General features: G+C 36.5%; 1 protein-coding gene and 13 non-coding genes across 15 annotated transcripts; 6 read left to right on the top strand and 8 right to left on the bottom strand.

The window, feature by feature from the left end:
- Nucleotides 1–14,221: 14,221 nt before the first annotated feature.
- On the bottom strand, nucleotides 14,222–82,770 carry Ddr (discoidin domain-containing receptor 2). Of its 2 annotated transcripts, none has more exons than XM_065304756.1 (15): nucleotides 82,409–82,770; nucleotides 46,281–46,594; nucleotides 34,168–34,273; nucleotides 31,919–32,150; nucleotides 25,804–25,951; nucleotides 24,022–24,198; nucleotides 21,950–22,089; nucleotides 21,191–21,398; nucleotides 20,051–20,463; nucleotides 19,223–19,376; nucleotides 18,245–18,884; nucleotides 17,960–18,052; nucleotides 16,702–16,876; nucleotides 16,182–16,331; nucleotides 14,222–15,862 (listed from the first exon to the last, which is right to left on the bottom strand). In XM_065304756.1, the coding sequence occupies exons 2-15, from the start codon at nucleotides 46,417–46,419 to the stop codon at nucleotides 15,710–15,712; spliced, it is 2,928 nt and encodes a 975-aa protein (XP_065160828.1). In that variant the 5' UTR covers nucleotides 46,420–46,594; nucleotides 82,409–82,770; the 3' UTR covers nucleotides 14,222–15,709. The 2 variants fall into 2 exon arrangements, with proteins under 2 accessions (XP_065160828.1, XP_065160829.1); XM_065304757.1 differs by having other exon boundaries at nucleotides 18,245–18,881.
- On the top strand, nucleotides 52,792–52,865 carry TRNAV-AAC (transfer RNA valine (anticodon AAC)). Its single transcript has one exon. It is a non-coding gene; the product is annotated as a tRNA-Val (tRNA).
- On the top strand, nucleotides 53,100–53,173 carry TRNAV-AAC (transfer RNA valine (anticodon AAC)). The gene has a single exon. It is a non-coding gene; the product is annotated as a tRNA-Val (tRNA).
- Nucleotides 58,257–58,330, top strand: TRNAV-AAC (transfer RNA valine (anticodon AAC)). Its single transcript has one exon. It is a non-coding gene; the product is annotated as a tRNA-Val (tRNA).
- Nucleotides 58,565–58,638, top strand: TRNAV-AAC (transfer RNA valine (anticodon AAC)). The gene has a single exon. It is a non-coding gene; the product is annotated as a tRNA-Val (tRNA).
- TRNAV-AAC (transfer RNA valine (anticodon AAC)) lies at nucleotides 58,710–58,783 on the bottom strand. Its single transcript has one exon. It is a non-coding gene; the product is annotated as a tRNA-Val (tRNA).
- TRNAV-AAC (transfer RNA valine (anticodon AAC)) lies at nucleotides 64,131–64,204 on the bottom strand. The gene has a single exon. It is a non-coding gene; the product is annotated as a tRNA-Val (tRNA).
- Nucleotides 64,771–64,844, bottom strand: TRNAV-AAC (transfer RNA valine (anticodon AAC)). The gene has a single exon. It is a non-coding gene; the product is annotated as a tRNA-Val (tRNA).
- On the top strand, nucleotides 78,153–78,224 carry TRNAP-AGG (transfer RNA proline (anticodon AGG)). The gene has a single exon. It is a non-coding gene; the product is annotated as a tRNA-Pro (tRNA).
- Nucleotides 78,448–78,519, top strand: TRNAP-CGG (transfer RNA proline (anticodon CGG)). Its single transcript has one exon. It is a non-coding gene; the product is annotated as a tRNA-Pro (tRNA).
- TRNAP-AGG (transfer RNA proline (anticodon AGG)) lies at nucleotides 80,103–80,174 on the bottom strand. Its single transcript has one exon. It is a non-coding gene; the product is annotated as a tRNA-Pro (tRNA).
- Nucleotides 80,412–80,483, bottom strand: TRNAP-CGG (transfer RNA proline (anticodon CGG)). Its single transcript has one exon. It is a non-coding gene; the product is annotated as a tRNA-Pro (tRNA).
- On the bottom strand, nucleotides 80,576–80,647 carry TRNAP-AGG (transfer RNA proline (anticodon AGG)). Its single transcript has one exon. It is a non-coding gene; the product is annotated as a tRNA-Pro (tRNA).
- TRNAP-AGG (transfer RNA proline (anticodon AGG)) lies at nucleotides 80,875–80,946 on the bottom strand. The gene has a single exon. It is a non-coding gene; the product is annotated as a tRNA-Pro (tRNA).
- Nucleotides 82,771–115,326: the final 32,556 nt, after the last annotated feature.

Genomic DNA, 115,326 nt, shown 5'->3' with positions numbered 1-115,326 from the left:
ATTTTTTAAAGTCTAAAATAATAAAAATTGACATGAACATAAAAATAAATGATGTGCCTATGTAAATATTACTTACCGCAATTAGTAGTGTGTAATTTAAATCGGACATTTTACCAGCATTTAGTATTTTTGTTCTTTGTGCTCGAAAAATCATCAATGCTAAATCTTTACGCATATCTGTGCGGTTTCGTCCATACCAATTAACAGAATACATGTCGGTGGCAACCTTTTGCACCTTAAATGTAAAAAATGAATAAAAAATAGAGAAAAAAAACTAAATTTACCCTATCTTCAACAATCGCTCCTCCAGTAGAGTATAAAAATATTTGAAAAAGATAATAGCGTAAAGTGTCCCAAAGTACGAAACATCTGCAGCTTTCGGTGGAAGTCTGAACAAAGTATTAGTTATGTACTCAATTTAAGATAATGTATATATTTACCCATTGGCCACCATCATATTTAGCATTAATATCATTGACCACAATGAACACCAAAATTGCAACAGCATAACAATTGTATACATATCATTTAGAGCATTTAAAAATGTCATCATAAAATCATGCTGCGTAACGATTTCTTTTAAAATATAGCGTCGTTTTTGCAAGTTGTCAGTATTCAATTTATATAACGCCACTTTAATTAATTTGCATGCTACCATTATGTAACCCACTAGAGTAACAAACAAACAATCAAATCCGACTACTACAGGTAACAATTGAAACATCATAGCAGTAAACTGCCAAATGTACATTGGAATCCAACACGACAGATTTTGTAGATTGCAAAATGTAAAGTCATTGAATACTAAAGATCTGGATTCAAAATCCAGGAACGGCATAATGGACATTAGTAAACAAACAGCAAATCCACAAAATGAATATGTACCACATATAAGTGAGATTTTCCTAATGAATAATTGTATTTTCTTTTCTGTTTCTTTATCAAATTTATTTGGTCTCCAAAACTTTTGTAGATCCTGGACGATATCGATCAATTGGTTTGAATTTATAATCATAAAAAATCCTTTTATTGCTGACTAAAATATATAAATTAAGTATTGATTACCTATATATAAATTTGATTAGATTTTAATACTTACTACAAAAAAACTTGGAAGGAAAGTTATTCTACGCAGAGATTCAATACTGTTAACATTTAACACGAAGTCGGAGAGCATGAAAGCTATCACAAAAAACATGGATGTGATTGTTACATAACTCAGGATAGTCTTTTGCTTGGTATAACTCCCAATAGACCGAAAAAGAAGTAAACTTCCTTTTAAGGAAGGAGTCTGATTTGAATCGTTTTCAGTTGCCATTGTCTACTAAGTATAAAACAGGACATTGTTCGGCAACATCCGTAGTGGATTATTCTGTGAATCTTAAAATAACATCAAACACGTAGTGATCGGTCCAATGACGTTGAGACAGTTTCTGATTACCGTAATTTTACGTTCGGGAAAAACGGAATGCATTGTATACGTATTTCGTTATAACTTTTCCGTTAATTTCTAGGAAAAGTGAGAAATATGACGCAATAGTAAGTTGTTTTTTGTTAAACTGAAATATTTAAGAAAATACTAAATTAATTCCTTATCAGCCGCAAAATATGTTTTTTTTTAAATTTGCGCTGCTGTTTCTCTGCACTTCAGTCGATATTTACATATTAAATGCAATTGAGCAACTCCATGTCTAACCTAGCAATCAATCTACTAATTCAATTCTTCAAACTTGTAAACCACATTGATTTAAAATCAAAGTATATTTAAAATAATGCATTATTTGTGTTCTAGAATCTGGAGTAGAATATCTCAGGAAAAACATGACTCTGCAAACATAAAAACGTTATATATAGTTTTATTAGAAACATTATTTATTATACTTTTTTATTTATAACTTATTAATATATACATAACTATGCAATACTTGCTTCTGAATACTTTTTTACATAATTCAATATACCATGGTAATATTAGCGACATTACTGTAAACAACTGCAAATACGATTTTTGTTCATTACCAAGTGTTGGCTAATTTCTATTTGTTAACGATATCATGATTTATTTTTTATTTTATATCACCATCTATTGATTGGCTAATTGCCAAATTAATGTAAATACAGACATTGAGTTTTTTAAGGTCTGAAACATGAAACATTAAATTAAATAAATAAATTTCCATAAAAATATTTTATTACTTACTGCAATTAGCAATGTATAATTTAAGTCAGACATTTTACCAGCATTTAGTATTTTTGTTCTTTGTGCTCGAAAGATCATCAATGTTAAATCTTTTCGCAACTCTGTGCAATTTTTTCCATACCAATTGACAAAAAACATATCAGTCGAAACTCTTTGTACCTTAAATTTTAAATGAGCAAAATTTACATCAAAATGTTTAGTTTTAATTTACCCTATCTTCAATAAGTGCTCCTCCAGTAGAATACAAGAAAAGTTGAGAAAATATAACAAGATAAAGTGTTCCAAAATACGAAACATCTGCAACTTTAGGAGGCAATCTAAAAAGATAATCATACAACTAATTAAATTACAAAATTTATGTTAGTTATTAAATATACCCATCAGCAACCATCATATTCAAAAATAATATCATAGACCATAGTGAACACCAAAACTGCAAGAGCATTATAACAGTGTACATATCATTCAAAGCATTTACAAATTTCATCATGAAATCATGTTGCTTAACAATTTCTTTCAAAAGGTAATGCCGTTTTTGCAAATTGTCAGTGTTTAAGTGTTGCAAAGCAATTTTAAGTAATTTGCATGCCACTATTATGTATCCCACTAAACTAACAAACAGACAGTCAAATCCCAGAGCGACAGGTAGTAATTGAAACATCATTGCGCAGAACTGCCATATGTACATTGGGATCCAACATAACAGATTTTGCACATTGCAAAACGTAAAATCACTGTATAGAAGAGACCTTTCTTCAAAATTTAAAAATGGCATTATACTCATCAATGAGCATACTGCAACTGCACTTCCTGAATATGAACCACAGATTAATGTTATTCTTCGAATAAACAATTGTATTTCGTTTTCGGTTTTACTGTCAAATTTATTTGGTCTCCAAAACAGTCGCAGATCTTGCACTATGTCAATAAGTTGGTTGGAATTTATAATCATAAAAAATCCTTTAATAGCAGACTTAAACACATGAACATATATTATTCATATACATTTTAGTTTTAATTGTTTTAATACTTACCACAAAAAAACTCGGCAAAAATATTATCCGACGCAGTGATTCAATACTGTTAACATTTAACACGAAGTCGGATAGCATGAAAGCTATCACAAAAACATTGATGTGATTGTTACATAACTCAGAATAGTCTTTTGATTTGTGTAGCTTCCCATGATCCGAAGAAGAAATAAACTTCCTTTTAAGGAAGGTGTCTGATTTGTATCGTCTACACTTGCCATTGTCTACCTACTGCTACAAAAATATCTCACTATACGATCAATTTTAAAATAGTAGACACGCGTACGATGAGCTCAATGACGAATCAATGAGGTAAATTACGTGTAGATATTAACTCCTTATTACTGTAATTTTTGTGATCTTCAGTATAATTTTTCCTAAAATCGATCACATCTAAAACGGTATTGTAAATTTCTAATTTTACGAAAAACGTTTTATGATTAGAATTATTTTTTAAATATTTTTTTGATTTATTTTATATATTTTGTGTATTTGTGAATTTAAATTTACCAACTTAATCTTAGAATAACAAACTGTGCAGTTACCCCTTAAATAGTTTTAAACCGGCTATAACATTTCTTTAAATATAAACTTTTTACACTTTATTCGTTTATTTTCAAATAACATCAAGAAGGAAACTTTGAAAGTTTCTTATAAATACGTATTGGTTTTTAAAATATAATAATCTGCTATGGAAAAGAATTTCTAGTACCTACGTCAATAGTTTTTCTTTTAAAACAATTTTGCTTTCGTAAATGTGTAAGCTGAACATTCAAACACTTGTTTTTGAGCGAGTTATTTTGCCACGTGGGAAAATTGTTCCGTTAAGATTATGATAATGCATCTATACTAAAAATAAAATTCTTTTCACTACATACAAATTGTATGTTATGACACAGTCGTGTATTAAGATTTAATACATTTATCAAATATTATTAAATTTGTATATTGAGAATTAAATAAGAGTGTATCTAAAATTTGAATTAAGATATTAACCACTTTGATTTCTACCAGAACAATCCAAAACCAAGTTGGTTTTTAACGCGTTTTGAGATAGCAAATCAGCTGCGAACAAATTTACATTTGCATTGGCAATTCGTCCGTGCGATTTTATACGTATGAATTATGCCCGACTTGCATAACCATTTCTAACCGTGAAAATGTATTTTCCGACTGCCGAATACCTAAGCTGTGCTTCGTTCGCACGCTCGCATTGAAAGGCTGCATAACTATTATTATATCTTTTCATGTCGAAGAGATTTCCCTAATGGAAAACTTCGATTTGGTATAGCCGAGCGTTCTTTCATTCATCGCTTATTTTTCTGCAGGCGGCGCGCGCAAAGAAACGCTCGTAGATTTCGGAAATCATGGCAAACTCTCTTGCGCGCTTTTGCTCATTCTTCTTTTATGTCTTTTATTCGCATTATTCGCTGTTCATATTTCTTAAGAGAAGAAAAACCTACTTATAACGCTTTTTTAACTTTTTTTCGTTGCCGTTTAGTGGAACAGTTCGCTTTAACCAATAGATAAATTTAATGGTGTTTTCATGTTGTATTAATTATTGACAATTTTTAAAAATATGCATATAAATATTTCATTATTATTAATGAATTTCGTTTTTGTGACTTTTGCCCATTATTATGATTATGCGCGGCTTTTGAGGCAGTTCTTGACCTGATTTTTAAAAATTGCAAAAAGCTTGGCCTCGCTTATACGTCTCTCTTTCGAATGTTAAGAGTTTCTTCGCGTAATGTGCACGAAGCAAAACGGACGGCTTTGTGGCAAAGCAGTCTTCTGGATCCACATCGTGGAAGCGTTCTTTTTGCGGAAAAGTATAAAAGCATTAAGTGCGAGACTTTTAAGTTGCGGATCAACGCGTCCGAGACAGCCGAACGGGTCGAGGCGTGTATTCTTAATTAGACTGAAAAAGAAGCGCGCAGAAGGGGTTTTTCCATCTCGCATAAATCCGCGTAGAAGCACGAAAAGACGCCGCAAGCGCGATGGGACGCAGCATCGGATGAGAAAAAGGGGTTCGTGCTTGGTGCGTCGAGAGTGCCGTGAGGGAAATCAAAATAATAACGCAATAATCGCGCCCAATTAAAAAAGTTTACTTACAAGACTGCGAAGCGTGAGAGCAGCGCTTCTCTAATTGAATTTTTGGTTTGTTAATAGGCACTTCACGAATTCAGTATTCTGCTCAACTTAACGAAGCCGCGATAGCATAATAAAAATTTATACATAAATGAACCTTAAAAATTGGACTAATTAATTAGATTCAAATCAAATAAAAATTAAAAATAAGAATATTTAATAGTTTTAGATAAAGCTGTCTTATTAGTTTTTTCCCGGCTGAAATTTAAATTAATTTTTGCATGAATTTAATGACATAAAATAGAAATGTTATAATATGTGGTTGTTCTTTGTGTTGAATGTGTTTTGAAATTGCCCATACTCGAGTATATATAATTTGTGTTTCGTGAGGAGAAGTCGTTTTTTCGTTATCTGTAACGAACTCTAGTGCAGCGCGGTCACTCGTAACTGACTCTGGCGTAACTAGCCGGTCAGCTTGGGCCACTAGGCAATACCTCGTCGGAATGGCTCTATTTTGTTCTTGTGCTTTTTATATTTTGGTTCGTGTTTATTGAATTTACGTGCAAAATATAAATTGTACCATGTGACTGTGTCCCATAAACTAGTTTGGTTGTTTTTAAATAAATTTTCCTTACTTTCTTTGAGGTCAGCTAAGTAAAATATATAAATAAAATATTGAAAAAGTTTTAATAAAATTTGGTTTACTATCTTTTTATTTTAAGAGGCAAAAAGAGGCAAAACATTAATCATAACATTTTGTGTTTTTTTAATATTTAAAATTAGAGGCACTTGTATTATCTTCATCCCTACAATGCAACATAAATGCAGTTGATTTTCAACATAATAAGATGTCCGTCTTTCATTTTATTATTTAAGAGTTTTAGAGTGTAAATGAATAAAACATTTATTCCGAAACAATGATTTATGTCGGTATTAAATTATACTTATTAATACCAGATTGTTTCATTTAAGAATTTCTTCAAGCGCAAACCTTGTAGAAATTGACAAAAATGTATAGAACGAGCATCATAATAACATAATCCTCAGCGATAATCCGTTCTAATTCCGACGAATTAAAGCAAGACGCTTGCCGAATGCAACCGAGCAACGACGCCACCACAGGACGCAATCGCGTGCGCCAGGAACCCCTGCGCGGTTTGCTACCCGAGAGAAACTTCCTCGGATTAGTTTTAAGTCTAAGGAAAGTGGGAAGGCGGCGATGCGGCAGCAAAATAAGGAGAAAATGATGAGGATACGTTCGCGTTTAAAATGCTGTGTCTCAGCGTCGCTTCATGCTGCTGCTGCTGCACGGCTGCATCCTACCGCAAGAGAAGATACGTAATTCAATTTATATTAAACATTAATTTTATTTTGTATTCTGCACGGTATCATAAAACCGAGATGATTCAAAACAACCCAACACAAAATATTTTAAATTCAAGCAAATGTAAATGTAACAAATAAAAATAGTCTACTTGACATTATTTGAAGTTTTGTGCAAAAATGAAACTTTTTTTCAATTTTGACCAAGTTGAAGAGTCTTACAGCATACATTCTGGCACAGTTCATATTCAAATTTGATGTCAGGTCGGTATTGATATTGGACGTGACGTGTAACTCAAAAGAAAAAAGAAAGAAATATGATCAAACCCACACACATATGAAAATATCAATAAAATAAAGTGTCTTGCATTAAATATTAATATAAATCACGTATTAATGTTACAAAAATAATATGGATATAATAAACAGGTATAAACAACTACTATAAGACCATAGGCGGGTCTAAATTAAGGGTTTTTGTTAAAATTTGTTCAAATATGAATATGTAATATGAAATTATACTTTTTTTTTATTTCAGAAATATTTTAAAAACAATTAAATATAAATATTAAAATTTTATTCTTTAACTTATTCAGTAATCATAATATATAATGAATATTATTTAAATATTCTTTTGATCATTCCATTTCATTTTTGTTCCTCATATTTACAAACAACTTATTAATTAAAAATTCATTAATCCCAAACCACATACAAGATTGCCAGATCAAATACTCGCACGAAAACAAAATTCTTGAGGTTATTAAGAATAATTACAGGCCAGGAAGAACGATAACAATTTTTGCCTTCGGTTTTAATTTAATTTCTGCTCAGGTTTTTAACGTTTTCTTTAGTGTTTACTTATACCAATTGTTCATAAAATTAAAGGTGGAAAACAAACAAAGTTAAGTACATAATAATTAATTAATGCTTCTCGTAAGCACCAGTACATGTTGAATTGCATTTTCTCTTTCATTTTCACATATATTTCTTTACAAGTCAACCTCTTTGAAATAATTTGTATTTAATCGTAAATTTTGATCAACAAGCCGTTTATTAGCATAATACGTGTAGTGTGTAAGCATAATAAGTAGTACGCTGATAACGGACCTTATTTGTACCTTTCAATCTACTCAGTTACATTTTTCAAAGGATTTTATTCGCTTCAATCATATTTTTCTTATTTTGGGGTTAAATTTATTCAGTTAATAATTCTTTTTGTGCATTTCACATTCATCACACACTACGTGTTTAATATTATATAGATGATTGTTATTATAAAACCATAGATAACATTAAATCGCTTTCAAATTGCACACGACCAGAAACAATTCAACAAATACATACTTGTAATGTCCACACGCTTGCAACAATTTTTTTATTGCTCGACTAGTGCTCAATTTTTTATGTCCATGTTCATTTATATTATATGCCTGCGAGGCAAGCAACCAGAAATACGTTAACGTTTTACAGCGCAGCTTTTACAGCCATGATGTAGATTGTAGTGTGGAAATTTTACTAACTATATTATACAATGTTGACGACAGCGACAACGATACATCGTAATTGTTGATAAATTATGTAATAACGGTCGCGAGTTTAGCGTGTGCAATGCGTCGGGTTGAATTGTTAATCGGACAATGAACATACTTTATAACAACTCGTTAGCCAGTGCCACATTACGAAACTCTCATGAAAAGTGAAATAAAAAATTGATCTACTAAGTCAACAACAATTGCATTACATGATTAAAATTTTTATTAGTTTTTTAACGATTTAAATTAAAATAATTGAAACATTTTTAGTTTCACTTTTTGATTAAGATCCACATGGAGTTAGTTGACCTTTCGGAAAACTGTAAAATATTAATCCGCTTTGCACCTGTCGCGCATTAGCTATGTTTTGATTCGCCACTGTTTGATAAAAGATAATCAAGTAGGAAAACACTCAACAAGTAATCCCTCAATGCACATAGGAAACGACAGCATATTTTAACAATGAATAAATGTGTAACCGGCAAAACTCGCGTGGGGTCGACGGGATACAGGGAAAACAATGACAGACCACGCGCTGACTAAACCGGCGCGCACAAATCCTTCCTCAAAATATTTTCCTAAACTCGTTCAACCGACCGCTGTCCTCTGACGCAGGCAAGCGATGCTTACATAAAATCAAGGGTTGGCTTTTATGTGCATTTTTGTTTTGAGTACAGTTTCATAGGTTTTGTACGCACAATCCTAAAACATTTTAAACGAGTTTTCTATAACAAAAAAATGTTTCATTTATAATAAAAATATAGTCGCTGGATAAATGGATATGTATAAAACCTGCTAGTTTATTATTTTGGTTAATCCCACAATATGTGATGGGATTAATGACTGGAATATTTGTTACTAGGTTATTTTAGAGTTGGAATTAAATATTTGTTAGTTCTTTTTAAATCTATAATATAAAAATAAATTGCAAAATCTGTTCGTACGCACATAACTCAACAATGCCTAAACCAATTTGGCCAATTCTTTTTTTTTAAATGTTCGTTAGAGTCCAGGGATGGTTTTTACGGCAAGAAAAATTTGAATAATTGCCGGGAAAACCCTAAAAACAGTCCTTTTCTATAGAATAAAACCCTAAAACAGTCCTTTCTATAGAATAAAAGTTGGTATTGAGATTCCCTAAAAGGGATTTTTATATAATTAACAGTCCTTTTCTATAGAATAAAAGTTGGTATTAAGATTCAATCATAGTTATAGTTAAATAGTTGAATCCGAGATGGCGCGTTGAAGTGCGTTATTAGGGATTTTTTATATAATTAATTACTTTAAAATAAAATAGCAAATCTTATTGATTTTATATTAAAAACTACCGGGACAAAGTCGTGGGCAAAAGCTAGTCAAATAATAACATTTCAAAAATCAAACCATAAATCTTAATTAATTTTCTCAAAATTTTGTACTTGTAATATGAGCAAGAATCTCTTTGTTAATTTTTTATGTCATAAATTCAACATGTGAAAAACAAAGCTTCAAAATAAAATAAATAATTGGCTTTTTTAATATTGTGTGCGCAAGCATACATTTTCTATTGTTGTCTTGGAGAGAAGACACGATGAGATACAGGTATCCTAGCAACGAATTACAAGCACGGCTGGCAATATGTTATCAAAGCGTGGAGTTTGCAAATGATTGACTTTGTGTCCATTTTAATGGCATCTTTGTGCTCCACTCACGAAGCACAATAACGGCACTTACGAATCAAAAGAAGTGCATGTGATCTGCCAAACATATGAGAATTCATTTTGTCGCACAAAGCAAAATATCTTATTGTTAGAATAATAACGCAGCATTAAAAATTAGTCGAAACTTTTTTGATTAAAACTTTGTAATTTATTTCATCTGTTACACAGTTCGATTAAATCAGAAAGTAAAAAGTATTGTAAATTCTGTCCCAAATGACAGCAGAAACAATGCATTTTAAATTTTGTTATACAGAGTGTTTTCTTATGTAAAAGTAATTTTTTTTTCTTTTTATAAAGATTGCATTGTCTAACCTAACATAAACCCACTACTAATTGTGATTACGCGTCTCCCGCACATCTGGACTAGACGATTTGTCTTTGAATTGTAGAGTCGTCTAGAAAAACAATGCCCCGCAGTCCGCGTCCGCAGGGGCTGATGACGCCGTCGTCACCGCCGCCGCCGCCGCACCATATCATCCGAGTGGCTTACCACTCAACTCCGCTCGAATATAATTTCTCATTAAGTTTACGGTATACAATGTGCCATGATATATAGGAGGACAAAAGAATACGACTCTCGAGGATATCGCCCTGGCTCGAGCTCGCACATTGGGAAAGATATCGCACGCCAGAAACTCGCGGACAGATTGCGGATGCACAAATAATGAAAAGCGAATGGGAAGAATGGAAAGTAGATGGAATGAGTCGGATGCGCGTGGACAGGGCGCGCAAGCACGAGGGCAATTACACAATGAGCAAATTTAATAATTGCCAAGTGGAAAATTGGATGAGTGACTGACTGAGAATTGCGCTGCATGAAGGTAGATGAAAGCGGACGGACAGCGAGATGTTTCGAGTATGCTTGAATATTTAACGTTGAGCCAAAACAGAAATTTGTTATTTTGATATTGAATTCTTGCCAGGTTTTCTATCTCACACACCGCGTAAGCTGATACTTGTTGTGAGTTTTCATATTTCGTTATTTCATATTTCATTTCATATTTATTATGAGTTTTCTTATAAATGTCAAATTTGCCAGTTTAATTAATTTTCATTTGCTTTCCTGCCAAATCAACAGACAAGAAGAATACAATCAAAAACAATAAAATTCAAAGTTGGTGGTTTTAATTTCCATAGAAATTAAATTTAGTTTTCCAAGAAGTAGATATTTAATTATTTGATACTTGAGAAGACATCATAACCAGGAATATTAGATTAACTTTCAATATTAACATGTCATAAACTACAAACAATAATATTTGAATCCCTCACCATTAATAGTAATATCTACACGTTTGTAATTCACCGTGCTGAGTATTGTCGCTTTGTGCCTTGGTATACAATGTGATTTACCAAGTTGTTGCCTACCACGTGCGAGAAGCAGAGCGCTTAATAAGCAACCGATTGTGCGAGTACCGCTTGTCAAGCCCACCGTAATGTATTAGTTCGCATGTTATTGACGAGCATTGCTCTGTGACGATAATGATGATGATATTCGAATTTCATTTGATTCGAACGCACCAAAGCATGAAGCATGGTCACAGCGTTATGGATTCGATTGCCGAATCTAGGATTACGAGAGATGGTCTCCGGCTTTGCATTCATTATCCTACGCAGCGTGCAACAAGAGCCGCGTACGCCGGATAACGAGGGGGAATTGAATTGTTTCGCCAAGTTGATGTCGACGAGCAGACAAGACGAACGTAATACAATCTAACATAATATGGCATATTGTAAAATAAGGTTTGTTTTTATTTTTTGGTAATTATGTACCTACAGTCTGGGACAATGTATTATTATTATTTGTATTCACGAAGTAGGTAAATAATGCGATTTGTTTATTCAAATAATATTACTATTCATACCGTCTTATGTTTTTTTTTTCAATTTTTATTTCGTTAGACTGTTTTTTACAACACGACTGAAACGATTGATAAATCGATAATTGATGAATTATGAAGGGCTATAATAAGTGATTTTTGTCGTGAGTTCAAAGCTTACGTTGACGCGTCAGTAAAGAAAAGTATAAAAAGTGCGCCTTTCTTATTCATTCCTTTACATATTTGATTTGTGTCTTGATAATCTCGTCTCGTCATCGTTAGTATGCTTCAACAAATGTAAACAGTTTTTGTCTTAGTGTTTCTCGAATAAATAAAATTTTACTCAGGTTAATTTGATTGCTCGAATTTTTGTGACCAAGAAGAAGTACAGTTATATTGGTTTTGCAAAAAAAATGACAAAACCAAATATGAATACATAACAACAAATAACAAACAGAAAAATTAACGTAAGCAGGGGCCACTGGTGTTTTATTTTAAGTCTGCAATAATATTTTGTCTCTAATCACAATTTAAAGTAAATTTAAAGATATATATTACCATGTTTTGGTTTTAAGTTTTTCAAATTAAATAAAACATCCAAGCGCATAAAAAATCTAAGAAACGAATATTAATCCTTCAAAACGATTAGCCAGCAAAGAAAAGAAAATTATAAACGAGGCATGAGCTGTTTCCACAGGAAGCGATACATTACAAACGAAAGGAAAAAAATAAATGAGATTTGTGCCATAACTTGCATTCAAATGGCATCAATCTTCTTTTCTTTGTATTTAACTGTTGTATTTAGTGTACATTGTATTCCCCTAAAATAAGAATTTTTATTAAATATGAATATAAAACCAGAAGTTTTATTTCTCATTCAGATTGAAAAACAGCCATCCCTAATTTTGGATTATTGTGGAATCGTTTTTTGTATGCGTTATTAATTTATTTTAAAGATAAAACAATGTCACAAATTGTTTGAAGAAAATTATTCATTATTCAACTGTGGCATGCATAATGAGAATTTAGGGGAATATGCGATTACCAACATCAGTTTAAATCGGAGGGGACACGCAGTAAAAGAGGGTTGCATGAAAAATAGCCAAATCTTGCTTATCAATCTTTTACAGCACTTATTGAGTTGGAAAATTGTTTTCTTACCCAAATATTATTATTGCAAAATTTAACAAACACCAGTTTCTGTTGTTAAATATACAATCTGCTTAGTTTATGAATGGGCGTCGAGGTTATTATCACCATGGCGTAAACAAGCCGCCTAATGAAGACTGATGCTTGACCATGACTTTACATTGTAGACATCAGCACTTTTCGTGTTTGCCAGCTGCGCATGATGTTGTTACATTATGCCTCTGTTGTTCCTATTAACGATGCGGATCAACAAACACCTAGAAAACATCTACTCCTAGTTGGGCATTGAGTTAACTGCGGTAACAAAGCTCCATTGACTAAACGTTTGGATGTGTCGCGGTTGAAGTTGAACTTCTTGTTCTTGTTAGTCATGTTTTCGGCTCTTGGGTGTTCGTTTTGTCTTGCAGTCTGTTGTTGTGTTGTGGTAGATTTAACAATAACGTTAGAGCAGTGTTAGAATGAAAGACATGATATTCACGCTGTTTACTGTTCAAATGTTTTTGTTCCAACTCGGAGATTTAGGCTTAAATGCTGAAATGCAAAAAATGAAACTTGCAAAAAAGCATCTACCTAACGCATCAGGAATAGCAATTCAACATTATTCTTGTAAATTGAAAGTCTGGTTGTCTTCGGACGGATTGAAAACATGAAACGTGGATCATCCAGAAAGCTGAAGCAGACGATGAAGAGAATGAGAAGCCTCAACGCAAAAAAAAAACTGCTTGTGAAAGAAACGATAGAGAAAAAATAAATGGCAAATCAATTTATCAGTCGGTGCTCGAGTGAAACTTTAAATGAAACGTGAAAATTGCTGGCGGCCAAGAGGGCAGGTTTCTGGAGAAGGGCTTCGCCGACGTGGACATTCCGTTTCAAAAATTTTCACGCATGCAGGTCACGAACCAATATCAAAGCGAAAAACTGAAGGGGTGGGTGTTCCAGACAAAGCTCTGATTCTAAAGAAAAGTTCAATTTTTACTGCGAGATATTGATCTGGATGCAGCTGACAATGATTGATTGGCATCTGTTGCACAAAAAAAAACATCAGTTAAACTAAAATTGTTAATTTAGTTGATAATTAACAGTGCAGTCATTAGTATTCAAAAAGTGTATGCAAGAAGTCATTAAGTCGGAAGCAGATGATATTTTCTGAATCTTATTAGCTGTACACCCGTAATCATAAGCAACCCTTGTTAATACACTCAAACAAAATCTTGTTATCAAGAAATCTTTAATTTCCTCACCAATGAAGGGATGTAGTTAATGTTTTACACCCCTCCGAAGCAAGTGTAATGCTTTGATTAACTGATAACACATCAAAGTTTTAATTGCGCTTAAATAAGATCAAAATAATCAAAAGACAATTTTTGACAGTTTTTTTTTTATTATTTATAATGATTCATAATTCTTCATTTGTGGAATTTTCCCAGTTTGGTCCGTTGTACCAGATGTTAACAAACGATATTACATTTGATACTTGTAATTACATAGTTTTTCGTTCATTTGTTATAGCATTCGATCAGCATTATTACCATCTCTATAGTTATCTTACATACTGATATAAATATTCACAAATTTTAAAAAAATGTACAAAAACATTTAAAACCTAACTAATCTAGTTGATTATTGATTATGCTTAAATGTACATAGTTACAGCTTTTATATTTGCGGGTTCGTCACTTTCCCAAACTTACAATTAAATGCTTCTAACGTGCATTTATCTACACAATAATAGAAATATCATGATGACAGATTTTTTGAGTTGTAGGAGATGGTTATGTAGAATAGTTACAATGGTGTGTGATAATTACATATTTACAGACTTATATCAAGAGAAATTTATAGAGCTATATAGGTTTTAAGTTTTCAGTTTAGTATTCTTAGTTTAGCAACAATTTACTTGATTATGATTATTTCACATATGTAGTTAAGTTTCTGTTTAATTGATATGACTACAATTCTTTTTATTCCATTTACTTCACATGTTCAGTAATATTGTTAGTGAAATTAAATTGTACAATGATTTGTAATCACATTAGCAACTTAGGTATACATAGGTATAAAAAAGGCACTGGAATAAATTCAAAAGCAATAAGGAGTACTTAAATCGAAAGTCATTTCAGACAAACAAATAATTTTGGTAAATCAATATAAAAAGATAAAAAATTTAGAAAGCTAGTTTCAAATCAATTGTTGAACATTATCTTAGCAAGTAATAAATGTTGAATTGCAAAATTTTGAGATTATAAATCGTAAAATTACAATTTTAGCACTGGCATATAAAAACTTATATAATCATAATTCTTTTATAAATTTATCGTAAGTATATCTTTTATATTCACACGTGTTATCAATTATCTTAGTTTATATTAGTTATCTGACATATCCCAATTGTTTTCATTTTCATTTCGTTATAACTTATATATGATTCTTATTGTTAAATATTTTCTTATAAACTCATTTAAATCCATCTCTAACTATTCTGTGATAATGACATGTACGTGTGCTCATTACATTTATTATTGTCAAGGGATATTTGTGATTTTTATCTTCTCACCATCCATGTTACTGAAGTGATGTGATTTTTTCCTCATTTCATTATAACAAATACAATTTTTGCGATAGAAACGAGCCATTTAGAATATACATCATACAAAGTGCATTTAAGTGCTATTGTTGTTATATCCTAATTGCAATTGTCACTACAGTATATTACAATTCGTTCGTTTCGGTTGATACTGATGATAGTGATATATTTAGATTGATATTTAAGGAACACATTGAAGCAGTGTGGGCGTTGAGTGCGCCTGCCACCTTTGGACAGGATATTTATAAACCACGTCCGGTGTCAAATTCGATGAAATTAATGCAGATCGGGCGTGTAGCCGAGGTTCTTCCGTTGGAGGAAAAGATGAATCTCTCGAAAGTTTGGCCGATCTGACTCATTGCGCTGCCAGCACTCGCACATCAGGTCGAATATCTCCTTCGGGCAGTTGATTGGCACGCTTAATAGCATCTGAAATTAATTGCGAACAGAACAGCGTTATTAAACACGTTTTAATTAATGTCGCTTTGTGTGCTTTCGAAAATTAATTGCTTATTGTTTTATTATTCATGGCTATTAAACACATACGAGAATTTATATGTGTGTGCAGGTGTTGTGTGTATTTGTGAGCGGAGTTAAAAAATGAGTTTTATTACTCCTTTTGTTTTCACATTGGGCAGGTGTGACCTTTACATGAAAATGTTTAGTATATCAAATTGTGTTTATACAGTTTGTTATATTCGTCTAGCTGGAATTTTTATTGCTAAAAACTAGTGAAAAGCTTACTCACATGTTTGCCATTATCTTGATAGAAATGAGTGACATTTTCGATAACCTTCTCGTCGCTCAAATCTTCAAACGGCTGTTCCCTGGCGAACGTCAATATCTCCCAGAGCGTGACTGCGAACGACCACACATCGCTTTTCATCGTGTATTTGCCCTAGAAAGAAAAAAAAAACACAACGTGTGACGTTCCGCAGTGAGCACAAAAACAAAAAACCAACTAAAGCAAAAAGCTCGAGAGACGCCGCACAGCAAATAAACTAGCGCTAAACGAATGATGTCGGGAAAACCTCAAGCGCGCTTAGTTTGCCAAACTCGAGGTTGTTGATGGTGAGTATTAGTTAATCGAAGCAAATCGAACCTAATCGGACTAATCGAGAGCGGAGGCCAAAGTCGCCGACTTGAAGTCGTAAGCGAGTAAGGAAGCAGGGAAGCGCATTAAAGATCTCGGCTGGGCTTAATGAACGGCGATTGGATTACGCGAAGATTGGACTCGCCGGTCACAAAGTGGAAAGTTCGCTCCTTACCAGCAGCACACTCTCCCAGGCCATCCAGCGGAGAGGCATCGGACGCCGGCCGCCGTCAATCGGGACACCCCCAACGACGCCGCTTGCGATTTGACAATAATCGTGTGCGTATGCTTCTCGATAGGCGCCCAGGTCGCTGATCTTTATCTGATATCGTGGATTCACCAAACAATTCCTACAAAAATAAACAAGAGTTATTAAGTGATAATAATAGTACGAGAAATATTAATTTATTTTATTTCCAACAGCAAGTTATTTCCAACGAACAAAGCAGTGAAAATAAAATTTAGCATCACGCCTGTCGTCGCGCCATAAATAAATCAAGCAATTAATAATTGCAGCGTGTTAAATGAAATAAAATTGGGGGCGCGCTGTAAAGTTGTGTAGAATTGTCGGGGAGCGACCTGTCAAACAATAAGTTTACTTCGTGTACTTGAAGGAAAACGTGCGCGTTGAAAAGCAGAATTTTAAAGCAGTAAATTGGGTAATTAAAGGCAGAAAAGGGCGCGTTCGAAATAAATAAATAAAATGTTCATGTCATACAGTGTGTCTCGTTTCGTTCTTATATAAAACAAAGCAAAACGGGGAATTTGAATGTTTTCCAAGTCGTATTTTGAAAAGGATTTAAAAGTGGTCTCTACAATAAATTCAATTTTAGTTGACTCGCTAGCTAATTTGCTTGCACCTCAAACCGACCCTCTTTCTTTCTAAGAAAATTAAGATTTCAATTAACCAGCCCATATTTATGCACAAGGGGCTGCCTTGCAAAGAAGTACGGCGTCGCGCTGCCGGCTTGTCACGACACATTCGGCCTCAGTTAGTCCTACTCCTTCTTTCCCGCGGGTCCTTGCACACACGACGTACACGCAGCCAACCCCTTGCCGCACACCTCACCGCTGTTCAAGACGAAATCCTTCGCTCGTAAAACGCGAGCGTATTTTAATTACCCGCCGTTTGCCATATAATAACCGGGGTGAACCGTTTTCGCTACTAATAAGTCCTGCCAAACTCCCGGGTGCGATACGACCGACCGACTGGTGGTAATGGAAAGTACGCCCGACAGTCGTCAGCTAAACACTCGAAACAACTTCATAGTAAGTAACTAAGTAAGTATCTAAGTACATGCAAGACAAATAAACTTTAATTTAATAGCGGGGCGGCTCGGGGACGAAGTTCATTACCTAATCAAAAATTCTCCAACAATTTAAAATTTAAATGTAACATTTTTATATTACGGTAAATATTTGTAACTGTTTACCTGGTTGCTAGATCCCTGTGAACATATCGATAATTCTCCAAACACTTCATCCCGGAAGCAATCTGCGTCGCCATGTACACCAAACATCCGTAACTGGAAAACAAACACTTGAGTCAATCGCTTCCTCCCATCGACAGCGTTCCAATGCTGGCAATTACAATCAAATAAACTCGGATCATCAAAGTCCAAATTCAAACTGGCAGCAAAGACAAACATTTGCCGCATTTGCTACAATCTCGTTCAGAATTTGAAGGAAAACTTGGTAATGGGTTGCAAGGCGCTTACCTTAAAGTATTAGCACCAGAAGTCAGTGGGGTGGTCGTTTCCGCCACGTGCTCTTGCAAGAACTGACACAAATCGCCCATCTCGTAATATTCGCGCACAGCACATATTGGCTGAGAATCCAAACGACCGCCCAGTAGCTGTGCAATATTTGGATCCTTGAGGCGAGCTAACGAACGCACCTCCGTGTCGAATTCCTTGGCGAGCGCTTCCACGCGCAGGGAATGCACGACAACCAGCTTGGGATCTTCGTAGGCTTTCTGCATCTTGCACAGGTGGTAGTCACCGAAGCGACTTTCGCCTAGTTTTTCGATTATCTGTAATTGGTCGTAAGGGACCATCTCAACAACGACATCTTCCAGCTTGGGCAGTAGCATGGGCTGCTGGTGATCTGGACTCAGCGGTAGCAAAAAATGTCGACTCAATTTCGAACGCAGTGAGTCCGATGGCGTGAGCGGCGGTGATTCCATATTGAGATTATCGCGAATGTCGTCGGTGGCGTAGTAGCCGCTCGGCGGGGGTGGAATCGGCGGCGCCTTAGGCAAGAAACTGTGTATTGACGGCGTTGCGTGTATCGACGTTGAGGTAAAATCGCGGCCCATGTGCGGAGTTGCGTAATCCTGGCAGATCACATCGGGAACTTCTGAAATTAAACAAATTCAACGAATTTGCAAGTGGAACATTTATTAAAATGAATTTTGAAAGCGGCGTAAATTGTGCAAATATCCGACAATCAGTTTATTTGGAGGATTGTCTGAGTGGCGTGTTTTATCTGTTTGCATAAAGCGTCGAGCACGTTTACGCCGAAGTAAGAGCAAACACTCTCCGACGTTAATCCGGCGCCATTGCGGGACGAGCAATCAGACAGGTGGAATTAGAACTTGCCAATATCGTTAAAACGACAAAGCTGCAAGCTTCCAGCCGACACACATAAAATCTTGCAAAGCAGGCGAGGAGACGATTTAAATGCCAGTCACTTACCTGTGTAATCTGGACTGTGCGGATGATGCTGGGAAAGCCGATGCTCCCGAATCTGCTGCTGTTGCTGAGGATACTGTTGCGCTTGCGGCTGCGAAGCAGTGTAAATCGGCCGCAGACTTTCTTGATACAACACCGCCTTATCACATTCGTCCATCTAAGCACACAATAAAACATCTTACATGTTGTAGCTGGGCCAGCAGTAAAAGTTAAGCGCTTGAGTTTTATTTCAAATTAAACAAGCTGGTGTAAAAACGTTAATGATGACTAAACGCAGTCTTCGGCTGCGAATACGAGAAGAAAGCGTAGGATGTACATTAAACTATTAAATGGAAGTTAACGGCTTACCCGGAATGGAAAGGGAAGGATGCGGCCTGAAAGTAGAGAAAGATGGGCGCCGGCAGAGAAAAGAAATCTGTCGGCGTGATAAGCGCGCGTCGCGACGCGTTAAAATGCAACCTGGGCTCGTTATCTTAATAGCCCTCTATTGTGTAATATCAGAGGCCGAGGTGGCGCCCTTAAAGCGGAAATTAACGCAGTTTGCCCGCCCCTTTTTTCTGATGCTTCTCGTGCTTTTTTTACTCCGATAAAGACGCCAATGGTCTTGTAGATTTGCACGACAAAACGTAAAGTAAATGAAACGACGTGCAAAAGGTGAAAAGAGACGGCGACCACGACATATCCGTTATGTTTCTCCTTTACACTCCGTCTGTTGATGAGCGTGTTGACGATGTCATAGGGCGGTAACAGTCATGTTTGTTTACGACGCGTGTCTAGCCGTCGAAAAAAAGAAAGACGCAAACAAAGGAAATTAAGGAGTGTACGTTGTACCTTGTGATCGGCATCGTAACGCTTGATGTCATCTCGTTGAATCGTCGCCGAACGCGTCGCATTCAACTTGATGCGCTGATTGCGGAAAACGATGAAGACGATGGCGCCGACAAGCAGTAGAATGACAACGGTGAGTACACCGATCACGAAACCAATGTACGGCTTCGTTTCGTTGCCGCTTCCGGCCGCATCCGCATTGCTTCCGCTCGCGCTTCCGCCTGGATGTCGATTAAAGTTTGTCTTTGCAGATATTGTTTTCACCTCGTCCCTCTGCAGCGGATACTCGCGGCCCTGATCTTGATCGTCGTCCTTGTACTGGGTGTGCTCACCCACGTAATTGTGATCGGGGATGTTGTACTCTGACTCTGGTATCGTGTCTTCCTCACCGGTCGTGTAATTTCCGCTTACCACCACTGTGAACAGAGCAAAAATAAAAAACAATTGTGTATAAATTCGACATACTGGCGACAAACCACCACGTCAATATTTTTTGTTTGGCACCGACCGCAGTGTAATTAATTACTAAATTTGCATCGATCAAAATCTCAATTCGAGGCTTATAGTAAACAGCACTTAGTTGTGCGGCGGCAGGTCGTGGTTGCACGACCAGCGCTTAAGTTGGAACGTAAAATCGATGGGGCGGTCGTGGAGCTAAGCAGCATAGTGGACTCTCTCATGCTTCAGACAGTTTTGATTTATTTGATGGAGATTAATGCGAGCGTAACGATTTACCATTTTCGACTGCAGCCGCCCGAACAACTGCCCGCCGCCAACTTGGAGCGCACTGGAAGTTATTCGCCCTGCTCGAAGTGGTCGTGCATAGCGGCGGTTTGGCACAGAAGGTGAATGCATCCGAGCATAACAACAATACCTCAGAACCTTACCGAACAGTCGTTTCGTCATATATATTTTTGGATAGCAATATTGCTACTGCAAGAATGCGAAACAATCGTTCATTTACCTATTTCCAAATCGAATATGTAGTTTGTTCTATAGCTACAGCAAAATTGGTTTCTGGTTATTATTTTCGTGATTTTCCGCTCAGCGATTTTATGTTTCTTTATTTATCAAGAAATCAAAAGCGCTACTCGCTTCAGTTTCATTGTCGCACGTATTTTGAGATTCTCAAGTGAGACTTACCGGAATCAAATGATATCTCACTGAGGAGAATCCAGCGGGATGCAAAATACAGTTGTAACTTGATGAATTTCCCAATGCGATTGTGCAGCTTTATGGTGACATTGCGTGCATGCTCAAGAACCAAATCCGGCATATAGGAGAAGTGCACAGGTTCTCCGTTATACACGTTTCCGCCAATGCTGATGAAAATTTTTGCATGTGAAAATACCTGCGAATAAATTAATGGTAATAACATCAGCTTCTTATTTAATGGTATAAAAATGTATGGATACATGTTTAGTTATAATACACAAAATGTAAAGCTTAAATGGAATGTAAAAGTTCCAATTTGGAATGTTTTTATTGTTAAAAATAATATGTTCGTCGCAGAAAAAGAAAATTACATTGTATTGCTAGAGATTTGTTACTCTTTCATGTGTCTTTTGTGTACGGTCTGTGTACCATACACAATTTGATACTTTTCAGCCCTTTTTTCGGCGCGAAACGCTTGGCATGTTTATGGCCAGGACTGTAGTCCTACAACCTGATACAATACGGCCTCCTTTCTGCACAACATCGCCGCCTTTTTGCTTTTCCATCCCATATCTTTGGCTTATATAGTTTTCTTCGGCGCCATGAAATGGCCGACCATTACGCCGGTGTAGTCGTGATAATATAAGGGTAGTAGTCGCACGATAAGAATGTACTCATCGCTAAGGTGAGCGACACTGTATGTATGTGTATAAAAAGCATGGAAATAAATAGAGATAAATGTAATACCTGCACATCTTTGGTGAATAGATTGTTGGTGTGTAGGTGTGCAGCGCTGAAATTTCGTACTTTATCGAATTCGAAAACTAATTCCAAGGGATGTCCTGCCCAGCCGGCCGTGTCGTTCCGCCATCCGACCCATTCGTACGCTAGAAAATTGAAAATTTCCAACGTTTCACCACACGAAATTCTTTTATGTATCGACGCATAACATAAAATTGTTACTTTTCCCATCGTCACTACCCGGACACAAAAAATCGGAAGTGCGCAGAAATGGCATAAAAATATAGCAACAAAGGTATTTGAACAAAAAATGAAGCATACCGGAAGGTTATATTATAGCTCTCCCACTGGTACAATATTGCAATGACTGTGAGTTGAAATAGTATTGCAATACCAAAATGATTTTTTTGTGACTTAAAATGCATAATCGTTGTGAATTTAATGAAACACATAAAAATTGAATGGTTTAAATTATGTCCAAGTACAATAACGCTCATACTCAATAATATCGCTTTGAAACAGTTTGCATTGTTAGGTTCACAATACGTCTCAGCAGCGAAACTCTTGGATCATGATCAGGTGCACACAATAGACTCCGTTTTTGTGATGTGTTCTCACAGGATTGCAATACAATTCGAATATATGGAGCTTATAGAGTATGCATGAATGCAGTAACCGCCAGGTAGCCATCGAAAGAGGGTGCAAACATAGCAGACAAACAAATGAAAAAAACAGTTTTTAGTAGTGCTCAAGCGTTCGGAAAGTTCAAGCTCGGAAGGTTATTTTTTGCACGCGTAGTCTGGACAATTTTTTAACGTCCTAGCACTCAACCGGCACTAATATTCGTACAGGTAAATATCGTCTACCAAAATATAGCCTTTTTATATGCGACCTCAACATATTGATTTACCAGTAAAGTAATAAAATTCGACGGGCATTTATAATTCATGCTGTCGCCTATTTACAATTAGGACGAAATGTTTAATATTCGCTATGTTCAAAATGGATTACAGAGTAAACGAGCGTTTCTGCTGGCGGCAACAAATAAACCCCCACCGCCGGTTTCCCCTCATTCCCAAAAAGCATTGGTTTTAACAAATAGTGGCTGTGAGTAAACGCTAGCAACTGACTGACTGACGACGGCAAGCCGAACAACCCGAACGAAAAGCTGTGTCATTCCATTTCGTGCTTCGCGCTTGCGAATCCGGCGTACGTACACAACTCGTTGCATGTTTCTTGCTGACGACGCCATTATATTGCACACCAACTAGCAACCACCGGCAGCTTTCGCTTTGGCGGTAGTTAATAGTGCTCCGGCGTGGTAGCTGCCGCCGCCTGCGTAAGTGTGCGTCGGAGCAACATATTGACAAATGAAATTGAGTGCTGTTGTTTGCCGTTCAAGTTGTTAACGCGCCGGCACCGTGTGTTCGATCTACTTTACTACGCTCGCAAGTGTCTGTCGTGGCAGGCTGGTGCGGATGCGGGCGAGGATCGCGCGAAACCGGAACGATTCATGGGTCTTTAACTACATTTAACTACGCGCGCTGCCGACACGATGGATTTGTTTTGGCACCGCGCGCTTTCCAAGAGCCAAAAACGTTTATTTGGTCCTGCATTATGTGTTTGGCATTTGGCATGCGAGGAAGGATAATGAAAATTTCATCTGCGTGTTCACCTGTTTGTTTTTTTGCTTTTCCGGAAATAATATTGAAGCCCCGGAATCTGCATGCCAGTGCCATGCAAATAACATTTGTTTCTATGTTTCAATATCACGTTTACGGCGCGTACACGTGTGTCGCTTATTCCATACGATATGACTCCGCAGAATAGAATCGCCATTGCTGGTGGCCCGGATGGCGCCAGAGGACAAAAGATCACAAAAGACGCGCTTCGGGGAGGCAATGGGAAGCGTGCAAGCGGCGCGAGCAAACAACAAATGCTACAACGGCCCACACGACGAGAGGAAGTAATATAAATGTAAATCGGGTCACCGGCCCCTTCACTCTACCGGGAGTGTGCCCCTCGCCCCCACACCTTGACCCCCTCCAACTGGATGCGGACAGTTTAAGGCACCTTACCTTTACCGTGACCCGTGTCTAGCCTGAAATTGTCCTGGCCCTTTCGCCCGTCCACCAATTGTCCCAGACCGTACGTCAGCATGCCGCCTTCCTCCTTGCCGTCGTACGTCCTGTCCGATAAATCCATCTCCGGGCCGCGCTTCAGTCCTTGCGGTCCCGCATAGCTGATTAATCCATCTGCAACAACAAATTGAATGTGAACAAAAATCACCAGGGGTGATATATTCCGGTGCGCTGGATATCTATATTTTAAAGAAGTGAGGATAACGTAAATAATGCATAGCGGTGGCCTCTAGTGAGCAGGGTCTCACTCAGACATGCGGCGCTACATTTTTATTGGCACCATCGCACCAGAAGAGCGTCGTTGCGGGACAATGATTAATCGTCGCAAAATGCATGATTAATGAAACGAACAAACGGGCAACTTTAAAGAATAATTAAGCATCAGGTGCGCTGTTAATTTTCTTAATAATTTTTAATCGCCGGCGGCCATAAAAGTTGTTCAAAAATGCAAATAAACCGAAATGACAAAATGTCATCTCACAAAAACTCAACTTAAATACCACAGCGTATTTCAATTGAAATTTATTAAAATAAATATTTAAGTATTAAAGCAATAAAAGTAATATGATCAAAATAAACAATAAAGACGTTTAGCAAATGAATTACAAGAGGCAGAAAGACGGGCGTCGACGAAGCTACGCAAAAGTCGTTTCGGTACTAATGCAGTAAATTAATTTATCGCCAACTTTAAATAATGAAAACCCTCCTTTCGCTCATTTAACGATACCCACGAGGCACAACACGCTGCGCGGTAAGAAAGGCGGCTTCGGGTCGATGCCACCGAAGGATGAAATAGTGATGCTAACACAGTGCGTCGCTTGAAGATATTTTCTAGTCGCCGTGGTATTATTTCTTTTAGTTTATGTTATTTGCGGTAGGAAAGCCGCGGTGTTGAAGGAAATAAAAGATACTCGAGGTTGCCAGTCAGGTGAGGGAAGGGGGAAACCCGCGAGGCGGCGGATTGAAACTTGGAGCGTATATTTCATTCTTTATCCTTGTTTGTGGGTAGTTTTGCAAGTTTTTCTCGACTTTTTCCGGGTTATTCTGGCGCCTGGCGCAAAGGTGTTTTAGTTTGTAATAAGTTCAACTTGTGTTATTTTTAAAATATTACTTAAAAATATTATTAATTATTTTTTGAGAAAATTGTGTTTATATTATGTTTATGAACTATTGAAAGATAAGCGTTTTCGAACATTATGTTGCGTTTACGCCACTTTATCCCATAAATATTTGAAAAATTCAATTTATCTGCTAAATGAAACATGAAATGATTCAATTGCGGTTACTACCATGATGTTTTTATAATACAGCAGTTACGGTCACGATTTGCTCAGCTAGAAGCAACAACCGCAACAACGCCAACATCAACATCTGTTTCAATTTTATTATATCAAAGCACAGTGGGCCCGGACCGGGACTCTCACTTTGTATCACCCGACACCCTGTGCGCGCGTTTCGTGCTTGTTCAGCAGGATAATAGCCACACACGACTATTATTCCCCTTGTACAAAATGTTTTTATAACAAGTGATTCTGGCAACGCACCAAACTCGACCGCAGCGTCGAAATTAATGAATTACCATCATGATGTAAACCGAATAACACTTTTATCTAAATGAAAAATCTATTCAATGAAACTTGATTGAATTATATTGGAATCCAGGAAGGAGACCTTGATTATACATTCTGATGAAGGTATAAAAGCAGGGGCGCAACGTACCTGTGGATTTACAGCCGACTAATTCCACTCGCATGCACACCGTCCTCACGTGATCGCTGTAGGGCAGGAGGCGAATTTTGGTGGCGATAACGGGCGGTTCTAATTTTTGCTCCACCACCGTGTACGTGTTGGTGTTACCAGAGAGCAGCTGTAACACACAAAAAAAAACGAGCAAGTGAGAAAGAATTATAGCCGACGTTCTGTTTTACATTTTGTTTTATTTTTCTCGCTTTTCGCGGCATTCTAATACAATGAGGTAATCTATCTTTTATAAGGTACACGAAATTTATGTTTGCGAACGTTGGCGGAATATAAATTTTTCGCGAATGTTCTGATTTTATTGAATGCAATCCAAACAAAATTATAGATATAGATTTAAATTAGCCTGCGGGACGATAATATATCCGAGTGTTTGCCTTAATCATTCATTTCATTTTCTGGGTTGGTGGAAAGCTATGCGTTCATCAAGGACCCGGCGGCATTAAACGCGCATTCGAGTATAATACGCACAAATTACATGCATACGTGTCCGCGTACCCGTTTTAGGCCGGTTCACACCCTTTCCATTCGTGCAGTTAGTCCTTTTGAGGGTCCGAATGCAAATAGTGCTTTTATAATTTTTCGCTCATTAGCACGTACGCGGCCGTTTGTTTTGTACACACAAGAACGTTATCAACGTCCGCACGAGGCCATTTTCCACACAAAATAAAAAAGAACTATGCTGACGGTGCCACGCTGATGTAGCTTTTTCTTAATCTTGAATGATTTTCAGAGTACCACATTTGCATAAACCAATTTATTTATTTTACTTCAGTTTTGCATTTTCTAACAAAGTTAAAACAAATTATCTGTATTATTAATATTAATATATTAATATTTGTAATATTAAGTTAAAATTACTTGTGAAAGTTAGTTTTAACGATGCTTATGTAAAAGTTCATTTGTGGCTACAAAAAGAAAGCAGTTTGTGATGAATCTGTTGTCAAAATTTAATTTCATCTGCCTGAACATACTGTTCATCAATTAAACTACACTCAAAGCGAAAAACGACACCCGGCGACAGTCATAAAAACCTACTCGACTTAATGGTCATTTCATTTTACTGGCTAAATAAAACGAACAAATCGCCACATCCTGATGGTTTATGGTTAATCTTCATTAAGCGGATGCCATCGTAGTGGCTTCATGTCACACATCAGATGCCCCACACCGTATGCATTATCTGCATTCCGTGACGAAGAAAACACGTATGATGCTTGATTTGGATGAGAGCAACGTACGCATTAAGCTCATGCTTACAATATGCTCAATACAATTCAATAATATCTGCGAGTGCATATAAAGAGCAGGAATCGCTTGAAACGATGGTGCAAGTTGATAACAAACCTCGCAATGGATGCGAAAGGAAGCTGGAAGCATGGCGTGTGATAAGTTACACGTTGCTATACAAAGTTATATACAAATCATCAATAAATCGCGGCATTCACAGTCGTAATTAAAATACAGCATAAAAATGTAGAAAATATCATCACAAATTTTAGTTTAGTGCTAAATTGTTAATTGCTTGATTATGCTATTTGTAATAATTATTGTAGGTACTGATTTGCACACTTTGTATATGCGTGGTCCATTATGCGTTGCTTAATGTTTCATTTGAATACGCGATTGTTCACTGTTTTCAACGCGTGTGCGCGCGCGCAAATGCAGAGGTGATATGGATGGAAGAGTGGCTTTTCAGCTGTGACAACCGGAAACTGAAATGCTGGCATGGTAAAACGGTTAAAGCGCTCGGTGAAAGTTCGGCCAACATATTCGGGCATTCTCATTAGAACTAATGGCTCGCCGCTTTATGCATTATGCACTCTGCCATTTTTGGCGTAATTTTATCGCGTATTTGAAAATAAATTCGCATATATCATCGGTTATAAAATGCATAGTTTTCAAATGCCGGGGCACTAAAAGTGTAATTTCATTTGGACCGCTTCACAGCGGTTCAATATTTCACGTCTAACGCCCCTCGCCATAGATTAATCGGGGCTAGGAATGTTGCCATTATTCTTGGATTTCATCAGCACTGTTCTAGTTTAACACCAGAAACTGAAAGTTGACAAATATCAAAATACATAATTTAAAAATTTAAAGATAAATTTTATTAACTTATTTTATTTTTGTGATAAATGCAAAATTGTTTTGACCGGAACAAGTTGAAATTTACTAAAGAATTAAGTAAAAAATTTACGAGACTCATTTTTATTCTTTTTATGGAAGCCTTCAATAAATGCCTTTACAGTTTTTGCATTTTTAATTTAATTTTACTATAACCAGTTTAAAAATTTAATTCAAGCGGAAGTTTTAACCTCAACAAAACAAACACGATATTCTCTCGCGGGTTGCCGGAGCTATAAAAATTAGTTTCATCAATCTTAACTGAAAATGTTGTTTATTCTTGTATCCATAAAAGAAAATTGGCTTAAAAACTTAAATATATTTTACTGCGTTCGTTTGGCCCTCGTTGGCCGCCGGCAGCTTCGTTCGCATGCATTCGCTGCAAATTTTATTGCCGCTCTAGAATGCGATAGAATGCAAGCGGTAGCTTGACAGCCCACCCCAAACGCGCCGGGTAGTAAAACTAAAAGACTTTGAAGGCGAATTTATTTATGCGACCAGTGGAGCGGAAAGCGATTACGGATTCGAGGTTTCTTTAAGAGTCGTCGAGTTGGATTAGCCAAATCTGGTATTATTAGCGTCTCTAAGTGGATGCGCTGCTTCGGCTGCCGACAAGCGCGTGTTCCACTTCCGCCATGCGCTTGCCGTTTGCATCTTCTGCGTTCGTGCCTTTCTTTTATTTTTCATTGTCTGGCAACTTACACTATTTGTTTCAAAAAATTGCACTACTTGTTCTAAAATCGGCGAAAGACAAAATAATATTTCATGACAATTACAAATTACAACTGCGTAAATTTTCACCTTATACAGTGTTACTGTACTGTCTTGATACCTCACCTAAATTTGGAGTTTAAATTATTTGAAGTTCGGGCACATAACTAGGTATTAATGGTGAGAGGCTTAAAAATAGTAGTGTTGTTTTTAGGAAAGAATGCAATTGTTTCGGAAACTAAGAAGATTTAAAATAAGAGCTTTTGATAACGGATTCACTAATAAGCAGCCGCTTTTGTTCTTTTGGACGGTCTTCAGTTAAGGATTTGCTGCCGAACGCTTGTCATTGCCATCATTATATGCCTTCATTTTTTCTTGCGCAAACTTTTCTCGTCTCACAAAATGTTTTTCTTTTACTCGAATTCAGATTTAAAAAGCGCTTGAAGCGCTTGGAAAACCATTGAATAACAAGCGCTGTCGGTAGTGAGGGCAGTGCCGCTAGACGAAACGCCATTGCAAAAAAACAATGAAAACCAGAAATAAACCAAAAGCAAAGACGGAGCGGGTTGAAGCAAAACGAAAAGCGAGTCGCGTTGTGAGCGCGTTATTATTCCGACATTCGAGCGCAAACAAGGCGGGTGTCGGCGCTCGTGCCCGGCGACGCCACCACGAGCCGACCGCGCCGCATCGGACCGGTTCATGCAAACAGATGTTTCGTGCTTAATCCACGCGCAAAAATCCATCGTAATACTTGAGTAAAATCTGGAAAAAAATTGCGCGCAAAATCTGATGCAAACGATGTAAACCACACGGCCCGACGCGCCGCGCAAAACTCAAAGCCTCGGAAAATATGAGAATATCCAAACAAAAATTACATCTATCCATCCATCCACCATCCACGAGGCGGTAAACAAAAGATTTAATTACCGAATATAAATATTTGTAAACGCGCCGTATAAAAAGCGTACGACTAGCGTGAATCACCCAAGAGAAAAAACCCCGGAGAAAAACTGAAAGAAGATTGAGAATTTTACGTGATGGATTTACCATAATACAAGAGCAAGGGTTTTTTGTGGGCCAAAAATGTTGAGCCAAGATTTGTTTTGATAGGTTCCTAAAACATTGCCATGGCGCGCTTGTTTATGTCTTTGCACCGAGTGTGTCTGTAAATATTGCGTCGGTTGAATCTATTTCAGTGTCAAAGTGGCACTTGCAAAGCGGAGGTAACCTGTGTTTTTCAAATCATAGCGCGGATGATGTTTCAACGTTTGGCACGACATCAGCAGGCATCGCTTTCCATGTGATGCGGTGTCCATGGCAGGAACTCCACCCTCACGTAGATAGGTGCTGAGTTTGTACATTCGCCAGGAAAACGCGCATTCGACACTCGGTCACGTTGCTCGAGAAAACGAATTGGCCGAAACAATCTTTGAATACCAATTTTTTGTTGGAATGTTTACTACTGAAGTATCCACGGCAACATGGTGACTATAGTTGACCTAGATCTTAAACTAACACTTTCAAATTATTAATTTTATGAAAACCTAACCACATTTGAAAAAAAATTTAAATATTATTTGCAAAGTAAATAAAATTGGTATAAATTCAAGTATAAAATTTATTATTCAAAATCAATTAATACTAAAATCAAAATCAGGTGCAAGATTAATCCATTTTGTCATAGCATCATGTTGAATGGAACGAACTGGTTTCTCATACATTTTACATCGACCGTCAACGGTAATTCGCAGTGTTTCACGTTTTTAGTGTGAATCCAGTACTAATTCGATTTCGGAGTGCCCACCGCGCAAGCGAGAATGAATAACAGATAACTGAAAATTGGCATCGATGTTTATTCAAATACTGGGAATTACTCGCAATTATAAAACCGGCGTGTGCTTTATAAATTATTTAATCCAATTTTCATTTGGGTTAGTTTCGGATTTGAGCAATACCACGATTACCGAATGGCTATCATTGTGGAATTGTTTTGCGGCTGGTGGTGAATATTAGATATTGATTATTACGCGTTAATCATTACAATAAAATGGTTAAAAAATAAAAAAAATATTTTTAAAATTTTTTACGCACTTTTACTCACTAATTGTAAAATCAACGATAATTATGTTGCAATAGTAATCTACCGAAATATGAGAAGTCGTCTGCTAATGCTAAAAGTAGTAAATCAAATAATAATGACCATTAATAAATAATCAGTCAGCGCACTTACGGTCAATTAGGAATCGAACGTTCGATGTTCGTCGCGCCTCCAAATTTGCGCGAACCGTCATGCCACACGTAATTGCATCGAATGCACCACACCGCATTCATAATTTGCTACGGTAATTACCCCACAATCCGTACACTAATTGCACCTAATTACCGATTAAGTCACAGACGTAACAACCTCACAGATTAAAGTTTATTAATACTGATTATACACTCTCGCTGCATGAATCTATATCGGAAAAGGTACGCGGAAGTGGTAAGTGGCTGCGGAGTAATTTATGCAAAGTACATTCTGCACTATCGAGTTTTTTTTTTCTCTCGCACGTAATCCCCAGTGTTATTCTTGCTCCTTGCACCTTTTAACCTTTGCGTTTATTCAACGATTCAACCCATTACCGTCAAACTTCCCCGCTCGACTTCCAATCTTTAACTTTGAGCACGTTGCGCGCTGAAAGCACCATGGCAGTAAGAAATGCTTAGTTATTACGGATTCACAGGCGAAACTAAAAAGTAAGCGTAAAACACCACGTAATACTTTTAAGTTTGTCTTCTTATATGTTTGCCCGCCTAGCGGATTGGCTCACGTCCGCTTCCGGTTCTCGCACGAGCTCGCATAAAAGTGGAAAACTAAAACGAGCGCGCGCGAGTGTAAAACTATTTGCGGAACTTTAATTACTACATAATGGAGTCGAAGAAGGTGTTGAAGTTTCCTATTTACTTTATCCGAAACCCTCTTCTTTGGGGGTCTTTATCCTAACTAAGTAACTTCACTCCGATCCGCCCACGCAGACGCCAACCCGGCCGCCGCTATTAGTTCCACTTTCCAGTAAACTACACTCGACTTCCAGCATCCTTCGCTTTACTTTTACCGCCTCCACTTTGACTTATATTTGTTTATTTACCCATGTACACCACACGTATTTACATTGAAGTCAAACGCAACATTTTCGGGCGGAGAAAGGATAAATTGTAAATTTTGTTGTGGCAAATATTGTGGTATCATACGTACTTCTTTACTTTCTCGATTTTTCCATCGTGTCCACTTGACGAAACCAGGTCGCCAATATTCGATCATGTACTCCTCGGCATATTCCTGACCTTGCCCGTTGCCGAAGCGGCCTTGCGTGCGCACGCCGGTGACGACGTGCAGATCGTCCATGTTGATCTCCAAGTACTCCTTGGCGTCGCGCGACACCATCTGTCTAGGACACCAGGCGCCGCCGTTCTTGTCGTTTCTAAGTCTGAAATATATCATTTGCATATGAGACCTGCTCGTCCTGCAAATTGTCTAGTGGCGATAAAAATAAAAGGATGAATTTCCTACGTCTAGAAGACAAAGTTACGACTAGGGATATCATGCATCAATTTGTTAAATTGAGTTGAATAATATGCAAAATCAATATTTATTTTCTTTTAAAACTTGGGAACTATTTTTAGATTAAGTGGTGTGGCCATGCAAGTAACACAAATTATCTTTAACAAAAGTTTAACAAAAATTTCTAGACACTTGATGTAACCAGTTAAACCAGATAAATGAAGATGTGTAGTGGAATAAAAATACGTTGCGCCAATACAGGCTAACAACAGCTGGCACATATTGCTGCGGTTGTTTCGATTTTTTACTCAGCGTCTAACACAGTGAGTGTTAAATAAACACATTTTTTTTGAATTGAGTTTAAATAAGTAACTAATATAAATATAAAAATAAAAACAATAATAAAACCAAGGTATGTAAAATATAATATTAAATTAATTCAAATAGAATAGTTTTAACAAATAATGGAAGATACTTATACACTTTGTATATTGCGAACGGTTGGAAATGGAATATTTCCCAGCGTTGCTTTTATGAGAATTAGTATGAGAAACGAATACGTTTTCGAAAAGCGAATACATTGGCTATCGATAATTGCTCTTTGATAAGTTGAAAAATGCTGGCACAGTAAACGTTACGGCAATAAGAAGAAGCCAACTTGATAAGGGAAAGCAAATAAAAGTATACTTTTTCCTACTTGCAACATATTGCCAATGTGCATTACTCTATTTTCTTTCTATCCAATCAGAAAAGCTTGATGATGTAAAAAAATCTTTGTAAATATACAACGCACCCAAACAATATTAATAAAAGTATAAAAGAAATGAAACACAATAGAAACTTAGATTAATAAATCATCAAGCAATTACTGTTTTATTCTGTCTAAGGTTTGGGGTCAAAAGGTAATAAGTTAATTGTAATTTTCAGACAATTGGGCTTTGTGTACGGCGATTACTCATACTTTAATTTCGTTTTTTTTAGTCTGTCCAGGCGACAATACCACTGTTATTTGTTTGTCTGGCTTGGTTATACATTTAGTAAAATCACCTTTCTTTTCGTTTCATGATAAACGTTATTACTAAAAGTACCAAGTAATCAGTGAGGTGTATTATTGTTTTGTAATGCCATTAGCGAACAAATAAAAAAATTATTTTATCTGCATAATATCTGTATAGAATAATAAATAACAAAAATATTATTCGTCTGCAGGTGTGTTCAAATTCAGAAAAAAGTCAAATGTGTCTTAAATCGTATAGTAATGCATTTCAGTGTCAAGACCAGACGCGAAAGATCGACGCTAATGTTCCACATCGTCGGATTGCCAAAAAAAAAAACGAAACGAAACGAAAGTGAAATCGTTTCGCATCCGGCGGTCGTTTTTGCTACGATACACGACAAAACGCAACAACCGCACGTCCAGCTTCGACTGCTTGCCGACTCCTTGTGCCACGGTTCGTTTCTAACATCGGCCTAATCGTCGATACGAACCTTTTTTCGTCTCGCCAAAGCCAAATTCAACTTTTCCACCTTTTTGCTTTTGCTGTGGCTTTACAACCTTTCAGTAAGTATACACTACATTAACTACAAGGTTTATACGGGTATTAAACAAATAAATAAACCATGTCAAAACTTATTAAGAATATTTCTACTTGTTGTTGTTGTGGAGGCGCCGGGCATTCATTATTAAGACGGAATATATTTTTATTAAATAAATGTATTACTCTAGACAGTTTGTATATTATATATTCACATATATTTATGTAAGGCAGAATAAAATAGCAGAAAACCGTGAAATGTCAGAAGTCAGAAAAATTCGCTCGAATGCCCTCAAATAAGCTCGATATACTGCAGGTAATTTCTTGTATTATTTTGTATTTATAGACGCTCACGTCAAAACCACAACGTACAAAAATATTATTAATATTATAGTGGCCAAAACTTACCTTCCATGTTGTGGACCTACACTGCCCGAATCGTAGGCTGAACTTGCTGATATTTGCATATCTTTGATAGCGCCGGATTCCATTCCTAGTGGGCGACTGCATTGTCCTGAAAATTAAAAATACCAAATATTAAAATTTCAGCAAACACTTGTTATATATTTTCTTTGAAAAAAAAAAAACTTTGAAATGCTTTATTTTAGCATTAATACGTTTTAAATGTAGTTGATATAACGCTGTTGTTACATTTTAGATAAATATTTCTGTGTCAAAGCTCAAAGACACTTATACTACTAAAAACAAAATTCATAACCAAGTGGAAGGATACAGATAAGAGCGTATGCAGATTTCTACACATGACTGACACGAGGACAGCACTCTTGCGCTATTAAAGTACGCCGCGAGTCGCCGACTCTCAACTCTCCCGCATAAGATAAAATGAAAACATTAACATTGCGTCATGTTGTTATGTTATCCACCGTTTTGCTATGCTAAGCTATATTATATTACAATATCGGCGCAATGTGTGCGCCCCGTTCGCTGGGAAAACTAATGCGATGCAAGCGACATCTTTGCTTCGTCGATGTTTTCCTCTTCGACTCGCCCGTTTCAACAATACGTATTCACATTCGTAGTCTCATTCATACGTTTGAGCAAAATGTGTCTTATGCTCGTGTTTGGTTTTCCGCAGCTTTTCTATTGCGCCGTTTGCTTTGCTTTCGCCGCTGGCCTGTGCATCAGGAGTTTCCTATAGCCGTTGTCGTCGACAACGTGATATTTACTTAAAGAGATTTGCGTGTCGATCCGCATTCCCGTACCGTTCTCGTACCAGCACTATCCGAGTCACAAGTGGTATGTATAATGGTTCCTCGTATCGTCACAGTTTAAAACCGTTCCCTGTTTCGGTGTGTTTTCAAACGGTTTGTGTATTGCTGAAGTTATTGTGTGCGTAGTTGAATGTTAACAGTTTGTTGTGTCTGTTTCGATTAAAATAACTACAAACTACTTTAGGTAAAAGATTAAAATCACTTAGTCAAGTTACAAGTTGTTCTTGTGGAGTTTATAGAAATAAAATGGATTATGGAATAAAAAGTTGTAATTAAATAAATGTATAACGAATATAACTTTATACACGAATTGGTAATATATAAACACGTTTAAAGTCTTTATCAAAAATAGGTGGTAGCTTTTAATTCTAATTAGGTCGTTTTACTCGATTGATTGCCTCCTACTGAAACAAACTGCTAATCTGCATATTTACAATCTAGTGTTTGGCAAACGCAAGCGTTTCGAATTTGCAGCCATTCAAGTTTGCAAGGGTAATTAGGATACAATGAATAATTTAGTCCTCGGGCTTTCATAAATACTAATTACGGCAGCTTCCTTACGACCTCTGCACGGAACAGCGCTCCATGCGCGTTGTGCCATTGAATCGCATCACAAACTGTGCCAGTTTATCGTCGCCAGCAGGCTAAGGCAACATTCATCCTGTCTATCCAAAAAGTAAAGCATTACTCTTCTCGGTCTTCTTTGCCACCTCCACCAATGTGTTTCGGTGTGACATTATAAATGCTCGTCGAATGAACAACAAAACAAGAATTTCAATGTTTTAGTTTTATTTTTTTTGTTAATAAAAATAAAGAAATATTTGTAAATATTTGTGTAATTTGATCCACATTAAATTGGCTGAGCAGACGACACTGTTTGATGTTTACATTACTTTATGTCTGTATTATTTGAATGTCAATCACTTGTCTGCGATATTCCATTATTAGGTTTGCCCGACGTAGACGCATACAACATATGAAAATTTTCATATGCGCTAAGACGCGTGAAAGCCCCGAAGTCGCAAGACATAAAGCCGATCTCGGCGACGATGCGCAACGACGATGATGGCGATGACTAAAAGGCATCAATCGCTTTTCTCTGCTCGACGCGCGCGTGGCGGTGTTCTTTTCATTCGCTTCCGTCGAATGAGGCGGGCGCTCAACTCGATACGAATCTGAATCAGTCAAGGACTCCTCGGCGTTGACGACGAGCCGTCGATATTATTAGTCCTTCATCCGTCGACTGAGCGCAGCATGTCAAGCGAGTAAGCGCACCGAATTTGCTGAACGGGCTCGCGCGATCGAAACCGCCGAGAGAGGCATTGGCGTTTGGTTTGGCTCTTGGGTGTGTGTGAATCGATATGTGCCATGGCCCGACACCGCCGCTGCCGACGTGTCTGTGCGTGAAAGGCTTGCGGTTTACATTCGCGAATAGTTTGTTGTGCGAAGCGCACCCGCTTTCATTTCGTCGATAATATGCCGATGGCTGCGTGATGACAAATAACGAAATGAAGCTGAACGAGGAATATCAATTTGGTGTCTTGTACAAATACCCCTTTTGGAAATTTAGGCGCAAATCTTACATCGTCAAAATATTATTTATCTTGTAAAATTTAATTGGATTTTTGCCGATTGAGCCAGTAAATAACAAACAAACATTTTTAATCAAGAACAGACATAATTTTCGCAAATTTTGGGACATTAAGCACAGAAACCACATTATTTAAGCACTCAAACATTCATATTTCGGTATGAATTTATGCCTGTTCTAGTTTACTTAGATATTGTGTTCTGTTTAATGTCGCCGTTCCGTTCCGTTCCGTTTATTATTCCAGCGAATATTTAGTGCTTTTTTTAACAGTTTCGTTTCGTTTCCCTCTCAGCTGGGGCATCTCTGGCGCTGGCGTCGATGGCGGCGGCGAAGGTGGCCTTTTAGCCACTTGCGCTCAGTGTATATTAGATGCAGCCATCGTAAATCAACAAAAATGTGCGTTCGTTTTAAGGTTAAGAATGATTTATCTACGCAAAAGGCGCGCACCACCGACGCAACGCAAAACTAATACATAACCGACTACGACGGCGGCGACGGCGACCGATTCCTAGCAACAAACCGTCGTTCCAAACCATCCACGACATTGTACTGCGGAGTCACATTCAATCCCAAAGTCTAAGGCCAAGCGAGGTGCTTCTTATTTTGCGTTGCCATTGCACAAGAGGCAAGTTTACGTGAGTGTGTGTGTGTGTTATATGCGTGTAACCTGCACTTACTTGCCGTGTGCGCTTGCCTTATCGATTTAACGAAATCAACGCACAAACTGGTTGAATTTCGTAACCCATTTCTTTCACCTTCAGTACAAATCAGTGGTTTTGCTACAATCGTGATATCTAAACCCAATTACACAAAGTTTTAATTTTTTACTATTTATTTTTACAATTTATTTCACATCACAGGATTTGATTGGAAAATAAGAAAATTTTCGTTTCGGGAAATGGGCAAGAAATCAATTTACTAAATTTAGGATAGATTAGGATATTTTTATGTATAGAACAAATTCTATTTTGGAAAGTCTCGAAAAAGTATATTTCGTCCTTGAAACTAAAATACATCTAGATACATCTAAATACAACTGCCTTATTCAAAATAAATAATAGGTGTTTAAAACAATTCACCTCAATTGCGAATGTAATAGATATTTTGTTACTTTAACTGAAAAAGTTGATTTTGTGTTTTGTAAAAGTAACTCCAACTAATGCACTGATCTCATGGCAATATCAACTAAAATATTATTTGTTAACACAAAGTCGGAATGTAAACACGCTTATACAAAAAACGCTAAATTAAAAATAATAATGAGCGCTACGAACACGAAGAACCCAAACACGCACACGGCTTACATTCCGCATGGAAAAACTCAGCGGCGCAGAAAAATGAATGAAAAGATTTTAGGATTTGCGAAACATGTAGGCATGCGAACCGAGCATAAGGCGAACGTTTTTCGCATTAAAGCATTTTAATCCTCGTCACATATACCCGCCGCCGCGTCCGGCCATTGGGCACGGCGCAATTCTGGAAAGCGCCAAGTGAACCAAGTGAAAGTATTAGGTATATGCGGAAATATGTCGGCTTTGTTGTTCCCCGGCGCTGGGCGCGTGAAGGCGCCCGTGCATCCCTTCCTCCGGCGGAAGGGTTGTAAAGGGTCAGTTTTAATGCTTATATAAGCCAAAATCCTCGGCTTACGTGCACGTCCAGCAACGTAAAGGAATATTTACGAGTAGCAGCAGTGCACGCCGCCGCAGTTATACGAAATTTCGCAGCGGTTTCATAATTCCGCAATTAAAAATTCAATAGTTTTAACTAGGACTATTTAATTATATAACCCCCCGGAATTCACAATGCCTGCCAGCACATAAAACACACATATCCTCAGTGTGCGAACAAATCCGGATGATAAATGCATCTTTATGAATGCAAACATTTGTTTTATTACGTTTCGCTGGGATTATTGAAATTTTGATTAATGTGCTGTCACAATTAAAAAATCATTTCCGGTATGAACGTGCTAGTTTATGCTTGAATTGAAATGAATTGAATATTCAACAAATTTAAATTTATTCTATTGTTTTATTATCGGACCATGCCAGGGTACATCGACAAACAGAGAAAAAGGGGGATAAAAAGTGGGTTAATATAAAATATGTTAAACTAGGAAAAACTGGAACACAAACTAGTGCAATTGCACCGGAGAGCTATTAGTGCGGAGGCAGTTAATAAAGTGATTTATTTGTTTGGCGGATTATATGGCTTTGGGGTTTGCGAAATTGTGGGTATAAGGGTTTCCAGGTTCCAATCCGTTAGAGAAATTACTTCCGCAAATAAATCAAGTTCAATTAAGACTACAAGCATTCTGCAACTCTGTCTGCACTACAAATATTCAAAAAGTTAAAATTTTTGTAAAATATAAATAAACATATGTTTTGAACCTTCTACGACTTGAGTCACTTTCGAACTTAGACAATTTGTCCTTGCAAGCCGGAAATTATAACAATATTTATATGTGATTTCAAGATAAACTTAGTGCACTTTGTCGCAAAGTTTTCGAGCGCTGTGCGCCGGCGACGATGCGAAAGATAAATAGTTGTTGTGAGCCGGCGTTTCCCGTGTTTCTCATATTTCTTGATGTAAAGATACGGCGTTGAAATAAAGTACCTGTTTATAGTTAGCAGTTAGTGTACGAAACAGTCATACTCGGTGGGAAATCTTGTATCTTAACGAAGTTTACACAAGTATCAAAACAATGAAAACACGAAAAAATTCAAGTGCATATTCAAGAGCAAATAATGCAAGTGAACTTTTCGGGGAGGTGAAAGAGGGCTGCCAACATCATGTTGCTATGCGCACATCATATGCATTTTTCGATTTTCGGGTTTATGAGCGTGCACGTAGATGGATGAGGAGCAGGCACGTATGTTTCGAGTACGCGTCGAGCATTCCGGTAATTCGTAGTCAAATAACTACAAATAATATGCACTCTAGGTTTGCCACTCGCAGTAAAAACGCAGACTAAAAGCGAAATAAACGCGCCCACTACATCCGCATGGAATTTGATAAACAGAAATTTAAATTCGCACGCGCAGCACATACTTACACATTGAGTATGAGTATATGAAAACTGCTGATATACAGATTGTTATCACAACTAAATATACAATATTTAAGAATATGTATTTAATAACTCGACAGTAAACATGTTTTTTTACAAAAATAAAATAAAACGGTGCTACACAATTTGTATATTATTTTATGGACATGTAGTAGTAGTATGTGCGTATAAAACGTAAAGACGAAATGTAAATATTTCATGACGAAAGCTCTACGAATGAGCCTACGCCGTTCTTCGCCTCGGCGTATATGGTGGTGAATGTGGCGGATGTGCGCCCCGCTAAAACTGGCAGGCGTGCGAGCAAGTGGCAGTCAAGAATAATTTATAGTTATGTATGAAATGCTCTCCGAAGAGCTATCTGAAAGGATAAAGCAGAAAGAACGAACGGTTGCCCGTCATCTTTCGCGCAGTTTTCCGCGCGTTTCCACCTTCGTCAGGTGCAGGAGGGTGATGTGCACACCTACCTACCTGGCGGACGACGATAGATATCGTTGGGAAAGTTCACCGCGCGGCGCCCTATGCAAAGAACAGTTTAGAGGTCGGCGCGGCGAGGCGCAACGAGTTGAATCATAGTTCGGCCGACGTATGCGGTGTAGTCGCTTCTAGTTACTCGTTTCGCCAGGGCTCACCCTTAAAAGGATAGAAAAGTATTTGAAGCTGCCCGTGACAAAGCGCTTTCGACTAGTTTTGCTTTCTTTGCTTTTGTGTGCTCGCCGCCAAATTCGGCGCGGCGTTTTCGGAAATTTATGAACAAAAACGAACAACTACAGTCATTCTTCACAGGCAGTCGGGTTGTAAATCTGCTATTGGGGTTTTAAAAATGCATGCTTATAAATAAAAAAATATCAAAACGTTTACCTCTGTTTTTATTGTTTATAACCTTATTTTCAATCTGCTGCTACTAGTAGAAGAGTATTTCATAGACTTTAGTAAATTCCAATTCTCTTGTGTCTAGATTTAAAAAAAATAATAAAACAGTACAAAAATTGGTATGAATAATCAAATAGGTAAAGTTTATTAAAGCAGATGAAACAAGTTAAATAAATTCACAAATATTCGTTCATATTCATCGTAGTTTCATTAAAATTTAATACGTTTGCGAGTTTTCTCACTTTTGTATGACTGTTTTGCTACAATTAGACATCAGCGTTGCTTACGTAGCCGCCGGAACACTTTGTCAAGTTTCTTTCAAATTTTAATTAATTTTCCTCTCGACGCACGAAAACTTTAAAGTAACTAAGTAAATTCATGCGAAAACATCGAGTCTAACTATGCAAGCGAATTTAACATAACGACCTAGAGATGAAACGGGAAACACATCAGATGCGGAAGACACAAAATTGTACGTTATATTCATATGACATGGCTTAGGGAAATGAATTAAACGAAGAAAATTTATAAGACGCACGCAGGCAAAGCACTAAATATACCTGACGTTTTCAAAGATGCATTCAAAGGAAGGATTAATTAACTGTGCCTAGGCATATGCCTGATGTGCACGTTTTCGTTTAGCATATCGGAAATTTAATTATAATTAATAAGTTAAGAATCAAAGAGCTCGAACGCGCACGCCTTTGTAGGTATAGACAGGTAAACACATGTCCGGGCGCTTTTTATTTGGTAAGCACGTGAATGGGTGGTTTTTATTGTTAAATGAGCACATAATCGATCACACAAAGCGCGCACATGTGCTGTACAGGCATAACCAAAACGGCACACGACAAGCCGCTGCATGAAACCCAAGTCGTGAGCGCGCGTGCGTTTCCAGTTTGTATAGTTGGAGATTAATCGGTTGTTTTATTTATCGCGACAAGGCCGATTAGGCTCGTCAACTGGTGTGTGTAATTTTTTTATAAAATCGACGCTATATACTCGTGAACGCATTACAACCGTGTTTTACATACCATGCGTGCTGGCATTAAAAAGCCGATTAATCAATCAATCAATGAACGATTTTACAATGAACACAACGTGTTTACAGCGTGCATTTGAATGGAACAGATTTATTCTTATTTATTATAACCTAGTGATTTATTTCGGCGTGTGCGAACGTTGCACGCTAATCCTAATAAATTATCCCAATTTGCATTACAATTTCCGAACATAAATTTTTATAATGAGTTACGTTATAGTTATATCAATTTTGAATAAAAACGGATTCTGTGTACAATTTTGATTCTATCTATAAACAACATCTCTTGAATAATAACTCCAAATGTAAAAAGTTCAATAAATTGGTTTAAGCGTGAATTTACTTCCAAATTTTATGTAAATGTTGCTTTAAAAATATAATTCCCACAGATAAAGTATCGCCAAAATTTGCATAAAATTCACCGTTTACAACTTTAGCATAACTAGGCCGTTTGGAAACTATTCGCGCGCTGGTTAAAATTGTTGAACGCATAATTGAAAAAGTTATAACTAAAAATATTCAACCTGTCAGTAGGTGTGCATCCCGTGTATGGATCTAGGCCGTTCGCGGTTTATTCCGTCAGGGTGTGTTGTGTGCTGGAACGCTATACCTCGCTGTCGCGCTGCTTTTCTGCCCGGTTGCACGGTATTGAATTACATGGCGATGCATCACATAACCTTGTGTACGGTGTGCCGTGGTGTGTGCACCACAGGCAACACGGCTAGTATGATTACGTGGTTTATAAATACATCCGTCTATTTTGATATTGTTTAGCACGTTACTGTAATAAGCAATTAGCGTTATCGAAGATTTTGCATCATCTATCGATCTTGTTACCTGGAAGTGAAGTTATACAAGTTATACGATTTCATTTAAAAATTTATCTGCAAATGTCGACATAATTTTTGTAACATCAGTTAGCGCGCTATAATTAGTTAGGATAATCTATAATATCAAAATGAATCGCAAAATCTGTTGGTAAGCGCATAACTCAACAACGCCTAGATCAATATGGCCAATTCTTTTTGAAAATGTTCGTTGAAGTACTAGAATGGTTTTTACGGTGAGAAAAATTCGAATAATTGCCGGGAAAACCCTAAAAACAGCCCTTTTCTATAGGATAAAAGTTGGCATTGAGATTCTTAGTTATAGTTAAATAATTCAATCCGAGGTGGCGCGGAAGTGCATTATCAGCAATTCTTTATATAATGAATTTCTTTAAAATAAAATTGCGAATCTTATTGCTAGAATTGATACATGCTATGTCTAGAACAAGAGAGTATAACATTACATTTTTATTAAACACTACCGAATCGAAGTCGCGGGGAAAAACTACTTTTTTAAATGTTCGCAGGAAAGGCTAGTAATATAATAATCTCATCACATGTCGGTTGTATCCTTCCCCATAATCCAAAATTAGTAACTTTATCTAATTACAACCGGCCTATTATCCTTTAAACCTTTAATATTAACATGAATGTATAGAGATAAATTGGCATTACACCAATGACAACATTAAAACAACCAACAACACAATACTAGGCCACGGCGTACAACTGGCCCCGAAATAAACACCAAAACTACACGGATCATTGTAAAGCAACAAGCTGAAAACTACATCGCTGGGAATATCGCGCCAGCCATTCGCGCATGTTACTAAACTCGAACAGATCCTAACAACAGTATATGGTCCTTACGTACGTTACTTATTGTTAGTAACTGTTAGTCGGTTTAAGGGGAGTAGGCGCCTAGGCTAACGCCGACATAATCGTCTAACTGCGTTTAATGGTCGTACTAGAACTGCGAAGCGGAAACCCCGCACGCAACTTGGTCTCACTACGTACGGGCAACAACTTCCAGTAGAGGCACCGTTTTAGATAACCGCGGATAACTTAGGATGGCGTAATGAATGCGTAAAGATGCGTAGAGGTCCCGACTGTGCTGAAATTCATATTCTTAAACGCGTGTACTTGCGTATCCCCACCGAATAAATTAGCGATTTAGGGGGCGCACGATACCCGCAGAGCATCCCACAACTATAATTTATTTTCAATTAGAGAGTGTTTGCGTACGTATTGATTAATTAATTTATTCGCGTACATGTGTAAAATTATTTATGATATAATATCTTGGTATTAATTAATTAATTCATAATATTACGATTTAATGACATGTGCGAGAATTAATTAAAGTAAATATGACGGTGTAAAATTGTGCAATGAATTTACAACGAGCAAACGACTGCCTATGACGGCACATTAATAAATGAATAATTAACCACTTTATAATTACGAACGGACTTTGTTTGTTGTTTTGGTAACATTATCATTCAGTCATAATTATTACAAAGTGAGCGCCAGTGCCATTTTGGTAATATCCACTTGGGAAAGTATAAAATAGTAGAAAACATGAAAAACAATATTTAATATTAGCCATTAAACTATTTAAGTGCTTCTCATATAAATGTTTTATAGTTTTAAGTATGATAGGACAACATTCGAGGACGCATTTCGAAATGCGGTCCTATATTAGATAGAACTTGTATAGTTGATCAAGTTGATTGAAATGCACGATGCGTACGTGGTGCGACATTAATAATATATTGACAAACTCGCGATTGGCATATCCACGGTCGCAAAGCACGTGCACGAATGGAACTTCAATATACAAACATCGAATTTAGGGAACAAACGCGCTTGAAATACAAATTTTGGTTTGCATCGTGATGGAACTATCTGATAAACGCCAACCAACTTCATGAAAGACTAGAGTAAACTTTACAGTTGATATTAAAACAAAGTTGACAAACAAACAATTAAGAAGTGGGTAATTAATGTTTGTCGTTAATCAATATTAATTGAAAAGAAAATAGTGTATTAATGTTCCTAAGATGATAAAAACGTTTAATTAATGGAAAACCATCGACTATGCTGTTCTGTAGTTTGGAAAATTGCTGCAAATTGAAATTGGAAAGGAATGCCAACGTTTTAATTGAAAATTGAATCCACTAAAAAGTGAATGAATAAAATTCAGTTTGACCTACATTTCTGCGATAATATCCGCCTGGACTTCTAAAAATTTTGACTTGAAATATTTAATTATTAATACAAGATACAAATAGGAGTTTATATTTAAAATGTACGTCTCAAAATATATTTATTTCGCATAGCAGTTTGTCGCCGAAGTTCTCAAATACGTTTCAATATATAACCATAGATACAAGTTCCGCCACTCAATGCATTCAATATGCTTTCTACGTCTCTTCGTTTCCTCGTTTTCCGTTCCTCAGTATTCGCCTGTTGTGCGCTGGTACTCGCGAACGATTCGATACTTCTCCGCGTGCGCTTCGATATTCGATAAATTGGAATATTTTATATGCAATATATTTGCGCGTCGAGATTGTGGCGTGCGCTCACCCACACACACACACACACACATGTATGAAGAATGAACTTCCACGCTAAACGAAGAAAAGCAACGCGCACGCCGTCATTCGTTCCGATCGGTTCCAATCGGCGGCGAATGGCGTTTTGTATATTATATATTCGCGAGCGATATCGGTGCCGTTCTCGTCTCTTGCGATGCACGCGAACGTGCAGCCCGATGGAGCTAATGCCGATTGGTACATACTACATACATTCAACGCCGATGCAAGGACGAGGATGGCAATATTGTGAAGAAGTGAATTTTTCGCAAGTTAACGCGAGACTAAGCAAGAAGAAAAAGCAAAGAAGCTATTGCGAAACAATTCCTTGTTCGTTCGATTTCCATGTTAAACAATTTTCAATGTATCGAACAGCGGTGGGTATTTCAGGTGGAAGGTGAACAATTCTACGGGTTCCTTATGAAATGCACATTTGAGATCGATAAATGTTCGAAATGAAAGAAACGAATTGCGTGCAATTTTTTTTTTATTTTCTTTAAAATGACCTTTTAAATATTTTATCTGAAACATTTTATTTTCTGTTTAACTTTTAAATGTTTATTCGAAAAGATGATCTTGTTTATTTTAAGACGTCGTTACGGATCTGGTGGAGGCGCCGGGTTTTATTCTCCAATTTCCCGTTTTAGTTAACTCCTGGGGTTAGGAAATAAAACTTAACTTGGATATGATATTCGGAACATGTAGGGAAAATACTATCGCTAAAATAAAAGCGTCGTCTCAGCCGCCTCAAGAAAAACGCTTTATCTCAAAACCTCATCATTTAGCAGCACAAAAAAGACAATATCTCAAGAGAATAGTCATGTTGTTGAATATAAAAAAAATTAAAGCAGAAGTTTAGAGCATTTAGTGTTACTTATTAGTGAATATTTGCATATACGAGTACACCCCAATTGTTTGTTTACTTACAGCGCCAAACATTCAATAGCTCAATGGTGGAGTATTTACAGGATTAAGACTAAATTGCACGGGGACCAATTGACCAGCAAACCCGACCAACAATCGACCACTGAATAGACATCCCCAAATTGAAGCCAATCCAATATCAAATTGATAATAGAGCATGCGGCGCGCGTTATAATGGGATAACGTCCGACGATCCCAACACACAACCGTCCAGAGGATCATAATTAATTTATGCGATTAAAATGGTGTAATTTACGCATCAGGCTAAAGATATCCATCTATTGTGTGCCCAGCCGTGCGTTCAACGCGCGTTCAATTCTCAACTAATGGAAGCAATTGGTTGCGACATTTGCAATAAAACGACTTACCCAGTTCTAATTGAAGAGATTCCTCGCTTGTTAAGAGCACAATAAACAGACATATCAGCAAGTGCACGAGCGAGGTGGAGAGGTGTTTCCTTGGCGCCGAAGTGGATAATAATAAAATCGTCGACGCCATCGTGGACATTACGGGCGTGCACTTCTTACACTTCGCTATCGATCAAATCCTCATTTTAGCACTTCATTAAATCCGCTACACGTCGTCGCTGTAACATTACCGCCTTGTTCTTTTATATAGCACACGTCACCACTCACGATCTCGCAAATACTCATCGTTTACAGTTACGACTTCATCGTGGATTCTGGAACAAAAACGTAGATATTAATTAAAATATATTATCACTAGATTTATCATATAAAAAAAAATATTTTTAGCAAAAAGTTGTAAAAATGTGCAAACAAAACAAATAAATAATTTGATGCATTGGTAGTCAACTTTGATAACCATCTGATAAAAATATCTAGCCCCTCTGAATTAAAATAAAAATAGAATAATGATTCTGTGATGTTTCAATTTGTACATATTTATTTTATATGCAAATATCGCGAATTAAATCCAACCGAAAATGAATTTAATCTATTTTCATTAACGGCATCGAATAACATTCATGGTAAAAACCGATATAAAAACGCGGTAGACTAAATAGAAACGTTGGGATTTATTAGTTAATTGGAAAATTGTACATCCTCCCTTTAGTTACAGTAGTAGATATGTCCAATTAAAATACACCAACGGTTCAACTTTCCGATTGTTTTGTGTGTCTGTTTACAGTTGGCAGACTGCCGGAGTTTAATATGTTTTTGTAGTTTATTTTACGTTATTTATCAAATCATTGTGCAAAGTTTTCGATTCTATTGTCTCTATTTTTAGGATAAATATGAAAAAAAAATTGCAGTGAAAAAAGTGTGAATATTTATGATGCATTTTTTGGTCGGTGCATTTTGGGAAAAGATAAACCGATGCGTCCACTTTGGATCAAACCGCAAAGTTTATGTAGTCAACTTTTTCATTTCCACCTGCAGTTTGGGGTAAAGTCGCAAATTGTAACACTTGCATTAAAATTCCTAAAATACAGTATGTTCAAAACCCAATTAATAAATTAATTTAATAAATTTTGTATTATTACTAACCCAAATGAGTTTATCCGTCAAAATAATTATTCTAGTTTTTATTGAATATCATTTTTGGGCATACTGTATGTAATTTGCTTGGTTTTGGTATTTACTAACCCAAACGGCATAGCGACCAAAGCTCAAAATGCAACAAACCGATACGAAACAGTTTGCAGGGTGCACGCAGGGCAGAAACGTAGATAGATAGCTGAAATTATTGAGCGGATTGTTGCTGGTTGCAATAACTACTCATATTGTATACCCTCTGCGCCCGAGCTGCGTATAGATATGAATGTTATACAACACGAGCGAAATAAATTGGATTCGGCCAAATGGACTTCGCGCATAGGCACGCTCGTTTGCGCGAAATACGTCCGAGCTTGCAGTTGTCCAGATGCACGGCGTGGAACTTTGTAACCGCGTTGCTTCGTTTCCAATCCATGGTCGTGTTCACGTTCCACATTGGGTTATAGCCGACGAGTAACAAAAAAAAAACGAAACAGAAATAAAAAAAAACGCACTCCTAGAGTCAGCAACGTACAGGAATGGAATGGAAAAAGGGTTTTTAGTTGTACGCCCTTTGGGCTTTATACAATTTTTCACATTTACTATTCTTTTTGGGCCCGCGCTCAACTCCATCAACTAGTAGTGCATGTTCAAAGTTTTCTCATTCGAAGTGAATCGCCGCGTATACTTCGGTTGATCATGTTGCGAATATTTAACTGATATTGACGGTAGACTAGTTTATAGCAACGCAACAGTGCAAAAGAATATAATATTTGATGCTTTATTGTTTTTGACAATTCTCTGTCGCTGCCTATTGAAATTTCAGAAAACTAATATAGAATACAAAGTGTGTTTGACATAATATAAGAAATATTACTCCCATTTAAACACAAATCTTTCAGAAAACCCACAATATCTTTATGTAATTCAGCACAATTTCCCTGAGTTAATGCCACCCGTATTTCGAAAGTGTTCCACAAAGTACGCATTACACATTAATGCTTCATATGCACTTCGCCTATTATTTACACTCTCGACACTTAATTTTGCGCGTCGCGCAGTTGCATGCGAACAAACAATTTTGCGCGCATTTAATGCATCGCATTTCCAACAGTTTGCCAAACTTAAATCTAGGCAAAAATACGAGTATATCCCCATTTCAATGTATTTCATTGTGCCTGAAACAAATGACGCGGCTATCAAAAAACGTTCTTCATACATTCTCTTTATTAAAAAATGTATTTTCAGTTCTGCCTTTAGATGCCTCTGATAAAAAACTGTATACAGATATGTGTGTACATAAGAAGTGAATTACCTACGTTTTCGCTTAAATTACTTGAAGTAATTAATTAGTTAATTAATAAACTTCTTGTGTGTAATTAAGAAGACATTTCAAAAGCGATACAAACACAAAAGCCGCCTTCACACACGACAAGAGAAAAAATTAATTAAGAAAAGCCTTTTTGTACGACTTATGGCAAACCCTAAATTAACTTAGATTAATCGCTGAGGCGATAAAGTACAAAATTTGTTTTTGTAATGTTTTCTTCTTCTTAATTTACGGAACTAATACTTAAATCCATGTTCAGGTGGGTTTATGATGAAGGTAATAACTATTTTTATAATATTAGCGCGGTGCGTTGAATGTAAACTTTTATTGTTACTATAACTACGATTAGGTAAAGTTATTGGTCCACAAAAGGCGAGCGTAATGAGAGAGCGGAAACTGCAGCCAAAATAGTAGGTATTCAAAAATGTTATGAGCAAACCGAACATGTGTGCATTTCATTTTATTGTTGTTTTAATATTTAACATAATCGTATACATTGCTGTTTCCGAGTCGTTTCCTTTTTCGTCTTATTTATGGACGTCATTCAGTATGAAACACCCTCGTTTACAAACAAGCGTTCTTCCACTTTGTAACACGACGATATGTAAAATCATATTTCTTATAAATTTTCACAAGATTTGTAATCCTGAAAAAAAAGTTTATTGAAAGTATTTTCAGTTGTTATTTGTTGTGGTTTGTTTTTTCCGCTTCAAATTAAAGTTATGTGGTTGTTTTTAATTTGAAATTAAATTGTGTGGAAAAGCATCAAAACATTCCAAACGATATTGCAGTAGAGCCTTGAACTAAAATGAGACAATTATTTTTGCCACTGCTAATACAATAATTTATTATTTTTGTAAACGAGGAAACTTGTAGAAGCGAAAGTGTGAAAATTTTGAAGTGGAAAAAAGTTATTTCTTACTTGGGCCGAGAATACTTGCATTGAATGAATGAAGTTTAAAGAGTAAAGTTAAAATCGCAATCGATAGTAAAGTGTTCGAAGTTTGAGTTTGAAAGCGCTGGAAGCCTTCCAAAGGTTTCATCTCGCCTGCCCGCTCGACGGTTACTTAATTCGAGCTTCCTTAATTGTTTAATTATCATTACGATCGTTTCGAGCCAAGGTATTCCTGAGTGTTAGATAATAATCAGTTTAGCAAATGGAAATTGCCAGAGGAAAAATAAATTCAATAAAATTGAAAAAGTAGAATTTATTTGATTCGGGTAAAACTATACTTTTATCAGGCGTATACTGTTTTTCAATACAATAATCCAGTATTATGACCAGCAATACCTAATATTATTAATGTTTTATATTAACGTGGAATAAATGATTTATTTTTTGATATAAAAATTCAAAAAAGAATTTATTTCAGTAGATATACAACATCCATTCCACAAAACAAAAATATCTATTCTATATTTATAAGTGCATACTGATATTACAACCCTAAAAACCAACATACGTTCTGTTTATGACTCATTTCATTTTCAGTTTTAATAAAGTCTTTGTTTTGCCAATTTCCACTCTAGCCTCAAAAGATATTCAACCATATTTAACACTCTGGAATACGAAAGTTATACATTGTGCACATATACATACTTATACACCCAAGCAATATCTACAATTTTAAGGAGTGCATTTTTCATACAGAGCGTTCTGAATTACGACCTCTTTCACGCTTATAGCAAAGTAAATTTTAGAACAGCGCATGAAATGTACATACCTACAATATACACAACACACAACACCTAAAACACCTCCACGAAATTTACTAGTTTAATATTTTCACTGGAAAGCAAATGCCGAAAACTGTGCCCTATTGAAAAAGTTGTGGGTATTCTATTTTTTATTTTCTTTTATTATGCTTTTCGAGACGGAAAGTTTCACTCCGACCCTCCGTGCGGATTCAATTCAAGTCTTTCGCAAGCGATGCCAGGCGTACACATCTTTTCAGATTTCGAGACGAGACGCTGAGAATCGTCGCACGTGACAAGAAAACTAGAAAATTATTACGTTTTAAATAAGTGAAGGAAAAAAAGTAACTTTTGTCACACGACACCAAAGTTGGTGTAATATCAACGTTGATGATACTGATTTAACTTTAAACCAACAAATTCTACTTTCTCCGGCTTGAGACCTAATTTGGTAACTGGACATCGAAATGAAGTACACAAGGAAAACGAAAATAATGATGTTCAGAAGTTTTTGGAAACTTTACTAAATTTAATTGCAATTAAAATACTCAAACAGTCTTTTTGAATTTATCGCTTTTCAATTACTTTTTCATCATTATTTAAAAATTTCATTATTAATATTTATTATTTATTTAAAGAAAACGAACGGCGTGCGTTTAATTATTTATTAAACCAATATAATTAATGATACGTCACACTCTATGGCACGGAACTGTTCCAATCCAAATTCGTGTGCTTTTTCATTCAAATCGTTAACCTACATTCAAACGCTAAAGCCAGCGCCATTGTGTGGCCCAAAATGAGAAAAAATAAATGTAGTCTAATAATGAATTAAAGGGTAACGAAAAAAAAGGACGGCGGGTGTGTAAATCGAAAGGCAAAACGTTCCACGTGAGCTAAAGTCAAAAAGGGTCCAGTTAAAGAAATGAGACAAAACCAACAATCCTAAGTGAATCCCGGAGAGTAAAAAATTGAAATAAAGAAATCGATTCTTTGCCCGTCGGATTTTCCAACTAGGTTAATGAATGTCCAGGCCCACAATAGAGAACTTTCTAAATCTGAGAGTATGGTAATTTATTTGCATACGCGTTCTAACAAATAAATTTTATAAATTATGTTGATAGATTAATCGAAATAGAAATTTATCCGAGTTGAGTTTTTGACGAAAACTGCTTATACTACAGCAACAACTAACTTTGCGCACATTCAGCGATCCTTAAATTAAAGGGCTGCCCTAGCAGGAACCCACGAACACTGGTGGCATTCATCTATTCCGGGAGAATGCAAGAGGGCAGTTTTACTCGGACGTTCACATAGTTCCATTGAATACAGTATATTTACGTCCACAACTTTATACGACTGGCTGTTTCCACAACTTAAAAAACGGAGCTTGTACAATTAGTGATTGCTTCGTCCATTAAAATTATTTCCCTCGAGATACTTAAAAAAGTGAGATTTTACTGCTTTCCTGACCTGAATATTCAAGTATATTTTAAATTTTAAGTACACCACAAATGTTTGCACATCATCGTGTGTAGTCCTGCCGAGGACATGATAAAATTCTATAAAATACACTTTACCTATTACATAAAACAATAGCTTCACACACGTGAAGGTGGCCCCCTTCTGCGCGACCTTTATCACGTCGTATAAATCAGTTAGATTTATGTCTGTTTCAATTCTGGTGTAAAGTGATATTTTTTTATGGCAACGAATACTACCGACCGACAAAGGTAACACGAAAATTTACTACAAGCGCGCTGGATGGCATCGCGAGTTTTTTTTTTATTCTGTTATTACTATTCTCGAACGGTGCGAAGTCCCGGCAGTGTTCACCAATTCGTGGTCGCCAACGTTCATCGCACCGCCGCGAGGATGAGACGAGACAAGCGTGCGCGAGCTGTGCCCGAGGAGAAAAAGCTAGCGGCAAAATAAAAAAAAAACGCAACGAGAAAATGGAATATAAACGAAATAAGAGAATTTGATATTTGACCGTACGTGACTTTCATATTAAGCGAAACACGGCTGGTGAAGAAGTTATCTCGAGGAGTACAAGTAGGATGAGTGGTTGCGGGCAAGAGGAAAAGTTATTATGCAAATGACAAGTTTTCCTAAGTTTATTTCGCTGTTGCAAACTAAAGCGAAAAGAATTAACTTGCTAATCAAGAATTTATCAACTTCTCAAAGCTTTCCAAACTTATAGCAATTAAATGCAATGGCATGGATTTGCGGTCATTTGAGTTTATTTTTACGACTACAATTTTATATCCAATATTTTATACTTCTTAAAGTGAAGTATTTTTGCATTAATATTTGCAATTAATGTGTTAAAATTGTTATTGGCAATATGCAACTGTTTCCGTGGTGTAGTCGGTTATCACATCCGCCTAACACGCGGAAGGTCCCCGGTTCAAACCCGGGCGGAAACACATCTTTTTGTTTTTAAGTAAAAATATTAAATTATCCTTAATCTTGATCTCAAGTCTTGAATTTTACTTGTCGTCTTCTATTGAAGTATTTAGTTATTTAAGTAATGTTACATGTAATTCGTCATTGGATAGTGATTTCTATCATTTTATGAACAATCATATATTATTGCTTTCTTACCAATTACCACATTTATAAATTTGTAGTGTCCAATATGTGTTAAGCAATTATTAGCTGTTTCCGTGGTGTAGTCGGTTATCACATCCGCCTAACACGCGGAAGGTCCCCGGTTCAAAACCGGGCGGAAATAATCGTTTTGATTGTTTATATGCAAATAATAATATTCTAAAATTTATTTTTTTTTCCAACGATAAAAAGGTGTGTTTCCGCCCGGGTTCGAACCGGGGACCTTCCGCGTGTTAGGCATTTTTTGACATTTAAAAACTCTTTATTTACAAAATACAGTTACAAATTATATATACATATTGTAGAATAGTCTATAAATTTTTATGTCTAGTTATTTGCTCATTACCTATATATTAAAATATTTACATCAGCAAGTGGTCGTTTAAATTTATATACATTTTATATCTAGTTCCATATATAAAACATTGTTTAATATATTCTAATCAGGTATTCAGAAATTGCACATTTTGTATAGGAAAAATGAGTTGGCAAAAAACCTATTTGTTTCCAGTTGTGTGGGGTGGTGTCTCATCAATTAGATGAGGGGAATATCATGATAGGGTAGTTTGTACTTATTAGTATCGGACTGTTTGGTAATGGTTTCAATCAATTTGTTAGGGTGCTGTTTAGTTGAGTTGTAGAACTTGGCACTATTTTCGTGAATAAATTCAGTTAATGTTCTTATTTTGCATTGACTTTGAATTTCTGTGTTTCGCGTGTATCTATTAGCGTTTACACATAGTCTTAAGCACTTATTTTCAAATTGCTGTATTCGTTTGGAATGCGATTTGGCTATTGTGTTTGCCCATGCTGGGGCTGCATAAGCCAGAATTGGTCTGATCGTGGTCTTATATAATAGCAATTTGTTCTTTTTGCTAAGTGCGCTATTTCTATTTAATAATGGATATAATTGACTTAAGCCTACGTTAGCCTTGATTAAGATATTGTCTACGTGTTTTCTAAATGTTAATTTTTTGTCTATATTTAGTCCTAAATATTTGATATCAGTCTTTTCAGGTATCTCTTGTTTATTTAAAACAATAGCGTCGTTGGAAGTTCTTAGTTTCCTTCTGGGAGTAACTGAAATGAGTTCTGATTTGCTGGCATTTACCTTGATTTTCCATTTGTTGAAGTACTTTTCGATGAATGAAAGGTGGATTTGCAATTTTTTACGGCCTATAATTTCGTTGTCTGAAGCACTATATACGATAGTGTCATCAGCAAAGAGTGCAATGTTTGTATTGTTTAATTTTGGAAGATCGTTTATGAATAAACTAAATAACTTAGGACCAAGGATTGACCCTTGTGGTACCCCTGCGTTAAATGATATGTTTGCTGATTTTTCGTTTTTAATTTTGACAATTAGCGACCTATTAGTGAGATAGTTATTTATTAAAAGTATTAGTTTATCTGGTAAATTTAGTTTAATTAATTTGTATAGAAGTCCTGTAATCCACACTGTATCGAAAGCTTTTTCTATATCAAGAAGAGCCATGTGCACAATTTTATTATTGTTCCATGCTCTTTTGACATCTGTTAGCACTCTTGCTATCTGGTGAGTGGTAGAATGACCTTTCCTAAAACCGAATTGTTCTGGCATGATCGTTTTGGGATCCAGTTCACGTTCTAAAATTGTTAGTATTGCCCGTTCACAAAGTTTTGCCAGTGTATTTAGCAGGCTGATTGGTCGGTAACTACTCGGAGCATGTTGTGGTTTTTTCGGTTTTAGTAGAGGTATAACTTCAGCAATTTTCCATTTTCTGGGAAATATCCTAGTTTTAAAATTGAATTAAAAATAGTTGTTAACCAGACAATAGTTTTTCTTGGCAAGTTCTTTAATATTATGTTTTGAATACCATCTGGTCCAGGAGCTTTAGTCGACGGTAGATTCTTAATTAATCGTTTTAATTTCTTAGGCGAGATGAAGTTAACCTTTGATTTAGAAAAATCACGATTTAAAAATTCATCTACTACCTCTTTTATGTTTTGTTGTTCCTCCGTAAGTTGGTTATTTGAGGTACAAGTTTCTGCAAATCTAAGAGCAAGTACATTTGCCTTGGATTTATTTTCGAATACATATTCTCCATTTGTGTTTTGGAGAGGACCTATGTTGTTATTTGTGCGTTTCAGTGATTTTACTAATTTCAAAAGCGAATTATTTTGCGGAGATAATTTTTGTAGCCTATTGTTCCATGTATTATTAATGTGTTCCTTAATTTCATACCTAACTTCGTTAGTTAGGTCGTTGCAAGTTTTTAGGTAACTTGCATTTCTTGTTCGTTGGAATTTTCGACGAAATGCGTTTCTTCGTTTAATTTTATTTAATATTTGTGTAGTTATTTCAAGGTGTCCACGTGTTACTATTTTAGTTTTTTTAATTGTTTGATTCATTGCCGCTGCAATACTTTCCGTAATTTTTTTAACTTCATTGTCTAGGAATGCTGTTGAATTTATGTTTCTTGGTATTTCAGATACCTGAATAAGTTTATTTCTGAAGGAATTCCAGTCTGCGTCTGGGTAATTCCATTTATAATGGATTTGAGTATTTTGCTCTATTTTATGGCTTATTTTGAACACCACCGGCAAATGATCGGAGTTTAGGTCATTTATTGCGGCGGCTTTGCCAACGATGTTTTTGCTAATCCCTATGTCCAAAACCGATGGGTTATTTCCATTTGTAGGAAAATGTGTTGGTTCGTTTGGAAATATTACATTTGTGTCGTTTTTGTTAAGATATGAATAAACTGTTTTTCCATTTAAATTATTGGAAGTACAATTCCAAAGCATATGTTTTGCATTTAGATCGCCTACTAACAAATGTTTACCCGGAGAATTTAATACATCCCTCATATTTACCTCGCAAATTTTGGTATTTGGCGGGTTGTACCAGGTAGTAATGGTTATGTCGTTACCTACGTTAATTTGTAATATTTCTAAGTGATTAAATTTATTATTTGTTATTTGCCTAAAATTAATATCCCGTTTTATTAAAAATGCGACTCCTCCTCCGTTATTGTCGCGGTCTTTTCTTATCATATTATAATTTCTAAATTTTGTAACATCTTTGGGCGAGAGTTTGGTTTCATTTATTGCCATTATTTCCACGTTATTTTGAACTAAAAATACCTGCAATTCTTCTATTTTATTGGATATTCCGTTGGCATTCCAGAGAAAAATTTCAAGTTCAGCCATTAATTTCTGCGGTGAAGTTGGCAAAAATTTGGAATTTTTCGCTTTTACTCGTTACTCCTGATAATCTACTATTTAGAGTTCTCACCATTTGTAGCATTTCATTTATGTTGATCTTTTCATTCATCGTTTTAAATTCGTTCATGAGTTCTTGAAACTCATTAATATTGTCATTTTTGCCATTTGTGTTAGTTTTGGGGAGTGGAATATGGGAAGCTGCCATATTGACAGCTGGTAATTTCGGGTAACTTACTGCGCTATTAGTGTTTTGTTGCGATGTTGGTCCTTCCCTGGGATTTGTTATTCTTGGAGGTTGGCTTCTAGAAGTATGAGGCCGCCTTTCATTCTTAACTTTCAAAGCCGTTTTATACGCTTCGCAGTCTTTGGAATTTGCTGGATGCGCTTCCTGGCAGTTTGCACATCTCGCTGGCATTTCCTGGGGTGCTCGCACCTCCATGATTCGTGGTTTTGACCACATTTTAAACATGCGTATTTCCCGTTGCAATTGCTAGTGGCATGGCCCCATTCTTGGCAGCGCTTGCATTGGGTAATTTCTTTTTGCTTTTGTAGTTAGCCCACCTTACTTTGGTGTGCCCAATAAAGCATGCTGCTTTGTTGAGAAATTTGATATCTTGGTTTTGTTTAGGATGACCAAATAGATTGGTGATCTGGTTCCTTTAAGTTTGCTGATCCTATCTGCGTCAGCAAAATGTTTAATTTCTTCAAGAATTTCTTCTTCATCTAGATCTGTGTGTAGACCGTAGATCACTTTAGCGGATTTTCTATCTTCTTTGGGCGTGAAAGAGAAGAAATCACTTTGTGCTTGTTTTAGGTGTTCGATCACTTTTGCGCGATCGACGTGTTCTTTGCAATAAAGGGTGGTTCTTGTCGTTGAGAACCTGACCCAAAACTTGTCTTTACCAATTGTGCTCTGGATGGTTTTATAAATTCAGATGGCGACTGAGGGCTCATCCGAATCACTATCGGTGTTGGTTTCGAACTTTTGGAGCTGGATCCACATTTTCCGGTGTATCCTCGAGGACGCTAAATTTGTTCTTCGTACTGACGTTATATTTTAACTGCTCTTGAAGTCGCAGAATAGTAGCTGGGTCACATGTTGCCGTTTCGACAGGCGAAAGTTTTCGCTTTTGAGCTCGGCTAGATCCTTCTTCTGGATCCGGTTCGTCGATGGCCATCTTGGCAATTTTCACTAAATTTTGATTAACCATTGTCACTATACTTTTACTCACTATGTTTTCGTTTCTTTCGTAATTGGGACACGAGTCTCCGTGGCGCATTGTAACGTTCGTACTTGTTTTTAGTTTTAATGTTCACTTTTAGATATTCACTCAAACACTGTCCACAGCGAGGGGTGGCCTGAGCACGACCTTGAACGCGTGGCTAGCGAAGCGAGCGAAGCTTAACACGTCCGTCACCCACGATGGTTGAGAACTTCCGCGTGTTATTACTATTCTCGAACGGTGCGAAGTCCCGGCAGTGTTCACCAATTCGTGGTCGCCAACGTTCATCGCACCGCCGCGAGGATGAGACGAGACAAGCGTGCGCGAGCTGTGCTCGAGGAGAAAAAGCTAGCGGCAAAATAAAAAACGCAACGAGAAAATGGAATATAAACGAAATAAGAGAATTTGATATTTGACCGTACGTGACTTTCATAATAAGCGAAACACGGCTGGTGAAGAAGTTATCTCGAGGAGTACAAGTAGGATGAGTGGTTGCGGGCAAGAGGAAAAGTTATTATGCAAATGACAAGTTTTCCTAAGTTTATTTCGCTGTTGCAAACTAAAGCGAAAAGAATTAACTTGCTAATCAAGAATTTATCAACTTCTCAAAGCTTTCCAAACTTATAGCAATTAAATGCAATGGCATGGATTTGCGGTCATTTGAGTTTATTTTTACGACTACAATTTTATATCCAATATTTTATACTTCTTAAAGAAGTATTTTTGCATTAATATTTGCAATTAATGTGTTAAAATTGTTATTGGCAATATGCAACTGTTTCCGTGGTGTAGTCGGTTATCACATCCGCCTAACACGCGGAAGGTCCCCGGTTCAAACCCGGGCGGAAACACATCTTTTTGTTTTTAAGTAAAAATATTAAATTATCCTTAATCTTGATCTCAAGTCTTGAATTTTACTTGTCGTCTTCTATTGAAGTATTTAGTTATTTAAGTAATGTTACATGTAATTCGTCATTGGATAGTGATTTCTATCATTTTATGAACAATCATATATTATTGCTTTCTTACCAATTACCACATTTATAAATTTGTAGTGTCCAATATGTGTTAAGCAATTATTAGCTGTTTCCGTGGTGTAGTCGGTTATCACATCCGCCTAACACGCGGAAGGTCCCCGGTTCAAAACCGGGCGGAAATAATCGTTTTGATTGTTTATATGCAAATAATAATATTCTAAAATTTATTTTTTTTTCCAACGATAAAAAGGTGTGTTTCCGCCCGGGTTCGAACCGGGGACCTTCCGCGTGTTAGGCGGATGTGATAACCAACTACACCACGGAAACAGCTGTTTAACTTGATTGCAATGTTCGGTTGTCAGTAATAAGTATGAATAAATATAATCTACTAGACAAATATCTAGTTTTGTAGGTCAAGTAAAGCATAATATCAACATTAGACTTTCACCTCTATATCATCGTAATGCTAATGTTATAAAACCTCAACTAATCGCAACCGTTCGTTGGCTTCTATTACACTTGAATGTGCAAAAGTGAATTTTCCGTCAAACGTACAATGGTAAGAAAACAATCTGCTAGAATGACCCGACGACATATGCAGTTAAGAACCCCAGAGGAATCGCCATCGTTACGTGCAGGCAATTCCGGAGGTCTATTCGAAACCGCTTCATTTTACCTATAATAGTTCCATTTACTGAAATCGCTCTTCAGTGCCTTCAGTGCCCAAGTTACTTCATTTATTTTTTCAATTCGACTTTTCGACTATGTGTTTCAAAAAATAATTTTCGATAAAAATCTTTTGCTGTATTCCTTTAAAAAAGTATTTGATTTATCATAAATAATGTCTCTATTAAATTGGGAAGATAATATGTCGAATATAACACATTTTTTGTAAAGCGCCACCAAATGAGGCACGTCTTTTATTGATCCCACAACAGGGATTCTTAGATTGCTTCCCGTCCATTGTCGTTGGCTCGTTTGCGGGTTCACGGTTGCAGTGGTTCGTGCTGGGCCTCGACTCATTAACGTTCCTTGTTAAATTTTACTGGCATAAGGTCTAACTGAAGATAATGGTTAGTCCTTACGATTCATCTGATAGCTGCTAGTGCAACGCAAACAAGGATATCATAACCAAAATTATTATCATAAAACATTAGATATTATTTTCTGCAATCTAATATAGACTTATACATAATTATAGAATATAGCATTTAAATCGCAACGTACACTACATAATATCTGTTAATTAATCATAAAACTAGATGATTTATTTAAATATTCATTACCTTTATGAATTTATTTCAAGCGTAGAATAAGATAAAACTAAAAGTGATTTGATAAAAACTACTATTGGGGTAGTGACAGAATGCAAATCACCTAAGATGAGGTAGTTTATGATACAGTAGTAGATTCATTCACATATTCTTTACATTTATTATTTAAAATAAATTTTGCCTAACATTTCAAGTGCGAAATAAGGTAAAGTGGACGTGTGTTGATAAAATCCGCTGCGTTGGCCAATGTATACAAAACATTGCAACAACGATATGATCGCGGGAATATTTTTAGTTATAACGGACATGCTAGCGACATCTCGGAAAGATTTTAAGAGTTCAGTTTGAAATCGTCTGCTAGTGTTATTGAATCGGGCATTTAATAAGTGATCGTGCATTGAATGTATGGCGAAGTAACCGTGTGCCTGTAATCACTCACAAGGACACGGATTTCAATCAGCAGCAATATTAAATCAAACACCAGAAATTAAACATACCTACTATATATTACATGATATCTGTTGATAAATTATAAAAAAAAATTAATTATTTAAATATGTTTTACTTTAATGATTTAATTTCAAGCGTAAAATAAGATAAAGCCAATGAAAATTGATAAAATTCGCAGCTGCGATAACCAATGTGTATGTTTACAATTCTTTGCAACTGCGATATGATAAAAACCCGAGAAGATTTTTAGTCGAAAAGCACATCTTAGCGACATCTCGGAATGACCTTAACAGTATAATTTGAATTCGACTCTTTGTTTATTGAATCGTTCATGGTAGTAATGTGTGAGTGAATGTACTGAATGACACACTACAAAAATGCTGTTACCTAACAGAAGTATATATCAATGAACTAATTTACTTAATTTTAGTTTTTTTATTGCCATATTATAGTTTAAAGGACTCTCTGCACTATCCTTATTTTTCAATCGTCCTAAACCCTTAGAAAGTGCCTTAAAATGTACGATTAACATTCAAAAAATTACCGTTCCTGGAGTTTCTCAGCCTCCAATTGGCCATCAAGCACTCTCTCCAAGTTGCGTATTCATAAAATCTTCAAAACCATTTGAAGGAGCCCTAAAATAACTATCTAAAATTAGTATTTTTCAAGAAAAATTAAAAGCATGCTGTACCATTTTGCCATCCTGTATCACACCCAAATGATTCGAGTGTCTTTGATTTAAAATGTATTTCGGAAATTGAAATTTCATATTTGTATGAAAACAATGATCTGTGTAGTATAATTGCAACAATACTTTGTCAATAAGCGAAAATAGCTCAGTTGGGAAAGCGTTAGACTGAAGATCTGTAGGCCCCTGGTTTAATTCCTGATTTCGGCACGTTACTTTCGTCAGAGATTTATTGTAATACAGGAAAATTTTGTTTTCATTGTGGCCAGAAAAATAACAGGTAGTATCCCCCAAACTATATGACTTTTTTTTATAGTTTCTCACCGCCATGTTAGAGAAAAGACTTCCCCTACATTTGCAATCCCTTTGCGCTTCTAAAAATGCTCAAAGGTGTTTTTTTAAAAGTAGCATTTTATAGCATAAAGTATGTAAACATGATGTAAAAAAACACCTTGTATCTCGTGAACGAATTTATATTTTAAAAGTTTGTTACCATCATATTATAGCCCTAGATTTTCTCTACACGATGCATACATTTTCAATCTTCTAGCCCTTTTAGAAGTGCCAAAAAACTCTCATTAAATATTGACATTTTGAAAAAAAATTATAAACATGGCGCGCAAAAACTCTGTATCTCGCGACCTAATTGAGTTTTTTAAAGTTTGTCACGGAAATTTTAAAGTTCGAACAATGCATGCTTTTTCAATCTTTTAACTCTTCCGGAACTGCCCTAAAATGCCTTTTGAATATTGACATTTTTCAAAGAAATTAAAAACATGGTGTGGAAAACACCATGTGTCTCGCGAACTAATTATCTTTTTTAAAGTTTGTCATAGCTATTCTAAAGTTCGAATGTCTCCCTACACGATGCATTCTCTTTCGATCTTCGAGCCCTTCTGGAAGTGCCCTAAAATGCCTTTCAAAAGTTGGCATTTTTCATGAAAATTGTAAACATGGGGTGCAAAACACTCTGTATCTCGTGAACTAATCGACTTTTTAGAATTTGTCGACCCCATATTAAAGTTCAAGAGTTTCTCTACACGATGCATACCTTCTCAATCTTCGAGCCCTTCTGGAAGTGCCCTAAAATGCCTTTTGAAAATTGGCATTTTTCAAAAAAATTAAAAACATGGTGTGAAAAACACCATGTATCTTGAGAACTTTTTGACTTTTTTGAAGTTTCTTACCGCCATCTTTAAGCTCGAGAGCCTCTTTACGCGATCCATATTTTTCCAATCCGATATCCCTTGCAGAAGTGCCCTGAAAGGCACTTCAAACATAGCCATTTTTGTCCCAAAAATTTCATTTTTTTTGTCGAAAAACAGGGTCGAATTTTTTTCTTAATTTTTTTTGCTTAAAAATCAAGGTCAATTTTTTTTGGTAAATAACAAGGTTGAACTTTTTCCTTAATTTTTTTTGGTTTGAACAACAGAGTCAAACTTTTTTTTCTTAAAATTTTCTCGACGAAACATTAAAATAAAAAGATGGAATTTTGAATTCCTGAAACAGTAATTTTCTAATTTAATAAAAGTTATTAGTTATGAAAAAATTGGCGGCGGCGCCTGACATTTAAAAGAGTTATTTAATTATTAATAAAATAAATAAAATAATAATTTACATTGACTTTATTCTATTTTACGCTTGAAATTAAATCATAAAAGAGAAACATATTTAAATAATTCATTTTTTTACAATTTATCAACAGATATTATGTAATAGGTATATAATCCATTGCTATATAGTATGAATGATAAATTTCTGGTGTTTAATTTAATAATGCTGTTGATTGAAATCCGTGTCCTTGCGAGCGATAACAGGTACACGGTTACTTCACCATTCAATTCAATGCACGATCACTTATCAAATGTCCGATTCAATAACACTAGCAGACAATTTCAAACCGAACTCTTAAAATCTTTCCGAGATGTCGCTAGAATGCCCGAGATGTTGCAATGTTATGTAAACATGGGCCATCGCAGCGGATTTTATCAACACACGTCCACACGTCTGGCCGAATGATAGAACCCACCAAACTGTCTGGAGACTAAAAAACACAGTTTAATTGCTCTCTGAATATTTTTTACATAGATATAAAATTCAGCCGTTCTAATATGACGTAAGTATAATTCAAAAATATTATAGTTTAAGCGTGTCTGGCTGGGGTGGAAACCATACCAAGTGTCTGGCAATGAGCAGCGCATGTTATAATAACGTTATGAATAAAATATGCAAAAATGGAGTTTGCTTAAATAACGAATTTGACATCATAATTGGTACATCTTTTTTTGGCTGTTAACTGCCAAAGGAACCACGATCCAGGTTTCATAATTGGAGATCGTTCTTTGCTATGTTGAGTAGACACATAGAATCATTTTCATCGTGCCTAAAATGACGAAAGTCTGGCCGTTACTCTCATAATTAAGTTTATTTTTGAAACATTTTCAATATTAATGTATATTTTTGTGTTTATGTAGATATATATCGGATTGCACCTCCTTCATAAGTAATTTATACCATTTTAATTATGTTTTTACTTCAGTATCGCAGTATTTTTAACTTTTATTACGTGATTGTTGTCGTTGACAAAGAGTGCTTGACCCCATATCACTTTTTAATAATTAGTTCTTTACTTGTGGAGTCGTTTAATTGGATCTGATGGCACCCAGAAACAAAAAAAAAGTAAAGAGAAGAGGGAAAAAAGTTCAAACGCTATTGAAGAGAGGAGTATTGAAAGTCGAGTACTTAAATTGCGTTTTTTATACGCACACAAGCGACAAAGTAGCGTTGGCGGTGCTGTACTGAGTTCACAGCTATGCAGGCCCTGTGTAGGACAGAGAGGCGGCGGCGGTGGCGGTCCTCGCATCAGTTTGGTGGCGCGTTTTGACACAGTAGTCCACACCGCGATGGGCCGCAAGTTGATCGTTAATTAAAGTTTACCCGCTTGAAAACTCTACACTCAACTTCGCTACCAATATTTGCAGCAGGATTGTGACGTTTGCCGGCACTCACTTCGATGTGGTGGCGAATGCCTCAATATAACGAGTGGCAATATTGTCAAAGCAGTTATTCAGAGAAGCCTTTTTATTCAATAAAGTCTGCGCGAGAATCAATTGGATTCTATCACTTTTAGATAGAGAGATTAAAACTGTTCGATATCTTTGATGTCAGTCTTTTGCAGAATATAAAAGGTGGAATAAAAAATAATAACATCAATAGATAATTAAAATTTCAGTTAATAGTTAATTTTATTAACTCAAAAAAATGTTTCCGCCCGGGTTTGAACCGGGGCCCTTCCGCGTGTTAGGCGGATGTGATAACCGACTACACCACGGAAACAGTTGCATATTGTTAATAACAATTATAACACAATGAGCTTGTTGAGAATAACTGAAAATCAAAAAATAATGTAGTTATTTAATAAAACATCAATCATAGAATGATGAATACGTATTGATTTATTTATTAAATGCGAGATTGATGATTCATTTAATGAAAAATACCTGCATAATCACCAATCAGACCAAACAACACCATGCTGACATCACTTCCTCAATTAGGGAGAGATAAACCTCGAACAACTGAATTGAATATCGAGCAGATTTTGTTGTTACAGATTATATCCAACAAAGCGTCCAGTTTCTCTTTTTGCATGTACAAAATTGACTTCACTGGCAATATAAACATATTGGAACAAAGTTAAAGAAAAAAATGTGTAAATTACAATATTTAATCGATTACAAAAGTAAATAAACAGTTTCTTAAAAAATGTTTAATGTACCTTGAATAATATATGTTGTGGAAACTTTTAGAGGAATTTGCAAATAAGTAGAAACTTTACAATTTACAACATTATCATGAGTTAATTTTAAAAGTCAATAACTAAATTAACTATAGAAAAACAATGTTTCCGCCCGGGCTCGAACCGGGGACCTTCCGCGTGTTAGGCGGATGTGATAACCGACTACACCACGGAAACAGTTCTGAGAACAAACAATTAGCCGGCAAGATTAATTGTTTTATTTGGAAGAAATTTACAGAAATGAATAATTCAAATATTTCCATCAGTATTTTATGTTCCCAAATATTAGTAATCAAATGAGACACAAATAAAATGATTTAAAAGAGATCATATAAAATAGGTAGATTTTATAAAAATAAAAGAATATGACGTAGTAAGTATTTAAGAAATCTAATTTAGCAATTTAAAGTCTATTATTAATAAAAAAAATTTAAAAAATTATAATTAGCTGTTAAAAGTACCTTAAATGTTAAAATCTATTAATATATTGCAACTAGTCGCATAGTGCATGCTTTACAACGCTATTTCGTCCTAGGGAACGTTGCGCAAATATGATGGTATGCAGTTTTTTCTTAAAGAAAACCCTCGGGCGGGATTTATGAGCACACGCCTGAGCGTCTCCACCGCTAAAACGGCGGTAATGACTTCTAGGCATGAATTCTGTTCTATGATACTAGCTTTGTGCGCGCACCTACATGAATGCTGGTGGAGTGCGCCGTGCGCGAGATGAAAGATTGTCGGGTCGTAAAAAATATGTAAAAAATGCGATGTCAATATCGTATACGGAAAAAATGAATAGAATGTAAAAAATCCCCAAAGCACAAAATAAAATTTCGAGAGAAAAATCGAAAAGTGAGAGGATAATAAAAACCCGCTCGGCGCGTTGAGATAAAATATGAACGGTGTGAAAATATGAAAATGAATGAGTTTGCCTAGGTCACAGGCGCCGGTGTCGAGTCTATGAATAAGGTGTGACTGTGCAAGTCGTATAAAATGTTAAATATTAAATATCTGACACAACATCTGTAAGATACAGGGTGTTACATTACACTACTATAATTGTGATACTTGTTATCTTGTCATTAAATACGCGTTTTTATATTACTGCTGGTGGTTGGCGATATTGGTGTTGTACTGATAGTCAAGGCGTAAATACGAATGTTCGAACGTAAAAATGCACCCGATAAAACTCATTACTTGCAACGCATGATTCATCGCCAATAAAAATTATTTATTGCATTGGAATCGCCGTGTGAGTCGCAGCGAATTGCATTACATGCTGTATGCGTTGTAGCCAATGTAATCGACATATCACTTCAATGGCACAATTCGTGTTTTTGCATTCTTCAGAAAAAATTTTCACAAATAATATTGTTATGAGTCGAATACTTTGATCTGTGAAAATGATCAATATTGTCATATATTATCAAACATAAATTTGATTCTACTGAGTATAGACTCCAGACAGTCCTTTTGTATCGCATGGAAATTTATTAATTAACATCCCATTATGGCGTAATCCGTGTAATATGAACACTGACGATTAATTATACCGGCTTGCCAGCCATTTTAATTGAAAACAAAAGTTTGCTTGTAATTACCCAAGTCATCAACACGTTGTGTACAACTTTCTCATCTACTACGCGCTGAGCGGCGAATTTCTTTACTCATAGTTTTAGTTCTTCGCCAATCGCGGCAGCACCATGAATCCCACGCCCTCGTCGAGACCACAACAATAGAAAATTGAATTGGTTAGTTCTTTGCATCATCATCATCATCATCTTCTGCACAGCAATCTCGGCGCGACTTCACTTCACGCTTCTGTGCTACGTTCTCCTCTTATTGTCGAGAACACGCGCCCCGAGAGGCGACAAACAATTCAGTTCTAATCAAAATAATGACGGTGGTCTTTTTAGTTTTCGTGAATGTTAATTATAATCACAATTATAAACATTCATAGTGTAAAGTTAGGAATTAACATGGCTAAATAAATCACACAATTAACGGATTGTAATTACTTTTTTTTAAACAATCATGATTGTAAAGTTTGACGTTTCCAGCAGGGCTGGTTGTGCACTTGGTTTAATTAAACGGTCCGTCTATTCAAATAAAGATAATTGAATTTCAAAGCGAACGCAAAACGTTGTTGTTTCTGCCTGCCTATTTATCTATCGACCAAGAACTATCTCGCCTCACTCTTTCTTTGTTCTACAGCGCTTCAGAGCGACGGCAGCTTTGTATGCCTGTGCGTGTTGGTTGTTTTCGAGTGGTGAGACTCCACGGACTTGTCAGTTTCCAGTCGTCGGGAGCTGTAATTATCCATCTTTATCAACAAGTACGCATCTCGAACCGAAGCGAACATCGACCATTTCACAACTTGATTTAAATTAAAAGCACACGTTCACATTGTAATTTAATTAATTAAAAATGTAATATTATTTATAGTAAAGTAATGTATTGTCATGCCGGGGATTAATAGCTCAACAAGTCAGGGATAAAATGTTAATCCATAATTAAAATTCCTGTTGGCCACCTGGTTCTCCATCTCATCTAGTAGGCTAATGGAACGCATCCTCCATCCCCAAACCATCGTAAATCTTAATACCGTTGACTGCTTTGTTTCGCGGCTTTCGGTAGTCGTTGCACGACGATATAATTGGTACGTATGCAACCGCACAACCACGTAGGCCGTTATTCAACGACGCGCTTAGCGTGTCCTCATCTTTGCGGATTTAATTCTTGACTTGCCGACTTTAATTCGCTAATTCCTCTGAATCCCAGTCGGCTTGGTTCGCACGCGCATCGTTATATAGACGATTGTTTCGTTTTCGTTCGGTGACGACTCCGGTAAATGCAGTTAGTTCGCCACTCGCAGGTTGTGTGTGCGGTGAGCGGCGCGCCATCGCTTTCCGGCGTTTTAGGGTTAAATCCATGTCCGGTCGCCGCGCGCGTTGCTCTAATCCGAACGGCGAGCGGAGGACTTTACCTTTCCTGCTTGTTTTCCTGTCGTCCGCGTCGCTTCCTGTCTTGTGTTCGCATCCTGCGGAAAGCTACGACCGGCCAAGGTAGATAACTTTGCGCCCACCGGCCAACACAATAATACACGACACAAGGAAAACACCTTGGAAACTCATTTAAGAAATGCTACCATAATCACGAGGCTTTGATAAATTATTTCAGCATTATACCTGCGTCTTTATTAAGCTTTGCGGAAAAAATAGAATTAATAAGTGAAGAGAAAATTATTAAAGCCGCTTGGCTGCGGTAATATCGTCAATTTAATTGGGGAATTCATAAATTATTAATTAGGGAATTTATCGAATGAACGATTCCCGGCGCCAAAATCGAAAGGAATAGGAAACCATTAGGATATGAGCTTATATCGGTAACGATGGAGAATAGGGGGTTGGTGGGTATGAAAGGACCATGTGTGCGGCATAACGGAAAACTCCCGGCTCCGCCACTTCCGCCCAACGGAATAATAAATTACGCTCCGTATTATTTAATTATTAAATATATTAAAAATTATTTTGCAAAATTTGTGCTGTCTGGCAAAAATATATATTTTAATAATCTTATAAGATTAATATTAAATTACATAATCCAACATTACAAAGATAATTTTACACAAAAATGACAATTTTATCCTGAATAAAATCTCATACCAATTATGACTTCCTTCGCACAAAAAGACCAAATTTAAAGTTAAAATAATGTAAGTCCAGTCCTGGTTACATAATAAAAGTCACGTCGTTGAGTTTTCCGCTTACCTTTTGAGTTTACTTTGCTTGCCAATTACATTATTTGCGGCTTTTGAATTTTGATTTCGCTTCAACATCGACTTCCCACCACACAGACGAAGCAAAAATCCCAATTAAAATTAACAATTTAATTCGATTACATCAAGGCACACGTTATAATTAACGCATTTAGGTCTTGTTTAATTAAAGTCTTATTATATATAAATAAATGTGCTTTTTATAATTTGACAAATTAATCAATTATCGCACAGGGAACAGTAATATTTCGAGTATTTGTGTTGTAGCGCTTTTTTATTTAGTTGTTTGTTCAATTGCGCGAAGCGACATTGCTTTGGGGCGAATTCTTTTCGTTTGGAGAGAAAATTCGTTGAAACAAAAAACGCCTCGAGCGCAATGTGCCCACGCTACACATCAACGCGAAGATGGAATAAAAAAAGAGAACGAAATGAAAAAACAAAAACAAAGCGATGGCGAGTGAAAAATAAAAGAGACCAGAGGACAGCCGAACACGAGGGTGAACTTCAAAGTCCATTGTTTATTCGAAAGCTATTTTAATGGTTCATATAGCAGCTGTGTGCATTGCGTTGAATGGACCGAGCGAAGCAGCGAAGGAGACGACACTACGACAACGCTTCGCTGGTGGAAGAGAGCAGAGATCATGGGTTCGTGGAATGAGAATCATCCACTCGACCTGAAGGCCTTCAGCTCGGGTGCGTTTCGCTGTTGGATGGGAACACAATGAATGCCTGTGTGGAAATAATGCTTTAGATGCGCAATTTGATGTATTTGATGAATTTTATCAACGCGCAAGCCGAATACGCAATTAGCTAATTCTTTAAATTTAAATCTGAAAGGATTACATCGAGTTGATTAAACGAGAGAACGATTCTCATCAAAAAGGATGCTTTTTATTAATCATTGACACGCAACGCCATCTACTGCAATTATTTGTAAGCTAAAACTTCACTAACTTAACCTATAAGTTAAAATTTTCTGGAATTTAGCACAGCGCGGATCCGAATTGCATTCGCAAATAACAAGTACAAACACCAAAATGTAACAAAGTATTTTCTCAATTTCAGCAGTAATTCGAGACGAATATCCACTTGTGCAAGAGGTCTTAGCCGAGTACGTACTCAACCAGTTACAAGCGTTACGAGATACCTCGCGCCGCAGTGATATGTAAGTGCAACATGCAACATCTCCACTTCAACTGAACTGCAACGAGTAGAACTGAAAGAAAGCCATGAAGATATAGGATGGCGACGTTACAGTTTACGATGCGAGTATCATTGTTTTCCCACGAGAATTACCTCCCCAGTTGTGAGTAACATCGACTTATATTTCTGCAGTTTTTCTTCTTTGCGTTTCGCTTTGGGGCGCAGCGCAAATTTCATTTTACATTTATGTGCTCTTCACTTTGTCGATTTTGACTCGGCATTGACAATACAGAAAGAGTCAAACGAATCTATTCAAGAAGAGAACTTCTTCACTTGGAAAAATATTACAAAAGTAATAATATTTTTCTAGTAGACAACATCATCTTTTTCTTGATATATAAAAAATATAAGAGAGTTTGAGCGAGGAGCCGATAGAAGTTTTCAGAGCTACATTAGACACTTTCCATTAGTGATGTAGTGACGTGCACTTGAGTATCTAAGTACAACTGGAAACTTTGCCAAGGATTAAATGCTCGAAAGCTGACTTGCCTTACGAACTCCTGAACGCTTCTCGCGTCGTCGGCAGTAAGTAAAAAATAAACGAAAAGTCCAAAACTGTATAAGTCGCGACGTATGTTTCGATTGACTTCGGCAAAGCTGCAAAAACGTAGTTGTTGCGTTGAAAGTGTCGGGTGGGTGAACGCATCAGAGCGAAAACTTCTTCGATGCGGAAGTTCGAGTTTTTTCGATAGGTACACTTCGCATTGCCCAAGTTATATTGCTTTTAATTTTCCTTTTCGACGAGAAGGTAAGATGATATCAGCTGAAAAGTGTACGTCACGTAGGTTTAAAGTTATTGAACCGGTATTTAATATAAAACATAAAACTTTCAATTTGGGCATGAAGGAAATAGAACTAAAATAATTAATTATTGCAAGAATTAATAAATTACAGAAAGTGAACTGAATTATTTAATGCAATTATCTTAGTTTTCTGGATTGCTGACTTCGTTTGATTATTTCCACAATTTTACTGCTAAGAAAAGTTATAAAAAATGGAATACCATTACCAGATTGGTTCCAATTCTACGATTTCAGCCGGAACACTGAACTCATTCTTTTACCGTGCGCAGGTTTTAGATGTAGTACAAGTTGTTCCACCCTCAGCCGTTATTTGTCAGGCAATCTTACAGGATGTATAAAAATTTAAGTTTACGAAAATACGTACTATCGATTTTAATATAAAAATTAAGAATGAAACGCATCATTAATGTTGAAATAATGAAAGCCCTGTTAATCCTCACACGTTTCTGCCAAATTGACAATTTTTCTACTTATGTGTGGTCCACGGTTCCGTTTACAACAGTAGCATTTACTGGTCAGCCGTTGGTCGTACGTGCGGAATTATTGCCGCATCCAGAAGGCTAATGATACGTCGTAAAAGCCACCACAGGATCCGACTTCCACAAGCGAGCAAGCAATAGGAATGTGGAAAGTGCAAAGCGACCAAGATACCCACACAGATAAGAACACGTCCTCCCGCTCAAAGCAACAAACGAGCGTCCGTCGAAGAAGGACGGAGCAAACTTGAGGTGATACAAAGATTACGAAACTACTACTTGCCGAAACTATTCGATTGTATTAGTTGATACCCGCGCTACCAACTGCAGCATAAACGAAATTCACGCCATTCAGACGAACAAATCGAGTCTTTACAAAGTTGCAAAGTGTAAAGTTGTGGAAGAATGTGAGACACATGGTATGTTTGATCGAGGTGCGCATTAAAACTGTAGACCTGTGTCCTATGTCGTCGATGGGTGTTGGTGTCGTAATGTGGTATTATTATGCGTTTAGCATCGCTTTCGTTATCGGAAAGCGATGGCACCATCGACCAAATTGCCAACCACCGTTTAAAAGAAATAAAAAATAAATGGAAAAGAATGAAGATCAAACGATCGCAAGCGCAAATGGTGAAAAACATTGCTATAAAGATAGAAAGCAAGCCACAAAAGGCAGCAAAAAGACCTGCCTGTAAAGGACTGAAAATGTTAGGTTCTACGAAGTCCAAGAGTAGATGAGAATACAATGAAAGTTTCACATCAAATTGTCCATGAAAGAAGCGACGACAGTCAATAAAATCACTAATGAACAAAAAAATATATGTTTAGAGATTAGAGCAAAATATTAAGCAAATATAAATTGATGAAATAATAAGTATTATCAACCTGTAATTAAGAAAAATTACAATTGCAACGTTTATTACCATTACCTGCTGACCCGTTTGACTGATGAATGCATAGGTTATTATACTCCGCAATTTTAAAAACAACAAAAGCCCGCATTTAAACATGATTGACAGTTAAATGAACGACTAGCAGCACGACCCAGTCTTCCCTAACTTTTCTTCCTTCCACGGCTCTTCCTTCCTTCCTGATGTATTGTGCATCGTAATTCATTCGTTTTAATGTTTCCCGCTGATGGAAAACGACGGATGGCAGCTAGAATGCGTTGCGTGGCGCTAGCATCGCTGCGCAGCCATTGCCATCCGAGTAAGATTAGTGGCAGGCGCTTATCGTTTATTAATTAACGTTTTAGCCCGTCACACGCTTAACAAACGAGCGCACAACTGATGGCACCATGAGGATGTGGAGAGCATATGTGCCCCACCTCGTGGGGATGCTCTGGATCCATTTGTGTCAATGGCGAACAATAATCAATTACTAATTGTATTTGTACTTGGCACAAGAATAAAAATAGATCGTGTTTGTTCGCATCACTGAAGATAGATGCTGCTATTACTTTCATTCGTTTTATTAGCGAAAACTTCATTTTCACAGCGAATAAATTTGCATGTGACATTTTAATGCACAATGAATTTCATTCGTTTCACTCCAAGAATAACCTAATTAAAAAACTCATAATGACGATGTCAACTTTACGCGTATTAATGCAACATTTTAATTTAATAAATGTACATAAAATACGCTGGAAGTACCAGGAAAAACTTTTATTTCCACCATTCGTAGATGAAATAAAACGAAATAAAATTGAAAAGGATTTTATGGATTTTAATTAAATCCAACCGACTATGTAATCCATCCTCGCAGGCCTATCGGATGCCAACTGAACTGGACATGGGTACACAGAAAATAATATAAATACTCGCGACTGCCACCTACTCAACCCCCCACAGCTCAGTGGTGCATCATGTAACAAAATATCGGCAACAGTAGAGTTGTCCAGGTTGAATGCGTCATGTTGCGTCAAATTAATATTACGCCTCAATCGAACACGAAATAATTCGAAATTTTGCCACACAGGCAATCGTACAAAACGGATGTACAAATTTCACAGTTATTTGTTCATAAAACAAAGCGTGGTGGAGTAGTTTTCAAAATTTCCAATTTCATATATATGTTAGAACAACAATGCAAACTTGTGCATAAAACAGAATTAATGAGTTAATAATTAGCGGGTATAGTTTAACTAGCGCATTGGGCATTCAAAACGGCCAACAGTAAAATTATCGGTGTTTGGTCATGGATGCGTTGATATGATTTTATTATTATTGCTAAATTAACACGATGCATTTGTTTGTGGTTATGCAGATCGATGGAAATACTCAATTGTAATTACGTATTAATTTTGTACTTTTTAAGCGTTTTTGTTAATTATTGTGTAAATATTATTTGGTATTTATTATATTGGTAAAATTAAATTTTAATAAACGTAGAATTGTCCATATTAGATATGTGAAGAGCATTGAATCATACTTTCTGCACAAATAAACAATATTTATTAATTTCATAAAATTAGGTAAATTTAGTGAATAATTAAATGTATGGAAATTTTTGGTATTTTAATCTCAATTTCAAGTCTAGACTATTCAACCTTAAGAAAATCAACATGCAATATGCGCAATGAGTCCTCAACTAATAGGGCCTTTTCAAATAGAATAATTGCGTTATTTATGACGGTTTGATTGGGGTCGCCGCAGGTTAAATCAATGAACATTTGGTCGACGAGGCACCATTGACACCGCACACATCACACCAGCATCTGAGAGCCAGCAGCATTACTAACCGCAGTGGATGGCACCCGGCCGCAGGTCGCGCTCGCAACCCGCACACTCTAATGTCGATTCTGCAAGTTACCCATCGCGCCCTCAACATCCATAATACGGCTATCGATGCACCCACACAACCACTAGACACCGTGCGCCAGTGGCAAGACAAAACGGAGTTCTTGTAGTATTCATGCCCCTGGCCTGGCTCCACGGTGGCGATGAATTGACATTACCGTACGGAGGAACGGTGCAGACAACGATGTGGCTGGTAGCAGAAATCCGCATGCATTCGCCGTCGGCGGCGCCGGACACTCGAGATAATCACACCTAATTCCCATTCGAGTGCAGCGCGCTACCAGGTTGCATGCGGAGCACCGCCGCTGACTTCCTGTCGCAAGCACAGCCGACAACGGGAAGGAACTTAACAAGCACATACTACATGTTCTCTAGGCGCAAATTCAGTAAATATTAATAGCAGGTTATCATTTGCTAATGTCTCATACTGTACAATGCAAGTATAGGTAATCAACATTGGGACTTGAAATTAATTCATCGAAAGCACTTCAATTATCAAATACGGTAAATACAAGTATGATTTAGTGCAATAAAATCACGAAACGTTTCTTGAGCCCCCCCTTATTATTCGTAAACATGCAGTCTTAAAGCATGATCTTGTCGTAGTTGAAAGGGACAACGGAACTGTTCACGACGTTATGGACACTAGAGCGTCCTACTTGTCGTCCTTAATGTTCCACGGAGAATTACACCTGGGAAACGGCAATATATGCAGTATATTCATGGAAATTAACCCCCGCTGGTCGTTATTGATGTTGTTCGCGTTATTGTTGTTGTTGTTGTTGTTCGCTTAATTATAATTAACTTTTAATTAAACGTATTCACTGCCACAATGCATCATTAACTCGTGGCCGCATGTATACAAAAGGGTAATGCCCATCCGAAAATCTCAGATGATACACGCTAAAAGCTGATACATAATAGAGTTTCTAATCTTAATCTTTTTTAACAAAATAGTTGAAAAATTAGGTTAGGATTAAGATGGTGGATTGTCAACTAATTTTTATGACCAATTGACCAAGATAACTTACTACTACTCACTTCCACGCACTCCCGACCCTTTTAATCCATGAATTTAAAACGTATAAAATTCTATAATGTAAAGTTCGATCTAACAAAGCTCGAGATTACTTCAGATTACGATAGATTTTCGAAAAGCGTGCGCACGATTTTTATTTCGCTCGCTTTTTTACCATTACCATTACGATTTGGTTCCTCTGATAGAGCCTCACTGATAAAGCACCGTACGGCGTGATGTTGCACCGTAATGGTGAGTACCGGCAGAAAAAATGAACGCAAAAAAACGCGCCGGGATAGCGAAACAAAGCAAATCCGGCAATGGCAACGTGAAAAACGTGACTTCGATAAAAATTCGTGACGCATAATGAAAGGGAAATATGCGCGCTTCGGTGCCATCATTTGATAAATACAAATAAATGCGTTTTTTTTTTTCGTTTTCAACACTCGTGCTGTATGCAGCCAACGCGTGCTCTAACACATTTAGGTACAGGTTTTGAGAATTGTATGTGTGCGTGTGGCACACAGAAAAAATACCAATTTAATCGGGTTTACGCGATGATCACTTCGCTTGTTTTGCTCGAATGTTTAATATTTGATTATTTCGCTTCATTACGCTCATTTTTGGCGTGTGAAAAAGCACAAATTACTCGGCAAACAAACAAAATGTGCAAATAAAAAAGGGTTGAACATTAAATGATACAAGTTAAAACGGATGAAAGCAAATAAATTTTTAAAAAGTGGAAATATCAACTTTGTTTAAGCTTTTGCTTATGTCAAATCAAACAAGAGCTTTGATTTCACTTTGTACTTTGAACTTTATACGTGTTGCAACATTTCTGTTGCGGTTATTGTCGACTGATCGTAAGTACAGAACATTCTGAAAAGCATGTGGTCTTTCCCTTTCGCCACATGAAGTTTTGCACACACAACTCGGAAAACTCGATGTAGTTGACTCGTTGTTCTGACAAACGCTTCACAAACGCTGGTTCCGTAACGTGTTTGTGTCCGCGTGTAGACCAACTTAATTACGTATCGATTTTACCTCAATTCACCTAGTTTTTTCCTCGCTTTAGAATCGTTTCAAAGTGCTGGGACGAAGAGCGAAGCGTTAACGTTCACATCAACAGTGCATAAATAATTATACACTCGCAGAGTCCGACCTGACTTTTATTGCTGAAACAATCTTTACGTTCACATTTCAACTGTCATATGATTTTAATTGACATGACTAGGTACCTATTTCATAACACGTAATTTCATTAATTGCAGCAAGATAATTATAGTTACGTTCAGACTATAGCACTAAAATACAGTTTTCATACATTTCAAAGAACCGTATTTTTATTGTTGTAATATTGATGTAACTAACCTTAAATAAACTTATACATTTTGCCCGCAGTTGAAATAATAGAAAATTAAGCAAGTGAGATTTATAAAGATAGTTTTAATTATGCCGGGTTAAATAAAAGCATATAAATTGTGCATAAAAAAAAGAAAAACTGTGAACGTAATGTATTCAGCGCATTCAATTCCCTCATTTGCACATTCGACTGTATCACGTTGAATGTAACAACCAACGGGCGGAATGCGCACCCGAAGATCGTAAGGAAGTGCATGCTGAATGCGAAATACAAAATGCAACGTTCTCGGGTAATATGCAATGTGCAGCGAAACATTTAAAGCGTTTAAAAGCACGAAAAGCACTTTGATTTGGTTACTGGGTCACGGTTGATTACGAGCGTGCAGCACCCGCTTTAAAACGCATTAAACACGTTTCAATCTAATTTTCTTATTGTGATTTTTGCTCAATATAACACTTTTCTACCCCTTTAGTCTCTGGATTAATTAAAGTTAAACGTATATAGTGACTATACATGGTGTCCTTGAGTAGTACGTTTCACTTTTATCTGCAAAGTAAAAGTTTTTTTTCCGTAAAATGTGGATGTAGGTTATACTTTGCTTCGGCAAGCGCTGGAAATGTTGGAATCGATTTGCTTTTAATAGTTGCAGCAAAACGCGCTGAGAGTTGGAAAACAACGCGGTGATTATGCTGTCGAATAATGCGAGGAGTGAATTTTTCACACACACGCAATCCATGGCGCCAATGTTAAACGGTTTAGCTTCGAACAAAGTTATTATTATTCAACTAGATTTAAAATTATTGTAGAACGTACATTATTAGGAATATTGTTGAGATTTATACATAATGATATAGTATCAGTCATATAGTATCAGCAGAAAATTATACTTGTCATGCAAATCATGATATCGCGTATCTTCTTCAAGAAACAATCAATATTTGTTTGTAAATATAAATTTACTGTAAATATTGAAAAATAATAAATCCGCAGTTTTTATGATTTCAAACAAATGTTAATAATATCACATAAATCAATTAACTGCCTACTCTATTTTCTTCATCTTTAGTTATCAATTCATTAAACACTCGTAATATTTAAGACCAATTTCAATCTATTAAAGTTTCTATCAGATGGGAACTAGAACTATCCACTTGAAAACATTGAATGTTTGATTTATTTCCCTTTTAATTGAAATATATTTCGTGTTCGAAGTAGGTTAAACACAAACGACACCGTAAATGACACTTTGAATATTACAAATGTTCCAAGTCACATCTGCTACAAACACAAGAATTATGTTCAAATCGAGGCCATCTTCAGAAAACTATTGGCACAAACACAAGTATAACATCTTCATTTCGACTTATTTTCGTCAATAAACACTGAGAAAAAGGAGAAAGCCGAGTTACCATGGCAAGGCATTTTCACGAAAACATGATCGAGGTTTAGTGTTGTCATCGCCTAAATTATAGAACGCTCGGATTAAAGTGTCTACACGTATAAGAATACCGAAGGACTTGAATAACACTAGAATTGAAATACTACTCGGATTGTTCACTGCGAGCGCAATGATATTGAAAGGAGTGGAAGACTTGGGACTTGGCAGAAGTGCCGGAAACTGCTAGGGAAGAACGCGAAGATGTCGAGATTGTTATTGGAATAGGAGTGAAACCGAGCGGGCCGGTGCCGAGGTTCGTGTGGAGAAGATTGTCTGGAGACGAGTGGGAATGAAGGCTGGGAGCAGATGCGCTAATAATTCATATTCTAATCGGCAGTTACATGTTTCCCTTGTTACCCTGATGTTTTCACATGTCTTCGAATCTGATGCAGGAAATCTAAGTTGGTGGATGGTGAAATTTACTTGTTTGATACGTGATGATAGAAATTGAGCAGTCAAGTAGTTTGGTACATTGCTATAACTCGTGTTATCAACGTCAAAGTTTATCTTAATTTTGATGATGAAGGTCATAATGTATTCAGTAAAATATTAACAAATCATAAATAATTATTGCGTAGTTTGGCATTAAATTTAATTTGTTTAATGGCTCGTTGGTCTAGGGGTATGATTTTCGCTTAGGGTGCGAGAGGTCCCGGGTTCAAATCCCGGACGAGCCCACAGATTTTTGCATATAGCGTTTTTAAATAAATATTATCGACATTTGTTCACAATTAAAACTAGTACCTAATTGGAGTGTTTTAGCTGGATAAGTCTCTAAACACAATTCGAATGATTTTGTTTTACATTTTATAAATTTAAAAAATACACCATATAAATAATCCTGCAAAATTTTACAATTCTTTGTCTCCACAATTTTTTTGCATTTCAGGTGTTTTCATCGGCTCGTTGGTCTAGGGGTATGATTCTCGCTTCGGGTGCGAGAGGTCCCGGGTTCAAATCCCGGACGAGCCCGTTAAATATTTTGTGCTTTGTTATTATCACCACATAATCTAAATATTTGCACTTCCCATCTCAAATTGAAGCAACAAATATCTCATATTTCTAGCGGGAACTTCATATAACTGGATATTAAACTCTAGAATCGGAATGTGTAAGTAAAATGAGCAACAAACAATTGTACCAAATCGAAATGTAGAAGAATGTTATTCGCGTTTAAACGACTACGTGAATGTGCATATGGACCAACCACCAAACAAGAGAGCCGGGCCGAGAAAAACGGTAGTAACAAAGTCGAGAAAATTGCAGGAATTGGTTTTATGCGCTTTTCAGCATCTAAAAAGAAAAGTAGCCGTATACGAGATGCCGTTATATGCTATATGGTTTTGCAGGTCTTGCACATCGTGCATGTGGTGTGAGCGAATGTTCACCATGAGCAAAACGCCAATTCTCTTTTCAATTTTATTGAAACGGCGATGGCACGAGACGGGAAAACGACCGAGGCGTCAACGCGCCAACGTCGACGCCACTCAATACGGCTGCAGCGAAACGGCTTTCGGAACGATGCAAATTGTGTATATTTCATTAGGGCGCGCGTTCGGGCTCAGGAATGAGAGGGCCGGGGAATTTACAACGACTGTAAAAATGGTAACGTTTTCACCAACGCTCGCCGGGGTAAGTGTTTCCTTATGCGCGCAACGTTCCGACCGTTTCTGACGTTCTTAACTTATTTGTACGTTTGTACGAGTGATGTACTTCTTTGGGATTCTCGCGCAGCCACTGCCGCTGTCGTATAGTGGCAGACAGTAAAAAACCTAACGAAATGAGTAAAAAACGTTACAACTGGATCAAGGCGGACGCGGTGCACGACAGCAGCAAGCCCTTAAAGGTATGTGTTAAGCGCAAAATTGAAAATATGAATAAAACAAGTCACGTGGTCGTAACCACAAGAGAACCACGAATTTGTAGTACGACATGCGCACATGCAGAAAATGCGTGCAACATTTTTCAAATGTCCGTTGAATGTTTCGTGTTTTACTTTGCATTTCGCTGCACAAAATTTGCATCTCAACGTCGCGTGTTGGTATTCTTGGTGGGACCTTGCTGCAAGGCACGTGCTTTGCTGCTTTGAAGTCGCCCAACTCAACCTCTCCGCTTCTGGTAGGACCCGGTGCCTGTAGTTATTGGAATAGTTGCGGGCATGCGGGACTGGAGTCGCGGACAAAGTCAAAGTCGTGAGGCGGCGTCGGCAGTGACGGTGGTAAGCGTCCGTTGGCTTGGCGTCGACGTCGGTGCGTCCGGAATGGCGGGACATCTACATCTACGTCGACATCAACATCAACATCACGCCCGTCTATTGTACGGCGGCGTTTATTAGGTTCCTCTGGCACTCAATAAAACCAAATACGTGAAAGGAATACCGGACACTGCGCTTCTTGGGCATAAACCGAACGCTGCGGTTTGGTCCCAGTTTGCGTTTAACATGCAATCAAAGTATTGTTGACAGTTGAAATAGTCAGTAAATGATTTTTTTAGTCATTTTACACATAATATTTTGTTTCTTGGTGTAAAAAGTTAAATTTTCGAGAAAAAAGCGCGGGCTCGTCCGGGATTTGAACCCGGGACCTCTCGCACCCTAAGCGAAAATCATACCCCTAGACCAACGAGCCGATACTCAGTAACTTACCGTTAAATATTCGCGAAATTAATTAATAAGTCACATGATTATAAATAAGTCAATACCACATGCGCAGATAAGATAAGCGCATTGTCATTAAAATTTTCATGAGTCAACCAAATCTAGATATGCTCAGATCGTCGGCAAAACAATTTTGTGGTTTGGAGATGGACACGATATAAATATGTATGTTATGATTAATTTTATTTAATCAAAAATGATTAACTACGGGCTCGTCCGGGATTTGAACCCGGGACCTCTCGCACCCGAAGCGAGAATCATACCCCTAGACCAACGAGCCGGGATGATGACGTAGCAATTATTAAACAAACTTCATGAACAAATGTTCTCAGTTGTTAATTTAATACACATATTGTTTAAAAAAAAAAGTGCGGGCTCGTCCGGGATTTGAACCCGGGACCTCTCGCACCCTAAGCGAAAATCATACCCCTAGACCAACGAGCCGATGCGTAATATTTTAGCATTAAATATTCGCGTAATTAATTATTAAGTCTCATTAACATAAATAAGTCATTACCGCATTTGCGGATAAGATTAGAGCATGATAATATTTCCATTGGATGACCAATTCTAAATATATATTTATATTGTGAGCAAACTTTTATCACGTGGTTTAGAGATGTATTCAATATAATTTTTTTTTATTATAACTTTAAAATATATGTCAACGCGGGCTCGTCCGGGATTTGAACCCGGGACCTCTCGCACCCTAAGCGAAAATCATACCCCTAGACCAACGAGCCAGATACCTTATCACAAAATAGTTAATTTCGTGAAATTTTTCTGTTTAGTTAAACTTATATCAAAAACGATTTTTGCTTGTTTATTTATAAAATGTAACTGATTGAGTCTGTTCAACGCCAACAAATTTATCCTTTTAAGTGAATATATAAACTAAACGAATTTCCCTGTAGTGCGAACAGTATTGCCGCCTCAGCGATGCAATTTTCTCAGTCGATATTTCGTTATCCCATCAGCGCAACGCTGCATCTTCACTCCTGCTAGATGCATGTTGGATGAAGCGATGATATCGCGATGTGCAGCAGAAGATACGTTTATTTATAGCGGGCGCCCTACACACACACACTCTTGCAAGCACAGGTTTTTGCATAAATATACCAAGCAAATACGTCGGATACCCGACGAGCGGAAGTGTCGAAAACAAAGTGCCAAAACCGCTTCATCTTGTTTCGAACATCAATGCGTTCGCCTAAGGAACTTTCCTGAGATAGCTCCGCTAAAACTGAGGCCTGGATTACACTCGCACGTTAAAACTCAACGAAACCAGGATGAAAAGAAAGTTGACGAGAAAAGAGGGATCAGAACGGACCTAATGTGTGGGAAAAAAGTTGTGTGTGTATGCATAGATAGACGTAATCTTGTTTTTATTCGATTAGAATGTTTGATTTTAAATTTCACAATGATTTCACTGTTTTGATCAAAGCCGCTAACAAATTTATGATAACATTGATAAATAGACAAATTCTAACGAAAATAAATTCAAATATTCAGTTTAAAATCAAATTTTGAGCTTTTGATGTAGGCAACCTAACATACACCGACTTAACTTAAGTATTTGGTTCACCGACTTAAGTTTATATTCTCAGAATAATAATATGAAATTAACGTTATTATAATAAAGTTTAGACATTTAGATAATGTTCGAACCCATTATTATTGGATCAAACAAAATTATCAGCTTCAATCAATGTTTATTTAATTGATTAAGCTCGTAATTGAATTGTGTTGGAGATTGAAGACGCGCTGTTGTCTTCATAAGCCTACTTCTGAGAAGGAGCAAACCCAGCCGGAATAATCATCGAAATTATAATAAATTATTCAAGCAAACGATCCTAAATTGCGGGTTCGAAAGACTCTCGCCAAGCGTATATAACCAGAGAGTCTAAATACATCGCATCGCATCCATGCCGTTTAGTAATAATTTACGATAATTCAGCAACGAGCGCGGGTCCCTGGGTCCCGCGTCCCTTCAAGACGACTAACAATTTTAAATTGACCCGCAAAGGTTAAACTCATAATTCGTATTCGTACCACCTAAATTGATGCATTCTTAACCAAGCTCTTAGCGATCAAATCCACTGTCTATCATAAAATTACATTCATTAAAGTACGTTAAGTTTTTTCAGTGCGCGCGTTCAATTAGTGGCTTAATAATTAATTGGAAAAGCGTTATAGTCTACTCACCGTTAATGCATTCAGTTGTAAGCTCCATTATGATTCCATTTTTATACTTTAGTGATTTTAAATGTCAAATTAACTTGTAAAACAATCATTTCATTAAAATTTCGCAAATAAACAGTTTATATAAAAGTCTTAAACAAATTATTTAATATTAAAATATTTTTAAATATTTTTAAGATAATTTACAAATATGGTGTTTATTTATCGTTGCTTATAGTGTAATTTGAGATTGATTGGTATGCAAATTGTGCCTAAATTTGTTTACGCAGAACATAAATGTCACGTGCACCACGCGTCGCGCGTCTTTCGTACACGACGTAAAACCATGCGCTCAGCAGGCGAGCCGGTCTGATGCGTTCGCAGGTCGGTCGAGCGACTGACTGAATGCGCCCAACGGCCCAATGCCTTCTTCGCCTCCTGCTGCCGCCAGCGCCTATACTTCGAGTTGGTTATGTTGACGTCGAACCGCCGGCACGTTGTCGACGCGCAGGCGAGAAACCTTTATCAGGGTAACGCCGCATGCCAGCAGGATCTAGCCCTACGAATGGTAGTAGTGGCGCCGCCTGTTGCCGTCGTTCTAAAACTCATAAATAGCTGGGATTTACAGCAGGATAAAAACGATTAAGTTTCCTTTAAATTCACCCTTGTTAAAGGGTAGCTACCCTTGTAGTTTTGGTAAGTATAAGATTTTCAGGTAGATGTAGTTGTTTATCAAATGTCCTATTCGAGGAATACTTGACTTTTACTCGCTGCACATTGCAGGAAAAACACGGAAGCATTCGAATAGATGGTCTGGATTATTTAGCTCAGGTAACTTTGGATCGATAAAAGTTCACTGCGAATACACGTGACATTTGTGGGGTTAGGCAGTTAGGCATGACTGCGATTGAAGATACCAGCGGAGACAGCAGGAACAAAGTGCGTTTAATAAATAATTAACCTTTGTGCGTATAAATTGTGCTTACGATGCTGTTAATGCGGTGGTGCGTTGCTAAAGTTTAGATTTTATGGCAATACCTAAATTTGATGTGAAAATGTTTAATTTATATTTATTTACACGTTCCAAATTCAGTTTATAATCAAGTTTAAATCAAATTAATTCAGTAATTTCAAACTATAACGCTTAGGAATTGTTGCATAGCAGGTCTTTTGCGATACGCCAAATTTGCTTCCGCAATTCGGAGAATTTCAACAACCTGGTTTTGAATGACCACAATAATATACCGAAGCCTAGGTGCAAGTGCATTAGTTTGTTGATTGTGGCTTTATGATATTCGCGTGAGCAGCACATTGGCGGTGGTTGCCGTAGCGACTGACCGCACTCCAAAGATACGGCCGGCGGAGTGGCTCGACGGAAAGGCGGAATATGCATTATTAACTCTTCATTTACAAGCCGCTCCGGCGTTCGTTCGCTATTCCTGCGGCCTCTGTGCAAGTTTCGAAATATTCAAATATGCATTTGCGGGGCACCTATTCACATATTCACTTCGCGCTGGTGCAGCCACTGACATTCGCCATTTCCACGATCAATGCTTAATGTGTGCAGTGTTCAAGGTTCAAGTAGCGCGGGTAAGTGCGGCGTGGCGTTATGGCACAAGGCCCAAGTGTAATATGCATGCGCGAGTGCATAAATATTGCATTGGCGCGGAATTCAGACGTAAAGCGTGCAAATGTGGAAGTCACTTATATCATCAAATCTACATCTATGTTCAGCCAGTTAGAATTTGTTTCTATGTTGTAATATAGGTACATTATACAGCGAACTATTTTCAACCATTGCATATATCAACTATTTTTTAATACAAAAAGACAAAATTTTGTTTAAAACATTTTTAGACTAGAAAACAAGAGTAAACAATTTATCACTATAATTATAAGCGGTCATTAATGACGATTGCATTTGATGTGGGTACAGCTATTGCAAAAGCGTAAATTCCTGCTGAGCAACGATGGTGTCGATTACTATCGGCCGCTTTAATATTTGATTGCCATTATTGTTGTATTTGCTATTGTGAAATAGCGCTCGGATGAATTGTAGCGCTCGTGTAAATAACCGCGCGCGCGCAGACTCGCGACGGCGGCGGCATGTTTGAATGGTTTATGGCACATTGGGACATTAGACATCGGCGACAGATAACAAATGTCTCGATCATAACTCATCCCGTTGAGTTGTCGTCGCGCACGATTCGTTATTAATGCCAACATGGCAACAATTAAAATAATGAAGCGTGAGGGCTTTACCATCAGTATATTTGCAAAAAAAAACTTGTTGCTGTTAGAAAGGATTGAACTACAAAAATACAGTTCTTCGAAAGGACAACGAGAAATTTAATTCCGTGGAAAATGAAAGATTTCAATAAATATATTTACTAGCCGGTGAAGTAAAAATGATGGTGATAAATTTACACTTTACACACCTATGCAGACATAAACGACTATCAGGCACATGAGTTATAACCAGATAGTTGCAATAATATACTTATATAACTAGCACAATGTACAACGACTAGTGGCAGTGTTTGAAACACGCGATTTTCTTGAACATTTTCTTTCCTGCTCAACACATTGAATTCAGCAATCAGAAGCCACAAATAGAAACCAGTACCGGTACCAGTAGTGCATGTAACAATAATAATAATAATTACCAGCCTTTAATCTAGAAAATTAATGACGATTATTAAAAAGATATACGACGAGCGCTTGCTAGCGCTGCTTGTGTTTGACATTTCGCCGGCTCTCGTTCGATGATAATGTAAATATAATTTGTTTGCATGCCTATTTTCTTCGTCTGCCACACCAGCTCATACTAATATGCACGTGCCAGTTCATCTTATTACTTTGCCTTTCTTTTCTTCTTGCTGTCATACTCACACAGCTCGTGCACGTATCATAATGGTAGCTACGGTCTCTCGAAATGCCGTATACTCGAAGTTGCAAATTGCTCATAGCACTCATACATATCTTATAAGAATAAAAGCATCCAGAGTCACACTGGGAGAGAAGAAAGAAGCAGAGAGGCGCAAAAGCAGCACACGTGTGGGACATAAATACACGTAATACGCAAATAAATATCTATCATAAATAACTAATATTTCTAATTAACCATTAAACGAAGAGAAATGTTCGTTGGAAGAAATTTCGTTGCATGCATGAGCATCCTATCACAGCGAGGAGCATTACATGAAGAATTGTACAAGCATCCAAGTTGAAATAGACTAATGATTATTAATTAAAATAGTTTATATCGCTCTAAAATAACTTATGATCGTTCCAACAATTAAATAAAATAAAAATAATATAAAATAAATTTTTGCCCGATAATATGAAACAATTTTGTTTATTTACCGATTCATTCAACTTTGGAAACACTACATCTAAATTGAATGAATTGTATTTAACTGCTGACTGAGCGGAATGCAAAACGCGTAACAAACGTTGCATTTATTGTACCATTTCCTGTTCCCTCTACGAATGTTTAGATTTGCTTCGCACGCATTTTCCTCCCTCTGCCCCTCAGAGTTTGCAACCCAATTCAACTCAATCAATTCGTGTTTTATTGCTTATTGTCGTTGCCTCTTCGTTTTCATTTCCCAATAACACAATAACTTTATATATTTGAAGCAAACGGATTAAGGCCTTTCATTATTATGGTAATAAACGCGTAAGAATGAAACGTTAAATATAGAAACTCTCTAGTCGCACAGGAACACCTGCTACAATCTTCAATTTTGTTGCTTTGCGCTTCCAACTGGATGCCGGATCGTTACTCGCATCTTGTCGTGTTTGTATCTGTCACGAATTACACGGGCAACGTGTGACACCTACGACCGAGCCGTAAATCACCGTCGCGGCTGACTCAAGATGGCTAACTCTTTGTACTTACACGCGGTTGGATAATGATACATTAAGACCGTTCCAGAAACTTGCTGAACCGTGCCATGAATAATTTTTGGAGCAAGTACTTATATGTCAAGGAATATTTATTCATATTTGTTGTTTGCGATCAATGTAAGTATTTGGTGTTTCGGCGACTTAAGTAGACAGTAAATTTACAGCTACGGTTGAAGTGAGCATCAAACTAAGGCTTAACCTTTGTTAGTATCCGGATAGTCAAAGTTATAGACGCTTTCCTGCTTGAAACTCTAGGTACTTTCTCCCAGCACACCGTTCTATCATGGCGTGAATCCCCTTGTTTAAACATGTCCCTGTCTACGCTGCCAGGTCGCCTTGAATGAACAAAGTTCAATGTGTCAAGAAAAGTTTGGGAAGGCATAAATTCTCGACTCGGATTCTCGTTCCTCGACTGCATTTGTACGAAAAAAAAAAGCACAATTAGTATTTTTGGCAAAACATGTGCTAAAATACCCACTGCTTTATCTTCCATGATGAATTATTAGGTTATGTGTGGTTCCTTTTATTTCTACATCAGCACAAGAAGCTGTTGACTGCTTTCTTTGTTGTGCCCTTGAGTTCAAGGGAAAGAATGCGAGAAATATTAAACTATAAGTGCTGTTGTGGTAAATGAGGCGAGAAAAGTGCAAGGGTCGCAGATCCAATTAGCGTTATTGGCGGCACACGTGAGCAGCTCAAAAATGCGTCCTTTATTGCATCCCTGAACGTACTTGCTGGCTCACTCACACTCTTTTACCGCTCGTCGTTCATTTAGTAGTTTGCGATGTGTTGTTCGTGGAGTGCTGCGATGAGGTGTCAGAAGCATCCCTTATTTTCCCACAAAAAGCCATCTCGGCGCACGGCCCTCGCAATAACTAGCGTGAACGCACCGAAACGCATCGCGCGACTCGAATACGTAACATGCGAGGCATACGAGGAGTGTGAGAAAAATAGGCGTGATGCGTTCACGAAACTGCAATAACAATTTGTTTTCAGTTTGAGGGCGCACAATAGGAAATAAAAATCATAAAACATTGCGTGTTACATATTATAACAATGTATGTAAAAATATTGGTTTTCAGACAATGCCTTTTTACATTTTTTTAAATTTTTTAACTTTAATTGTCAAAATTAACTAAATAATAAGTAAGTCATCCATAATTTGTTGCTGTCGAGTACCATGTGTTGTTATGTGATTGCTCGCAAATAGCTCAATGTGAACGTGGAACACATTATTCTCATCTGATCTAGAACTCTGCTCGAAATACTTCTGGGGGCACCCTAACTCTACTGCATCCCTTATTTCTGCACGTCCATGAAAACCTATAAAAAAGTGGCACACGTACTCGACTCCCAGGACGCAACACGCCGATACAAATGAAGTCGGCTTACGCAACTGAACAAAACGTCATTGTGTGGAACGCATGGCGGCGACGGGACGACACAATAAGCACACACACGTAAGTTTATTCACTCGACTCCCATTTCCTTCTAGTTTTTAGTTGCTACCTCGTTCTGCTCCTAGTTGTGCTTCGGTTTCCCATTGTATCCATCCCCATGACTTTTTATTTAAGGTTTAGCAATTGAGGGTAGAATAAATATAATCATGACCGTCGTGGAATAAAATAAAATATTTTATGAGTTTATTTTTTTGCAGTCTGGTATGAGTTTGAAGTGAAACACAATAAAAGCATTAATATTGTAACAGGGAGTGAAAATGAATGTTGTGTAATTTCTGAGTGAAATTCCAAGCAGTTTCGCAAAGCACCGGAATTCAGAAAAATAAATAGGAAACGAGAATTTAAAATAAAAATACCACAATTCCAATGAAAATAAACACGGTGCTTGAGTTACGCGCGGCTTTTAATGAATGAAGAGCAAGAACGTCGGTTGTGCCTTTTACCTCTTTCCTTTGATGTGTGAATATGACATGTCCGTGTCTCTTTAATACGCGTCTTCTTTTTAGCGCTCCAACATTTTCCAAATAATCTCCTTCTAACTTTAGCTAACGATATGTGCGCAGTGCACACGATTCAAACTCGTCATATTTCTGCCCGTGGTCGAGAGTGTCGCGAGTTATGAATATGAACGAAGTTATTATGAGCGCATCTTATTAACTGACACAAATAAACTCACCGACGCATCCGGTCCAAACCAAAAATCATCATTGCAATATATTTTTATATACCATCTTTTTGAGAAAAAATTAACACAATATATGATTCATATGATTGGTTATAATTGCAGAAAAAAACGTTGCAAAAATTTACAGAAGCAGAAAATATGACTTGAAGCAGATGTCAGCTTAGTGTCGGGTTGATTAAATATGATTTAAGACCGCTAATCGAAGAGTAATTGCAGGAAGGTTTTATTAAACTGGTTTTCACTCTCACAACGCACAACGTTTAAAAATAATATTAAAAGAAGCATTGTAACCTAATAAGATATAAATTAAAATTTAATTTTTGACGAATTTTGTTTCTGCTCAGCTGCATCTCGTCTCTGGTTAAATATTAACCGAACGAATAGTCTGTCATTTTATAGCGTCGTTTAGGCACACGTTGTTCATAATGATCATGACTAAGTTCATTTTCGGAGCGCAGTAAAAACCTCGAGAACTCGAGAAGGCGCACATAAAGCATATTCGCGCGGACAGAAATTTATCGGTAATTAAAGTGCGCTTAATTTATGGCTGTTATTTTACTCGTTGTTTAATATAATACCGGGTCAAGTATCTACGCGGGCTGGTACCCGCTTTGTTCTCATTTGCAGCGCTTCAATCAACTCACACCACACGAGTGCAATTTGCTCGAAAGCTGGAATAAATTCAAACGGCCGGCTACAAAGATAACACTTCATGACTTTAGTATTTATTATAGTACATACACATTACCTGGAATATTCATGGAATATTTAAGTTTATACTATATCCGATAGCCAGATGCATTTAACGAACACTTATTTTATTATTAATTTCGAATAGAACTTATCAGCAAAATTAGTTATCGTTATTGCGGCTAATAAATAAAATAAGATAGAAACCGAGGTTATCGCAGTATATTAAGATTCTATTAACTTTATTTTATTAATATGACGCCGATTTACTGAAAGTAAATTATTTTATATTTATTCATCTCTATAATATAAAAATGAATCGCAAAATCTGTTGGTAAGCGCATAACTCAACAACCCCTAGAGCAATTTGGCCAATTCTTTTTTTAAAATGTTCGTTATAGTTCCAGGATGGTTTTCCAGCGAAAATTCGATTAATTGCCGAGAAAACCCCAAAGACAGCCCTTTTTATAGGATAAAAGTTGGCATTGAGATTAAATCATAGTTATAGTTAAATAGGTCAATCCGAGGTGGCGCGCTCAAGTGCATTATTAGCAAATCTTTATATAATTCATTTCTTTAAAATAAAATTGCGAATCTTATTGATAGAATTGGCACAATTTCATTTTTATTAAACACTACCGGGACGAAGTCGCGGGCAAACGCTTGTTAAATATAACAATTATTACATTAAGCAGAGAAGATTAAAACATAAAAATAGAATAACAGTTTGAATGAATTATAAATGAGTAATTTCCTGTTTAAAGTAATCATATAAACAAATTACTTATCACAAAATATTGTGGAATCTTAAATAGATTATTCATTTTAAGATTCTATAATTAAATCGCAAATTAAAGGAAATGAACATACTAACGATGAAAACTATAATATCAAGGTTTTAAATAAATCCACCGAAACTACAACAACTGAATGCAAAGTACTTGAACTCGGAAACCAGAAAAATATATGCCTAGATTTTTATTTTCTCAGTGAAACCTGCGCATACCCAACTTTATGCGCTGTAGCAGTTTTCCAAACAGGAAACTTTGCCCAACTCGCATTAAATGCGCTATGTTCATGCATTTCGTCGTAGCTTAGCTGCAGCTGCAAATACATGTACATAACTTCGACTTGCTGCTGCATTCAGTTCGATAATGTTTACGTACACATATTCTTTCATATTTTTTATTCTCACCGTTATGAGCTTTTTTCTTTTTAGTTGCTGCGATTTTATAGTTTAACAGCATGCGCAGTTTACTTCATTGTGTGTGCAAGTTTTATTCAGTTTTCGTATTATGTGAGTATTAAATATTAAATTTTCTTATAAGTTTCAAAGAGTTACTATTGTGTTATCAAAAGATATAAATGTAATTTTGAAAATTTTTCCGAATAATGTTGATTACAACAATAGTAATGTCAAAACTTTTATCACTGATTTTATTACAGTTAATGCTTAACGTTGTTTCAGAATGTAATATCGTTAGTATTGGATCTACATTATTATTTCAGTTTTGAAATGCACCAACATGATATAATACTGTATAAAACTTGAAACTACCGCCGTAATACAATTTCCATATTTCTATTTCTTTTGGATAACACACAGTGTAACATTGTTTTCACCGGTTTTTATTGCTTGCGCAAAACAACTGTCTCCACGACCAGACATAAGATGTGTATAATAACATATAAAGTTGATATCAGTGCTGATCTTCTCTTTTCCGTGTGTTCCCTTCTTCGATATCCTGCATTTTTGCCATAAAATGTTATGCCGTACAAGTAGTTTACCAGCCGCATGTAAACAGGAAGTGTTCCAACTTCCACAGCTAGTGTAAGCTGGATATTGTACAGTGTATATTGTATACATATTAGGAACGCATAGGCCATGACTGAGGGGGCATTCAGGGCGCGTAGGCAAAATGCAGAGCCAAGACAGAAAGGTGACGTATTAAATCCGACGCGGATGCATTTCCTGTTTAACCGCAGATGCGAATTTCCCTCGGGACCACGCAGAGATTTTCATTTCTTATGCGCTTTATAAAAAGGACTGTTTTTTTCTCACAGTGTGCATGTCGGTGTATCACTCTTTATGTGTTTCTTATTACTGCTTATTTCAACTTATTTCAGGCGTCTTACTTTTATTACAACTGAATTTCCATTTACTTATTATCCGCACAGACCTTTGTGTAATGTAACAGGTGAACAAGTAAATGGATATTGCATCAGACAGAAGAAGAAAAACACAATAAAAATATTAATATAAAATGTTTTCTTTTTTTCATTTGCCAGAAGTAGCTTTGTAGTTTGCTGTTTTTTACTTTCAACTTGCATTTCTTCTATATTTTCAATTTTCCTCAGCAACGCGCAGGAATGTTTGGAACGAAAAAAGTTTTAAATTGAAATAAATGATTTATTTATGCTGTTCGGCAGCAATATTCTCGTGCCCCTCGAATAAGCATCCCTGCATTTTTCCACATCCCGAATACACCGTGCTATTATATTCAACTCGGAAACAAGTCCACTCTCTTTCTTTCTCTTTTACCATCCCTTATCTGTTGGAACTCGTCAGGATGCTGCTCTCGCCCGCGCCTTAATACAGATATGCAAACGCCGGATAATTTATTGCACCTGTTCACCGACCTTATATTTCTTCGCCCCGCGGCGCAGGCAAGTGAATACAACAACACGACGTAGTTATATACCGAACAAACCTGATTTTTCCACGTGGATACGGTGGATTTTTCATATTTGCAAACTAAAAATTGCAATTAAAAGTTTGCGGGCGAAACGTGTATGCCAGCTAAAGTGAAAAATGAGATCCAATTAAATACTGATAGAAAAACTAAACCAGCGTGCGCTTCAAGTTGGAAGTTTTGATTGAAGTCAAAGCAAGCGGCTCTTTTAGTTGCCAGCGTCGGGAAGCTTTTTAGCTGGTGTGTGGCTATTACGTCTTCTTCCTTCACATCCGACCGGATGGCGATGCTGTCCGTCGTGTACGTTTGTTTGTTCCGCAATACCAAACACCGACTGCTAACTAAAATTTATTCTGATCGATAAAAATTTATAATAATACTTTTTCAATTAATATAAAATAATAATAAAATTAACATTTATAACAACAAATAGTTCTTAAACTTAAAAAAATGTTTTATTCGAATTTACACACCAAATTTGGAATTTTAAAATATTTTTACGCACGGTATAATCACATTTGTGTCTGGATACGCTCAAATGTTTCTGCATGTAAGTATAGTCACAGAGGGCAAGTCCAAGAACCATCAAGATATTTCCTTCCAAGTATTCATGTCGCACGTTTGACCATTTAATGTCCCTGCAGGTTATATTAACACGTAGCACTTTATTTTCAACTTACACACATTACGCCGAACAATCAATATTCTACGCCCAACATATTTCAATCACACTAACAGTATGCGATTAAATTATTTATGATGAACACACACACAAATTTTAAGCCAATTACAGTTTATACGTCAATTAAACTCAATTGACATGTCCCGAAATGCTGTTATATTATGTCGTTTCTTACTCTCGTCCTGTACACGTGCACTCTCTATATGGTTGCGTACTAGTAATGTATCGTAAAATAACGTAATGTAAGTGAAACTGATGGACTCTACAGAATCAATATGAACGTGGTATATTTTATTGCCCACCATTTGGACGGTTTTCCGTTTTCCACGTACTAGCACCCGAGACGACTCACAAGTTAGATATTTTATGTCTGTGGTTTTTTTGGGCGGTCTTAAGGTGCATCATACTCACCCCTAGATACCTGTATACAGCGTGCATCAGGATCACATGTATCCTTACTTGCTGTCTCGTTGGATTATTTATTTTCCACATGTCGCATTTGGAAATATATACAATTTTATGCTCAGTGCGGTGAAAAATTTATACACCAACAAACCATTAAATATTTAAGTTGGAATTAATTTTATAAATATATATGAATGGGTTTGTAAATGTTGACAATATTTTAGTTGATGCGCAAATGATTACGGAAGTAGTTTGCGTATAAAATCGGTTGTAGCACATGCGGTCGTCATTGTTTGCGAATTTGCGCAAATGTCTTGTTGGTAACGTGTATATATTGGCGTTGTGGTATCGATGCTGGGCGCGTTAATCGGACTAGGTGCTATTAAAAGAGAATTATTTCCACATTTCCAGCTGGCGGTTATTCGCGCGTGTGCATCGGTACAAATTCGGAAATAGAAACGAATTAATGAACGAATGACTGAACCGTCGCACAAACACATTAATATTCATTTACAAAAAGTGTAGATTTATCGGTGCAATAATTTAACACTTTATAAATCCCATGTTTTTGATATATAAATATTTTGTTAATAATTATAATATTAACAAACAGCTACTTTTAGATAAATAAAGTAGATAACTATAAATTTGATTGATTTTCAATCCAATATTTTATCCCTTATTTCACCTCTTGTACGTTAAAATTTTGCGATAAAAAGTAATCTATATCCTTTTCCCTGGTCATAAATATCTTTATACAAAATTTGATCAAAATTAATTTAGTGGGTTTTGCGTGAAAACGTAACAAACAAACAATCAGATTCAAATTTGCATATGTAATATTAGTCTTTTATGCACTTCACGAGTGGTTACTTTGTAAACCCAGCAAGCTTGTACCAGCTTTATATAATTTGTATGAATACATTGAATTTAAATTTTTAAAATCTAGTTGTATCAATAAATTTTCATGATTAGCATTCGAATTTACTGAATCCTTTTAACAAGCATGTTATAGCATGCGATAATCAAGATAGCCCAATGAGATAGACAGCGCTAAAATTGCAGGATGAAATAATCATTCAACCATGCACAAACCACATAGACAATGTTTGTATTTATAGCTCTACAATGTCACGTCGCCGGCCAGCCACCACTCGTATGCAGCACACACTTTCGGTCATTTACATAAACAAGTTTCGTAATTAATTATGCTAAAATGCGTGCTCACCATAATTCATCGGCTAAAGTTAAAATATTGTTTTCGTGCATGTTTGAGGTATGGATTTAAATATGTACAAATTGTCCCACATGTTCTGCACATCATTTGACAAATACTTATTTCACACGCAAGTCACATTAAAATATTGATATGAATAAATTGAAATTAAAATAACCATAAATATAATTTTAATTTTTTACCGAGTTATGAATTGCAACAATTTTATAAAAATTGTTTTTAAGATACTGTATAGTAATAGTAGTGTATAGGTATATTTAGAAAAGTGTTTCTCTGATGTGATGTGCAAAACAAAATGAATAATGAATCATTGTACTACAAATCCTCGACAAAGTAATAAATTTTTACATCGGATGTCTACATGACACGCAGAAACGCAACGCATAATTTATAAAATTCTCACAATAAATGAAAATGTTTGAGAATAAATTTAACTTTCCATTAATCAATTCAAGCTAAAACCGTGAAACTAAATATTTAAAATAATTAATAATTCCAATTTAGTTTCACTGTTGTGTGAGAATAAAAAGATAAAGAAAATGCTTGCTTTGAAGCTGGTATTCATTGTTTTGCATGTGCAAAACACGCAAAACGCAACGCATTGTCTAACTCTGACATTATTGACGAGCAATCGTCAATTATCCATTAGCGACGTTACATTGTTAGTGGCTGGTAATGCAGATAATATCTTGTTGCGTGGAATATTCAGCGCTCCCAGCTACAGTCGAGCTTCGGCTCGTTAGAATCACTCACCCAGGGAAGTGAAGGAAGCTCAGCAAGACAATGAATATCCAGTTCCAAGCTGTTCCACGCAAGCACACAATGTGCAAAAACATACCAATTCTTGTTAATCTCAAGTGTGTAGTGTGTAATAAAATTTCAGCGGTTTTCTCCATATATGGTAAGCTTCATGAACATAAATTCACTTATTTCTATGTTATCACTATCGTAACAGAAATTATGACAATGAATATCTCCTGCCACATGTGGTAACTATATTTATTAGAAGTAAACGTTTTTAAAATAGGCTGTATATTTAAATTTCAGGCTTTCAAATTTGTTTGGGTTTGGTTGATGCGTGTACATCATTTGAACCACATCCATTTACATGCTGTGTTATTCGAGATAGCTTCAAGGTACAATGGAATGTGCAGCAATTTGCCATCGCATAATGTGCACTGAGAAAATTGTCGTTAAATATAAATATGCGCATTATGCATGATGCGGGATAGTTAGTTATTAGTCATTAGGCATTACTAGCATATGTCATAGTATAACACGCTTTGATATATTTAATTATAAACACATTAAATAATTATGTGATCATCTAATACAATTCTATATTCTTCGCACACAAAACCACCATTTCATTTCATTGTCTTGATCCTGATTTTGGACGTGATAATTGTAAGTGAATCCTTGTTGAGCTGTACTTGGAGGGTTAGTCGCAAGGTTGTACAAAACCGCTAGGCGACCATCATTTCGTAACCATTATTGTCCTCGCCACTAATCCGGGTGGCAATAAAGCCGGCGCGTACAAGTACTGGAAGTAAATAGAAAATCAGACCAAGGGAGGACGGCTAAAAGCAAGCAGTTGTAACGTCTTAAAGATTTCCACTTGACCGCGCATCACCACGCACAGGCGATTTGGGGTTGCGGTGCTGCGACGACTAGTAACATGCAGGGTGCAGTGGGCAATGCATACTATGTTCATAAACATAGCAGACGTAGAAAAACTTAGACTTGTGAAAATGTGGAAATCGTTACTACACGCGCGGCTATTCGGCCGAGAATGGGAAAGTGAAAAAGCGAAATCGAGGAATGCATCATAAATCTTTCTAATTTTCCATAACTGCTTGGTATGTTGCTCTAGCACGGCGAGGGTCGTGTCGGTTCCGGATGATATTTCCATTTTAGTGCAGACTATATATCCGTAATAAAGAAAATGCACCCCGAACGACTAACTTGGGGGTGCTAGTTGCATTTATGGAAGAAATGGTTGCTTGCTGGAATTCATTAAATGTTAATAGAGATTGTTTTTAAAAATGCATGTTATGGCATTATGCTCAATAAAATAGAAATAAAAGTCAAGGAAAGTAAAAAATTAAAATGATATGGAAAATATAAAATACAAAAAATTAACAATTTTAGATATAATATATCTTTTTCTACTTCCCCCGTGAGTAAAGTACTTTATAAAACTCCCGTTTTGCCATTATTTAATTTTTCTATTACATTACAAGAGAAAAGATTTTGTGAATTTTTTTAAATTTCATTGATAAATTCAAGCAGTGCCTATTAACCCCTAACACTGAGTAATACATCTGTAAACCTTAAAAATAAATGTTTCACAATAAAACAACCATGGAAAAAGATGATACAACTACATGACTAACGAATTTACTGAAACACAAATGCGATGCGCATCAATCAACATGATTGCAATCATACATCTTTCACTACATCAATTTCTTACTTTCCGCCTTAATTTGTTTTATTTTATTTTTTATGTGATTTTACCAGATATGTGCATCTAATCGCATTGATCTTGTGGGGCATGAATGACAGAATTGTGCAAATTGTACAAAGATTCTAAGTTGACGTCAGGAAAGACATAGAATATTTCTTATGCTGTTTCTCATTGCGAATTTCTTGTGAGTTGCTCGCCTACATCAACGTCTTGACGTGAAGTCATGCGTTCAGTTTTTGTATGTACCGCATCCACTTTCAGGCACGTCCATGAACTTCTTGTTGTTCCGAGTGTAAGAAACGAAACAGTGCATATTCATCGCGCGTGCTAAGAAGCGCTGCAGCACAGGCGACTAATAAAAGTGAAAACGTGCGCCGCGCCGACGTCGTGTTGGTATCGCGCGAGTCCTGACAACTTGACGTTGACATACTTGTAGTGAACAACGTGCTGACGCTCATACCAAACACAAAATCAACCATTCCAGCAGTCTTGCTCGGGTTAAGAGGAAACTGCCATGCGGCCATACCGGCGAACGGCAACTTGACACTTCGGCACGTTAATTAAACTACTGGGCAAAACACTAAGCAAACTATGAAACAATTAAGAAAATTGCGGTTTATGTTTATAATTATTTAAGTACCAACTAAAGAATCATAAAAGCGAAGCACCTACATTCATTTTTCATTAATTCGTGGTTTTCTTTTGAAAGCCGTTGGTTTCTGTTAATTAACTTTCAATAATGATGGTTTGCTTTTTAGAGAGTTATGGCAAGCCAACACTGGGTCAACAATCATTGTGAATGCGTTAAAAAAATTAAAATTACGAAAATTACGAGGAACATGTTTGCCGTACAGTCAATTACCGTTGGAAAGCCTTTATAACTGTAATTTAATTAAACAAATTTTCGGCTTTTCAATTGGATTTTTAATTGCTTTTACCCATTTTCATATATTTTATTTAATTATAAATTACTGGCGGGTAGAATTTAGAATTCAATATTATTTTGCAAATTAATTTCAATACATGCTCAAAACAAATTAAATATTCTCTAATAAATTTTGAAAACACTGCAAAGAAAATGACTGCAATTGTGTGTTTGACATGTCTATATATAAAACGATGTTAGATGTCGTATTCTGGGCTAGCAAGTTGCAAATTGTTATGTCCTTCAATCTTCCTTTTCGTTTCGATAGCGACTGCCTGCGTCTGACAGAAAGACCACATGCAGAGGGTCGAAAACAAAGCCCGCAATCAGTTTTAAATTACACCAATACGTCTGCACTGCAGATCAACAGTTTAATATACACGTGCTGTGCAAATAACCAAACAACCAGTCGACATCATTTGATGCTATGGCTCGAGTCGACAATATGGATACATTTGCTACTTTTACAAGGATACAATGTGTTTTTGAGCAGATAACAAAAAACCCACACCAATTTAATTAATACGAGTCAATAGGAGTGAAACATGAACTGTGAGTATTGTGTGAAAAACTAGGTGTGATGATGAATCGGCCCAAGTTTAAAATATCGTGTCTGCCGTTGACAGCGCAACATTATTGCGCGTGTCACAGGCGGACACCAAAGGATTTTGATTATGTCAAACGTCGATATTTCACAGGGATGTCGTGTAGCCGAAAACTTATCAACATGAAAATATACTGCTGATAGATTGACATTCGCTTTAGTTTTGTTTGTTTCCATTTAATGATAATATTCATCAAGTAAATTGAATTTTCCTTTCATCAAAATAGTGTTCACACAAAATAATATAAATAAAATTAATTATAAATTTTTCCTTAATCTCAAAAAATACACCCACCTGAATGATAATGAATATTTCATCGCATGGGGTTTCAGGCATTTCCCTTTTGATGCAACATTCAGTAAGTGGTAGCAAGATGGAAACCACCAAGCATTATGTATCCTTTGTATGCCGCCGAGTTTCCCCTGTTTTCCCAAAACCCTGCTTTGATAAGAAGCAGAAGAGAATATTTAGTTTTGTCTCCGCCTGTCTCATATATTGAATAACCTGGAGTGTGTATTAAAGGGGCTTGTTTTAATGGGAGTAATAATTCATCTTGTAGGTACAACTGATTTATTATTAATGGGCTTCCATTAGGAAACAAACAATGGTCGCCATCACAATCACCACAGGAAGTGGTATTTGTATTAATCATTAATGTTCCCAGTGATTATTCTTATGATGAACACTTGCAAATTTTCACTGGTAGATTAAATAACGCTTTTATAGTAGTAATGGTGTGGTCATCGTGGTATTAGTGGAATTAGTCAAAGATGGTCGTCAAATTTACTACTAAAACGTTAATGCAATCGTGGCTTTGAGAAATTCGCTTTGTAGAATTAAGTATAAAGTGCGTCTTTGACATTATAATCTTTGGGTTTAATCATATTACCCACTGGTGTTAAATTATATTTTTTTTACTTTTTAAAGATTTGATTAGTGAAGTCAAAGTCAAACGCCCAGCGGCTAATGACCCAATGCACGAATCCTTTTGCTTATGATGTATGTACATGAGCGTGTTCAGTAGTATTTTCAATGATTTACGATGATTTCGGTGCATGCGAACACTCACATCCGCGGTCGTCAACTTTAGCTTCGACTTTACTTTCAACTTAATATTGCTTTGGTTTAAACGGCAGATACTTTAATATACAATATGCAGAAATAGCGAAAAAAGTTTGAGATTTAGTTTGGCTCGGTGGGTGGATAAAAGTGCAATATAAGTATGAACGTGAGCGATAAAATGAGGCACGCATAGGAGAAATATAGTCATACATCATGAGAGAATCATGAGCGCATATGTGCATCGTTCGTTTTGTTCTATTGCGACGATCGTAAATCTATCAAACGGAAAGCCGCCATGCCGCCTCCGTTTCCACCGTCGTTGATTTCGCGGTGTTGCATCCTGCATGATTCACATTTTGTATTCTCGTATTGCTTAGATAACTGTTTCCTGGTTACAATGCAAAAAAAATAACAACATTTTTAATTAGATTCTCAAACTGGAAAATCAGCAGTGCGAAAATTATTAATTACCATCGACTGACAAACATCTGACTAATGAGAAAATTTTAATTAACGCACACGCGTCGAAGGGGTTGGTTTGTCGTGTTATGCAAGGAACGCCCTAGCACAACAAACCCAAGGTTCGGACGCGTGTTATGAATAAACGAACGCAGCTTCACATAATAGGAAAACGGCAACCTCCCCAGCAACTCTGTCATGCTTCCCTATTTCCAATGTACCCGACATAGCCAACTTCCTATTTCACAACTTATGAATAATGACGATGGGCCCAATACCTAAATAACCTAAATAACAAAGATGGGACACGTGCAAACACCACCCGCTCTGATTAATGATATTAAAGGTAGCTTAATAATATTTAAATCTACTATATAAAAATGAATCGCAAAATCTGTTGGTAAGTGTATAACTCCACAACGCCTTGACAAATTTGGCCAATTATTTTCTTAAAATATTCGTTAAAATCCAAGGATGGTTCTTACGGCGAGAAAAATTCGAATAATTGCCGGGAAACCCTAAAGACAGCCATTTCTATAGGATAAAAGTTGGCACTGAGATTCAATCATAGTTATAGTTAAATAGTTGAAACCAAGATGGCGCGCAGAAGCGCACAAGAATACATTTGACTGTAAAATCACGGTTTTCATTAGTGCTTGGAATGAACACAATTACGCAGTTCGAGATTATCATTTCTCACCCTCCTTGTTGTGCTAGACTTGACACATTTAGAAGGGACCACTGTAGGCCTGTGTTTTGTGCTAAGATGCTATCCCTGTACATAGTTTAGGGTAATCTGAAGCAAAACAATACCAGGACCCCTTTAAACTCGTGTTCATATCATTACAAAACCAGAATTACTAATAATTACAGAAAGATTCAAATAATAATTAAATAAAAATGCGTTTGGACACATTTTGTTTAAAAATTTGCTGGGGGATTAGACAGATGAATCTTATTTATCCTCATGTTTGTTTCGAGTTTCATATTTCTCTTTGCATTGCCTCCCTGGGGTTCTCATTTGGTCGCTTGCATTTTTCATGCTGAACTCCTCCGTTTTTCAATTGTGTTTGCGCTTAGAGTAGCACGTAAAGGGACCACTGTGCAGATATATTTTATTACGACTGCATTACTGCACGCGATGGTGAGCGCCTTAGTTCTTTAAGAAGAAAATAAGCGCGGCGACCCCTCGCTTCAATTATACAACGTACGTTTCGTATTTGCGGCGGATTGTGCGAGGGGCCACAGAGGGCTCGCTTTGACACGCGGTTGTTTTCCCAGGACAACGCGAGATCCTGCCGCTTATTTTTTCATTCGCCACTGTTTACGCGCGCCCTAAGTGCTAAGGTTCTTACCCACAGACCCCCTACCAAATTTACGACGATGGAACTTGCATCTTGCACCTGATGACCACATGAACCTAAAGCAATGCATTCATGCATAAAATTAAATAAGATTTTAAAAAGTTCCAGTCTGGGCAAAATAATCCCTTAAAATTATTGTATGGTTACATTCTGAATGTTTGTAAAATTGGGTAGATTTTAAATGTTAAAACAAAAGGAGTTTTAATTTAGTTTCAAGATAAAATGCAGACTAAGAAGGTGAAAAAATGTAATCTAATGAAGTTTCCGCTCGTTTTTTTTGCACCACCTAATTTCCGACTACCAAGAATAAAAATGCAAAAAAGAGGAGTTAATTTGAACCCTGGTAAAAATGTAAACACTTTTATTTGCTTTTAATTTTTCTCTAGGGCGTTGTTTGAAAAAGTTAATGATTTAACTCGGCCAAGATAATTGAATTTTTTTAAGGGTTTGCGCACTTTTTCCAACTAATTTACACTTAATTACTTTGCCACCAAAATTTGTTTGTGGCATCTTATCTTGTTTTTTTATATTTACTCAATTTTATTATAATTACTTGATTTTGCCCGCGAATTCGCCCGGGTAGTGTTTAATAATAATCTACTCGTATGTGTTAATTCTATCAATACGATTCGCAATTTTATTTTAAAGAAATTAATTATATAAAGAATTGCTAATAATGTACTTCAGCGCTCCATCTCGGATTCAACAATTTAACTATAACTACGATTAAATCTCAATGTTAACTTTTATTCTATAGAAAAAGGCTGTCTTTAGAATTTTTCGGGCAATTATTCAAATTTTTCTCGCCGTAAAAACCATCCTTGGTCTATAACAAACATTTTCAAAATAGAATTGGCCAAATTAGTCTAGGCGTTGTTGAGTTATGCGCTTACCAACAGATTTTTTATATTATAGATAGATTTGCGTTCAATGAAAGTTTTTTTTAGAGTCATCTGAAGTGCACTTGTAAATCTTGAAGTCCGAAAAGATGCAAAACTTTATAGCCGCGAAAGAAAATTTATTTGTTTGTGAAGCCATTTCGTTCGTCAATTGCTCACCCATTTTGGTTTCCTTGCCTTTCTTGCATCGCTTATACTACCATCCTTGGTTGTTTTAACTCATTTAAATACATTCTACTAGATACGTTTGCATTTACAAGCAATCAGAGAATCCTAGTCAAAGCAAAATACTTAACTAACAGAACAAGTTTTTGGTTTTAATAAATTGAAGAGACTTAATCAGTAATTTTTAAATCAATATGATGATGTTGGATATACACTGGCCCTAATGCCTGCACACATTGCTGAACGTCTGCCAAGAAATACTAACTTCCATGATGGCACATTCTTCTTGCTTACAACTGACATAAGTACTCATAGCGTGCGCGCGTCGGCCGGTATGTGGAAGCAGTGGGTTCATAATGCAGGTGTTTACGACACCAGACTTAATGTTTGTTGTTATTACCGGACCCGACTCGCTATATTGCGCACATTCATCTTGCATTAAATATTCATGCGCGTACTTACGTGTTCGGCGCGTTCGCACACGTCTCGCGCGTTTTGCGTTGCATTTGCACTTATTCTAACGCCAAAGCGTCGCGCACTTAACGCACGTCTGGCGAGCGAGGAAATTTCCTCAGTTGAGTTTACTCAACTAAAGTTTTGAAGAAGTGCGAAGTTATGTTGTGTTTGAGGTTATGCTGGCGGTTGTAAACTGGCTCTGCGAAATTTCCGACTAAATAGTTTATAAATCATAAGTGTTTACGTGTGAATAATATGCTTGTTTTCGAAGAATAGTTTTACTGGCAAAACTATAATACGATATAATTATTTTATGGCAGGAATTAAAAATTTTTTGAAATTTGCCAAAAACGATGAATTAACTGGTCGTTTTTTTTTCATTTTGCACTATAAAAATAATTTATCATTAAAAAAAAGTTACACACTAAAATTTATGACGAGAATAAAGCAGACTTTTAAAATTTATTCCCGTGCATGTTGGCTATTTTTCATTTAGTTTTTATTTCTCAATTTTGCTCACGCGTCGTCTAATGGCCGACCCATTTGTTAGAATATTATAATTTTAGAAGTAATGAACAAATTTAATGCCTGTTATTACTTTCCCAGCTTCGATCGTGCCAGCTACATGCACATATTCAACATGCGCATAATTGCCAATAAGAAAAAAAAAACGAAGTAATGCGCATAATCATAGCACACGAAGAGTATTTGCGTAGAAAATTATTGATCGTCTGACGGTTGAATTTGATGTTGCCGGGATTGATTGATGATTTATTATTTGTTTGTTGGGAAATATTGTTAGTGTAGCAAATGTTAATATTGCTTTCTTTCATGAAGGAAATATATCATAATAAATGGCAATAAAAACAGTGGATTCTTGGATGATTTATTGTGTGTGATCATTGGTTATTAATCGATTGGGTATGTAAATATTTTGTGGGCAATATTATTTGTATTTTATAAATAAAAATTGTTGCTTACAATTATTTTTAAATTAATTAATGTAGATAATACCAAATAAATTTTTTGAATAAAAGTATATTAATTAAAATTTTAGAAAAGATTTTTTTAAACTTTGCAAACAAAAAAACAAAAACATGCAAAAGATTTATTGAAGCAAACTCATTCACCGTTCAACCTGTAATCAATCACTTCCCAATCTTAGCTCGTCCTGTTTTAATCTCACAATATTCTTTACGCTAACGAACTCATCTTCCCCTTTTGTAGTTATTGTTTTATTTCATGCCTTGTTTTTCATTCATTGTTCTTTGTGGCTTAAACGTTGGCAGGCATCATGATTTATATATTTTGCCGCATTCAATCTGTCAATCACTTCGTAAATTGCTTCAATTTAAATGATTCACTGAGTAATTAATTATTCATTTAGTTTGAAAACAATTATTTTAAAAACATACTTTCTCATATTAGACATTTATTAATATTTAGTATGAAAAAAATAGGACAAATGAAACTAATTAATTTATGTCTTTTTAATCTTGTTGTTGTCGTATTATTATTTTTGTTCCCTTGTAACAAACTCTTAGGGCATACGATGTCACTTGCACGCTTGATCCCAGGGTAGATAACTGGTTTATTAATGAGGTCAACGATGAGGTTGACTGGAATAAATTTGAATCTAACAAATCAATACAGAGCATAAAAGAATAAGCTGACAGCAGACAGTCTCAGGCGAAAGACATTTGTGTGCATGAACTGTTGACGCACTGCAATTGTAGTAATTGGCGATAACTGCTCGCTCATTGATTTAATGCAAACGCAGCCTGATAATTTGATTTATTACGGTTATGATTAATAGTCAATTCATTTCACGCATGATAAATCATTCAAGAAAACTTTAGATTTAATATTTTACTGAGTTCTGAAAACTAAAGGTTATTTTATAAATAATCAAACAAATATAATGATTGTTGAATCATCCCAAAACTTAAATTTAGAATATTTCAAAGGCTTCTTTAATTAGTCTGAAAAGAAGCAAACAAGGCAAAGCTTAATTATTCTGGGTTACAGCGTTCCGCTTTGCTAAGTTGCAGTCGTACTAAACTACTGCACATGACATATATTTTGCAATATACTGTCGGCTCCAAAATTTACTAAATACCCCCAAAATTAAAAAAAATATATCAAATTTAAAATTTTACGTTTTTATGTTTCAATTTTAAACACAAAAATTTTACCAAATAAAATTTAATAAAGTCTGAGATGCACTATAACATATTTCTGAAACAAATTGAAGTCTAAATTCACTGCATGGTTATGGTCGATTTAATTATTTAATGATCCGCTACCGAATTTAATGACGACGCACTCGAAACGACACCGAAGCGTTGCCGGAGGCGCACTTTTCATCTATTAACCTTCTATCTTCGTTCATTCTCCATCTCCGCATCCTCGAAATTCCGTGCACACATTTGTTCATTGAGCGTGCGCGACCAGACACCAAATTACACATGTTGTCATCCACTTGTGCAATTATATTGAACCGAAAACATAAACGTCTGCAGCAAAAGAGACGCCGGAGTTAGATTATTAAGAGGACTCATTTCCCATGATCTTGATCTTGATTATTAGTTTCGAGCGTAGGTTTTGTAACTTTGTACCAAGCCGTCCGTCCGCCATAGTTGTTTAGCAGCGAACAATGAATGTCCTGTTTCTTGCCACCCGAGTTTCGACATTCGTTTCGTAAAATATATTTATAATGAGAGCGATGCTTATCGACCAAGTTGGAGTTTTGCTTCGCGACTGAGCTCCCTGCTGGATGCAACATGCTTTGCTTGCGCACATTAAAACTTTCGTGCTGTCGTTTCTTTCCGGTACGAGTTTGATGTTGGTAATTTGTACTTTTCGTGGTAAGAAAATTATTCGTAGAAAAATTGCATCATCATTTATATTTCACTGTAACCCAAGCATTATAATTATGTTACACATTACAAATAGAATTTATCAACATTGTGATCAGTACCAACCATATGCAATAAATTCTTGTTATGGCAGAACAAAATTAAATTACACTTACTACATAGTTTGAACGCGTTTTTATTTAAATTAAATTTTTTCGATGCATATCACTGCAAATCACATTTTTTACTTTAACTGCCGTCATGGAACCAAAGAATTGCATCTTGAAGGTGGATGGCAAGCAACAATAGAAAAAATAATGAGAAAACATTAAAATAACGTCGGTCTTGGAGTCATGATGACGCTATAAATCTCGCATATCCGTGCTAATCTCGGCGCGGATCAACTTCGACTTCGGCGACGCCACAGTTCGCTTCTTGGTATTGCTATGATATTATTGCGATGTGCTTCGCTTGCCACGGTCTTGTACCCATATCCAATCTCGGGAAAACTAATACTTTTAGATTTCCCATGGGTCACTGAAACTGCCGCGTCACACTGCGGTTTGATGCACTCGACACCTTGCTATTTCCTGCCTCATAAGACGTGTGTTATTGCTTTACTTAAGTTTATTTTACTACTTCCGTAAAACTTTGCAAATAAAGTAATTATTGTTTGCAGAATTTAAATTATGCAGAAACGTTATATCTGAAACAGATAGGTAGGTAAATAACCTACACGGTTATCATTAGAAAACGATGAGTATTGTGTTGATTTTTAGAAATGTTTATCATAAAGATTAAAATTGAGCAAATATTTATTATTTGTCTATGAATGAGTTGCATTCAATTTTTGGAAATGTGAGTAAGTGACAAAAATATTGCACTCCCACGTACTTATCAGTTTATTGAACAAACATGCAGTTTCATTCATCTTCAATGCCATTGCAAGAAAAACATCTATTAAACAGATGTGTTGTTGAAATAAAATTATTTATTCACTTTATTCCTGCATATTGCAGCATTACGAATGTATGCAAGTACTTATACTCAATATTTGTTTGGGTATTTCCCCAAATAACAATTGTATTTGAAGAAGATCCACTTCTAAACGCATGCATGTTCACATTAGATTAACCAAAATGTAAGCTATCTCATGATGGCCGTCAGTAGTAGTTAGAAGGTACTTAAACAAACGAATGTCGAAATCACAAAAAGCTGGGAAAATGATCATGAATACACTATCAATAGACATGAAAATTAGGGTCTGTGCACACGAAGGGTCTTTTCTTGAGCGCATTCATAGAAAAACACTCGAATTGCTCGCGGGCGTACGACGCACGGATAAGTACCGTCCACCGGATGAGGACTTGGAACCGGGACAATAATAACACTCAGCGACAATGCGCTTTAGTGAAGCGAGGTGCACTTTCATTCAGAAAAAATGGGCGAAATAAAAGAAACCTATTGTTTAATAGCTCCGAGCGCTATACGAACAATAAGCTAAGGAATGGCTAACGAAATCACACAAAAAAGTTATGTCAAAAATAAAAAGTTTTGAGATGTACCTAATTTCGGGAGATTGAAAAGGTTCCCAAAACACTTAAATTGAATTCAATAGACTTTGCTAAATCATGTTTTTAGGCATTAATCAAAAATTAATCTTTCCTTTCATTTTTCTTTCCCTAAAAAAATCTTCAGAGAAAACTTGAAATATACCGCGTTAAACGATCTGACATGAGAACTCTTTTTCCAATCCTAAAGCAACAATGATTGTGGGAAACAAATTTCCTCATACATATAATTGTCCGTTGTTTTATTGTCATATAAATCGCTTTAAGGTTACATCACGCAATCCATGTTTACATGAGACTCTCTACTACTTGACAGTACATGCCAACAACTCTTTTATTTACTCTCTCGTGTTTTACGGCAAAGTAAGCAGAAACAAAGCGGAAATTTCTCATAAACGGATGTTTAAACTTAGCTTATGCACCGAGCATGCATCCAAGTTCCACAACGCGCGCGTTATCTCAGTCCCATCATGACTAATTGAATTTACCAAATTTACTACCGACATTGTGCACGTTACAAAGCTTTCCTGAAAATTTATAGGGTTACAGGCGAGGTGGAACAAATGGAAGCGCATTTCCGTGATAAGGCAATAATTAATATATGTAAAAAGAACAAAATAAAAAATATTAATTTAGAGTAAATTTTATCATTTATTGTGTTGTGAAGATTACCAATGCACGCGAGTGTAAATTTTTAAGCAATGTAGGTACTTAAGTCTGGTTAAGTTATATCTGAGCTAGGGGTAAAACAAAAAAAAATTTAAAAATTATATTTATGTGATATTGTAATATTGTAATAAATAACGCGTATGAACCAGTTGTAAATTAATAATTTTAGCGTTTTAGGTCAGAGCGCTTTAATCTAAAGTTCACAGCGAGTTGGGTCCTGCGTTCTGCACAGCTTAACACATAAGTAGACAACTACGACTACAACTACAACAACGGAAATACATTTTAGTTAGATTTAGATAGAAAGGGTTTTGCTGGTTGTTGCTAGAGTAATGGACAAAACAATCGGAACCTTTCTTGTCTAGATCGGCCTTGGGAATATAGAACTAAACTGTTCGCACTAGTGGATTGTTTAGAACTGTACCAAATTTAATTAACACACAAAATACAAAATTATTACGTGTAACAATGGAAATTTAATTAATGTGTTAAAAACACATTTTATATATTTCAGTCAATATTAATTCTCAGTGTTATGATGTAGGTATATTGTTAACATAATTTCCTGTAAAGCAGTGCCTATCTAATTTGTAGTGCATGATCTAGTAAAAGCTTAAGTTTCTAAGCACTCAGCGTCGATTGATCGGGATGGCGAGTGTATAAAATCAAAAACGTAAAGCTAAAAGGGTACTAAATGCCTCGATTAGTCTATCGTGAAAGTATGTCTTCGGTATTCGACTTAACAGCATTACACTTTTAAGTCGTTATCTAAAGTTTCATGTTTGACATGAAACCGATGCTCTGGAAACATAACGTCGTCGAGACGAGAATGTCAGACTTCGTTTCCTACCTGTATAAAAAAGGTGCATCAATGGTTCCACGGAACTCAATGATGAAAACTCTTAAAAAACTTCGTTATAATTTCCCTATTAAAATATTGTTATTAATAAAACATATTTTATTCCTGTAACAATATCTCGAACTGGTAATAAATCATTTTCTAGTTTGAAATTTTAGAATTCGCGCCACAGCGCTTGGTTTTGACCTTTGATATCATGCCGCTCGCGAAACGTAAACACTCTCTTGTTTCTTGTTTCTTTATTTTGGTTCAGTTCTATTTTGGTTATTGTACTGAAAACTTGTTTAGCAATTTTTATATTATTTTTCGCGTCCGTGAATTAAATATGAACTTGCAAGTAATTTGATGTGGCGACCCTCTGTGCCGTAACGTGTCAAAAAACTAAAAATAATGAATTGGTGTTTGTTCTCCAAAAATTCAATATCCAGTAGTGGCATGCACTTGCAAAGCGACATTCAACATGGAAATCGCCTCGAGGTAAGTTTTTATTTTATACTGCTGTTTGTAGGTGTATTTAAACGAAACGCAATTGCAATCACTTTAGTGTCTCATTATAGGCTACATTCGTGGACATACACGTTTTAGAAAATTATTTAAAATTTGATATTTAATTTGGTATTTGAAAATATCGGCAGTTAGTTCTCACGCTTTTTGCAACAGGTGGCAAACAACAATAATTCCGTTAGTGATAATAACTGTGTACCCACAAATAGTATAAATCTATACAAAGAATTTATTATATTACACGACATTTCGATAAGAAGCGAGTGTAAATATTGATTTTCCTATCAAAAAGTATTCCAACATTCTGGAACATTTGTATTCTAATATTATTTAACTTCCATTACCAAAGTTGGTTTGCGTTGGGCGTTAATCGCGGTCTGCCCTCTCAGAAGTTGGAACTTTAATTGCGCCTTTTCTAAAATTACGAAATTTCCAATTTGCAATTACGAATTAGGAATTCCGCCACATTACGCATCCTCGCCGCCTTGTCGGCGCGTGTGTGTGTATCGCGAACGCGTTAATAAACCAACGCGACGCGTCGACACGGGTATTGCGAGGAGCGAAATAATCAGCGGAGCGTACGGAACATAATTTAAAGTTTCAAACGAATGCGCGCCGCAGCCGCCCGCGCCGGCGAGCAAACAAACGAACGCGTCGAGATAAACGCAAACAGCGCCAGCCGACCACCAGCATAAGGCTCCCAAAGTTCCAAACCGAAATTCGGACACAGTACACGTACAATTGCTGAAATATGAAATTGCTGTTAATATTTTTCGAGCTTTTGGTGCGGAAAATTGGATAGATCTGATTTGCGCTGCTCGTCGAAGCGCTTTCGTTTTCCATCATGTGACAATCGTATTGTACATACATATCTACATCTACATCCAGTTCAGAAATAGTTATTTCAAACATAGAAAAAGTAAAATTGTATTCAATCATTTTTAGCAAAAAAAAAAAAAATTAAAAAATTAAAACCTTGAAAAACTTAAAACTTAATACGATATTTGAGCGTCAAATTTATAAAAAATTGAAGAATGTAGACAAAAAATGATTAACAATAGATAGCATTGATAAAGCTAAAATCTCAATTTGTTATTTATTATTCAAAATTTAGTAATTTTACATTTTCTATCATTACAAACCCGCATATTCCAAAGTATAATACATTTATCAAAATATAACGGATGTAAACACAATTTATACCACTACATCAATTCATCTATTTATAGATAATACTCGTGTGAATATTCCAACAAAAATAAAGTTGTTATAATACATAACACAAAATCTATTGGAAATAATTTAATTCTCAATTTAAAAAAATAATGATGCATGAAAGTTTTTCACTCACTACCGAAACATGTTGTATGCATTCACATTTATGTTCGTATGTAGGCGCACTGCAGGTGTTTAATAGGTGAAATATTCTCATCAAGGGTTTGGCAATCGATGCACGCATGCAGCGTGATCATTTCGTGAACCGAACGTAAATTATTCCAATGTTATTCCTGTGTATATCTATCTCATAGGATTCACGCAACTGTAAAGAGAGTGATCGTGTAATTCTCGTTATGTCTGCGCATGTATGCGCGCGTTTATGATTATAACATCGGTCATAATTCCACAATCTGGCAGTTTATTTTAATCAGTTTTCATCGGCGTCGTTTTAATTATTAATTAGTGGAATTGGCGGAGTTCCTCGAGCGACGATGTACGCCCGACTCGTTTTTAATGCGCGCGTGGTGAATTTACGCTGATGGCGAATGTTAATTAGTTTCAATGAGTGCCATTAATTTAATCTCGTCGCGCACGGATTTTAGCCGATTTTATCTTATAACCGTGTTTGCGGTTCGTAATGCGTGTACCATGCCACGACTGTAAAATATCGAAAGCTCCAAGCAGAAAATTGTCGAAAATAATGAGCATTACATGCACTTTCATGACGTAATTGTACATTTTTCATATAAATTGCGCGCCGAGCCGGAGAATCACTTTGCCGTGCTGATTGTGCATTCGAGGGAGAAGAGAAAAGAGTGATCGTTTCTTTGCTCGACGCTCGCCTCTACAATATGGTAATGTTAATGGGTTATGAAAGAATAATTAAAATTTTATTCATCATACAGAAGCAATCCATCATTTCGCTAGTTGCACGGGTAATAATTTATAACTCAGACACGTTGAATGCATCGTTTTGTAAACAAAAATAATGACCTGTGTAGGTCTGTCTTGTCTCGTCCATTCATTCGTTCTTAAAAACGTCGCGCGGATGATGGTCGGCGATGGTAACTTTTTTGCCTTTTGTCTTGTCTTCGCTCGTCCTCGGCTTTCGGTATGATGTTACACTTGCTATTGTGCGGTTGGCGCTGGCGCCGGAATATTTTAGCACCGAAAATTACCGGTCACTCGCCACGATTTATTAGTCTCGACGTCCAAGTCGCATCGTATCGACTGAAAGCAGCCGGCAGGCGAGGGAAAAGTTCTTGTGTTACATTCGTCGCCCCTGTCGCCCTTAGAAAAGTTAGCAAGTGCATGAGGGACAGTAAAGACGTCCGAGACTGTCGGGGAGACGACTTCAATGTAGTTTATGCACTTGTCCCGTCGTTGAGTTGGCCACTATGTTCCAATGTCCAATGATACAGACATACCAAGCGATTCCGAAATCATTGTGCCGAACACATCTACTGGTTTCAACAACACTTGGTAGCTTATAGCCTTTCAATCTATCCATCTTGGAATCTAGATCAATTCGGAATCCATCCATGAACTGCCCGGGTATCAGCCCCAATCACTTGTGAAACAGTGAGGGTCAACCAGCGAACCCTTCGCCACTGCTTCGTTGGCCTCCAGCTTTGTCTTGCAACTGTCCGCCAGACGATAAAGTCAGCCCCAAAGGCGACAGAAATCAAGATTTATACAACGCCTTCGGTTGCGCGTCGCAGGCTTTCACGGATCGGGCGAATAGACAGGACTTAATGCCTTCGATATTAGCTACTCAATGCACTCCCGACTTTTTTTCTACCGAACATGCCAACATCTTTTATCTTCAATCTTTCTATCTTAACCATCTGTTCATGTGTTGAGATAACTGCAACTTATCACCTTTAACACCCAACTAATTAATATGAAATAATTAATCATTTTAACTCTTGCCAACTTTCAATAATCTCATTGAAAGTCTTTTGATAGCGGATTATTACACTCGATATTATGTTAACTTGGCTAATATTCTATCCACAAAGTGTTCTTTGATCATCGTCATCGGTTTGATATTGGCGCAAGATAACGTAAGGACTTCCGAGGTTCGATTTTACGTTCCATAAAACTTTTTGCCAATATTACATTGCAAATCAGCTTCTTCGCTGGTGAACACTTTCAACATCAACAGTCTTTCGACGCTGTGCTCTTTTCTAGTCTCTTGCTTCAGTTCTTTATCAGAGCCCGATAAGTAGCTCTCGTTTGCGATTTTGCAGATTTCACGCTCGCACTTCCATGGCAACCTCTCTGTACTTACATTTGCGCGGAACGACATCGTCACAAGCAGAGACTTTCAGCTCTCTGCTCGGGTATAAGCTGCTTAATTAGAATTCCATTTTGTGTATCAGGACGACCGCCCGACAGTCGTGCCTCGTGCGGCTATCAGCGAGGAATCTTAATTATTTTTTCACTTTGTTCTTCGCTTTATGTGTGTGTGTGTCGCTTGCGTCTGGAAAGTACCTGTCACATGCACGACTCGCGGCTCGTGCACGGGACACGGTTCAAAACCAAGATATTGGCATGGATAAGGATGATATACATAATGTTTCAGAAAATCATTTTCATAAATTACTCACTTTTCTCGAATCGCATCCAAAATGTCAACAAAGTAATAAACTAAAAAAGTTACGACTTAAAAAGCTGAAATATAAGTAAATTAGTTGTAATTTTAGTATGAAATGAATAACGTGTTTAAATCTCGCTGTGTGTAGAAAATAAAAATTCCATGTAACACAAGATATCGCACAATATCATCTCTACGTTTGTCATAATTACACTTGGCGAATATATTGATATCGGATGCACGCATGTAGCCACACAAAGCGACAATAACACGCGTAGTTCTTGTAGAAGACGCTGTTTCTTAACGCTTGATTAGCTGGCTTGTGAATGTCGTTGTCGCCGTTGTTGCTTTGGGATATCAGCACGATGATAGCAATCATAAGAAGCGAGATTGATATCAACGCGTCGTCTAATATAACGACCGGGATGCATATAATTATGGTAATGCGATGGCAAATGGTTGACATTAATGAGTCTCCGGTGGTTGGCTTTTTTAGCGAACGTTTTGTCCCTACACACGTCCGAACATGCAGATAATGTATTAGCTTGTAATGTATTCGAAACCTTTTCATAACACGGCGCAGCGAGCAAAAAACAAAACCGCATGTAATGTATAAACATCACATAAACACGTTGGCAACAACTTCTTATCTTCGCGTCGTGATCTCGCCTCAATTTCCCTACCGGCGAGAGCTTATCGAATAAATTTCGTCGAATTGGTTTTATTTTTGAAGTATCGCTTATTTTTTACATCAAGTATTTTTAATGCAAGTTTGCTTTTAATAATTATTTTGAAGTTTATTTCTGAGAAAATATTTCTTTGTTTTTGCTTCATGTTATCATGTTATCTCGAACGGATATGACTGGCTGCGTTATTTTGGTTTAAAAATCAATTTATAACACATGTGCTGCATTATTCCTGTGAGAGTAATTTATCTACAAACGATGAATACATTATTCAAATTTGAAATTGAATCAACCAAAACATAGTTGGCACCAACAAGTTGATTGCGGGCCAGTTTGTGGCTGAAATACACGTCTCGTGAGCTTCCCCGACGAGATTTTGCTACCATTCCGTCGTCAGCGATGGTAATTGTGCTTCCTAAGTTCATCTCTTCGGTGTGTTCGTTGCAAGTGTGAGCATCAAGGTAGAACTCGCGCAATCCATAGGGAGATGCTAATTAGACCTCACAGGCGTTGATTGGGACACGCCGGACATTCGACCTGATCATTATCGCGTGGGGCTTTGCACCTCTGGTTCGCATACGCAATTCCTACGATTCGTGCTCACATTGCGGTGAATTGAAATCTTTATGACACTGGATTTATTTCTACACACCTACGACTGTTTTTGATTTTTATATTGCTTTCCCCAGGACAGGACAGGATTTTTAACTATATATTAACCTGTTTTAAATAAAACTATACTTTAAAAGTGTTTTTAATTAACAGAATGTTTAAATAATTTTAATATTGTTTTGGTGTACGTTCCTTATATTGAATTAATTGATAGCTGTTGATTCGATTCTGTTATAGAACATTATTTGCATATACAAATTCCAAAGCAACTGCAAATAATCGCGCCTGTTGCAGGCAAATAAATAGTGCAAATCTTGCGCGAACTGCATCAATGGTATATTAATCTTCCTACAGGACGTTTGGAAAATCGTTAATTTTCTAAAATTGGTTTTGTATGAGATTGCTTTGGATCTGTGCGGATTATTTCGCTATCGTTTGGTCTACGCATAAACAACGCGTCCGAATGCCAAATGTAAGCAACAGTTGAAACGAAATTTATGGCGAATCGAAATACCATTACTTCGCGAACGCGCGCCCAAAGCCCAAGCGAGAAATGCAAATGTGCAGCAAGCCTCTCACCGCGAGCGACGAATAAATGCTCGCGCTGAAATGTGCGCACAGACTGAATATACACAGATATCTACCATTTGTCAATTAAAGCAATTAATTCAACAAGCAGTTTATTAAGCGGCAAACAAGACGCAACCGTCGATTTAATTCGTTTCTATTGTATTCATTAACTAAGGTGTGAAATAAAGTTTTTTCCTGCGTAGGTACGTATAGATTCATATTTAGAATTTGTTTTTATTCCAAAAATAAAAATTTATTTATTCAACTACTAAATCTCAATTAAATGCACGTTTAATTAGTTTATGTGAAAGTTATAAATATACATAATTTATGACTGCAGATAAATGTTGTTTCAGCGTCCAAAGATAATTAAACAATCTATTAGCTAATAGCTATCTATAAACTTAGTAAATTGATAATAAGGAAGTGATTAGAAGTTTATAATTTAATTTTATTTAATAGCTACAGGATATCTACTTAATTAGCAAGTAGATTTGTTTATACTCACGATAACGTCAATATTTACAGTCGACTTTTCTTTGGATATGTGCGAACTAATAAAATTACGTTTATGGCGAAAGCAGCTACCTGCAGTTTATTTAATTACACCGCACTGAAGAAATTGCA

Source organism: Atheta coriaria, unplaced genomic scaffold, assembly GCF_025399875.1.
Source record: "Atheta coriaria isolate IRGN ID8LTWV9N9 unplaced genomic scaffold, Caltech_Dcor_3.1 hic_scaffold_6_pilon, whole genome shotgun sequence".
Taxonomy (NCBI): Eukaryota; Metazoa; Arthropoda; class Insecta; order Coleoptera; family Staphylinidae; genus Dalotia; species Dalotia coriaria.
Note: the sequence above shows the minus strand (reverse complement) of the source record. Positions and strands in the feature narration are given on the sequence as shown.

Coding starts and splice junctions, on each gene's coding strand:
- Ddr (XM_065304756.1), bottom strand. CDS start 46,419: ATGTCCACGATGGCGTCGACGATTTTATTATTATCCACTTCGGCGCCA. Junction 34,274..46,280: donor ATCTCTTCAATTAGAACTGG/GTAAGTCGTTTT, acceptor TTTAATTTTCAG/GACAATGCAGTCGCCCACTA. Junction 15,863..16,181: donor ATCAAGATAATGGCAAACAT/GTGAGTAAGCTT, acceptor AATTAATTTCAG/ATGCTATTAAGCGTGCCAAT.